Genomic DNA, 123,717 nt, shown 5'->3' with positions numbered 1-123,717 from the left:
TTTCATAGTACTGCCTATCATTCAACTTACCCCCTTATAGTAAACACTACAGCACAGTGATCCTGCCAGCCATCCAACTTACCTCCTTACATTACACACTACTGTAGTGATCCTACCTAGCATTCTACCTACCCCATTACATTGCATAGTCCTCACATTGTACACACCACAGGGAGAGGCTGCCATCCATGTCACTTCCTCATATTGTACACCCCACAGGGAGAGACTTCCACCCATGTCAGCTACTTCCTCCTATTGTGCACCCCACAGGGAGAGGCTGCCACCAATTTCAGTTCCTCACATTGTACACCCCAGAGAGGATGTCATTAATTTCACTTCCTCATATTGTACTTCCCACAGAAAGAGGCTGCCACCCATGTCAGTTGCTTCCTCATATTGTACACCCCGCAGGGAGAGCTGCTATCCATGTCATCTGCTTCCTCATATTGTACACCCCGCAGGGAGAGCTGCTATCCATGTCATCTGCTTCCTCATATTGTACACCCCGCAGGGAGAGCTGCTATCCATGTCATCTGCTTCCTCATTTTGTACACCCCGCAGGGAGAGCTGCTATCCATGTCATCTGCTTCCTCATATTGTACACCCCGCAGGGAGAGCTGCTATCCATGTCATCTGCTTCCTCATATTGTACACCTCGCAGGGAGTGGCTGCTACACGTCAGCTACTTCCTCATATTGTACTCCCCACAGGAAGAGGCTGTCACGCATATCAGCTACTTGCTCATATTGTAAAGCCCACAGAGAGAGCCTGTCACCAATTTTAGCTACTTCCTCATATTGTACACCCCCACAGGGAGAGGCTGCCACCCATGTCAGCTATTTCCACATATTGTACACCCCACAGGAAGAGGATGCCACCCATGTCAGCTACTTCCTCATATTATGCACCCCACAGCGAGAGGCTTTCACCCATGTCAGCTACTTCCTCATATTGTACTCCCCACAGGAAGAGGCTGCCACGCATATCAGCTACTTGCTCATATTGTACACTCCACAGGGATGAGCAACCACCCATTTCAACTACTTTCTCATATTGCAAACCCCACAGAGAGCCTGTCACCACAGGGAGAGGCTGCCACTCATGTCAGTAACTTTCTCATATTGTACACGCCACATGGAGAGGCTGATACCCATGTCAACTACTTCCTCATATTGTACTCCCCACAGGAAGAGACAGCCACGCATGTCAGCTACTTCCTCATATTGTACACTCCACAGGACCAATTTCAGTTCATTTTGTACACCTGACAGGTAGAGGCTGCCATCCATGTCACTTCCTCATATTGTACACCCCACAGGGAGAGTCTGCCACCCATGTCAGCTACTTCCTCATATTGTACACCCCACAATAAGAGGATGCCACCCATGTCAGCTACTTCCTCATATTATGCTCCCCACAGGGAGAGGCTTCCACCCATGTCAGCTACTTCCTCATATTGTACACCCCACAGAAAGAGGATGCCACACGTCAGCTACTTCCTCATATTGTACACCCCACAGGTAGAGGCTGCCATCCATGTCACTTACTCATATTGTACACCCCACAGAGAAAGTCTGCCACCCATGTCAGCTACTTCCTCATATTGTACACCCCACAATAAGAGGATGCTACCCATGTCAGCTACTTCCTCATATTATGCACCCCACAGGGAGAGGCTCCCACCCATGTCAGCTACTTCCTCATTGTACACCCCACAGGGAGAGGCTGCCACCTATGACATTTGCTTCCTCATATTGTACACCCCACGGCGAGAGGCTGCCACCCATGTCAGCTACTTCCTCATATTATACCCCCAGGGGGAGAGGCTGCCACCCATATCAGCTATTTCCTCATATTGTACACCCCACAGGGAGAGCTGCTATCCATGTCATCTGCTTCCTCATATTGTACATCTCGCAGGGTGGCTGCTACACGTCAGCTACTTCTTCATATTGTACACTCCACAGGGAGAGGCTGCCACCTATGACATTTGCTTCCTCATATTGTACACCCCACGGCGAGAGGCTGCTACCCATGTCAGCTACTTCCTCATATTATACCCCCCAGGGGGAGAGGCTGCCACCCATATCAGCTATTTCCTCATATTGTACACCCCACAGGGAGAAGATGCCACCCATTTTACTTCCTCATATTGTACACCCCACAGGGAGAGGCTGCTACCCATGACATCTGCTTCCCTCATATTGTGCACCCCACAGGTAGAGGCTGCCACTCATTTCAGCTACTTCCTCATATTATGCATCCCACAGGGAGAGGCTTCCACCCATGTCAGCTACTTCCTCATATTGTATATACCACAGGGAGAGGCTGCCACCCATTTCATTTCCTCATATTATACGCCCCACATGGAGAGGCTGCTACCCATTTCAGCTACTTTCTCATATTATACGCCCCACATGGAGAGGCTGCTACCCATTTCAGCTACTTCCTCATATTGCAAACGCCACAGAAAAAGGCTGCAATCCATGTCAGTTGCTTCCTAATATTGTACACCCCACAGGGAGAGGCTGCTACCCATGTCAGCTACTTCCTCATATTGTGCACCCCACAGGGAGAGGCTTGCCACCCATTTCCTCATATTGTGCACCCCACAGTAAGAAGATGCCACCCATTTTACTTCCTCATATTGTACACCCCAGAAGGAGAGGCTGCCACCCATGACATCTGCTTCCTCATATTGTGCACCTCACAGGGAGAGGCTGCCACCCATGTCAGCTACTTCCTCATATTGTATAAACCACAGGGAGAGACTGCCACCTATGTGAGCTACTTCCTCATATTGTACACCTCAGAGTAAGAGGCTGCCGCCTATTTCAGCTACTTCCCCATATTGTGCACCCCAAAGGGAGAGGCTGCCACCCATTTTACTTCCTCATATTATATGCCCCAAAGGGAGAGGCTGCTACCCATTTCAGCTGCTTCCTCATATTGTACACCCCACAAGGAGAGGCTGCCACCCATGTCAGCTACTTCCTCATATTGTATACACCACAGGGAGAAACTGCCACCCATGTGAGCTACTTCCTCATATTGTACACCCCACAGGAAGATTACTTCCATTTCAGGTACTTCTCTACATTATCCAGCACACAGGAAATAATAGTCTGTTCTAGTGAAAGCAGGTTTGCCTGCAAGGGTTTTAGAACAGGTGTGGCAGCTACATATGCAGTTGTATAGTCACTAAGAATAGATCATAATGACCTTGTTGAAGTCTTCTGACATTACCAAACTAAGCTGAACGGCAGTAAACCTTTGATATAAAATATAAAGGCACAGTAAGACATATAAGAAATCATTTTATTTGACAATAGGAAGAAAACCCTTTTAAAACACAGCACATATTTGCAGGGTGTATAAGGGGTGACCATACAGTTGAAGAGAGGTGTAGGCAAAGCATTGTAGTGTGGGGCACAGTTACAGGGAATTGTATTGCACATTGTGAGGTTTGCTTTTCCCCATAGAACACCTTTGAGGCCGATTTTAGCGGCAGTTTATAATATGTAGTTAAATGAATGGAGGGCGGCCATTTTCTTAGTCAATAAAAGGGGAGGATTAAAATCTGTGTGCCCTTATTTTCAAATATATCCATACACACAGACTTACATAAATATGGATTTGTACAATAAATTACAAATAAAAATGATTTCTGCAAACCTGCAGCATCTGAAAGTGCACCTGTCATTCATTCCCATGGAGGCGTTTTCTGCCCAACATCCATGACCATGCAATGGGAACTCACAAGCCGATTGCGCGATAATTTTGACTTGGCCCACAAAATGGCTGCCTCCATTGAGTATAAGTAACACATACACTTTAAAATGTCTGCTACTCACGCTCTAGCAGTTCATGAAGAGGAAGAAAAATATTTCAGTGTGAATCTTTTCTCATAATGTATTTAAGGTCTTGCTCTGAAGGACAGTGGCCTTTTCAGAAGACCTGCATGTGTGGATAGCAGAAAAGAGTAGTACAAGGGATAAAAGGGAACTAGAATCTCAGCATCTTTGTTCCCACACAACATAGTATGTCAGAAAGGAACAAAAAAACAAAAATCACACTGACCTAACATACATGTGTAGTGCTTTGGACATCACACGTCAAACATGTACTGCACAAAAAACATTTCGCTAGCTGGAACAAACGTGCAGGTTACGACCTATTGCCAAAAACAACATGGCATTTTCCACTGCACCGGAGAAGTTATCTTGTTGTGTCCTGCACTACAGAGATAAGAGTAATGTGTCCCTCAGCTCCCATCAACGTACTGGTAGCACAAATCTAGTGCAAAATTATCCCATTCCAACACTAGTTTGCTATGACTACCAAGGAGGGGGTCCATACTTAGGTACTTTATTACATCTAGTGCTTATGCAATTGGGAATAAGGTGCAACCAATAAGACTACTGCTTTCATTTTGTAAATTGCACTATAAAAATCACAGACTGACTGGTTGCTATGCATTACAGCTTTTTTTCAATTTCTTTATTTTAATTTCTACAGACGTCTGAGCGCCAGTCTCTATTAATGTTCCCTATTAAATCTCTCTGTTCAATAACAGCGGGTGTGGCAAAATGATAATTGGGTATATTAGGAATCCAAACACTTAAAACGGATCTGTTTGTAGCTACCAAAAACTATAGGTGACATAATTAATGTAGGCCTAAGAATCGCTAGAAAATGCATATTGCAAATTATCATTTAAGACATCTATGAGAGTCAACAGCAAAAGGAAATTTGATATGTAGACTTATATGTATAACCATACACCTACAAATTCAACATGGCCGCCCTCCTTCTCATGCCTTCCTCTATACCAGACTTGGGAAATTCTATGATCTTCAGTTGTTGTTTCACTAGTTCAGCAACTGCTGACCAACACCAGGTGGCCTAGGTCTACTACCATAGCCATAAGACGTTCTGCCTGACAATCACAAAAACCCAGGGCTGTGGGTTACAGGTCATAATTCCTTTATAAGCTCGTCCGGGGTCCTGAAGCTATATGGTGTGGGAAGCGTGTGGGTAAAAATCACAGGGTCACCATAAAATGCCAAGTACCACCAATAGTCCCTGTAGCACTTGTAGCTCTATGAAATTTTCTAACTACTAGATATATCCGGTGAACAGGATTGCTACTTAATACATCTCAAATGATAACGGTAAAGGTGGTAAACAAGAAGTAATACAAACATTCTAGGTGGGGTTGAGGTCATTAGGACTCAGAAAGTATGGTCCTTAGCAGAGGAGAGTGTCAAGAGGAACATGCTCTGGTAAGTAAGTTCACCAACTGACCAGTCTAGAAAATCTAGAAATCTTAAATGCGTTAAACAGCTATTGGATCAGGTAGATACCTACGGAGGCCAATACAATTGCTTGGCGTAGGATGGCCAGTTGTTCGGCATCAGTGCTGTGAAGATGAGAATTTCTCACCTCCATATGCATAAACCCATGTATCACCCTATAATGTCCCGGCCATACAGAATGAATTTTAAGGAGTATAGAGTCAGCTTGTTTCAATCTCACACGGCACAATTTTCAGGTGAGTAGTGTAGTGAATTCTGTATCCACAGGTGTAACACAATCAGCTGGATGTATATCAGGTGAGTCTAAAAGCCTTTTTGTGTTCTACACTGTAGGTTACTGGAGGTTCCACTGAGTGTGAAGAATCATGAGGGTCAGTTTATTTGTCCATAACAGCCCTCGTCGGGGAATATCCCCCCCAAACCAGTAACAGTCCAGTGTAAGTGCGGAATATCAGCGGTGTCCCATTCTTCAGGAAATTGTAACGTTGCATCTTCTCTCTGAAAAACCCCCCCAATCTGGAGAGTCCCAGCATGAAGTTAATGAGCTTTAGGTTTACACTGTGCAAATTCCATTACCTGCAGGAACGGTGTCTGCCCTTATTGCCATCATAGGGGGGAAGCAAACTTAGGATCAGTTGAATGTCCTCTAAAGGGGAACCCGTTTAATGTGATCCTATAGGACCCCATTTCTTAAGGCGAGATCAATGGGGGTGTAAAAAGGATTCAGGGTACGCAGAAGACGGGACCCAAAAAGCCTGGAAGAATCAATCCTGCAAGAAAAAAAAGATACATGGCTTAAGCCATCGATGCAAGAATATTATCTGTGCCCCTGCATCCCAACCCCTTTCGTGCCACATAACACCCATTCTCTACCCCCTTCAATTGCTATTGTTAAACTACAAGATGAAACATAATTACCTTATAGTGTTATAATGTTCATAGTTGTGTCTGGTTCTGTGGAGGCATCTCTTAGTAAGTCCTCCAACTCTGTATCACTATATGTGCCATGAGAATCTGTATAAAGGTTAGAAAAATAAGGTAAATACAACATCTTTCTGAATCAAGGCTCTAGTTTGGGATTTTGAAGAAAATGAGGCCATAAATGATTAGCTTGCGCTAGTGGACTCAGGGTCCAATACAACAGAGCAGATGAAAATCTCTGACACCTAAAGTTAAAAAGGTAGAGAGATGCCTCCCCTCCACCTTGGCTTGCGTGGCCGAGAGGTGGCGCCCTCTAATACAATGTTTGGTAGATAGCCAATAGACACTTATAACAAGCTGTAAATGACACTTAGGATAGAACAGAGTGGAGAAATGGGCCATATACTTAGACGATTATGTAGGCTGATTATTGGTTAAGTTGCGTGTTGGCATTTTACTGAATTACAAAGTAACCAAACTGTGTAGTCATGTACAAGTGGTCTGAAATAATTACTGACACAAACAAATGTCGTCATGGTAAAGGAAAATAAATGGTAACACAGTAACTATCTATGTGAGTGTTTCCCAACTCCAGTCCTCAGGGACCCCTAAACAGTGTATGTTTTTCAGATGTCTTCATTGGTGCACAGGTGTATTCATTACTGACCAACACATTCTAATAGATCCGCAGGTAAGGCTAACATGATACAAAAGAGATCTGTAAAACATGCACTGTCAGGGGTCCCTAGTGCTCCCACTAGTCTGTTCTGCAACTTGCTCACCGCCAGTGAAAGGATGCGCCATCTATTCACAGTGAGGTAAGAGCTTGGGGCCAGCCAAGAATGTCCATAAGTGCTGGGTACGCTCCCAGGAGTGATAAAAAGGCGGGCACGTCTTAAAGACACATCTCCTTTCTTCAAGGCCAAGCCCCTTTTCAGGCACGAGAGAGTGCCCTTTCTATGGTCCGGCGCCCTGCGCCAGATCTAGAATGGACACTTGGGCCCCTGAGTGCTGCGTTTGAAAACACTGATCGATGTATTCTTAGTGACTATACAAGTCTACATGTCGTTTTCATATAGGAAACTGTTTTTGTACAATAACAAAAAAAATTAATTACACCTACCCTTGTCATCACAGAATGTTTGGGCCCTTTCAAACTCTGCCTCAAGTCCATTGACTAAGGCAGGACCTCCTGGCAAAGCCACTCCATCCAATGAGGATGCTTTAATCTCTTGGGCTTCTTTTCCTCCTTCCACTGTATTTGGATTCTCCACGCGAGTGACCAAGAAGACCTTGTGGCCCCTCCCAGGGCTAGATACTGCCACCGGACCTGGAGCGCTCTGAACAGGGTTTTCTACTGGCTTTGCTGTCGCCTGCTTCTCCTCCTGCACTTCATCATCTGTATCAGAGTCTGACTCCTGTCCCTGAGGGTCTGGAGCAGGAGTAATCTCTTCATCATCTTTTGAAAGCGGTTTGGTATCCTCAATGACAGTGACGGGATCTTCACAGGGGTGGATAATCTCTTCGGGGGCAGTATTAGTATCCTCCTCTTCGGCAGTGCTGGCAATCTCTGCCATTGATGCTGACTGCTGAAGACGTTCTTCCTTCTCTTTGGCTAAAACAAAGTTTCGGCGGCAACCATTTTGAATCTCTGCCAACAGCGCCTTCTGCGTTTCAATAAAGCTCTTAACCTGGGGAAAAAATAGCAACAAACTGTATAGAAATGATAGGAAATCAAATTGAAAATGTAGTTACAGTTGGACATCTGATAGGAGAATGTCAATTAAGGATTCTCATTTGGCAAATTAAGGAGCAATTTGCATATCTATGCGCTATATTAAAATCCCTATTGGGTCTTTTTAAAAAGGTCTCTAAATGTAATAAAAAAAAAGGATGAGATCTGATTAGAGAGAGACCAGTGATAAGTAAGGGGCATGACATTAGCCCTCACCGCCTCTTTCTTTGGTTCTCTGTCCAAATCCAACCTGAGTAGGGATTGGTTGACACGAAGAGCCAATGAGAGGGCCATCAACCCCCCAGTCTTGATTTCATTCTCCCTTAAATCGAGGCGAAGTAGCCGAGGGGATTCAGCCACAAATTCCGCTACAGCCACCGCACCTGGAAAGTAGAAAAAACAGGAGTGACAGATTATTAGCAATGCTAAAACTAATATATAAAAGAGAATATGCAGATGTCATAGCTGTAGTTTAGAATAATAAACATATATATATATATATATATATATATATATATTCATTCTAAGGATGCAAACCGTAGGAATAGCGCACTCGTGAGAATAGTATATAAAATTTTACTTATAATAATGCTCACATACATCAGGGTAAGTAAAATTATTTTATATGCTATTCTCACGAGTGCGCTATTCCTACAGTTTGTATCCTTGAAAAACTATCTGGATAGATATATATATATATATATATATATATACACACACACACATATAGAGTCAGGTGCATAAATATTGGGACATTGACAGAATTTTCATATTTTGGCCTCTATTCACCACCACAATGGCTTTGAAATGAAACAAACAAGATGTGCTTTAACTGCAGACTTTCAGATTACATCCAAATCAGGTGAACGGTGTAGGAATTACAACGGTTTCTATAAGTGCCTCCCACTTTTTAAGGGACCAAAAGTAATGGGACAAACTAAACAATCCTGAATCTAACTTTCACTTTTTAATACTTTGTTGCAAATCCTTTGCAGGCAATTACAGCCTGAAGTCTGGAACGCATAAACATCACCAGACGCTGGGTTTCATCCCTGGTGATGCTCTGCCAGGCCTCTACTGCAAATGTCTTCAGTTCCTGCTTGTTCTTGGGGCATTTTCCCATCAGTCTTGTCTTCATCAAGTGAAATGCATGCTCAATCGGATTCAGGTCAGGGGATTGATTTGGCCATTGCATAACATTCCACTTTTTAGCCTTAAAAAACTCTTTGGTTGCTTTTGCAGTATGCTTCGGGTCATTGTCCATCTGCACTATGAAGCGCCGTCCAATGAGTTCTGAAGCATTTGACTGAATATGAGCATATAATATTGCTCGAAACACTTCAGAATTCATTCTGCTGCTTTTGTCAGCAGTCACATCATCAATAAATACAAGGGAATCAGTTCCATTGGCAGCCATACATGCCCACGCCATGACACTACCACCACCATGCTTCACTGATGAGGTGGTATGGTTTGGATCATGAGTAGTTCCTTTCCTTCTCCATACTCTTCTCTTCCCATCACTCTAGTACAAATTGATCTTTGTCTCATCTGTCCATAGGATGTTGTTCCAGAACTGTAATGGCTTTTTTAGATGTTGTTTGGCAAACTCTAAACTGGTCTTCCTGTTTTTGTGGCTCACCAATGGTTTACATCTTGTGGTGAACCCTCTATATTCACTCTTGTGAAGTCTTCTCTTGATTGTTGACTTTGACACATATACACCTACCTCCTGGAGAGTGTTCTTGATTTGGCCAACTGTTGTGAAGGGGTTTTTCTTCACCAGGGAAATAATTCTTCTGTCATCCACCACAGTTGTTTTCCGTGGTCTTCCGGGTCTTTTGGTGTTGCTGAGCTCTCCGGTACTTTCTTTCTTTTTAAGAATGATCCAAACAGTTGATTTGGCCACACCTAATGTTTTTGCTATCTCTCTGACGGGTTTGTTTTGATTTTTCAGCCTAATGATGGCTTGCTTCACTGATAGTGACAGCTCTTTAGATCTTATATTGAGAGTCGGCAGCAACTGATTCCAAACGCAAATGTCACACCTAGAATCAACTCCAGACCTTTTATCTGCTTAATTGATAATGAAATAATGAGGGAATAGCCCACACCTGTCCATGAAATAGCTTTTGAGTTGATAGTCCCATTACTTTTGGCAACTTAAAAAGTGGGAGGCACATATAGAAACCGTTGTAATTCCTATACCGTTCACCTGATTTGGATGTAATTACCCTCAAATTAAATCTGAAAGTCTGCAGTTAAAGCACATCTTGTTTGTTTCATTTCAAAGCCATTGTGGTGGTGAATAGAGGCCAAATTATGAAAATTCTGTCAATGTCCCAATATTTATGCACCTGACTGTATGTATGTATATATACACACACATACACACATATATATATATATATACACATACATACATACACACAGATAGGATAGATAGATATACAGATATGTATCATAGATATATAGATAACTAGCACAGTCTGCCAGCACTCTTAGAAATAAGAAACAACTTGCTCCGGTGCACAATATAATATTACTATCCAGTATCCAGAAGGAATGGCACTCGGAGACAATAGCAAATCAAAGTTCAGTGTATTCACATCAAACGTTTTCAGGGTCTCAGCCCAGTCGTCAGGACAATACACACATACAAAAGTATGTGTGTAATGTCCTCACGACGGACAACGCTTCTGGGCTAATTCGCCCCATAATCAGGAAGACATAGTAATCATAATTACTATGTCTCCTAATAACGGGGCGAATTAGCCCAGAAACATGGCAGTAAAGTTTTACCTATTTACAAATTCCTGCAGTGCCATGTTGTGATGTGAAAAGTTGGATTAACCATCATTGTGTAAATATTATTCCAAGAGCACGCAGGTAAAATATCAAGTACATGTGTTCTTGATAAAAGTAATTTCCGAGTGAAACGTTTGAACAAGACAAAGTTGTCAGACTCATTCTTCATCTACAAGACCCGCGAGTGTTGCCTCAATTTCTGTGTGATATATTGGTTGTTCCTTAGTGAAGATCTAGGAGGGCACCAGGGCTAGTGGTTTACTGCATTCATGTGGAGTGCCGGATGTTTTTACTCTGTTTTTGCTGGGATTAGAGTACCTATTGGGTTTAAATCTTCAAACATGGTTACCCACAGACATGCAGAATACGTTTGGGGTAGTAACAGAACCCTAAGCAATCAGAGCATTAGAGAGCCAGCAGCAGTAAAGAGCATTTGGCAGCACCAACTCCATTGATCGGCACATTTGAAGCATTTAAAATGGTCACAGCAGCACAGAATAAGGGGGTTTTAAGATTGTGGTCAGATAAACCTCTCTATGGAAAAAATTCATACATACAATTAGTTATCTTTTGCAATATCAACATAACCAACATTACTAATAACAATTAGTAATCATTTTCTTTAGTAGTTTATTATAAAGTTGCAAAGACTTGTCTACTGTAAATACCATTTTGAAACCCAAATGAAAGCCAACCATGTAACTAGCTCATTTACTTTATGGAAGGTTGAAAATAAAATTCCCTGCAAAAGTCTCTCTCAGATATCAATGAATATTTCATCAGTCAATCCGAGTATTACCTATAGCACGGAATAGAGAAAATTCCCATGTATTGTGGTTTCCATCACAATACAGCCTGGGTCTACACTAACTGCATAAGGCAAAGCACAGAGGATCACTCTGACTTAGAGGGGTACATTTACTAAAGTGAGTGTTTTTAGAAGTGGAGATGTTGCCCATAGCAACCAGATTCTATCTATTATCTTCTAGAAGGTGCTAGATAAATAAGTAGAATCTGATTGGTTGCTATGGGCAACATCTCCACTTCTAAAAACCTGCACTTTAGTAAATATACCCCTGAAGTCTTTTACTGCATAAAACAGTATGGCATCATCACAGTGTAGGTGTCCTTATAAGTAGATTCTATGGGTACTTTCATGCTTGGCTGGTTGATTAGTCATGTAGACCCAGGCCCTCCTACCTTCCCTCTAAGGGTTTTCGTGAACAAAATAGATATTATAACTACATAGTACTATCTTTGCTGTATAGGTAACCTAACCCTGTCAGTAAGCCGGTGTCAGGATTCTGACTGCCGAGATACCTTGCACCACCTACTATATTGAGAAGCATGTGGTAAAAGCTGGAGATATGCAGGAAATTTTATACTGAGAGCTACACAGCATTACTGTGTCCTCTGCACCACGTTTCTATTGTTGTCAGTCCAAGTAGCAGTGATGGGACACCCTGTTCTGCAGTGCCGACCCTCCCACCCTGCCCTCAACAGGACTCTCTAGATCACAGACTTAGAATAACTTTACTGGTTAACGACTTTAAAGTTTTTTCCTGGATGGAGTTCTTGAACACTCCTGGATGTGTATTTTTAAGTGTACCAATTACTTTGTGTTATTTCTGCATTGTGTTTATAAAAGAACTTATTGTACCAGTGCTGGTAGTGCATATGGATGATGGCATGCTGAACCTTGTAGTTTCACAACAGCTAGACAGCTACACGTGAACATAAAGTACATGCTTTCCAGGGCTCCATAGATTTGTCCCCATGAGCGATCTATTCCTCCACACAAATGGTGGCAACACTGTCACTATTAGAGTTGATTACATTCTGTGGCTAGTTATGAAATCACAGTGCATGGTATCATTACCATTTTTGATGTCTAATATCTTGGCTTGTTCATGGTGTTCTTTGACCTTTATTTTCTTATCTCTCACTTTACATCAAGATCATGATTAGCTGCAGTTTTATACCTCTCCTGTATAAACAGGGCACATGCCATAATGCAGACCCAGCAATGACCCAAGTACAACAGGTAGACAATACCTTCACAGGTGAGTTTGGCAGATGCCAAGCCAAGCCGCAGGACGCTACGATTTCCAATTAGGCCATTTTTGAGATGGCGGACACCCTCATTGCCAATAGCATTGTGACCAAGGTTCAAAGTTTCCAAATTCTGAGTATGAGGCTGAGGACAAACAAAAAAAAAGAGAGAAAAGGAATATTGTGTGAGAAGACGACGGTCGCTGCTGTGGACTGTGAAGCAGATGAGTAAAGATGAGAAATATCTGTCTCTCCTTTACAACACTCTTTGTTGAGAACAGAGAAGCCACCAGCCAAATGTGACCAAGTCTTACCAAGCACATACTCATGTAGACCATGCCGGCGTGAGTCAGCTGGTTGTTCCATAGAACCAATGTGACCAGTCCGTGGCGCTGTTCCTTCAGCCCCTCACAGATATAAGCTAGGCCTGGAAATAGAGAGTGAAGAAAGAATAAGTAAGGTAAAGTGGGTGATATTTTGGTGTGGACCATGAATAACATGATTGTTTAGAGTGGCACAGACAGGAAACCACATGAGCATAAAAAAGGTATAACTACGCTACCATTAGGCACAAATGGTCTTTGCAAACCATTTCCTGTGCAGTGACTCTGTAAATCAACACTCCCAAAGATTTTGTTTTAAATTTATATTTTAACTATCCAAATTTGCTCACAGGTTCCCTTTAAGGCTGGTGTCACACAAGCCGCTTTCACTCAGCAGGGAGAGAGTCGGTGTAAAACTCTTCAGCACTTTAAGCTGGAAAAAAAGACGTTAGCTGATTTTTACATAATATCTGGTCGGCTATTGAGCTGAAGTGTAATTACTTGTGTGGCAGGTGGAGAAGGAATGTCATACTTCTGTAAAGCACTTGTTTCAGCAATCTTCCTGATGCTTAAGACGTTGCATACAGCACAGAGAAATCTGCATGTGCAGGTCTGTTCTCCCATCATGTCAGAATGTAGACTGAGTGAGACTAGGGGATGATTGCACATGTAATCGCAATTCTTTGTAATACTAAACAAATGCAGTTCTTTCCGAATGGGAAAAAAATAACATCAACTAAGGTAAGAAAATTAAATGTATCACATATGAAGTGTGCAGGTTAACCCCCCAGACATACTGTTCTGTCTTATCTTGACATCTCACAGCAGCTTGTTACATAGAAGAGTGTCTGTAATAGCCGCACACCCCCTCCACAAAGATTAAACATACTAAAACTGGATTTCACCACCTTCAAACAGTGGGTAAAGGGCATTGGTTACAGGACAAATGAAGGTACATTACCTCTTGTACCATCACTGGCCCGTTAATGACTCCATCATCTCTATATACGAGGAGACCGCAAGCCTGCTGCCCTGCTTTCACTCCCTCCCTATTCCAAAATGACATTACAGTACTTATAAGTAAGCTTTAGTAGGTATTCACATCTGCTAGAATCTTTACGCTGTTCTTTGCCTCAGCTGAGGGGTAAATAAACAGGTTTATTTTTTTTTTATTTCAACTTGTGGGTTGGCAGGTAAAGTGGATTTGAAGCATGTCATCACTTATTCATGTAATTGGCCATTGAAACACAGAGTGGTCCGAGCTTGATAACTTCTGTGGTCCTGGTAAGAGCACAGACTCTCACTCACCAGAGTCCATAATGTGGTTGTTTCGCAAGTCCAGGATCTGTATACAGCTGTTGAACTTTAATACATTTCCCAACTGGGCCGAGTCCTGCAGGCTGTTGAGACGGTTGTCGGCAAGGTACAGCTCCCGTAACACTATGTTCATCTTCAACGCCGTGGCTGAGATTGAGAAATGTCAGAAGCAGGGAGGCAAAATTATTAATAAGTCAAATGACTGAAATAAATCAAACATGTTAATTTCTTTGTCTGATGTACAAATAACTTGGTCAACACATGTAATTAGCGTATTCAACAGGGACCAACTTGATGTAATAACTTTATTAAACGCTATTGTCCTGACTCTGGTACTTGTGCAGAATCCTGCTCCAAGTGACCACAGTTCATTCAATTAAGACAGTAAGTAAGCTAAGCACCCCCTGCTTTCTGCTGCTGCTGATGGGATCAGTACTCAGCATGCATGGAGTGAGAGGTGGTGTTCTAGAGCTTAGAACTGATGAGAGAGTTACTAATAAGCATACTGCATCTCGGAACTTGTAGTAGGCTGTATTGCAGCAGCTTGCAGTGACATATTGGTTCTATGGGCAATGCCTCCAGAGTGCCAAATTCAACAAGAACACTGAGGCAGAACCCATCAGTTTAGGCATGAAGACAGCTGAAAAAGACAAATGAAGCAGACCAGACTGTTGTCTATGATGAAATGTACTAATTAAGCAGCTGTGAAGTCTGCAACGTAGAACAGGAAATGTTGCCATGTCCTACTGGACACCGATTACCTGACCTCAACAATTTATATAATTGCAATAAATCTTCTGTTAATGCATAAAGACAGCATTACTGTCACGCAGACATAATGTTCAGATCGGTCCAGCCAGTGAAAGTTATATATCCTTGGTTCAGTATAGTTACAATGTTATTCGATATCCCCTTTAAAAGGTGAAAGTATTAATGGTTTAAAATAGGGGAGGGGAACCTTTTTTCTGCAGAGGGCCATTTTGATACATATAACATTATCCGAGGGCCTGGTGCAGACCACGCCCCCTCCGTGTGACGTCACACAGGGGCCGGGTCACAATGCCAGTGATTACAGCAATGCCTGGAACATCCTGAGGATGCTCCGGGGGAGCTGTAAGGGCAGCAGTGTGACCATCTGAAGCGTCCTAAGGACGTTCCAGGCAGCACTGCTGCATAGATTCTGGCTGCAGGGTGCCATTCTAGGCACCCTGCTAGCCAGATGGGGCTAGCAGAAAAAAGCTCAGAGGGCCAGACCAAATGATTCCGGGGGCCTTATACGGCCCCTGGGCCTGTGGTTCCCCATCCCTGGTTTAAAACCACATTGTCTAATGCAAAAGATCCAGACATACGTTTTAAATAAATAACTGCAAGTTGCAGTATTTATAGATCACCTGCAGGTGTCACCGTTGTTGCATAGTTGAATAAAAACCTACGCTTTAAAAGCAGCACAACGATACAATCAATATAGCTGAAACAGCAAAGTCTTCTAACACAGTGTCAACAATATCTTAAAGAATATCAATTATTTGATATCACGTGCTAATTATTTTCCAAAAGAAAGCAATTATGGAAGCCTTGCAAGATACAGATTATAATCCTGCTAAATGGGTATTTATCCATCACTTTTGGAGACAGTCATTTGGGTCGTGGTATCAATATTCATAAGAAAGCAGCAAATCAATTTACTAGGAACCAGTAACACAACTGGGGCACAAATCCTGTTAAAGTCATAGGCTGCACTGTACTGAATACTGGTGCATCCCACAAACTGAATGACTACACTGGTTAATGAATGCATTATAAAAGAAGCTCACACCCCTGGACAATCCATGATGTATAGCGAGGCCTGTGTCCATGCAGTGTTTGGATCTGCACCAGGGTCCCAACACTCACCTGTATTTCACAGTATCTGCCAGCACGGAGGGGACAATGCTGTGACACAGGGGGCTGTGGTCATCCTTACTTAGGCTGCTAAGGTGGAGGTATTATTTATTAGACAGTTGCTTGGATTGGACACTGCTCCTGACCAATCAGGTACCTCGTATAGTACATGCACACAGATCTGTATGATTGACTATCCTGCTGCCCAGGTATCCCAGCAGTGCTCACGTCTGCAAACTATTATCAAGAGGGGCTAAATTCAGGTAACATTATGAGTCCCAGGGGTTGGCATGGGGTCACCATTACTTGTAGGGAGCGGGAAGATGGATAGTTAGCCACTGATAACAATCACGTAAACAAACAAACAAAAAAAATATGTGTTGCAGGAAATGGATATAGATAAAGGACTCACCCAGCAGCATTAGAGGTCTCCCGGAAATGCTGGTGTTTTCAAGGTGGAGGACGGTTAAGCTGCTGCTAATGCGGAGTGCTCGGGCCACAAATGGAGCCGAGTGGTCTAGCAGAGGGGTATTGCGAGCATCCAAATACTGCAGGCAGTTTGTCTGTGGGATGACAGAACTTCATAGTAACACTTAGGAGTCATTATTACTTATTTCCCAAATATGACATAGACATCCTCTAATTGAATAAACAATGGAACTACCATGTCTGACCGATGCTTCTTCCTAAATGATGTTAAAAAAAGCAAATATGATACAAGATTCTAGTATGGCCACTAGGGGCACTTGTTCCAACAGAATGTATGTATGGTGTGTCTGTTACCCTAGGTAAGGCAATTCAGAGTCACAGCTTCCACCTGTGCTAATAAAAAGCAAATATGCCATGAAGAAAAAATGGTTCTCTGTGCAGGAGAACATGCCAGTAAAATATTAAAATGAAATGATTTTTTGTACTCACTACCAAATCCTTTTCACTTGTAGATCATAAGGATGAGAGGGGTCAGGAATGGTGATGTATGGGCCCTGACTCCAGGAGGGTGTACACTAAGGGCCCGATTTACAGTTAGGAGCAAATCTGCACCTGGGCAGCCTGTGCTGTGATGTAGGCACATATATTTGCCATGTTGGGGAAATACTGGCTTCCTTCAGATATATAACATGCAAATCCTGGATGGCTTTATTTTAGCACGATTTGGAATAGAGCTAGCATGCCCCCTCCCAAATATTAATCTGATCGCACAGTTGAAGTTTGCCCCCTTTCTACAGCACAGCACGGTTTTGCTGGGTGCAAAATTATTGTACTCTCTGGATTTACTCTTAACTCTAATGGAGTAGCGAAATAAGTAACAGTTACATACAACCCGTGATGTGTACAGTAGAAAGTAGGAGGAATGTGATACTATCCTTCATGCTTTATGGAACCGGAAGGTCCCTACGAATGCATTGAGACACTAATGACCCAAAATGGGATGGACACAGACATCTTTTCTGGAGCCACAAAGAGGTTCAAACGTAGCTCTTGAACTGCTTAATGACAATACAGGGACTACCATCCCGGGAGAGATAAAGGACTTCAGGGCTTGGGTCAGAGCAAAAACACCATTGTGGGCTTTGAGGTAAACTGAATGCACACATCTGAGCTGTAAAGTAGATGCTGCACGGCATGACCAGTTTCTGAGCAGGATCCGTTCCCCTCACATCATTCCTGAACCCCCATGTTCCTGCACACCTAGACAGTAGTCTGTCTGCTAAGGCCACACTTACCTTGCGCATCATATGAGCGGCAGCCTGCCAACCTCGGGTGCCAATGTGCTTGTTGAAGGAAATGTTAAGATGCGTTGCGGACTCATAATACTCAATCATATCGAACAGAGCTGAGGCTCCCTGTACAGAAACAAAGAGCAATTCAGTGGCTACATAAACAATGGGAAAGACTGTGTTCCAATAAATGCTGGCAAATCACAAAAACTTCAAATACAAAAAAAAAAATTAAATTAAAAATCACCAGCACCCTACTCTTACCCCCAGCCTAACACCTGTGCTGTCCTTGTCCACACAAAGCCAGCACCCCTTTTTGTCTGTACAAGGCAGCGCCCCTACAGTGTCATTCAGGCAGTCTAGGGACCAGAGAGGGGCATGAAGGAGCAGAAGTTAGGGCTACATACTGCCTCTGAATAAAGGGGGCATATATGACAGGAACATTAATGGGATACATTCTTTAAAGTCTGCTCAGCCAAACTCCTCAAAATAAGAGCTGCAGAAGATAAATGTGCAAAACTGCACCGTCCTTGAATGGTTTTCTGAGTGGTACCTGGCGCACGTCAATTTCTGTAATGCCATCTCATAAATACATGCCGTGACAAATGCAATTTCTGTGTACACTCTGCAAACTCCTTTCAGAAATGCCCCCTCACCGTTTCTACAGTAGGGTTTCACAGCAGCGGGCAAGAGGCGAGCACTTCGGTAGGCTGGTGATTCTCTAACTAAGCATGCTAGAAGAAAAATAACTTTTTTTTGGTGCAATATTTTCACGTCTTTTAGCAATGTGCGCTCCCGTTTTTCGCCCTATCCTATGATAAAAGCTGTAAAAAAGTATTACCGCAAAAACTGCGCATGGTGAAACCAGCGAAAAGTACAGCAGATTTTGGGGAAATCAGCCTGTACCCCATAAAAAGCCTAACTGACATAGGAAATCAATATAGAAGTGTATTAGTAGCCCTAATAAAAGTATTTGGGATTTTTAAATTGTGTCAAATCGCTGTTATATGCATATTTGTAGAAGTGTGGAGAAATGATAAAAAGCAGTATTTTTTGGAGAAAATATTTGCTGCAAATAAATTGGGGGTACAGTAAAATGAGTGCGAGTATATTTATTGTGTCTATAAAGTGCAGTTTAAAAAAATTATTAAAAATACACCTGTTGCAGCCACCTGCAATCTTAAAAACACCTGTCCTATCCATACACCCCCCCCCCCCCCCGAAAACACCTGACCCAGTACTTTATACCCACTCTCCCACACTTTTACATGTTGACCCCAAAACTGACATGTCATTATTAGGGGGAATAAGAAATAATTTTTGCCTAATTAGTGTCCAAAGGGTTCTGAACCAAGCCCCCAAATTTTTAGGCAAAAGTGGGGATTTTGCACAAGTTTTCACCTACTCTGAGATGGTGAAAACAGTTTGCCGGTTTTTGACTATGGAGTTGTCGCACAAATGCAAAAACTTCGGCAATAGGATTGCACGATACGCATTTCTGTGCGAGAAGTTCACACCTGCGAACACTTTTCACCAAAACGCTGCTTTTCGCGGCTACTTGAATCCGGCACTTAGTACTTAATGGTTTTTAACCTTCACAGACCCGCATGGATCAGGTCTGAAAAATAAAGTGTTGGAGCCAACAATAAAACATTCATTGAATATTATTACTTACATCCTCATCCAGGTTGGTCTGTTCCAGATCAACCATTTTAAACTGCACCCGTTTGAAGATTTCCTCTAGAGCTTCACATGCCTTGTGGTCCAATCTCTCTCCTGTGGAAAGGAATCCAACACTTACACCCAGAACACCCATATAGGAAACTAGACATCTAATGAACAGGATATATGGAATATAGACACGGAAGAAGAATGGCCCCTCACGCGTTTGCACAGCGTAGAAAGTCATATCGGGGCCTGAATTCAAATTATTACTGACATTACTAAACATTTATTTGTATAACGCCAGCATACTCCCTAGCTCTTACACCTGTCGTTAGTAACAACATAGTAAGACTGGGTATTAATCGGACAGGTAAGAAGGTGCTGCTCCTATACTTACAATCTATGGGAAAATAGCTTGATACATGAGGTTAAAGTGCTGCAGAATGTAATGAGAAAAATGAATGAGGAGCAGCCTATAATTACACTAGGAAAGAGATACACCACTGTGGCATTTTGTGTTGTTCATGGGTCCTAGTGAATGGAGAGGATCTGTCTAATGGGCCCATATGTTGCTGGTTAGGTTGTATGATATTTAAGATCCAGCTGTTTAGTGGTGGGGACCAGTGGCCCAAAATCTTACGGCGTCACTGGGGCCTGTTAGTGTGGTCAGAAGATGCGGACACATCGCATATTTATCTGATAGAATTATTATTGGGTGTTACTTGGTTATTATTGGTAGGAATAATGGTATTAATTTCCCCAGGAGTGTAATTAGACATAGCAGTCACATGCTCCCACACTAGGACAAGTTGCCCAGCATTGGTTGATATAATGAAGCGGGATGCGGTCATAATCCCGGCAAGTTGGATTCCTCCGTTTAGAAAACCGGCGCTGGAATCTCAACAACTGTCAGAATCCTAGCGCCGGCATCCCGAAGGCAAGTAGTGGGGTTAGGGTTAGCGTTAGGCACTAGGTGAAAGCTTAGGGTTAGGTTTAGGGTGCGGCGAGGGGGAAGTTAGGTTTCGGCACCGGGGAGGGAGGGTTAGGGGTAGAGAAGAAGGGTTAGGATACTTACCAACAGGTGTCGGTATCCTAACCCTGTCGGGATGCCGGATTGGGATTTTGACCGCCGGCATCCCGTACCCAACCAAACCCAGCATGTCTGCTTTGCCGTAGGGTAGCACTTTGACTCCTAAGTAAGGTTTGGAAGACCACCTAACTCAGCACTACCACTTATAATTTGCCATTACATAAGTGTGCATCAAATATTACATTAAGCATAGGCTTACAAAAATGGAGAGTATAATTGTGTGGTTTGCGCTGCATTGCAGAAACGTTCCATGGCAGGATGGGAGTACTGTAATACAAGTCAGAGTACGCATCTCCAGATAAAGAAGGGATCCGTGAGCCCAACAACCCACTCTACGGATTGACAGACAATCATGAAAATAAAACAAGTGGTGTGAGTAGAGACTGCGTCTGATCAGGTAGGGGTAGAGGATCTAAAAGGTAATTGACGTGCAGAACATTCTTACCTTTAAGATCCAGGTTATCCACTCTCCCTGAGAGATCAGTCAGCTCCTGCAAGAGACATGGGGGAAATTTAATTAGGTGCAAGTCTGGTCCCGTGAGGCAAAATTACGGCAAATTCGCATTGCGATTACCTTTGCAATTAAATTCCAAACTTGCATTTCTTATTCAGAGTAAACAACAAGAATCAAAGAGGAAAAAATGAGATGCCCAAGGTGGTGCACTAAGATTATATTAAAATATAATTTTTATTGTCATCTGATTAATATCACAATTGTAATAAGAACAGCGAAAATTAGTTAAAAGATAGGTAAATTGTATCAAAAGGTTTGATGTTAAGTAAAAGACCCCCTGCAATGCCACACAATTACATATTAGTTTTGTTAATTGTGTTCCCATATTTCACGTCACCAGATAGTATACCCCCGTTTTTGCTGATTAGGATAATAGGATCATGTCTCAATAGACCTCTTATAAACTCATTTCAGGATATCGCCAAGCGTCCAGTGATGTGCCTGTTGTTTTTAAACTGGTTAATTGACAGCCATTTGCAAAGAATTAGATATGGTGAGCTTATTTGCTTTATTTAATAATCCAGATACTGTCTATAATGATTGCTCTATTTATCCAGATGCTCTCAGGAATCAAACCTCATCTAGGTTTGGTATCTAAGCAAACACTCCTATACTCCCAAAGTTGTGTCAGTTATATCTGTTTTTATACTGCCAGCCAGTGCTGGTTATCAGTAGGTAGTTCTCCTGAAGCGCTTTTGTAATTAATTCATATTGCCAGTGAGTGTGTGCATGAGAGACGGGTATGCAATCAATTGCTGAGTGTAGTGTAAACTGTAATCTCTGCATGTCTCAGAGTCTTAAGGTTCCAATATCATAGTTCCCAGTGCTCCTGTTCACCAAGAGTCTCTCCACATCGCATCACCATGTAAGTACAGTATTTGTTACATATTCAAGCGGTCTTCAATAATTACACTGGGGAACAGTCAGTCAATCTGTTGCCAGGGATTTAAGAGTAGATTTCGATTAATTTTGTGCTCCTGATCATGAATATGCCATGCTTATTTTTCAATTGGCTCTAGTTTTTGAGATATGCATAGGTCTTTAATATTTATGAAAAATAAAAATTAAACAATGTTAAAAATAGTTAAAAAGATATTTTTTTTTATTCTGATTAAATTTGATTTGTAAAATGTTATAAAAAGACATAGGATAATTACATACATAAATGTTGGGAAGCTATGAGAACCATTTTTTGTAGGATTTTCTTTTGTATTCTTGTTGCGGGCAGTTCCTCTGCAGACTCCAACAGTAAATCGGCCATAATGTGACGATCCCACCTTCCTTGATATCTTTCTTCCATTACCTGCATATCCTGGTGGAACCATTCACCCTGTTCTTCGCTTAAATCTCCTAGATTGAACAAGAAATGATCTAAATGGCTGTACAAAAAATGTACTTTAATACTCATGTTGGCACCTACTTTCCAGAAACATTTTAGCATGTTGTGGACTAGTTCATGATAGTTGTCTGCCTTGTGATTGCCTAAAATTTTTTGAATGACAGTCACATACATTAACTCATGCTTCAGATTCTGTTTCAGTCATAGATGTGGTAACATTTGGATCCTTCACCAGTTTCCGTATCTGTGGGCCGTAAAAAATGCCTGCCTTTAATTTTTTAATACTAAGAGATGGAAATGTTTGACAAATATACGTGAAACAATCGCCTGACTTGTCCAATGCTTTTACAAATTGTTTCATTAAACCCAGTTTGATATGGAGAGGCGGCAGTATGATTTTTTTTTTTTTACTGTCAATTAAGGGCTCATGAAAAATGTTGGCTTCGCCTACAGTTATATCTTGGAGGCCATATGGTTTGCTGCCAGTGCTTTTGTTTTGCACGACTATCCCATAAGCATATGTAACAAGGATAGTTAGTATAACCACTTTGCTGCCCAAGAAGAAAGTTTACCATGTTTAAGTTGACACAAACAGACCACTGATGCTGAGAATAAGCAAATTTTTCTAAGACTAACTTGATATTTTCATACTGTTCTTTAAGTTTTGTTGAATGACCAATAGGAATCAACGCAAATGTATTCCCATTGTGCAGTAATACACATTTTAAGTTCCTTTTAGAACTATCCAAAAAGAGCCGCCAGTCTTCTGCTCGATATTCTGGTAAGCCCATCATCTGGAGAAGTTCCGGAATATTGTTGCAATACACAAGATTGTTATCTTGGCCCTAGAACGGCAGTATGGCTTGCTCTCAATTTTGATACGACGTTATAGCAATATCTGGCTCAAGACAGTGCTTTTCTTGAAGTCTGGATGCTAAAAGCTCAGTTCCTTTTTTCGATAAATTCAAGTCACAAATTAAATTGTTTAGTTACTTTTGAGAAAATTTGTTTGGAGTAGAGGAACTTTCTTCAAACTCACTTTCATCTGTGTTGTCACTTGCATTGGATGAAATGAACATTTCCTCATCATCACATTCAACTTCGCACAAAGAACTGAAGGATGGTACAGGTAAATCTTCGCTATGTGGTATCGACTGTTTTGCAGAATTCATACTTGGGTATTCCCATTTGAGTTTCTTAAATCGATTCGAGTGATTCCACGCAGGTTTTACAACCTTTGTGAGGCACCCAAATCTGGTCTTGCTGGCTTATGTGACATCCAAAATAAGTCTGATATGCTTTTTTTCTGAATACAGTTATATTTGTTCTTTCTTTTGCAACACTATATTTGCCACAAATAGAACAAAAAAATATCAGGGTTGTTAGTACACCGTCTCCGAGAGGAACTAATTTTTACAATGAAAACGTTTTGTTTCACACATTCAGTGCTAACTCCCAACAAAAGCTGAGGATATACTGAACACAACAAGCCCAAATGGTGGGAAATTGGTTGTGGTGGGACAGAGAGAGGGCCGAACAAATGAACAGGAGGTGTGATAACTGCATCACTCGGTCCTCTCCGTTGCTCCTCTCTGTATGCTGGGAGGAGGTGTGGCTGTGGCCTGAGGATGTCCCAGCAGGCTCAGCAGTGCATGGCCACGCCTACTCCCAGTGTTAGTGAGGAGATATGAATGTGTTGTGTTGCTCCTCTCTGTGTGCTGGGAGGAGGCGTGGCTGTGGTCTGAGGATGTCCCAGCAGGCTCAGCAGTGCACGGCCACGCCTCCTCCCAGCGTTAGTGAGGAGATATGAATGTGTTGTGTTGCTCCTCTCTGTGTGCTGGGAGGAGGCGTGGCTGTGGTCTGCTGAGCCTGCTGGGACATCCTCAGACCACAGCCACGCCTCCTCCCAGCACACAGAGAGGAGCAACACAACACATTCATATCTCCTCACTAACACTGGGAGTAGGCGTGGCCATGCACTGCTGAGCCTGCTGGGATATCCTCAGGCCACAGCCACACCTCCTCCCAGCAGGCTCAGCAGAGCACTGCCACGCCTCCTCCCAGCGTTAGTGAGGAGATATTAATGTGTTGTGTTGCTCCTCTCTGTATGATGGGAGGAGGCGTGGCTGTGGTCTGAGGATGTCCCAGCAGTGCATGTCCTCCCAGCGTTAGTGAGGAGATATGAATGTGTTATGTGTCTCAAACGTAACTACCAGCTACATTATCACAAATAAAACAAATTCTTGTTATTGTTGAAAGGGGGGTAGTTGTTAAAAAAGCAACACTAAGACGATTCTGTTAAGTAAAGCAGGCCTAGACTAATAAGGTACTTCAAATGGAGCTAATAATTGAACATTATAATTTTTCCATCAGTTTGAAAACTGGAACCAATTCAGCTATACTGAAGATCTAATAGGACCTGCGAGTACTCTCAAACCGATCTTAAATCCTTGGCAAGAAAAAATAAAGGATGATAGGAGACCTGCGCTGGTTCCTATGTGTGGTTTGGTGCTTGCCGCTAATCTCAGTTTGGGCACCCAACTCAATTATTAAAAGTATTGTTTAGTAGCGGAGATCAGCGCTACACCTGCTTGTAAGCGGGTATCAAATAGTTGGATGTTAGTAAACTGGTACACCAAATACAAGACAAGTTGTTTTTGTCTTATATTTGGTGTGCCAGTTTACCAACATCCAACTATTTGATTTATGTCCTGATATCCACAATAGGACAAAAGCGTAGTGCACACTATCAGATTATAATCCTTTTCATATCATTATTGTACACCATATACATACCCGCTTACAAACAGGTGTAGCACTGATCTCCACAACCAAACAATAAGAAAAAATAAATAAAAATGTTGTTCCCCGGTGTTATTTAGAGCCCTCTCGGGTTTCATTGACAGGCACTTAATTATACAGAGTTACATTGGTACATAATAAGTGGTAGCAGGGTGCGCTGCAGAACCTACTCGGCATTTCCCTTAGAAGCTTTATCAAGGTAAGCAGAGTCACCTTCCGGATCAGACTTTTACACCCTCGGACGTGTCATATAACCAATCAGATGCTTGTTCGTGCATATTAGCCAAACATGTCTGGCAACGTTGATGAGTACCGCCCTCCCTCCTTAGATAGGTATTCCCATGCAAAAGGACTGATGACGTGTTGTCAGGAATCCTCAATGGTTCCCAGATTAGCAGAGATCCCAAAAGTCTAAAGTAATTGATCCCTGATTCCAGTTTGGTATTTATATTACAACGAGGATTCCAAAAGATATTGCAGTCATTATGTGTAGCTACTGTATCATTAAGTCCTGATGCCAGGACTCAATATTAATCACCTCTAGGGTGCATGGTGCATGTTAGCGTCAATAACAGGGGTAACAACACCGGCCAACATGGTCACGTGACCACCATATAATGGTAAGTATTAGGGTCTATTCAGGTTCACCTAATGGATAGTTGATCAAGGGATTTCTCCTAAGCGAAGCACTCTTAATCAAATGCCTATACAAAGGATATTAATAAAAAATACATGTGGATTTATTTATCATTGTGAACTTAAATTCTCATGATATTCCCTAATGATATCATTCAAAATATAGGGTTCTGTCTCTATAAAATTCCCAAATAGTTTGTATATGTTATGATCCTTTGAAATCTATACTGAAAATATATAATGTTACTGAAATGTATAATAAAAGATGAAAAATAAATTATATAAACCAAAATTCCATTGTTCTGTGGTCATTGCAATATGTGAATAGCTTTACCATATAGCGAGATATATTCATATGTCTCAGAGTAAACATAGCTTATCATTGGATTGTATTACAATTTCAGCTTTAGTTATAGCAGTAATACCATTAGACTGTATGTTCCCTGATTCAATTCAATTACTCTCTAGATAATCACATATTTGTACAAACTTATACACAAATTGAGTGATGCATAAATAAAATTATTCATTTGTACAATTTAGTTAAAAACTTTATTAATCAATTAGTGGACAAGTGATCCATCAATTTAAACTAGGAAATAAAGTGCAAAAAGAAGGAAAAAGTTACCCTGTATACATTTTCATACTGTATATCTGAATTGTCATTCCCTCATTTAAGTGGAATGTCAGAAATCAAAAGAACTGTGATTGATCTAATATTATAGTAATAAATTATATTCTTTGTCATAAACGTATAGTGTAATTTATTATAAACACAACAATGGATTATGTTAATCTGGTATCATGAAGGTGACAATGTACAAAAAGGTGAAAAATCTAAATAATGTGAGGCGATGAGTGAATCCATCAAGGATCATACCAATAAGTGACTCATAATTGGTCAATGAGTGAAAAATGTTGAAAAACTTGAAAAAAACTATGTGAATCAAAGTGTGAACATGAAAAAAGTGTGACTCAATATAGTCTACAGTCCGTGTTAAAGAGCGGATTTCTTAAAATCATATAACATATTGCGGAGATAATGTTATCATTTCAAAAAGGCCAGGTAGTTGTTTTCCTCATTAAGGTCCTGGGTGTTCGGGTGTCTAAGAAAAATTAATTTGGTTTCTTGTTTCAGGAGTCAACAGTCCACGTCTCCATCCCTGAAGTTTGTATTGATTTTCTTCATTCCAAAGACTGTCAGACCCTTGGGGTTACCCTCATGGTACTTCAAAAAGTGTCTGGCTATTGGTGTCAAATATCTGAACACCTGTTTATCTCGTTCCGCGTTCCTTATGCTCCCTATGTGTTCGAGAACTCTCTTCTGAAGGGGTCTTTTGGTTTTTCCAATATAGCTCTTATTGCAAGGACACTGTAGATTATAAATTACTCCTATTGAGTCACAATTGAGGTGTTCCTTTATACACCAGATTTTGTTGCATATGTCACAGAAAGTATTGGTAGTGACCATACTTGGACATGCCTTACATGTTCCACACTTTCTGGATCCTTTTTTAAAATGCAATGTTTTTTCGGGGATTCAAGGTGACTTTAAACCAAAATGTCTTTAGGATTTTTGGATCGTCTCCAACAACTTTGTCTAAATCTTGATCAGTGCGTAATAAATCGAGATGTCTGAAGAATTTCCTGGATGTTTTTCCATTCATGACAGAATGTCCCCATGAACCTTACACAATCTTGCTCTTTTTCTTCTTTGGAACCAGAAGTTGGTCTCTGGTATTCATCCTGGTGTTCTAGTATGCTTGTTTGATCATCCTACTGCTATACCCCTGATATTTCAATCTGGTGCTTAGTTGTTCAGAACGCATTTGAAATATATGTTCTTCTGAGCAGTTCCATTTCATATGGAGCATTTCGCCCTTTTGTGCAGGATACTATTAGATGTACTCACTCCCTCTCCCACCACCCCAGGTAGAGGTTTGCATTTGTGGGGGCACATGTGGTCCCCATTGCAGAACCTCGCAGCTGGAGATAGAAGTTGTTATTGCAAACAAAGTAGTTTTTTGTAAATACAAATTGTAGGAGTGAGATGAGAAAATTGTTGAAATAATTGTAGCGGTTGTAGAAAATAATCTACTTCTTTAATTCCATATTCATGGCTGATGCTTGTGTAGAGACTTTCCACATCACATGTAATAAGCCAGGTGTCTTTATTGAGAATTATATCCTGGATCTTAATACATCATGAGTATCTCTTGTGTAGGAAGGTAATTCCTGGACATATCTTCTCAAGTGGGAATCTAAAAATTTACTGGAATTTTCAGTGAGGCTTCCCATGCCTGAGACAATCGGTCTTCCGGGTGGGTTGGTCTCATCCTTGTGGATTTTTGGTAACAGATATAGGGTAGGGGTTTTAGGATTGTCTGTTCTTAGAAAATCGTAATCCTTCTTTGATATCACATCTGGTTCTACCGATGATCTCGTTATACAACTCCAAGAAATCCCTAGTCAGATTAAAGGTCAATCTCCTATAGCAGGATTTATTATCCACCGGTCGGTTCAGTTCTTCTACATATTTGTTACGAGACCATAGGACGACATTGCCTCCTTTATCTGATGGTTTAAGTATCGCATCGTCCCACTTTTGCATTTCTTTAGGTGCTTCTCGTTTTCAAATTGCATTAGTATTCCTTCATTATTTTTATGTTCCTATGTAAGTGGTCCAGATCTTGACTCACTAGATCAATAAAGACCTTCACTTGTGGACACACTGAGAAGTTCAGTGTAAATTTTTTTTTTTTTTTAGGCGGTTTTGTGGAGCACCTAGACTCTTGTGAGGTTGGAGTTTGATCAGAGTCCAAAAGTTGTTGTGTTGATGTATCTCATAAGTCTTCCAGAATTGAGTCTGTTGCAATTGAGTCTTCTTGTGAGAGATCATAAGGAATTAATGTCATCCAATTTTCCTTGGACATGAAACATTTCTTTAATAATAATTTTCTGGCAAAGATATTAACATCCTTCTCAAATTGAACCTATCAATGGAAAGTGAGGGTAAAAAAAAGGATAATCCTGTATTGAGGATTTCAAATTGTGATGGTGCGAGAGTTCTGTCCGTCAGGTTTATAATTCTCAGGAGTCTGTTTCGTCTATTTCCTGTATTGGCAATGGTCTCTGGGTTCTTCCCTCCATTCCTTGAATCCTTTTTTATTCTTTCTCCTTCTAATCCTTTTTAACTTTGTCCTATTATATCCCTGGTTTCTCAGGGGGTGTCCCCTAAGAAATCTCTGTTTTCTACGAAGACTCCGTGAGACATGCAGAGATTACAGTTTACACTGCACTCAACAATTGATTTGCATACCTGTCTCCCATGCACAGACTCACTGGCAATATGAATTATATGAATGCATGCCAGTAATATTTCTAAACAATTAAAGACTGAGGTTAATGATCAATCTTAACAGCCTCAGCTACACTCCAGAGAAACATGAGAGTTATTGAGTGACCTCCATGTTGCTATATAGGTGAATTATTTTTGGTTGCTTTAATAACAAAAGCGCTTCAGGAGAACTATCAGGAGAACTACCTATTGATAACCAGCACTGGCTGGCAGTATAAAAACAGATGTAACTGACACAACTTTGGGAGTGTTTGCTTAGATACCAAACCTAGATGAGGTTTGATTCCTGAGAGTATCTGGATAAATAGAGCAATCATTATAGACAGTATCTGGATTATTAAATAAAGCACATGAGCTCATCATAACTAATTCTTTCCAAATGGCTGTCAATTAACCAGTTTAAAAACAACAGGCACATCACTGGATGATTGGCGATATCCCGAAATAAGTGTATAAGAGGTCTATTGAGACATGATACTATTATCCTAATCAGCAAAAATGGGGGTATACTATCTGGTGATATGTGAAATATGGGAATGTCATTAACAAAACTAATATGTAATTGTGTGGCATTGCAGGGGGAGTTGCAATAATCTCTTACTTAACATATATTCAAACCTTTTGATACAATTTACCTATCTTAACTCATTTTCGCTGTTCTTATTACAATTGTGTTATCAGATGACATTAAAAGTAATACTTCAATATAATCTCAGTGCACCACCTTGGGCATCTCATGTTTTGCTCTGTTACTTCTTGTAATAATGTACAAGCCCGTGGTAGCATCCCCAAATTTGAGAATTCACAATAAAATAAAGTGGTAATCCCAATCCCCTAATGTGGGGTACGTGTTTTTCTTGTGCAACACACATGTCCTTAATCAGAGTAAATTCACCTGTTTTTGTTCGCACCCCCATCAGCAGGTGAAAATGTAGGGGAAACTTGCTTCAGAACCCTTTGGTCCCAATGACTGATTAGGCATATGTAAGTTTTCACCTAGCTTAATTAGCCCAATAATTACATGCCATTATTGGGGTGAAAAAAAACGAAAGTCTTTCAAATTACCCTTAAAATAAGCTTTTTAACTAAATAATGCACCCCAAATATAATGAACGTATTTATTTCAACAAAAATTGTAAGAGGGAGACGTAGGCACAAGTGCCATACGGAAAAGAACCGTATGACACTTGAAAGGAACCCCCTCAAAGGGTTACCTTATGTAACCTACAACCCCGATACAAGGAAGGACATTACCCCCTTTATTTAGGGGCATTCCCCTCGCCGCAGGCGCACCATTATATTTACCAACAAGGTTCACGTAGACACCCCCGATGCACTACGGAAAGAGGCACCCTAAAGGAGCTCTCTTATAACCCATGCATACAATATAGGTCATATCCTCCTAGTTCCACTATTGCTATACTGGACATTTGGACATTGCACAAGGGAGCATTGTGACTCCTTGTTTTTTACCCCATACCCAGTTTCATTAAATTACTCCTCTTTTTTTTAACATATTTGCTTTGTTCTTCTTTCTTATCTACAGCCCAACATATTTCTACATCCTGTTTCTTTATATCGCTCTATCACAAGGTTAGCGCTGGACACATCACTCTTATTTATACTACTCATTTCCTGAGTTTTTGGACAACTCTGTGCCCAGCAGCTTCCGACACATTGTTGGGGACACTTTGCGCTGGTGGATACATACTAAGTAACCACTAAGCTTTTTAACTAAATAATGCACCCAAAATATAATGAACGTATTTATTTCAACAAAAAAATAATTGTTTTCTCTTTTTTTTAAAAATATTTTCTAATGTCGCCTCAAATTACCCCAAAAGTAAGATGTTTTTCTCCTTTTTTTTTTTTTTACATTTTCAATTTAATTCCTTTGTAATTAAAGGAAATTATACACAATGCACAAATCAGCTATTTGGCACCTTTTAAAAAAGTGTCTTCTATATGATTCTACTAACAAAGTTGTCACATTTTTTGGGGGTCCAGGAAGGTCTTTCCTCTTTTTAATGCTATTGTCCGTTTGCTTTTTGGACAAAATTTGCACACTCTTGCTGCGATCTATGGGGCCAATAGACCTATAGCGTTCGCTCGCTATGGGCAATTGACACCCATCAGCGCATGCGTCGCAGTGCGCATGCCAGTCACTGCGATAGGGAATCGTGCGCTCGTTGTACACAGACTGATCGCTACTTTGAGTGACAGATAGTGCCGTTTGTGGGTGGTAACAGGGGAAGGTGCTTGTGAACGGGGGGAGTGATGCTGCGAACGCAAGAGTGTCTGGGTGTCAAACGGCATTTAACGGGCATCCATAAGTAGCATGGAAGCGTCATTGTACACATCACTTGGTTGTATTTCAGCCTGCAGTGATCGCAGTTCTTGCAGCAATGTAGAGTCTACCTCAAGCGCTGCGTGCAGCTCCGATGGCTCTCGATGTTAGTGATTAATCATACACTTCCTGGAGATGACATGTGTTAAGAAAGTGGGTGTCTTTACACCGGCGTGCACTCACTCTGCCGTCGCTCCCTAAGACACAGAGGGTGTCCTTACGCCAGACAGTACGATTGCTGAATTTACATACCCGGCCCCTTTGGATGCTATCGATTGCGGCTTAGCGTCCGGGTCTTAATCGGCCCCGAAGTTCTCTTTACAAACCTTATTTGTCATCGTAACATTAATGCTGCTGACTGGTTAGCAGAGCAGCGGGTGTGCAGAAGGTGAACAGATGCTGTGCGATGCGCACGGCATCTGTTCACTAGTGTAGGGAGAGCCTGGGGGCTGCTGGGCACACCCCCTATTGTGACGTAAATGGGGGTTCCCTCGAGGCTCCACCCCATTTCTCGATGACAAGCCCCTTTTGACAAGCCCCACCCCCTTTTCGGGCGCGTGCGCAAATAGTCCCGCGTCCCTGCCTTAGAAAGTTGGGAGGTATGCCAAAGCAACATACATAATAAGCTCCTCATTGCAGCATACATACGAACACCTCCCTAGAGCATCACCCTGCAGCACACATACTGTGTAACATCACGCTACAGCACACATACTAGGCCCCTCCCTGTAGAATAACACTGCAGAACACATACTAAGCTCCCCCATGCAGCACAGCTCCCTTTGTAGCAACACACCGCAGCACACATACTAAACTCCTCCGTGTAACATCACTCTGCAGCACTCTGTGTAACATCATCCTGTAGCACACATATTAAACTCCTACCTGTAGAATCATCCTGTAGCACACATACTAAGCTCCCCCTGACACCCTGCGGCATACATACTAAGCATCTCCCAGTAGCATAACCCTGCAGCACACATACTAACTCCTCCTTGCTGCAGATTACATACTAACTGCTCCCTGCAGCATCACCCTAAAGCACACATACTAAGCTCCTCCCTGTAGCATCATGGTACAGCACACATACTAAGCTCCTCCCTGTAGCATCACCCTGCAGCACATATACTAAGCTCCTCCTCCCTGTAGCATCACCCTGTAGCACACATATTAAGCTCCTTCCTGTAGCATCACCGTGCAGCACACACATACTAAGATCCTCCCAGTAGCATCACCCTGCAGCACACATACTAAGCTCCTACCAGTAGCATCACCCTGTAGCACACATACTAAGCTCCTCCCAGTAGCATCACCCTGCAGCACACATACTAAGCTCCTCCCTGTAGCATCACCCTGCAGCACACATACTAAGCTCCTCCTAGTAGCATCACCCTGCAGCACACATACTAAGCTCCTACCAGTAGCATCACCCTGTAGCACACATACTAAGCTCCTCCCAGTAGCATCACCCTGCAGCACACATACTAAGCTCCTCCCTGTAGCATCACCCTGCAGCACACATACTAAGCTCCTCCTAGTAGCATCACCCTGCAGCACACATACTAAGCTCCTCCCTGTAGCATCCCCATACAGCACACATACTAAGCTCCTCCCTGTAGCATCACCCTGTAGCACACATACTAAGCTCCTCCCAGTAGCATCACCCTGCAGCACACATACTAAGCTCCTCCCAGTAGCATCACCCTGCAGCACACATACTAAGCTCCTCCTAGTAGCATCACCCTGCAGCACACATACTAAGCTCCTCCCTGTAGTATCCCCATACAGCACACATACTAAGCTCCTCCCTGTAGCATCACCCTGTAGCACACATACTAAGCTCCTCCCAGTAGCATCACCCTGCAGCACACATACTAAGCTCCTCCTAGTAGCATCACCATACAGCACACATATTAAGCTCCTCCCTGTAGCATCACACATACTAAGCTCCTCCCAGTAGCATCACCCTGTAGCACACATACTAAGCTCCTCCCAGTAGCATCACCCTGCAGCACACATACTAGGCTCCTCCCAGTAGCATCAGCCTGCAGCACACATACTAAGCTCCTCCTAGTAGCATCACCATACAGCACACATACTAAGCTCCTTCCAGTAACATCACCCTGCAGCACACATACTGTGTGACATCACGCTACAGCACACATATTAGGCCCCTCCCTGTAGAATAACACTGCAGAACACATACTAAGCTCCCCCATACAGCACAGCTCCCTTTGTAGCAACACACCGCAGCACACATACTAAACTCCTCCGTGTAACATCACTCTGCAGCACTCTGTGTAACATCATCCTGTAGCACACATATTAAACTCCTCCCTGTAGAATCATCCTGTAGCACACATACTAAGCTCCCCCTGACACCCTGCGGCATACATACTAAGCATCTCCCAGTAGCATAACCCTGCAGCACACATACTAACTCCTCCTTGCTGCAGATTACATACTAACTGCTCCCTGCAGCATCACCCTAAAGCACACATACTAAGCTCCTCCCAGTAGCATCACCCTGTAGCACAAATACTAAGCTCCTCTCAGTAGCATCACCCTGCAGCACACATACTAAGCTCCTCCCAGTAGCATCACCCTGCAGCACACATACTAAGCTCCTCCTAGTAGCATCACCCTGCAGCACACATACTAAGCTCCTCCCTGTAGCATCCCCATACAGCACACATACTAAGCTCCTCCCTGTAGCACCACCCTGTAGCACACATACTAAGCTCCTCCCAGTAGCATCACCCTGCAGCACACATACTAAGCTCCTCCCAGTAGCATCACCCTGCAGCACACATACTAAGCTCCTCCTAGTAGCATCACCCTGCAGCACACATACTAAGCTCCTCCCTGTAGCATCCCCATACAGCACACATACTAAGCTCCTCCCTGTAGCATCACCCTGTAGCACACATACTAAGCTCCTCCCAGTAGCATCACCCTGCAGCACACATACTAAGCACCTCCTAGTAGCATGACCATACAGCACACATATTAAGCTCCTCCCTGTAGCATCACACATACTAAGCTCCTCCCAGTAGCATCACCCTGTAGCACACATACTAAGCTCCTCCCAGTAGCATCACCCTGCAGCACACATACTAGGCTCCTCCCAGTAGCATCACCCTGCAGCACACATACTAAGCTCCTCCTAGTAGCATCACCATACAGTACACATACTAAGCTCCTTCCAGTAACATCACCCTGCAGCACACATACTGTGTGACATCACGCTACAGCACACATATTAGGCCCCTCCCTGTAGAATAACACTGCAGAACACATACTAAGCTCCCCCATACAGCACAGCTCCCTTTGTAGCAACACACCGCAGCACACATACTAAACTCCTCCGTGTAACATCACTCTGCAGCACACATACTGTGTGACATCACGCTACAGCACACATACTAGGCCCCTCCCTGTAGAATAACACTGCAGAACACATACTAAGCTCCCCCATACAGCACAGCTCCCTTTGTAGCAACACACCGCAGCACACATACTAAACTCCTCCGTGTAACATCACTCTGCAGCACTCTGTGTAACATCATCCTGTAGCACACATATTAAACTCCTCCCTGTAGAATCATCCTGTAGCACACATACTAAGCTCCCCCTGACACCCTGCGGCATACATACTAAGCATCTCCCAGTAGCATAACCCTGCAGCACACATACTAACTCCTCCTTGCTGCAGATTACATACTAACTGCTCCCTGCAGCATCACCCTAAAGCACACATACTAAGCTCCTCCCTGTAGCATCATGGTACAGCACACATACTAAGCTCCTCCCTGTAGCATCACCCTGCAGCACATATACTAAGCTCCTTCCTGTAGCATCACCGTGCAGCACACATACTAAGATCCTCCCAGTAGCATCACCCTGCAGCACACATACTAAGCTCCTCCCAGTAGCATCACCCTGTAGCACACATACTAAGCTCCTCGCAGCAGCATCACCCTGCAGCACACATACTAAGCTCCTCCTAGTAGCATCACCCTGCAGCACACATACTAAGCTCCTCCCTGTAGCATCCCCATACAGCACACATACTAAGCTCCTCCCTGTAGCATCACCCTGTAGCACACATACTAACTCCTCCTTGCTGCAGATTACATACTAACTGCTCCCTGCAGCATCACCCTAAAGCACACATACTAAGCTCCTCCCTGTAGCATCATGGTACAGCACACATACTAAGCTCCTCCCTGTAGCATCACCCTGCAGCACATATACTAAGCTCCTCCTCCCTGTAGCATCACCCTGTAGCACACATATTAAGCTCCTTCCTGTAGCATCACCGTGCAGCACACATACTAAGCTCCTCCCAGTAGCATCACCCTGCAGCACACATACTAAGCTCCTCCTAGTAGCATCACCCTGCAGCACACATACTAAGCTCCTCCCTGTAGCATCCCCATACAGCACACATACTAAGCTCCTCCCTGTAGCATCACCCTGTAGCACACATACTAAGCTCCTCCCAGTAGCATCACCCTGCAGCACACATACTAAGCTCCTCCCAGTAGCATCACACTGCAGCACACATACTAAGCTCCTCCTAGTAGCATCACCCTGCAGCACACATACTAAGCTCCTCCCTGTAGCATCCCCATACAGCACACATACTAAGCTCCTCCCTGTAGCATCACCCTGTAGCGCACATACTAAGCTCCTCGCAGTAGCATCACCCTGCAGCACACATACTAAGCTCTTCCCAGTAGCATCACCCTGCAGCACACATACTAAGCTCCTCCTAGTAGCATCACCCAGCAGCACACATACTAAGCTCCTCCCTGTAGCATCCCCATACAGCACACATACTAAGCTCCTCCCTGTAGCATCACCATACAGCACACATACTAAGCTCCTTCCAGTAACATCACCCTGCAGCACACATACTAAGCTCATTATTGCCGCGTCGATCCGCTAGTCTGAAAGGGGTCTCAGGCGGGTCGCACCCGGAATGGACTCGTGCACAAATCCCGGGTGCGACCTGCAATTTGCGTTCTGAAAGAGGTAATACTAACTCTTCCCTGCAACAGCATCCTGTAGATTATATACAGGTTGAGTCTCCCATATCCGAATATTCCGAAATACGGAATATTTTCAGCATGACTGAGATAGTGAAACATTTGCTTTTTGATGGTTCAATATACACAAACTTTGTGTACATTATTAAAAATAAAGTATAAAATGACCTATAGGCTTTGTGTATAATGTGTATATGAAACATGAAATTAATTTCATGTATGTACACAAACTTTGTTTGAACCACAAAGTTATTGAAAATATTGTATAAAATTACTTTCAGGCTGTGCGTATAAGGTGTATATGAATCATAAATGCATTCTGTGTTTAGATTTGGGCCCTATTCCTAAGACATTTCAATATGGTATACACATATTCCAAACGATATCCAAAATACCCCTGGTCCCAAGCATTTTGGATATGGGAGACTCAACCTGTACTAACTGCTCCATGCAGCATCACCCTGCAACATTCATACTAAGCTCCTCCCTACAGCATCATCACCCTGCAACATTCATACTAAGCTCCTCCCTACAGCATCACCCGGCAACATTCATACTAAGCTCCTCCCTACAGCATCACCCGGCAACATTCATACTAAGCTCCTCCCTACAGCATCACCCTGCAACATTCAAACTAAGCTCCTCCCTACAGCATCACCCTGCAACATTCATACTAAGCTCCTCCCTACAGCATCACCCTGCAACATTCATACTAAGCTCCTCCCTACAGCATCACCCTGCAACATTCATACTAAGCTCCTCCCTACAGCATCACCCTGCAACATTCATACTAAGCTCCTCCCTACAGCATCACTCGGCAACATTCATACTAAGCTCCTCCCTAGAGCATCACCCGGCAACATTCATACTAAGCTCCTCCCTAGAGCATCACCCGGCAACATTCATACTAAGCTCCTCCCTACAGCATCACCCGGCAACATTCATACTAAGCTCCTCCCTACAGCATCACCCTGCAACATTCATACTAAGCTCCTCCCTACAGCATCACCCTGCAACATTCATACTAAGCTCCTCCTTACAGCATCACCCGGCAACATTCATACTAAGCTCCTCCCTACAGCATCACCCGGCAACATTGATACTAAGCTCCTCCCTAGAGCATCACCCGGCAACATTCATACTAAGCTCCTCCCTACAGCATCACCCTGCAACATTCATACTAAGCTCCTCCAAGTAACATCACTTAGCAAGACTTGGTGTAACATCACCCTGCCTACAGCACACATACTAAGCTCCCCCTGTAGCATCACCCTGCAGCACACACACTAAACTCCCCCCTGTAACATCACCCTGCCTACAGCACACATACTAAGCTCCTCCCGTAGCATCACCCTGCAGCACACACACTAAGCTCCCCCCTGTAACATCACCCTTCCTACAGCACACATACTAAGCTCCTCCCGTAGCATCACCCTGCAGAACACATACTATGGGGTCAATCCCATCAGCCACGAGTTGGCTTGCGTTGCGAGTAAGTGCACAATATGCTATAGGGCTGCTAACAAGAATCTGCGAGTCCGGATTGAGATTAGGCAGCAAGGAGGGCGAGTTGCAGAACATTCATACTAAGCTCCTCCCTACAGCATCACCCTGCAACATTCATACTAAGCTCCTCCATGTAACATCACTTAGCAAGACTTGGTGTAACATCACCCTGCCTACAGCACACATACTAAGCTCCCCCTGTAGCATCACCCTGCAGCACACACACTAAACTCCCCCCTGTAACATCACCCTGCCTACAGCACACATACTAAGCTCCTCCCGTAGCATCACCCTGCAGAACACATACTATGGGGTCAATCCCATCAGCCACGAGTTGGCTTGCGTTGCGAGTAAGTGCACAATATGCTATAGGGCTGCTAACAAGAATCTGCGAGTCCGGATTGAGATTAGGCAGCAAGGAGGGCGAGTTGCAGAACATTTGTTGGAATTTCCTCACTGTCGCAAAGGCAACACCTCCCCCTTGCATTTAATAGGAGTGACCCCTAAAAGCTCCTTCCTATAGTATCATTGTGCAGGATACTTGCAAACATAGTGTTACCGTGCAGTCAGCATATGGGTACAGCTGGAGCAGACTTACCTGCAGCTGTCGGATAAGTTTTGAGATCTGTTTGCAGTTGAGTTTCTGGCAGGCCTGTGTGTAGGACAGGATGATGTCCTCCACGGTGACATTTTGTGCTGAAGGGACAGAGAGAAAACAATGTCATGTCATCTATTCCCGTAATGGGAGTTACTGTATTTCATGGGAGCAGTGACACAATTTGATGAGCTCTCAGCTAAGAGAGTGAAAATGACAGGACCCACAGCAGATGGAGAGAGAAAATGGCACATACTGCAAAAGTAACATTTGTGTAGAAGTGTAACTAAATAGGTATAAATAATCTTATCGCTATTCATTGTCCTTCTCCCCAGTGACATGCAAACTTACCCCCTCATTTATTCATATGCACTGTATACCCAACTCCACAAACATTTAATGCACTCTAGGGCTGATGTAAAGCTTTAACAAGAAGAGCACAAATTGATCTAAAACAAAAAAAATAATAAAACACACCAGACACTGAAAATAACAATGTGTTTAGACGTCAATGCATTTTATTATGCTGCTGTGAACTTATCACATGGACATCACATTTTATCTTTGTTTAGATTCTTGTCTAAATAGGTTTAATAGCCTATTAATAGTTGGCACCAATTACATCTATCCTTTGTACAGTACTAAATATGGTATTTTTATGGTACGGTTATTCTGCGTTTCATTTTTTGGGGGATCTTCTAGTTTGTGCAGTGTATATAGTTAACATTTTATTCATTGAGGGCTTATTAAAAATTTAAAGGCTGCACCAGCTGATTTTGTGAGCAATGATTTGTACAGCGGATGAAACATTCTATAGACCCTATCATTTTATAGAATGTACTTGAAAAATGCTACCTGGAAGCTGATAGGTTGCTTTGAACAACTTCGCCACTCTTTACCCAGCTTGATACATACCCCCCTTAGTTTTGAAGGAGGAGTGATGAATATGTACTGAAGTGAGAGCACATATATAAAAAGAGTGACAGATTCTGCGTGGGTCTGTAGATCCTCGAATAGGCACAAACACCACAAGCCCAGAGACGGCAGTAACCAGTGTTTGGCAAATAATTTCCTTTGGAACATTTTTTTCCTCCCATCTAGGTTGGGTCTGGACAGATTTGTCTGAAAGCTAAAAGTCAGGGGCAAAAGTTAGCAGCCGGCATTTATGGGAATAAAGGACTCCCATCTGCAACTATCCAACATTGTAGGTAAAACCTACAATACACAAAAATGACATGTAGCACATATTTACCAGTAGTGTTCTCCACAATAAGCCGGACCAATACATGCACACCATACAGTACAGTAAAGAATAAAATACAGCTCTCAGAGAATAGGGACAGAAGCCACATAAGATAGAGCAGGGCTAAGCTGTGCAAACCTGTTAGTTTGTATGGATAAGGCGGGCAGTTTGTATAGCAGCTAAAGTAGGGGTGGGAAATAAGTGGCCCCACAGATGTTGTAAAACTACTGATGATATTAAAATTGAACCTATACACACCTATACCTTCTAATATCCTGCCTATACCTTCTAAGGATGACGCTAATTTGCGTACGCAGTCATACAGTAAATAAAGACTTAGACCTGGAATCTGTGGTTCCAAAGCACAAGTATTATTCAAGTAAAAGTACAGTCAGTTACACACAATTGATCCAGACACAATTTAGGCGCAAAGGAATTATACAGACCCAAGTACAGTATACACAGAGCCGTAACTAGACTTTTTGGTGCCCTGTGCCAGAAAGAGCATTGGCATCCCCCTCATTTTTCAAAGGGACATAAAACACCCCAAAAAGGGCCATGGCTTCATGGGGAAGGGCCAGGGAAGAGATAGGAGAGGCCAGGAGATGCTGGGGATGAAATAAGAGGAAGCTACAAGCAAGAATGATAATAAACAGAAATATGACAGGCCCAAACAGCGCCCCCTGCCCTGCATTGCCCTGTGCCATGGCACCGGCCGCACTACCCTACATACGCAGCGCTTCCGGTACCAGATGTTAGGCATCAGCAAGAAACCCCTCAGTCAGCATTCAGCAAGAAGACTAAAGACCCAGTGTTTGAGCACACATATTTATACCCCCCCAGAATAGACAGGACAATAGAGAAGTTTGCTGCTGATGTCATTGGTTCCCAGGGGAGAAGCATCTGTTACAAAGCATTTAACAGGCTGGTTTAAATAGACTCTCCCTGCCTCTAACAGCTGGGTGTCTTTCCCTTCCCGCCCCCTGTAACATCCTAACAGTTGTTCATGAAATATACATTTTGTTGCTTGTAGCCTCTGCGATCCATAACTCGAGAATGCATGATGCAACCTCCCCACCGATAACACCAGAATACTGTAAAAAGAGTATGCATCAGTACGAAACCAAACACGACTTGTTTAGCATGTATAAAACCTTAGTTATCAAATATCTTTATTTCTCAGCATTTAAACTAACTGAACCAACTTAAATCATATACTTTAAAGCTTATTAAACCTTATGTGTGAATATGTAATGTGTGAGTATTCGGGGTTTGATATGAAGACGCTAGTTAACTGGGGCAGATGCGTGCGCATTTAGCTACTAAACGGTATTTTCATTCGGGGTCTTAAACATAATGTGTGTATGTGAAATGGTGAAAGATGCAATCACATGATGCTAATAATTGTGCATTCGCTACTGGGCATCATGTTAGGAGCTCAATTGTGCGTAATGTGCTGTGTTTATGCATGAGATTCCATCAATGATGGACTTAACACACACACACACACATTATATATATATATATACACACACACACACACACACATATATCATTCCTCACTCACAGTTGCAGACTGCAATGCAAATGTGACCTCCAACTGTGAAACTAAACCATCCTGTCTGGGTATGAAACTAAGACCTGTTTGGATTCAGACAAATCCAATTGTGTAGATCAATGCCTGGATTATATTACAATTGCCAACAGGGATTCCCAATTTGTATGTAAACACTCACAGTTTCTGGTGCATTGTCTATTCTATTTAGATGATCAAAAACACTGCCATCTGTTCTTAGCTCGTGAGTTGTAACTTAAAGTGACGCTGGTCGCAAAATGGCGTCTTGCAGATTCTTGTTTCTAAAATGGAGTCTAGCTGCCTTTCGCAAGATGGCGTCGTGCACGCTTCAATTTTAAACTGATCTTGTCTCAGCCAATTATCCAGCTTTGACACTACACATCCCAGCATGCCCTGCAGCAGTTTTGCTATTTGGTCATGCTATAAAAGTTGCATTGCATGCTGGGATTTGGAGTTCAAAAACAGCTGGAGGGCAGCTTATTGCCCACCCTTGGTCTAAAGCGTAGTCACAACCACACACAAAAAAAAATATATATAAATCCATTATTATGCTCAATCACAGATGCATGTACAGAGTACTGCATTACTCCTATTCATATTTATAAAAAGTATCAGGAAACAAATATATAACTCTGCTTTATTAGGTATAAATTTACTATAAAGGGTAATAAAGTACAGTAAAATTCCGGATGACTGTTTCAGCGGAGCGCCGTACCCTGCCCTAATTCTGAAGGGCAGAAAGCACCCTGCCCTCCAGTGTGGCGTCCCGCTGAAATAGCCTGCGGGTTCTGTCCTCCACCTGCGGGCTGCAGTGTCCCGCAGGTGGAGAAAATGGCAGAGTAGCAGTCACCGCCAATGAATGGACGCTGGGCGCTTGCGCCCGGCATCCATTCACAGTGACTGCGGCGCTTAGGGGCTGCCTGGCAAGTCCGTAAGTGCCAGGCACGCCCCCAAAAGTGATGCATCATAAGGACACACCTGCTTTTCATTGGCCACGCCACGGGGAGGGGGCGCGCCGCAGATGTGCCCTAACTCCGGCGCCCTGCCTGCCGCCGAACCTAGAGTGAACACTATACAGTATAAAAAGTTAGATGGATGAGCAGTTATGGACAGCATGGTGGTTAGCATGGCTGCCACAAGACTCTAGAGGACAGGTTCCCAAACTCTGTTCTCAAGGCACCATAACAGTCCAGGTTTTAATGTTATCCATGGCTCAGCACAGATAGTTAAATCAAACTGACTGATGTACTAATTGTCACCTGTGCCCAAGCATGGTTCTCCTTAAAACCTAGGTTGTTAGTGTGCCTTGAGGTCCGAGTTTGGGAGCCTCTGCTCTAGAATCACGATCCTCGCGTCTAGCAAGAAGGGTGAATGGATCAGGCCATGGGTAATCAACCTGCGGCACTCCAGGTGCTGTGGAACTACACATCCCAGCATGCCCTGCCACAGTTTTGCTGTTAGGGCATGCTAAAACTGTGGCATGGAATGTTGGGATGCATAGTTTCACATGCATAGTTTCACATAGGGTCACAGGTTGCTTAGGATACAGAAGGCCCGTGGCACCCTGTTGAGTGAGCAACCTCCAACTAAATTCACATCCTCAGTCTGGCATTTAGATGAGACGTGAGAAGTCTAGAAGGGCCATGGTGCACGAGATGGAGTTAGTATTCCTGTTAGGCTCCCAGATATGCAGGATCTATTTACCCCAAAATAGATCAAGCCTTAAAGAACAATCGAAACTGAACAAAGTTATAAAGGTATAATACACCGTTCAAGGTTACGGACATTCTGCTGTCCACAGTCTGTTAGAAGGCGTAGAATTAACTCTGCATTACACTGTATACAGCGGTATACTAACCCTACTCCTCTCCCTACCCTAAGCCTCCCTCCTGAGTGCCTAAACCTAACTTCCCCCTCCCCGCACCCTAAACCTCTCCCCCTTAGTGCCTAACCCTAACCCTCCCACTAGTACCTAACCCTTCCCCTAGAGCCTAACTTTAAACCCTAACCCTTCCCCCCATCCCGCTACTTCCCATCAGCATCCCGGCGGTTGGGATGCCAATGCCAGGATTCTGACCAGTGTCGGTATTCTAGCGCCAGTAAGGTAAGCGTCGGCATCCAGAACGCCAGGATGCCAAATGGCAAAGGTAGTCTGTCAGTCACTGTCTGCTGGGTTCAATAGAGAAGCACCTCCCTTCTTACATGGCTACCTGCTGCAGAGGAGTGAAAGAAAGCATGGTGACCATTATTTATTAAGTATAAATATTCCAGTTACTTCAAGTCTGTTATTTAGCTCAGTAATACACAGAATTTGAGCTTTGCTCCTTAAAAACCATATATACCATGGAGCAGACAGTCTGATCGCTGAAATTTGTGATGCAACTGACACATAAGGTTACCAAATGCCAAGCAAGAGGGTCCAGGCTTCTCTGCTATTGAAAAATATGAGATATGGTAAGAACTTACCCTTGTTATCTCTATTTCTTTAATACTCTTTTTTTAAGATCTTAATTAGCCTGGATTAGAGCTAAATTAGAATTACCTTGCTTTTAAGGTCAGATATTAAAGCTAAACCCCCTTAAATCAGTGGGCATGACAGACCTCACTGAAAAATCTTCTGATTCCCTTAATCTAATAACTACTCACATTCTGGATCAGATTTTATTTAGGAAGTTACTGTAAATATTTTGCAAACATGTTAACAATAGATAAAGAGTCAGCGTCTAATGCTGGGCATACACTGCCAGATAAAATGTCTGTCAGACCGACAGACATTTTATCTGGCCGGCTGCCAGCCGCAGAAGTCGCCGGCATATACTGTGAGAGAAATCTCACAGTGTATAGCCCGACATCCGCGCTCCGCCCCCGGGGGAGGAGACATTTCCCTGTTCCTTCCGTAGGAAGGAACACAGGAAATGTCTGTCTGTCGGCCGCGCTGGGCATACACTGCCCGATGCGGCCGACAGTTTCCCGAGTAAATAACGCATCGGACGGGCATGCTGGACAATCCAGCATGCCCGACCGAGCAATATTTAACCCTCGGTCGCCCGCATACACACTGCAATTATCGTGGCGATCCGCCGATATCGGGCGGATCGTCCCGATAATTGCAGAGTGTATGGCCAGCATAAGCATTTATATAGATAGGGATGTTTCACCAGACCCCAGTGTTCATCCCAGACAAGGCAGGGGATCTTTACCTACTAAAACTAGGCTTTAGCAGGTGGTTCCTCTACAAGATGAAATTAACCAAGGAACAAAGCCAACTAGTGTGACCCTTTTTGGATAACATTTAATGGATGTTACAGATTGTGAAAATAGAATTTTTACATCAACGTTAAATCTTTGTCTCTGAATCCATTAAGGGATACTGGTTCATTGAGTTTTAGAAACTGGCGTTCCAGCTAGGCTGTCTCAGTGGGGCGCCGCCCCTGCCCTGTTTCTAAAGGGCACATCGCCCCGCTGAAACAGCCTGCGAGTTCTGTCCCCTCCCGCGGCCCGCGATATCATGCGGGTGGAGAAAATGGCGGTGTAACGGTCACCGCCAGTGAATGGATGCCAGGTGCATGCGCCTGGCATCCATTCACAGTGACTGCAGCGCTTGGGGGCTGCCCGGCATTTCTAAGTGCCGGGCACACCCCCAAGAGTAACGGACAGGGGACGAGTCATAAATACATTGGCCACAACCCCTTTTCGGGAGCGCAGAAGTGCCCTTTCTCTAGGTCAGGCGCCGGACCTAGAGGGAACACTAAGAAACTTTAGCACTTAACCATTTGCCTGGCATGGTCACATCCTTTGCGACCACACCAGGCTGTGCGTTGTCATATCTTGTCGCCAACAATGCGACCAGTCAGATACACAGTGTGGGCGGGGGCAGGAAGAAAAACTTCCTGCAGCTGCTGCTCTCAGAGGGACCTTTCCGGTCCCCCTGCTTCCCAGCACCCTCTCCCACTGTCTGCCGTGCTGCTGATCACAGCTGATGGGTCAGCAGAGCAGAACTCCCCCACCCAACGGCTTCAGAGATTAGCAGCTGCTGGGGAAAAGTAAATTAATCCCCCCTCAGCCACCTAGAGAGTGTACCTGGTGGCTGAAGCCGCTGAGAAAAGGAAAGTCGAGATGGTCGCAATAATCCCGAACCGAGATTAAAAAAAAAACGAATTTTTTTTTCAAATATAAGAAAAATTATTTGTTTACCGTATATATGTTTGTTTGGTTTTTTTTTTATTAAATCAATTTGGATAAGTTGAAATACATGTTTTTCACCAAATTCACTCATAAAAAAAATGCCAACAATTTCTGATCGGTTTATAGTAAAAAAAAGTCAGTTAAGTGGTTAAAATAAATTATGAACGGTTTATGCTCAGCCTCCATACTATATCCCATATGTCATGTAACACAGTTAATTCTCAAATCAAGCTCCACAGAACAGAACTATAGAGAAATTAGATTTAGGGGGGAATTGAATTAGCCCTATTAAGTTAAACGGGTGCTAGATGAACACCGGCCCTGATTCAACTAGCCCCGCTTATCAGGGATTTCTTCTCGGTTCTCCTGAGACCAGAAAAGAAATCTGCATTAACCCTGCAGTTATCGGGTGAGAACAGCTAGTGAATGCATGAATCTGTGCACTTTAAACGGATTCTGTGTGTTAACGCCCATTAACACATTCATTTAGCAGGCGTTAACACAGCTATCGGTTGAAAAAGGGAGTCTAATTGAATAGCCTCGGGTAAAAAAGCCCAAGGCTACCACCCTTTTTCACCCCCGATAATTTATTGGGGCTAATTTAAATCCCCCCTTAGGGGGACATAACATGTCATCCCTTGTGCACAATACAATGAATATGGAAAATATTTTTAAGTTATGCACCGAGGACAAAGTGTTAAGATTTATTCAGTAAATACACGCTGGATATAGTTATTGTATGTGTTGTCACTGTTAACCAATCTTGAACAAACCAATTACATATATTAAACCAACATACACTGATCCAAATTGTGAAATTAGTGATCAATGGCCCTCATTCAGAGCCGTACGCTCTGAGCAGAGCGCACGCTCTGAATGAGGGCCGCCCTCCATAAAAATGGAGCGTCCTCCTGGACGCTCGTATAGCTGTGGGTCACCACCCACAGCCTATACGAGCGTGCAGTTTGATGGCCGCGATGGTCGTGACCATCGCGACCATCGAAACTGCGAGCCAGAGCCTGCGGTTGAGGTTTTCAACAGCAAGCTCTGGAGTGATTTTGGCTCTATCAGAGCCAAAATCACTCCCACTGACATCACTAGTGATGTCAGTGGGCCGGCTTCTGACGGGAGGCGTTCCCTTAGGAACGCCCCCGTCAGGGAGGCACGCCCCCGGCACGCCCACCAAAGGGGGCGTGCTGTCAATCAACATCGACAGCACGCCCCCTTTGATCAGACACAACGAGCGAAGGAAAGTCCTTCGCTCGTCGCGTCTGGCGCATGCGCACGACGGAGCTCCCTCCGTCGTGCGCATGCTCAGTGCAGAACATCGACCCACTTGCGAGCGGACAGCCGCTCGCGAGTTTGTCTGAATCAGGGCCAATGTCTCTATAATGGCATGTCTTACTCACATGCCCAGATTCCTTGGTATGAAAAGTCAACGTTGTCAGAATTTTTACATTAGGGTTAGGTTTGCAGGCGGAGGTTAGGGATTAGGGATGGGGAGAAATATTCACTCCATCGCCGGAGGATCTGATGTCTGACCAGTAAGTCGCAGTCATATGACCGCTGTGACCAGGAAGACACCACGCTGGGGCCAATGCAGCCATCGAAAGCAGGTAAGTCACTGCTGGGCCACCAGGGACGATATGTCGACATTCTAACATGTCATATAACCTTATGACTGTCAACATATCATACCCAACCCCTTCACACTGTAAGGAACACGTTTAATCACCCTAATGAAAACATGTCAAATCACAGAAATGATTCGCATCTAGCTAGCATCTGTTTTGATGCAGGTAAACTTATTTTGTAACGCATCCTAGAGGACCAGCACCTCATCGGTTTTACAAAACTGTGGAGTCCTATCTAGATATATTTTCAATGTTAAAACAACATCGAATGAGTGAATGGATACCTAGCGTTCCTGCTAGGCTGTTTCGGTCGGGCGCACACCCTGCCCTATTTTTGAAGGGCAGACGGCAGCCTACCCTCCGGCGCGGCACCCTGCTGAAACAGCCTGCAGGTTCTGCAGAGTCTGGACCGTATTCAATTAGTGGCGAAATCAGCCGGTTTTCGACAAAAAAAAAAAAAAAACATGCGAAAAAAAACAGATGAAAAGTTTTCTCCATCCCAGAACAGGAGAGAAAAAATTGCAAAATCCCTATTCTTGCCTAAAAATGTGGGGATTTCTTTTTGAACCCTTTGAACACCCCTCCTAATGATAAATTACCCCAGAAATATTTTGGAAGTTGCGTAATTTGGCGAAAAATGACCAATCAAATATTGGGTCTTTTTTTTTTTTTTTTTTTGGGGAGGGGGGTATGTGTCAAGTGTTTTAAACATCGCACGTGGCCTCAGCAGGCGTTTTGCGGTTTTTAAAATTGTGCTTTTACAACACAAAAATATAATTGCACCCATTTTAACATACCCCAAGTTTACGTGGAACAGTCATTACTTCGAAAAAAAATTGCTTTCTATAATTTTTTTCCGTATATGCAAATTACCGCCAACCGACGTAATGTACGTACCCAAAATATTTTTACAATGTACATCAGCCATTTTCCAGAGTTTTTCGCCTATTTTTGCCTCTTATTGAATACGGGCCTCTATGTTAATTTTTTGCAGAAGCAGGTTTTCTGTCTCTAAACATGGCTCTGATCACTTTGTCGGAGCACCCCTTCTTACAGATTATGGCTTCAACTTCCACCCTGCTAAAGCAGTCTTGTTCTAAGATCTTAGCGTTCCCGCTAGGCTGTTTTAGCAGGGCGCGGCGCCCTGCGCTCCTTCTGGAGGGCAAAAAGCGCCCTGCCCTCACAGCCTGCGGGAGCCTTTCTCACCCGCGGGAAGCAGTGTCCCGCGGGTGGAGAAACATGCGGTGACCCGGTCACCGCCGGAGAATAGACGCCGGGCGCATGCGCCTGGCGTCTATTATCCCTTTCTGCAGGGCATGGGGGCTGCCCGGCATGTCCGTAAGCGCCGGGCACGCCCCCAAGTATGACGAAAATGGGACGCGTCTTATAGACACGCCCCCTTTTCATGACCACGCCCCCTTTACGGGCACGCGCGCCTTAGGCGCGCGAACTAGATTGCCCTCTCTGGCTCCGGCGCCCTGCCTGCCGCCGGAGCTAGAGGGAACACTAAGATCTGATGATAAAAACAGTCCCTGAGCTACCTGATCTATCCTTAGCGGAAGATGGCACAAAGGACCCACCATCATTCTGAGAAAGCGAGGCAGCCTTGTTGCCGGCTGCCTGAAGCAGTGTGAAAACTTCTTGATCAGGAGAAGAAAAGGCTTAATCATTACAGCCTTGTGACTCAGCAGCAGGGCCATGACAGTAATCATCTTCATGAATACCAGAGAAGCGGGCACAGACAAAAAAAAGCAGGGCCTGAGACTTGAAATTTTGGGATGGAACTGTCAATCTTAGTCTTCATTCTAGCACCATGCACCTGTCACTACTAGCAACACCCCAGGCACAATAGAAAAACTGCACGGGTTGTGACAGGTGCACGGCGCTAGAATGAACATTAAGGGCAATATTCAATATGGGGCAATGACCTCATTTTCGCCTATTTCCATTATCCCCGTATTCAATTTCATTGACTTTTCGCCGGTGCGAAAAGTCAATGTATAAAAACGGGGTTAATTTTTCACTTGCCTTTAGCAGGCGAAAAAAAGTGCAGAATTGGGGTTTAGGGGTGCAGGCTTACAAAAAAAAAAAATAGCCTGCACCCCTGGGAATGGTCCCTAAAAATAATGTGTGTTAAAAAAAAGTAAAAATAGAGAACACTTCTAAATTAGCGGAATTGAGTCCAGATGGGTTCCCTTATATGCGGCAGGTGTTTTCTTCATTGCGGGAGTAGCGGCAGGTGCATTTTTGCAGAATTTTAAAAAATCATTTAAGGGACTTAAAAATATGCTTGCACCCATTTTCAAGTACCCCAAATTTGATGGGCATGGTTAATTTTTCCAAAAAAAACCCCTTCTAAATGCTCTTCTGCATCACCTTCTTCCAAGCCGCATTTATGCACCTGTCGCGGCTATTTAAAAACCCGACTTTCCTCTGCAGGCAAAAACAGGCAGGATACATAGTGATCCCCCATGTATGGACATCTTTAGGGGGGTCCTAGGATTGTTTCTGGAAAATTCCCGTTTTTTTTCGCGGATCCAAGTTTCGCCTGTTCCCGATTTCACCTACTTTGAAATTGAATACGGGGAATAGCGGCATGCGCGCAATACTTTTCCACCTGGAAAACAGGCGAAGGAGGCGAAAAGTCTAGACTTTTTGCCTCAAATCGAATATGGGCCTAAATCTGAGGATATTGTTGACCCTTCAAGATTGGAACATGTAACTGAACACCATTGATGTTTATTGGAACTCACACCGCTGCATGCTATTTATTACAGATCCCAACAATTCAATCTTGAACCAGTCCAATAGGTCAAATGGAATGCTTTGCTGTTAGAACACACAAAATAGCTTTGAATGAAACCCTTTCCCTCCTCTGACAATGGGGTGATTAAACGGAATCGGCCAGATCTAATTCCGGCGGTTCAAATCCTGATGCCGGAAGAACAGCCAGAGAAGATCCCGACGGGGTAAGTAATTATACTATTCCTAACCCTCTCCCCCCCTCCCTAACCCTCCCTTAGGGGTGCCTAACCCTAACCTCCCCCCCTAGTGCCTAATCCTAACATTCCCCCTTAAGTGCCTAAACCTCCCCGCACCCTAAACCTAACCCTCCCAGGGGGGTATCTAACCCTAACCTTCCCTTCCCCTAGTCTAACCCTAACCGTCCTGGGGGGTGCCTAACCGCAAGTCCCCTTCAGGAGCCCCTAACCTAACCCTCCCCCTTCCCCGCGGCTGTCCGCTCCCGGCTTACCTTCATTCGGTATGTCGGGGGCGTCGGGTTAATGATAGGTGTTGGGATTTCAACGCCTATCATTCATCCCTTGCCGGGATTCGACATTCGAGAAGCTGGCGGTCGGCATTTCGACCGCCGGCTTCCTGACTACATACTGATTAAACCTGTAGTAAGGCATGGATAGCTTCTTGCTGATCCTGGCAATTTACTTTGCCCACAGGAATGTATAACCTGAGGGGAGCAATAATGTATTCTTGATCTATGAGGCCTTTCACCTAGGAAACAGAAGTTTAACTGAACCACTGATCCCAGTAAAGAGGTACCAGAGTCCCACCACAAACCTTTCCAAGGTGTGTTTATGCCTGCCTGTCACTTTAGCAGACAACAGAGTTTATGTATCAAACAGTGAAAAGCGTGGAGAAGTTGCCAATAGCAACCAATTAGCTCCTATTATTTTACAGACTGTACTTGATAAATGCTACTTCAAAGCTGATTGGTTGCTATGGGCAACTTCTCTATGCTTTTCACTGCTTGATACATAAACCCCATAGTCTGTACTACACAGTGGTACTTAAGAGGGCTCTCCAGTCTCCGATTGGACGTGTCCTTTAAAGACGTGACTCCAGGAACAGGGAGCGTAGTCTTTTTTGACAATCGCGATACAGATGAATCTACCATAGGGGGAGTTTCACAAGCCTTTCTATTATCTGCTGGAAAAGAGTAAAAAGATAATAAACGCCGGGACATCTGAAACTTTTTATCTTAATGTTCCCAGGCTGTCGTTAGAAGGGAATTCAGCTCTTCCGATATAGGAAAAGCCGTAGCTTGTCTTTGTTTCTTAAGAAAGAAAGACTGTTTTGCAGGACCTGAGTCCTCTTCCTGTATGTGCAATACCTGTCATATTGCAGCAATCAAGGCTTCTATTCCCTCTGATACCTGTTCAGGATCAGACTCCAGAGGCTCTTTAGGCGAATCTGGGGCATATTCACCCTCTTCTAATTCGGGCATATCCTCCTCCTCTGGGTCATCCCAATGGAGGACTGAGGGTAACAATCTCTTTTTAGAGACCTGTGGAGCGGACGCCATTGTCATGGCTTTGGAAATCCCCTCCATAGAAACAGCTAGGGATCTCGCCCATGCTGGTTCCTCTGTAGCAGCTGACCTATAAGCCTCTCTTTCTCTGCGAGAAGCCTCTAGTTCAGCCGAGAGGACATAACAGATGTAACCTGCGTCCAAGACGGTGGTTCTGACATCTCTGCAGATTGCTGATCCGTATAACAACCGTCACACAATCTGGAGGTAGATGACTGTCCCTGTGTAAATTTTACTCCACACTATTTGCAGGTAAATAACTTTTGCGAAGCCTTAGACCTGCCAGTCATGCTACAAACAGACCCCACACAAAACACAAAGAGGTTAAGTGACAGGGTAAGAAAAACAGTATACTGGGGTACAGAGAGATTGGAGACAGTCACACTTGCCCACCACAGCGCTCCTAGCAGTGCCAGAGTGCCAGGCAAAGATTAATTATTATTATGCTCTCTGTCTACATCAGCCTAAACCCCTGCTGTGATACATACAGGTCCGTGTAGGCTGTCCAGCGCTGCCGCTCCCTGTAATGGCCGCCAGAAAACTGCATGCAGTGACACGCTGGGGCTGATGGGAGGCAGGAGGAGGAAGTCGGAGCTAAGCTCCGCCCCCCACCTTCTAGCGCCGTTAATATAAACTGGCGCGTGTACCCAGTATAACATATATATATATATATATATATACACACACACACTGCCTTTGTGTAGTATTGCTGAGCCGCCAAATGCCGGGAAAACACCGGCTACCCTGCTTGTCAGGGAGCCGGTGCATACAGGAAGCCGCCTCTGTAACGCTAAGCCGGCTTCTCTGCTAATCAGGGAGCCAGCCGTAATGATAGAGACGCGCTGACGCTGTACCGCCGTCAGCGCGCTCTGTGGGGGGTCTGTGAGGCTGCCTCTGATCCCGCTAAGCTGGCTTCCCTGCTAATCAGGGAGCCAGCTGTACTAACATCGCGCCGGTGGCTGAGCCGCCGGCGCGGATCGCTGTGGGGCCGCCTATTGAAGCACTGAGCTGGCTGCCCTGCTAATCAGGGAGCCAGCTTGCCGGTGTATAGGGGCCATCTACTGTAGCAATAAGCTGGCTGCCCTGCTAATCAGGGAGCCAGCTGTACTCACAGGGAGATGCTGAGGCTTGGAGGCTTCCTGCTGCCAGCGGCTGGCTCTGACTGAGGGGTCCGCAATGTGCGCTGCATGCAGAGGCATGTGGCCCCACCCTGAAGACTGAGGTCTCAGGTGTCGGGGACCCCAGGCGAAGTGCAAGCACTTGCGAGTGGGTCCCCTCCGGCAGCGTCCCGCGTAGCAGACAGGCAGTTACAGTTACTGCCCGTCTGTCCTCAGATTAGGAATTCTTTTTTTTTTTTTTTAAAACCCTATCCTAGCCCTAGCAGGAGAGATCCTTTTTTTGTGACCTGCTCCCACTCGGGCACAAACTAATACTGGCCTATAGTGGGGTATAGAGGGGAGGAGCTAGTCACACTTCATTTAAATTTAAAGTGCCAGCTCCACTCAGCACCGTCTATACCCCACTGTCTTGAAGTCCTCCAGTGTCCCCTAGTGGATGAAGGAGAAATATCTTCTTTGTATTATTCTAATCATTTTTTTTTAAACTCTGGAGTAAAAAGTGTATGGTACGTGAGGCACTGCCTCCCCTGTCTACCTTTTCCGCACATCCCTGATCAAAACACACTAAATTTCCAGTACTACAGCCTGCTGCACCTTTGTATAATACATATGTGAACCCGAGGGTTCATGTTGGCATCTGTAAATCTGGCTCAGATACTAGCCAGTGCCTCCCTAGCCTTTTATCTCTGCTAGCACCCTGCACCTGTCACAAGCCATGCAGTTCCCCTTTCCTGTCTGGAGTGTCGCTCTCTGTTCTGGTGCTTCTAGCACACTCAGCTGATGCAACAAACTTCTGATATACAGACCTGTTTGTGCTAGAAGCACCAGAGCAGAGTGACACCCCAGGTAGGAAAGAGGAACTGCACGAGTTGTGACAGGTACAGAGTGCTAGAATGAAGGCAATTGTTTTGGTCGCCCATGACTTTTCGCGCATGGTGTGCCCAAATAGACTGAGTTTAACCACATAAAGTGGCTAAACCCATCTAAAGTCTTGGTTAGGGTGTCAAACAAGGACTTCCGCACATTTCTGCTTGCATCCACAGGAGTGTGCGAGCAGAAATCATGCTATCACAACCGTCAGCAGGATCAATTGAATAGCACCCTTCTAAGTCCAAGCTTGTGGGTAACAAACCAGTAATAAAGAATGCTTTCCATTCAATCTCTACTTATCCACCTCACCATCTACAACTTACAGTCTGCTGGATTCATGTCTTATTCTAATCAAGAAATATAACAGTCAGCCTGTTCAAACACCCCTTACAGACTTACTGGTGTAAATAAAGCAGGTACATCGCCGATATACCTGGCACTACTGAGGTTATCCACCCAGGAAGGAGATTGTGTTCTGTTACTAATACCTCATTCTGAATGTTACCAGTTCTCATCTGACACCGAAAAATCTCTGCACAGAGCAATGTTTTATTTTGCACACAGATACTGTATTCTGTATGTATAGTATTTTGTAATATGAAGGTTATAAAGTATAAAGATCTGGTAAGATAGCACCTATTCCTGAACACTGTAAATTCAAACACTAACCAACTTAAATGTTAAAATGCATATTTAATAGCAGCACAATAATGACATAACAACACAATAAAATAATAATAATACAACCTTTATACAAAATAAAGTATAAAGGGTCCAAATATGCCATTTGTTGTTCTTTACTGGCAATGAACATGAGATTAATGGCCTGTTGTCATACATTTAAGTTCAAACTGTAATTTTTTATATTTTACAAATACATCTCTTTTCAGGATCTAGACTTCAATGTTTTAAAGAATAGTTAGTAAATATTGATATTGAACGTTAACTATTTTGGCCCATTGTGCACCACCATAGAAAATGCATCCCTTATTCTCTGTTTAAAATGTGCAATAAGTACTAACCAGGACTTTAGATGGGTGTAGCCATTTTACACAGCTAAACCTGGTCTAATTGGGCACAACAAGCATGATAATTAATGAGAGCCCAAACGAAATTGAATTGCAACATTGTGCGCTCATTAATTACTGCCCTTATAGTGCAGTAGGAATTAGTATGATTTACTAATCCCGACAGAGGAAGCCCGGCAAGGCTGAAGATCCTGAACGTCCAAAAGTAAATATAAACTAACCTAATTCTACTCCCTAACCCTCCTTTAGGGGTCCCTAACCTCCCCCCCCCCCCCAAGTGCCTAAACCTAACCCCCCTCTAAGTGCCTAAACCTAACCCCCCATTCCCCACGGCCGAACCCAGAGTCTCACGGGAGGGGGGGGCTGCCTAACCCTAACCACCCCCCCGGGAGCCCCTAACCCTCCCCCCTGGCTTACCTTCGATTGGTAAGCAGGGTGTCGGGCTCCCGGCGTAGGTCTAATGACAGGCGTCGAAATTTCGACACCTGTCATTTGTACCTTGCCGGAATTAGACAGTCGGGAAGCTGGAGGTCGGCATTGCGACTGCCGGCTTCCTTACTGCATCCCGTTCAGTACAGGTCTTGCTAATTTTACTTATTTTATTATGCTAACTATGGATAAATATAAGTTAATTTAAAATCATGACCTTTGAACAGGTCTGGCCAACCCGTGGCACTCCAGCTGTTGTGAAGCTACAGGTCCCAGCATACCCCTGCCACAGTTTTGCTATTAGGGAATGCTAAAACTATTGCAGACCTGCCTTAGAAAACACAGAAACTGCCTTACATGGAAAATAACAATAATGAGCTGTAATTGTCAGAATAATGTCACATGAAATTTCTCTGAACTAATAATAACTGTGGCCTTCTGTTTGTAGCAAATAATAGTCCATTTATAGGGAGGGATACAAATGTTTGCACCTCCCGTAGCTCCAGTCTTAACTGCACGGGAGCTATTTAATTATTTGGCGTGACAAGCCCTGAGGCTGCATTTATCGTGGATTTCGACTTGCACCCTCCTGAGGAGCAAGCAGAAATCTGCGTAAAAGTAGGGCTTTGGGGCTGGCCGCGAGTGCCGTAATTGCAGCACGCCCCCAAGAACTTAGCGCAAGACGAGCTGTTTAACGCAGCATATCAGTTCATCATGGCACAAGAAAGTGTGTCGCTTATTCAATCGAATGCGCGACAGACACTTTTGGGACGTTTTGTTACATACACAACAAGATCATAAAATGAGCCTCATTACCGTGTGTGCGTGCGTGTGTGTTTTGGCTCAAACCCGATTCTTCCTACAGAAAGCCAAGCTAACAGAGTGAGAGGTGGACAATGCAAAGAAATTGTGTATAGGACTATTCTTTGTGTGACGCATGGGACATTTACATACATTCAAGTACGTTAAATCACTATGGGGGCAATTCAATTCAGCGTGATGTTGGATAACCATGGGCAGGCGTTCCCGAAGCTATTCAATTGACTGCACTGTTCAGTCCGACTAGAACCACTTAAGGGGCGGATTTAATTAGCCGCGAATAGTGCCGTTTGGAGAAAAGGTTTCGCCGATTTGCGCTTTTCGCCTGTTTTCTACTTTTCTCTGTAATCAATTCCAGGATGTTTTCACCTACATGAAAACTTTACATGGAAAAATAGGTGAAAAAGTTTCTCTACATATAGGCAGGCGAATTGGAAGTGCAAAATCGCTATTTTTGGGGTGCAAATGTGGGGAATTGATACAGAACCCTTTGGACACCCCCCCCCTAATGACTAGTCAGTCAAAAAAACTTCATTAAAAAAAAAAAACAGTTGTAAAACAAAGTGTTGGAAAATGGGTAAAAAGTGGAGGGCCTGGTATTTTGGGGGGCTATATGGATGAGAAGTGTTTTTGAGATTGCAGGAGGCTGTAGCAGGTGTATTTTTAATCTTCATTTTAGAGACATCAAAATATACTAGTACCCATTTTCATGTACCCCAAATTTAACTACGGTACTTATTTTTCTGAAAAAAAATATTGCTTTCTATCATTTTTCCACACACATGCAAATATGCATATAACAGCCCTTTGCCTCAAAATAAGTTGACTAAATACCTTTATTAGGGCTACTACTACTATTCTATATTGATTCCCAGGGTCACTGAAGTTTTTATGGGGTACAGACTGATTTCCCCCCCAAAAAAGATGTCCTTTTCACTAATTTCGCTTTGTAAAACATTCGCCTATCCACATTTTCACCTGTTTTACAATTAAATAGGGTGAAAAGCGGAGACGCGCATGGAGAAAACATTGCAGCAAAACAGGTGAACGAGGCGAGTTAATTCTGCTTTCGCCAGACGGCACTTTCCGCGGCTCATTGAATTCGGCCCTAGTCGGAGAACGCTGTGTTACGGCTATTTAAGCTGGGTATTTAGTCATGATAAATGGCATTCTCCGTCTAAAATGCCGCCGTGAGGCTGTTTGCGCCATACTAAGTTGGAAAACAGCATTGTGGGCCCGGCACTTGTCAGATTTCTGCTCGTACCTCAGGAGGGTGTGAATAGAAATCCTCTGATTGGTCCCGAAAGGATCAGCTGTAACACATACTATATATATATATATATATATATATATATATATATATATATATATATATATATATATATATATACACACACACACACACATCTCCACAAAAAATGGATGGCACTCTGGGTCTTGTTTATGCTGAAAAGAATCTCCCAGAGACTGGAGTACTGATGGCCAACGTTTCAGGGCGCAAACCCTTTTATCAAGATCATATTGTATGCTTTAGGAAAGGCACCGGGCTAGCTGTATTGATGTACTGTAGGAGTTCCGGACAATGATATATATATATATATATATATATATATATATATATATATATATTTATTTTTTTTATTTTTTTTCAGAATTCCATTTGGAGCCTTATGCTAGGCATACACTATACAATTATCTGTCAGATATCTGTCCAATCTGGCTGGTTGGAATGAAGACCTGGTAATGTATGAGAGCAAATGACAATCGACCATTTGCTCACAAACACTGGAAAACAGGCAAAAATGGTTGTTCAGACAAATTGGTTTAAACACACAAATGTAACTAATTTGAACAATTGTTTTTTTGTCTGTTTTCCAGTGTTTAAAACCATATGATCGACTGTCATTTGCTCCCATACATTACCAGGTTTTCATTCCAACCAGCCAGATAGGACAGATAATTGTATAGTGTATGCTCTGCATCAAGCTGACCATACACGCTACAATTATCGGGGCGATCCGCCTGATATCGGATCGCCCCGATAATTGTAGTGTGTGCGCGACCGACCGAGGATTAAATATTGCTCGGTTGGACATGCTGGATTGTCCAGCATGCCCGTCCGATGCGATATTTAGGTGGTAACCTGTCGGCCGCATCGTGCAGTGTATGCCAAACCGCGGCCGACAGACAGACATTTCCTGTGTTCCTTCCCAAGGAAGGAACATGGAAATGTCTCCTCCCCCCGAGGGCGGAGCGCAGATGTCGGCCAAATACACTGTGCGATATCTCACCGTGTATGCCGCGGACATCTGCGGCTGGCAGGCTGCCAGATAAAATGTCTGTCGGTCTGACAGACATTTTATGTGGCAGTGTATGCCCAGCTTTAGTAATGCTCCTGTCTAATGTCTGACACATCTTTGCCAAGGCTTGACTAATCAATCAGGCCATTTAATCAGATGGAAATTAACATTCCAATATTAGTCCACATTCACAACCGCAGTTATTCATGCTAAAAATTCTAGCCCTGTGGGTCTGTGAAGAGAATACATCAGGATAAATACACCTAAGTCAGTAAAATAGCCCGTTCTTAGTGCAAGAATGACAAGACTGGCTAATAAATAACTAATAAGTGCTCAGTTTGATTTATAATTAATCAACCCAGAAAGAGGTCAGATCTTGTTTCAGATCAAGGTAATACTATAGGACCAGAATCATCCAGCTGTACAGCTGTGTTTACATTGCCCCACATATAGGTGGCACATGCCCATAGGACTGTCGATGATTGCACCTGTTGCTACATACATTTACAAACACTCATAAGTCCTCATTCTACAACTGCAGAGATGAAATGATATAAACAACACATCTATGCTCAGCATGACAATCCTTGATGGAATTCAGTTAACGGTGATCACTACCACCTGCAAGATTCTTATTGTCAGGCTACCAATGCTCTTCATTTATTCATTTATTGTCATCAAGTTCTTATGCATTATGCTTTGCTTTCTAGCTTTGCACTGTACACTCAGGTATGGGGGTTTATTTCATTGCCTTGGAGTAGGATACACAGAGACTATCTGCATGCAACTGTGCCCAGTGCAGCGTCTTATGACAGTGGGCAACATATGTACAACAAGGCTGTTATAATACAAATACAGGTATGGAATTATTTATACTGTAACCAGTTATCCAAAAAAGGAAGAAAATAAAAAAATGTGAAAAAAAAAGTGCTGCTACTGATGGAACATGGGATACACACAGATGGGCAGGCGATCGCACGGCAAGGCATAAGCACGCCCACTATGTCTTGAGGTACGATCACTGTGTATACAGATGCCCACGTCATCTCCAGAAAGTGTATGTAAATCGGATGCGATCGCCGCGCTTGTGGTTGACTATACCCTACTGCAAGCACTGCGATCACGGTGGGCTGAAATACAACCAAGTGATGTGTACAATGACGCGTCTTTGCTAATTCTGCACACCCATTAAACTCCATTTTTGCGCCCAGCGTTTGCATCAGCACTCCCCCGTTCACAAGCATCTTCCCGTTACTGCCCACAAACGGCACTGTCACTCAAAATAGCGTCCAGTGCACAACGAGCGCACGATTACCAATCGCAGTGAGTGGCGCATGCATGCACCTTTGACGCATACAGGCAACTTTCACTCAAAGCGTGCGTCCGCGTCTTAGCGAACGGTTCTGAATCAGGCCCTTAGACTGTAGGCTCCACTGGGGCAGGGACTGATGTGAATGACCAAATATTCTCTGTAAAGCGCTGCGGAATATGTGTGCGCTATATAAATGACTGGTAATAAATAAAATACACAGACGTCTCATCTTACAGTGAGAAGCGCCGCTAAACACAGTAGGTTTTAAATGTATATTTTAGGTATTGCTCTGCAAGCCTTTATCCAGGGAGCACAAAATACCAATCATTCCAGATAATGCATATCATGCCTGAACGTGGCAGAAGATCACAGGAGGAAAATAAAACCGGTTACTAAAACAATGGATTTACTAACAGGTGAAAGGATAGGAACAGGGAATTAAATTAGTCATCTGAGGCTGCAATAAAACACTTAGGGGGCGATTCAATTGTTTGAGAGAATTAACTCCCATCTAAAGTGACCGGGAGCTAATTCAATTGTTTGCGCGTCCTACCCCAGGCTGATCGCGACAGCCGTGTTCTCACGCCCTAATGCATGGGATTGACCGCATTACGCAGCTTCTGTCATGCCACATCAAGAGCGCTGCAATTAAGGCGAGACCAGCGCCAAACAGATTTCTGCTTACACCTCAGGAGGCGGCGAGCAGAAAACAGCAACAAATACAGCCCAAAACAACCGAATTGGCTTCTGGCCACTTTAGATGGTATCTAATTTTTGCAAACAACTGAACTGTCACTCTTAAAGTGGGCCTAAAAACTACACATTGTGGTACAGGTAGCCATTGAGTGGGCTGAACTAATATTCAAGAAAATGTTGCCTATGAATTCACTGTGCAGATATTCGCCTATTATGGTAGGCTCAAAATGGCTACTCTTCCTGGGCACCATTATGGTGTGCGTGGACAAAAATAGCGATTTTCAGTTTGGGAATGGCATATCTCGGCCAAGCTGCCATTTGCCCCCATAGGCTGCATACTGTTCCTGCCCACAAGATGTATTCTTACATGGTGCTCTGGTGACAGTTCCAGCCAGCACCGTCTTCAATCCCTGTTAACTGCGCATGTTTGGAGGCGAATATGCTAAAATTGCTGACTGAACCTAAACATCAAATGTTGGGGATAGTTAAACCCAGTGGCACAGTATTAGCATTGTTCTAATCCTACAAGGGCAATATCTGTATGGAGTTTATATGTTCTTGACGCGTACGGCTAGTGTTAATATGAGTCTGTTTGTGTGGTAGAGAACTTAGACTAAGCTCCACTGTTGTAAGGACTGATTTGAATTACTTAAAAGAAAATCTCTGCTAATCGCTGCATGTTTGCACTGTGTACATAGCAATATGTATGTGAACTAGCACATTAAGGGTACAAGCCCAAACTTCTGACAAGTTTTGAACGTTAAGCAGAACACATTGTGTAAGGTTTTCATCTGTCAAACTGACCAACCCATGTAGAGTCATTGACACCAACCAAAACAATTAAAATAGGATATCATGCTCAAGACGGAAAATCAGGTTGGCTGATGACCGCAATCTGCAGGTATGTGTGCAAATTGGCTAAATAGTAAGGTGCAGAGGCACGTGCACAAAATTATAATTACCATCAGATCAAATGAAGACACTGCAATACACTAATGGTGGGTACACACGGTCAGATAAGCTATTAGGATAGTTATCGTACAAATCTATCATTAAAATCTGACAGTTTCTGGCCCCTGCAAATGACCAAACGATGCGCAGCCACGTATGGTCGGGTATGCAGTCGAAAAGCCGGCGGACCTAAACCCGACAGTCGGCTTCCCGACTGCTTAATCCCGGCGAGGGTTAAATGACAGGCGTCTAAATCTACTAAATCTATACACCTGTCATTTTACCGACGCTGGGAGACCGGCAACCCGATCGAAGGGACGCCGGGTGCGGATAGCCACGTGATTTTAGGGTACCCGGGGGGGGATTTAGGGTTAGGCACCCCACCGGGAGGTGGTTAGGATTAGGCTAGGGGAAGGAGGGGTTAGGGTTAGGCACCCCCGGGGGGGACTTAGGGTTATGCACCCCCTGGGGACTTAGGTTTAGGTGGCGGGGAAGGGGGGGGGGGGGTAAGTTTAGGCACTGGGGGGGAAGGTTAGGGTTAGGCAGCTCTAAGGGAGGGATAAAGATTAGTCAATACTTACCTTAGGGACAATCGGGATTTTCACCCATGTCGGGCAGCCGCTATCGGGATTCCAACCGCTGGACATGCGTCCGGCGGTAAATCATACCGATTCCGTATAGTCGTTATCGACCATCGTCCATAGTCCGTGCAAGCAGGCATACCTGGTCGATATCGACCAAGTTAGCCTGTTTACTATAGGGACCCACGATCGTTAATCGCAGGTCATTATAGTTGTAAGCGGCTTGCAGCATTTGTTGGATGATCGATATCTGATCGTCCTGCATGTGTTGATCGTTAACGATCGTTATCTGATCGTCCCCTCGTCGTACAGTGTGTATGCACCATTAGATTTGTGTACTTTGTCCTTCCACTAATATGACCATATTGCAATCAGAGCCAACTGCAATAAGTTAATTTAAACCCATTGCAGAAAATATGGCCAGCATGAAGAAATAGCACTACCCAATGAGGAATATGTATTGAACACAAATAGAAGGTTGAATAGTTTGACAAAAGTTTCAAACAGCCACAGATTGATGAATAACAGTTTCAACCACAGTGCACTAAGCTATAAAGGCATAGTAACTGCCCAAATCACAAAGTAACAGAGTATGAGAGTTATAAGAAGCAAGAGATAAGACACCTCACCATGCCTCCATGGGTCTTTGGGTTCTAGGGCACCTGAAACAATGTCATCATCACATGGGAATGTGACCCTTTTAGGTCCCTGTTTACTGCGCCCATTATCCTCCTCTGGAGCCCCTCCCTCTTTGGTTTCCTTCCCAGCATTTCCTTGGTCCATTCCTTCAGTGGGCAATATCACCCCCACCCCATCACACTTTGCTTCATCTATAATGTCTGGATTGGAAGAAGCTTGTTGGGTCCTATGAGGCAAGGCCTGCAAATCCTGATTTAGTGGTAATGAGACAACGGAAGACATTTCCTTGGTCAGTTCCTGGCCATTGCCTAAGGTGCAAGGGGCTTCAGACTTAACGTTCACATTCAGTTCCACCCCGATGCTCTCTCGAAGAACAGTATCTGTAGATCCCACGCTATTCGTCACTACGGTGTGAGTGGGTACCTCAAAAGGGTCATCTGTGCCATTTTCCGCTTTAGAGTTTTCATTTGAACACTGTCCATTAGCTGACTCTTCCCCTGAGCAGGAGTTACCAATGTCCTCATTTTCTGTACGCCCATCCTCTTTAGGTGACCCCTCAGAGGGCAGATTAGCGCTTTCCAAGACTGCCGGCATCTCCATAGTAGCAAGCACTCTATCCAGCCATGGTAGCCATCTTTAATTGCCGAACCATAAGAAGTCTGTAAAACATCAGATGCCCAAACGCTTCATCTGTAACAAATGCCAAAACCAGGTAAGAAAGCTGAAGAGGTCTTACACAGAATAGTGCCGTAACAAGACTTCTCGATGGCCGATGCAGTCAGGGGGGTACATGCATTCTTAATAGCATGCAAACTCAGCCCCCAATTCTTTTATGGCAAGTACCGGCACTTCTCTTTAAAGTATAGTTATTGGGAGATTCTGAAGATCACAATATTAGTTACTTGCGTCCTCTTCTTTGCTGGACACCTCAGCCAGTTTGTTGATTGAAATAATGCCCGATTTGTCCCTTTCCTGAATAAAACACAATGCAGGCTAGCAGTATCCCTGCAGTTGGGGCAGTCTCTCCTCTGACATGTTGCAGCCGTCTCAGTGCGCTGTGTGTGTCAGTATGACCTGGGATGCTATCAGGAGGCAGTCATTTGTAGCATGTTGGTGTGGAATGGTAAAGTGTCACTGCAGTTTCTCACACTCAGTCTCCACATCTTTCTGGCTGTGTCAGCCTATGTCTCCCCCATAGTCAGTCAGTCTCGCAGTGGATATCACTTTCTATCAGACAGTCAGGCTGACACTTTACCTGTGAGCTCCTGTATGAGAAGAGAGACACCTGGATTAGATTCCTCCCTGCTGAATGTGTGTTCCAGGTCGTCTGTAAGAGTGAATATCCCTGGTAAGCTGTCAGTCCCCAGCAGTCATTCTCTGTGCCAGACTGTCTCTTTACAGGCAGCAGCACCTTCCCAGATATAAAAGTCAGTCTATTTGCAGGAGGAATTCCCTGTGCGTCTCTCTCTTTCCCTACAACACTGTCTCTTGCTGTCTAACTCAGTTTCCGGGTCACATGTTTCTGTCTCAGGTCTCTCTGCCAGGCTGTGCTGCGGCCAGACGGCTAAACCAATCAGCGCCTGCCGCGTCAGCGCTCACCATAGAGTTGCAGGAGGACGGGAGAATAAAGAAAGGACGCGGTATTAAAATGGTTATCATTTTGCAAAAGACGAACAATTATGATGATATTATACCATAGACGTTGGAGGATTTAGGGATAGACAAGACGGAAAGAGTCTGCGTTTAAAACTACACTTCCCAGCATGCCAATTCTCTCAGTAAAGGGACAATGGTTATGGGAGTTGTAGTTTTGACATATATCTGCCTTTTCTAGTTACATCAATGTATAAAACAAATCCTATTTACCCAGTAAATCTGTAAGATGTATGTGCTCGTTTCCATTGAATGGTTGTATAACTGAATAAGACTATACAGTAAGTGCTTACCTGACTCATTAGCTGCCAACCTGACTCCTTTTCGTCCCGTGATAATATTATTTTTCTGTTCTTATTAACTTATTTTTCAATTGCAACCACTAGGGCTGAAATAGTGACTGTAAGAATAAATGCACTTGGGTCTAGTGCATTAATTTAGCACAGCACACATGAATGGAAACTGGGAAATAAAAACAAAGAGACTAAAATATAAGCAAGTTGTAATAAGATATGTGATAATACTCTTGCCCTCATTTCATACTGAGGACCTCATTCAGAGCCGCTCGCAAAATGCGAGCGCTCGCTCTGAATGAGGGCAGCCCCTTCAATGTTCCGAGTCGGCCTCCTGGCCGCTCGCTAGGCTTTAGCGAGCGGCCAGGTTGATGGTTGCGATGGTCAAGACCATCATAACCATCGGGGCTTGCGACGAGACCCTTGTGGTAGGGTCTCGTCTACCGCAAGCCCCAGTGAGATTTCGGCTCACCACTGATATCACGAGTGATGTCAGTGGGCCGCCCCCAAACGGCAGGCGTTTGGCCAGCCACCCCGCCTACAAAACGGTGCGACAGCTGCCCCTTTTGTAGTGAGCTCTGGAGCGAGAGAATTTCTCTGTAGACATGGAGGGGCACATACAGACATAGAGGCGAACATACAGACATGGAGGAGTACATACAGACATGGAGCACAGTAGCGCATGCAGGGGGTTTTCTGACTACCCAGAAACCCCCCCTGACGGACCAAATTTGTTTTTTGAGACGGACACAGCACTGTCTCCGTCTTTGCACTGCCTGCGGGCGTGACAGAGCTGCCGCGGTTCCACAGACAGAGAGCTCTGATTGGCAGAGCTCTCTACAAAGAATACATGTGCAGCTGCAGCAGGCCAGTGGCGCTGCTGTGTGTCACAGTTGCTGCTGCGCTATGACTGGCTGGCCTTGAGGGGGCATCTCGGTTTGGTGGCAGTAAGGGGTGGAGCAGCCGCGTGTCTCCCGACCACTGTTGCCGGCTCCCGCTGTTTCCCGTCATGCTGTGCGGATGTTCCCGGGCCGTGAAGGGCCATCGCTGTGGCTGTCGTCCTGGTGCAGGTGCTCCGGCAGGCCTGGCTCAGCTCCAAGTCCTATGTCTTCAGCCGGGAGGGAGCTGCTACGCATGCCGAGCAGCAGCAGCTCCGCTCACATGGGCTCTGGCAGTGACCCTCCTCCTTCTCCCTTCTCAGCCCTTGGTAAGTATACTGATGTTTATGTATGTATGAATGAATGTATGTTGTGTGTAAGTATGTATATATCTTGTGTGTAAGTATGCTTGTGTGTGTATGTAAGTATGCTTATGTTTGTGTCTGTGTGTCTGCTGTGCATGAGTATGCTTAGAAGGGGTGTGTGTATACTGTGCATGATTTTGTGTGTATGCTGTGTGTGTGTGTGTATATATAGATATATATATGTGGAACCCCCCTTAAAAATCCTGCGTTTGCCACTGGAGCAGTACATACAGACACATGGAAGGGAATCAGCATGTAATGCAAATCCCGACAGCGGAAGCCCGGCAGGGGTGAAGATCCCGACAGCTAAAAAGGTAAGTACCCCTAACCCTATTCTCCCCCCCAACACTTCTTTAGGGGTGCCTAACCCTAACCTCCCCCCTAGTGCCTAACCCTAACCCCCCCGCAGCCTAACCCTGAGTCTCCCGGGCGGGGGTGCCTAATCCTAACCTCCCCCCGGGGGTGCCTAACCCTCCTTCCCCTAGCCTAAACCTAACCCTCCTAACTCTAAGTCCCCCTGGGAGCCCTAAAACCTAATGCGGCTGTCCGCACCCGGCTTACCTTTGTTCGGTATGCTGAGCGTCGGGCTCCTGGCGCAGGTCTAATGACGGGTGTTGGGATTTCGATGCCTGTCATTAGTACCTTGCCAGGATTTGACAGTCGGGAAGCCGGCGGTCGGCATTTCGACCGTCGGCTTCCTGACTGCATCCCCATGGAAGGACAAGACAAGGAAACAAAATTGTAAAATGGAAAGAATAATCTAAACAGAACATATATTATGATTGCAATAGTAATGTTTGCATAAAGATTATATAAATATATAAACCTCATAATATCGTTTAGAAAATATAAATGGCATTTGTAGTCAAAATAGATTATTATTATATGTCAGTTATCTAACTACAGGCCCCATTTACCTTCTCTATGTTTTGAGGTTTATATATTTTGTTAGATAGCCTTTTTACTAACATTACTGTAGCAATCATAATATATATTCTATTTATGTGTGTATATATATATTTGCGCGATAGCTGGGGCGGTCTGGTGAACAGTTATACAAAGAGGAAAAAGGCTCTAACTACCAGCGATTTCCAGCGAGCGACGAGACATACGTCGCTCGGGGTCTCGCACCAAAGGGGGCGTGCTGTCGATGGTGACTGACAGGACGCCCCCTTTGGTGGGCGTGCCAGGGGCGTGGCGGCCAGACGGAAGCGTTCCCATGGGAACGCCTACCGTCTGAGTCCGGCCCCACTGACATCAGTAATGATGTCAGTGGGAGTGACTTTGGCTCTGATAGAGCCAAAATCACTCCTGGGCTTGCGGCAGCGAGACCCTACCGCAGGGTCTCGTCGCAAGCCCGATGGTTGCGATGGTCTTTGACCATCGCGACCATCATCATGGACGCTCGCTATAGCTGTGGGTGGTCACCCACAGCTATACGAGCGTCCAGGAGGACGCTCCATTTTCATGGAGGAGGGCCCTGATTCAGAGCGAGCGTTCTGCTCAGAGCGTTCAGCTCTGAATCAGGGCCTGATATAGCAATTATTACAAAAATTATTATTATTATTTTTTTTTTTATCTGGCATTCGATCCTGTGAGAAACACAGTGGATTAAATTAAAGGTAGAGAGAAATTAATGTGTATTTGATCAACCTGATGCAGCTTGGACTAGTGAGTAGTACAGAGGAATTTTTATTCATCTACCTGCTAAACACAAAGCAGTATTAACTCTGAATAAAGAAAATAAGCAATAGTGGAGAACAGTGGCGTAACTTCATCCCAGGTGCCCGGAGGCAAGATAAATGTTGGTGCCACCCCCCAAATTAAAATGTACCCCCCACCCAGCACCTATGCCAGCCCCAGCTGCCGCCGCCCCCCTATGCACTTCATTCTATGCAGTGCCCTCAGTAGAGGCCCCCCTGTGCAGTGCCCGCCTATGTAGTGCTCTCCCAGTAATGGTCCCCCTATGCAGTGCCTCCAGTAGTGGTCCCCCTATGCAGTACCTCCAGTATTGGTTCCCCTATGCAGTGCCCCCAGTAGTAAGGGCCCCTGTAGTGCCCCCAGTAGTAATGCTCCCTGCAGTGCCCCAGTAGTAATGCCCCTTGAAGTGCCCCCAGTAGTACGGGCACCTGTAGTGCCCCCAGTTGTAGTGTTCCCAATGGTGTCCCCAGTAGTAAGGCCCCTGTAGTGCCCCCATATGATGCCCCCAGTAGTAATGCCCCCCTGTAGTGCCCCCAGTAGTAAGCCCCTGTAGTGCCCCCAGTAGTAAGCCCCCTGTAGTGCCCCCAGTAGTGTGCCCCCTGTAGTGCTCCCAGTAGTAAGCCCCCTGTAGTGCCCCTAGTAGTAAGCCCCCTGTAGTGCCCCCAGTAGTAAGCCCCTGTAATGCCCCCTGTAGTAAGCCCCCTGTAATGCCCCAGTAGTAAGCCCCTTGTAATGTCTCCTGTAGTGCCCCCAGTAGTAAGCCCCCTGTAGTAAGCCCCCCGCGCGCACATATACAAAAAAAATCAATACTTACCTTTAACCCCGCTCCAGTGCCTGCTGCCTTCCGTCCGCTCCTCAGAACTATGGGAGTGACGTCATGACGTCACTCCCATAGTGCACTGCGGGACCCGGAAGACGGAGCTCAGGAGTGAGCTCCGTCCTCAGGCTGCCGCTGGCGCCGGGGGGGGAACAGAAGATGCTGGACGCCCACTGGTAACACACTCAGCGGGTGCCCGCTTGTAGCACACTCAGCGGGCGCCCGGCAAATGGAGGGTGCAGGGGGTGCGACCGCACCCCCTGCACCATCCGTAGTTACGCCACTGGAGGTGGAGCGCCGATCAGCGGACGCTACTTTGAGTGACAGATAGTACCGTTTCTGGGTGGTAACGGGAAGGTGCTTGTGAACGGGAGAGTGGTGCTGCGAACACAGGCATGCCTGGGCGTCAAAACGGCGTTTTATGGGTGTGCATAATTAGCATGGAAGCGTCATTGTACACATCACCTGGTTGTATTTCAGCCTACAGTGATCGCAGTGCTTGCGGTGGGGTAGAGTCTACCTCAAGGGCTGCGAGCAGCTCCGATGGCTCTCGATGGCACTGATTAATCATACACTTCCTGGAGATGACGTGTGCTAAGAAAGAAAAGTGGGCGTCTTTAGAGCGGCGTGCGGTCGCTCTGCCGTCGCTCTCTAAGACATAGAGAGCGTCCTTAAGCCTTACCATACGATTGTGGAATTTGCATACCCTGCCCCTGATGGCTGCGAAAGTGCGCTGCTTTTGATCCGGGTCTGAATCGCCCCCATAGTCTTTTTATAATCAATAAATGTATTGACATTATTCATCAAAGTGTGATTAATTTATCCAATCAGCAGCGCTTCCTATATATTTTATATACAGTCTGGGTAATAAAGTGGGTAAGGCTTGGGGTCAAGTAGTGACGATGGGTGAGGTATGGAGTCAGTGAGCTGTGGTGGGTGAGGGGTTTTATAGTGGGTAAGGCTTGGTATACGGTAGTGTCGATGGGTGAGGTATGGTGCCAGTGAGTGATGAAATTGATCCCATTGATTAGAATTATCTTTCCAATACCGCTGCAGACATCCCTGGGAAAAATGGCGCCGGCACCATTGGTGTCTGCATTATTTTACTGGTGAGATGTGAATGTGCAGTAGACTCTGCCAGAGCCTTCCCATGTACCGGTGCAAGTGGGGGGGGGCATGCAGGAAGACGGCACACAGGCCCCCTCCTCTAAGAAAGCTCCTATGGATATATAGATAGAATATTATACCTCCCAACCGTACCATACTGTACCATATTTCCCAGCAGCCAAGGCTCCCTCTCCTCTATACCCCACTATGTTGTTGTTTTTTATTTATTGTCATAGATCATCACCGGGACATTGGTCATGAGGCTGAGGGACAGCTGGATCTATAAAGACAGCTTCAGATAATCATATACATTATTTATTTTCAGTACGCATACTGTATATCCATATTGTGTGAACACTTCGTTTTTTTTTCTCTACAATACTATACTAGAGGGTGCCTTTTCCTCACTTATTATTCATAGATTATGACTGATTGGACAACAGTTTCTCTAACAGAATTAAACAGTTAAACATTAATGCCTTCTGTCATTTTAAGAGTGATTCATTTTGGAAAGAAAACATGTTGAGCAGTGAATTGTACTGGCAGGAAGTGCCAATGCTTCTTTAGGGTCAAGGCTGGCATGTCTGCTCACTGTTTGCTGTGCTGGATTTTGATGTGGCTGCTAAGGTAAATCCTGTTCCAGTTCTTTGAATAGATCATCATTTGTATCAGTCAATGGTTGGTGAGGATTGGTGTCAGGTCCTTTGAGTTATGAAGTCATTTTGGCATTTGTTTAATTTTTCTGTCACAAGTGTGTATTTCAGTGAGGCAGCAATGCGCTGCTTTTCTGTGAGTAGTGTCTCTGTAAGAGATGTTATTGTTTACACTTGTGGAGTGATACAGTTGAGGCTTTGTGCTAAGGTTTTAATAACAGTGGGATGTAGATCAGGTGTTAGGTGTGTGGTCGTTGGGAAATAATGCACGGTCATGTGATCTAGTGTGTCCTATCATTTTGATGCGGGGTGTGGTATAATAGATAGACTGTTAAATGGTTGACAGTGTCTAGATAGACACCAGATGTTAGACAGACAATAGGTCGACAGGGACAAAAGGTTCACACACTAAATGTCGACATGGAAGAAGATTGACAGGTACAAATGTTCAACAGGATAAAAAGGTCAACGTGAAAATTTTCGACACACAAATGGTCAACACATGATTTTTTTTTTCTAACCATAATCTTCACCATAACCCTTCCCTTGGTGCCTAACTCTTCCTCCTGGTGTCTGACCCTAACCGTCAGGGTAGGTGCTTGACCCTAACCGTCCTGTTTAATGCCTAACCCTCCCTCCTGGTGCTTAACACTAGCCATCGGGGTAAGTTCCTAACCATCTGGGTAAGTGCCTAACCCTAAAAAAAAAAAGAAGTGTCAACCATTTTCATGTCGACCTTTTGACCGTGCTGACCATTTGCACCTGTCGACCATCTTCCATGTTGACCTTTGGTGTGTCAAAATTTTATCCATGTCGACCTTTTGGTGCGCCGCCAGCCAGGTCAGTGCTCTGCCTCCAATCTCTGATCTCCGGCAGTCTCCAGGTTTCTCAGTGCTGCAGCAGGTGTGCCTCTGTCCTGAGGTGCTGGCTCCTGCAATTAGTCACCCCCGGCTGTCCTCACACCGGACTCCCCAATGCTTTTCACACTCAGCTGCCACTGACAGAGGTAGCTAAGCTCCCTCCATTGTACCGCTGCCTTAGCAGACTTCCCCAATGATGAGGGTGGGCTCCTTTTTATAACCATCCAGGATGCCCCCTGTTCTCAGCGTGTGGGAAGACTCCCCTCAGTCCTGTTACTAATGGGGAGGGGGGTGTTTAGTTATGTCTTTTACCACCTATGAGGGCATCAAGGTGTGGGCTATGTGGGGCACAGAATTCCAAAACAGCAAATAACAGAGTGTATAATGAGATTATGCACAAAACCATATATACTATTATTGGGGTGCCACAGTCAGCAGTCTAATATCTACGGCAAATTGATGCCACAATTTGGGGTTTATATATATACTGCGCAAAAGTTTTAGGCAGGTGTGGAAAAAATTCTGTAAAGTAGGAATGCTTTCAAAATGTTTGGGGCTGCATTTCAGTAAATGGAGTTGGGGATTTGTTGATTAATGGTGCCCTCAATGCTATTAAATACAGGCAGGTACTTATGCATCATGTAATAACATTAGGGAGGTGTCTGATTGGCTCCAAGTTTATTCTGTAGGAGGACAACGACCCCAAACATACAGACAATGCCGGCTGTCAGGATGCCTCTTGTCAGAATTCCGATGGTTGGTTTCCCGACTGGGGTCGGGTAAGTATACTTATCCTCCCCCCTTCCCCCCTAACCCTAACCCTCCCTTTTTGTAGTCTAACCCTCCCCACCCTGCACCCTAACCCTCCCCCTTCGTGCCTAAATTTAACCCTCCCCCCTTAGTGCCTAATCCTAACCCTCCCAGTGGTGCCTAACCCTCCCCCGTAGTGGTGCCTAACCCTAACCTCCCCGCCCAAAACCTAACCTGGCTATGCTGCCTAAACCTAACCCTCCCCCTCGCGGCTAACACTAAGGGCACCCCGGACTTACCTCGTTCAGGCTGGCGTTCTCTGGCATTCCGTCGTCGGGAATAAGCGTTGGTATTTCAATGCCTATCTTAAATTCCTTGTTGGGATTCCCCTGTCGGTTTTGAGTCCGGTGGTATCGCAGCCGCCGGTCTCATAACTACATCCCCAACCAATGTCATTAAGAACTATCTTTAGTGAAAAGAAGAACAAGGAGTCCTGGTGTCACGACCAGGGTTTCACGGCGTGGAGCTTATGGTCCTTGCTGGTGTGGGCGCTGTGGCGCGGTCCTTCCAGTGAGGGAGCTGGCGCGTGGAGACTGGCATTGGGTGTGTGCGGGGGTCTGCCAGCATTGGGCCATCCTGGCAAGGGTAGTCTAGCACCATCTCAGCATCACAGGTACAATGGAGCGGCCATCTTGCCTCAGGTCATGTGACATAGTGGGCCTATCCTGATGCGTCAGGTGATCTCTCCAGCCACTCACGCTCTGCTGCTGGGTACTTAAAAGGGTTTGGAGCACCCTGTAGTTGCCAGTGCAACGTGTTTCACAGTGTCTGCTATGTGAGATTTCCTGTGCTCCAGTAAACCTGTCTGTTTACCTTTTCTCTTGCTGGATCCCAGCTTCCAAGCACCCTGCACCACTCTGCCTTGCCTTGCTCTCTGCTAGAGATCAGCCCTGCACCTTCCACCAGACCCACTCCTGCCTGAACCTGTCTCCTCAGTTAACCCATTCCTGCGCAGTCATCTCTCAGCATTTCTGGATTTCTCTTCAGTCATTATTACAGCATCTCTGGATTTCCCTTCAGCCATTATCACAGCATCTCTAGATTTCCCTTCAGCCAATACCACAGCATCTCTAGATTTCCCTTCAGCCAATACCACAGCATTTCTGGATTTCCCTTCAGCCATTCTCACAGCACTACCAGATTTCCCCTCAGCCATTATTACAGCATTACTGGATTTCCCTCTCAGTTACTGTTCAGCATACTTGGATATTTACTTAACTTCCACAGCCTAATTAGACTCACCTGATTCATCTGTCACTGATCTGGACATTTGTTTACTCCCCACCTCAGTCTCCTTCAGTCACATATTACTCTGTCATTACTGGACTTAAGTATATAATTGTTCATGTCTACCAACAGTCACATTAAACAACCCACCTTTCCGTTTAAATCAGTTCTGGCGTCTGCTCCTGTTTCCACCCTGGGTCCACAACAAACACAGGTCCTAACAGTTTGCACTGGCCAAATGGATTTGGCCACTGGACAGGAGTCCAGAGCAGATTTATTCCAGCTTGCATCGGATCATGACAGTTTGAGTAGTCCTAGTATGGAAGCCGCTGGGTTCCAGAGTGAAGAGAGCTTTCAAAATCTACTCCTTCGTGTGACTGCACAAGAGACAGCTCTGCAACTTGTGAGACAGCAGCTGCAAGAACTTTCTAGTCAATTGATGGTTATTCATTCTGCTCTCGCTGCTTTGTCTCCAGACATATCACAAGTTCCGCCAGTGAATTCTCCTGTATCCTCTTCCCCAGAGTTTCGTTCTGAAGTTCCAATTACTCCTACTGATAAAAAATTTTCTGTGTATTCTAGTGAACCATTCAAGAGTTTCTACTGGCTTCTAGAACAACTACAAAATCTCCGTCCCAAAATTTTTCAAGTGATTCCCAAGCTTCCTAGTACTACTCCTGACTTAACTAACCTCCCTTCCAAGCAAACGAAAGTAAAGCATCAAAGTTTCCTGGGCCCTAAACATACTGAGGTTGAACGTCAGCGGCGCCGGGAATTACATCTGTGTTTATATTGCAGTTATGACTTTCACTTTCCTAAAGACGTACTCTGCGCCCACTGAGAAGTGGTGGCAAGTGTGTGACTCCCAACGTCTGCGCTTTTAGTTCTTCCCATCAGCCATCAGTGATTTCAGTTTCTTCAGTTACAGATAAGGAGGTGATGTCCACTAAGCAAAAGAAAGTTTAAGTTTTCGATTGGGGCCCTGCTACAAGATACTTCAACCCTCGTCTAAGAAATGTTGGGAGGATATTTCAATCTCCTAAAGTCAGGGATACTACTCATTCCGTTTCTACTGGTCACAGCCCGGATTCCATTTCTACCGGTCCCAGCCCGAATATTGCCTGTTCCGGTCCCAGCCCGGATTCTGCCTGTTCCGGTCCCAACCCGGATTCTGCCTGTTCCGGTCCCAGCCCGGATTCTGCCTGTTCCGGTCCCAGCCCGGATTCTGCCTGTTCCGGTCCCAGCCCGGATTCTGTTTTTCCCAATACGGGACTCCAGCCAGTAGCCCCAGGAGGGGTCTCAACTTCCTTACCCCAAGTGGAGGTCTCCAAGTTTCGTTCCTCAGGAGGGGATTTCAAGTTTTGCACCCCAGGAGGGGGTCTCAAGTCTCACACCCCAGGAAGGGGTTTCAAGTCTCGCACCCCATCAGGGGTTTTCAAGTCTCGCACCCCAGGAGGGGGTCTCGAGTCTCGCACCCCAGGAGGGGGTCTCGAGTCTCGCACCCCAGGAGGGGTCTCGAGTCTCGCACCCCAGCAGGGGGTCTCGAGTCTCACACCCCAGCAGGGGGTCTCAAGTCTCGCACCCCAGGAGGGGGTCCCAGGAGGGGGTCTCAAGTCTCGCACCCCAGGAGGGGATTTCAAGTCTCATACCCCAAGAGGGGATTTCAAGTTTTGTACCCCAGAAGGGAATTTCTAGTTCGTTACCCCAGGAGGGGGAGTTAAGTTTAATTCTTCAAGAGGAGAACACTGTCCTACCAACTCTGGATAACGTTACCAGAGGTCCAGCCTCTAGAGAGACTCCAGTTCCACCTATTAGTTCTAGTGAAGGATGTCAACCAGAGTCAATCATTACAACGCCTCTTCAGTTAAGAATTTCACAAGCTAAAGCTATTTCTGCTCCTGTAGATATCACACAGTCTCATATCACCCAGGATTTATCTGATGTTCCTATACCCCTTTGCTTTGACGGAGACATAACACAATATTACGCATTGGTGGAACAATTCCTCGCTATCATGAAATCTTCTTTGTCATGTGGAATCAAGCCTACCAATATTGTAGAGTTTATTATACCATCTTTTCAAGGTAAAGCTTGGGACTGGGTTGCCCCTATTTATGACTCAAAAGATCCGATGCTTCTAGATTTAGTAGCTTTCAGTAACGCTGTTGTCAAGAGGTTTGCCCCAGTGAGTCCACTTGTAGACACTCCTCCTAATGAAGTCTCTAGTTCTGGTTTACCATCCTCTACCATTAAGCTCTAAGGCACTTCCTTGAGTATTTCTCAAGATCATACAGTACATGATCAATCAGTCTGGAAGAGGAAGACTCAAAGAACTATAAGAGACCAAGAGGGTTGGTTGTGTTTCCCTCTGCCGATCTCCGGAGTCCTCTAGGTTTTCAAATTTTATTAACTCTTCTGATCTTCCTTTGGACATGGATTCTGATTCTGAATTCGATCCTGTGCATGACAATACTCCTTTTACAGGCATTTCCAAGGACTTCATGGATAATAAAAGTTTCATTTGTAGTGAAGAAGAATGGTTTACAGACCCTGAGGATAAAGATAACTTTTTAGGATACGAGAGCTGGGAAGACATCTGAAAGGGTCGATCAAGGTTTAAGAAGGTTTTTTTTGTGTCCAGCCCCAGGATGGGGTTTTCAGTTCCATACCTCGAGAGGAGGCTTCAAGTCTCGTACCCCAGGAGAAGGTTTCAAGTTCTAGTTCCTGTTGGTCCAGAGCTGCGAACTTACTCGCTCTCAGACTTGTCAGCAAATTCCACTTGGCTCACCTTAAGAAGCCTAGAAGGTGTCCTGAGGCCACCCGTAAGGAGGGGGGTACTGTCACGACCAGGGTTTTGCGGCGTGGAGTTTGTGGTCCTTGCCGGTGGGGGCGCTGTGGCATGGTCCTTCCAGTGAGGGAGCTGGCGCGTGGAGATTGGCATTGGGTGTGTGCGGGGGTCTGCCAGCATTGGGCCATCCTGGCAAGGGTAGTCTAGCACCGTCTCAGCATCACATGTACATGGGAGCGGCCATCTTGCCTCAGGTCATGTGACATAGGGGGCCTATCCTGATGCGTCAGGTGATCTCTCCAGCCACTCACGCTCTGCTGCTGGGTACTTAAAAGGGTTTGGAGCACCCTGTAGTTGCCAGTGCAACGTGTTTCATAGTGTCTGCTATGTGAGATTTCCTGTGCTCCAGTAAACCTGTTTACCTGTGCTCTTGCTGGATCCCAGCTTCCAAGCACCCTGCACCACTCTGCCTTGCCTTGCTCTCTGCTAGAGATCAGCCCTGCACCTGCCACCAGACCCACTCCTGCCTGAACCTGTCTCCTCAGTTAACCCATTCCTGCGCAGTCATCTCTCAGCATTTCCGGACTTCTCTTCAGTCATTATCACAGCATCTCTGGATTTCCCTTCAGCCAATACCACAGTATTTCTGGATTTCCCTTCAGCCAATTTATTTATTTTATTTATTTATTAACAGTTTCTTATATAGCGCAGCATATTCCGTTGCGCTTTACAATTGAAAACATTGATAGAACAAAACAGGGTAATAACAGACAGACATAGAGGTAAGAGGGCCCTGCTTGCAAGCTTACAATCTATAGCCAATACCACAGCATCTCTAGATTTCCCTTCAGCCAATACCACAGCATTTCTGGATTTCCCTTCAGCCATTCTCACAGCACTACCAGATTTCCCCTCAGCCATTATTACAGCATTACTGGATTTCCCTCTCAGTTACTGTTCAGCATACTTGGATATTTACTTCACTTCCACAGCCTAATTAGACTCACCTGATTCATCTGTCACTGATCTGGACATTTGTTTACTCCCATCCACCTCAGTCTCCTTCAGTCACATATTACTAAGTATATAATTGTTCATGTCTACCAACAGTCACATTAAACAACTCACCTTTCCGTTTAAATCAGTTCTGGTGTCTGCTCCTGTTTCCACCCCGGGTCCACAACTAACACCTGGAAGTGGTGATATGGCCCCCACAGAGCCCTGATCACATCATCGAGACTGGGATTACATGAAGAGACAGAAGGATTTGAGCAAGCCTAAATCCACAGAAGATCTGTGGTTATTTTCCAAGATGTTTGGAACAACCTCCCTGCCTTGTTCCTTCAAAACCTGTGTGCAAGTTTACCTAGAAAAATTGATGCTGTTTTGAAGGCAAAGGGTGGTCACTCCAAATATTGATTTGATTTAGATTTCTCTTCTGTTCATTCACTTTGTAGCATTTTTTTCCAGACCTGCCTGACAGAAAGGGGGCCCACCCGGCAGTGGAGTGGATACTGGATAAGCGCTGGGGGAGTTTTGAAAGTGGCGCTGGCCGCGAGCCAATCAGGAGAGGCCACAGCGGCAGCTCCTGATTTGCTGCCGGTCCGTGATCTCCGATTAACTCGTGTCCGGCACCAAATTCAAAATGCCGCTGCCTCCGGGCCCCTCTCTCTGGGTGACAGTGTGAGCGGCAGCCAGTCTGGCAACCGCCAGCCAGCGGGGAGAGGCTGGTCAAAGAAGAAAGCAGCCGAGGGAGAGGGAGAAACAACAGCAGTGGGGAAAGGAGCAGCAGCGGCCACAGTGAAGAGGAAATGCTCAGTTGGCCAGGAGCAGGAGAGGCTGCGGGGGGTCCCACTTCCCATACAGGTACAGAGATTCCTGCTTCCCCTCCCTCACCCTGCATTCCCACCCTCACCCTGCTTTCCAACTTTTACCCTGCTTCCCCTCCCTCACCCTGCATTCCCACCCTCACCCTGCTTTAAACTTTTAAACTGCTTTCCAACATTTACCCTGCTCTCACAGCCACACTTTGCTCTCATCCCTTCACCCCACTCTCTCACCTCTATATTATACTGTACATTATCATGTTATTACCCACCTCTGACAAACTGCCCCCCCCAACCCAAGGGGAGAGGCCATGCCTATTTTGACAGTTCCGGGCCCCACAATCTCTGATGGCAGCCGTGTGTGTGTGTGTGTGTGTGTGTGTGTGTGTGTGTGTGTATATATATATTCCTGCTAAATGAATGTTATTAAATTACACAAACAAGTTATTATTTTTTGCAGTACAGTTTGCAAGGTATATGCAAATAAACATTTCCCTCTCCTTAGATAAGCTAACACTCATATATGTAGTCAATTTCACTTCCCCAATTTCCTGTCAACATCATCTATGCATGGACGAACATCATCATTCCTGGACAAAAGTCCAGGAATGATGATGTTCATCCGTGCAAGATGACGTTTTGCCTCTTTCTGAGTTCCGTTTTTTTGGAGGGAAAAATCCGAACTCCACGTGCAAACTCGAACCTATCCGAGCCTGCACATCCCTAATATATATATATATATATATATATATATATATATATATATATATATACACACACACAAGGCCTTTCTTTATTTCTGTTATGACCAATGATGTAATAAAAGGAGGGGGAGGTTAAGTTTAGGCACTAGGGGGGAGGTTAGGTTTAGGCACCGGGAGGGGGTGTTAGCTGTAGGGTGTGGGGAGGGGAAGGTTAGGCTTAGGCAGTAGAGGGGAGGTTAGGGATAGGAATAGGGGAGGGAGGTTTAGGGTAGGGGTTCGAAAAATACTTACATGTCTCCCTGATGGGTTTCGGGATTCTGGCTGTCGGTATTGTGACCAGCGGCATCCCGACAGCCGGGATTTCATACCCAACCCGTGCTGAACGTATGTTATTACATATTGCATAACGTATGTTATAATAACGTATCCTTGGATGAACATACATCTCTGAATCTGGGCAAACCATAATTTAAATGTAAGGTCCTCATTTATCACCAAGTATAAAACATTCACAAGAAGAAGTACAGAAAGTTGTTGTGTATGATAATGGTGCTCCAGCTGATCATCTACCAACTGTCATCTGTTTTCTTCTGCACCACTTATCAATTGCAACAAGTTTCATGCATGCAGGTCCACCAGGCAATGTTGCTGACACTGCGTGGGAGCACCCATCGTCAGCGACATAGCCGGTACACATTGGCCACTGCAGACGATATGTCCTCATATCCGCCTGTTCAGACAACACTTCGTCAGGTGTGCACCCGGAATTAGACTTATTTAATTTGTATTTTTGTAAATGAACCTTTACTTTGCTTACTTTTGAGCATACGTTTGTATTTTATGCTATTGTTTGCATTTGTACATAAAGTGACAGAAATATGAAGATTTGCTTTATTTATTTCTCATTTTCAGATGCAGAACGTCAGAGGCCTGAGTGGAAACAGGCGTTTTTTTACATTTTTGAAGAATTGCGGCTCATGAGCCATTATTTGGGCCGCATGCAGGAGACGGTGAAGAGGATGTCCAATTTATTTCATTCATTTTTAATTTTTTTGGTTTATTAAAACAAAAACTGATTTCAAAATTGTTAAAAATAAATCTTTATAGTTTGAAAAGATCATGTGTTGTGTAATTATTATAGGTTAGCTTAGTATAGCTTAGAACAGTCATTGGGGCTGATTCAGCAATGAACACAAATGTACCTGACACCCCTTGCTGCATTTGCAAGCCCAGCGCTGCAAGCGAGATCTCAGAATGGGATCAACGTAGAGACCATCGGTCATGATGGTGGACAGCGCCGGGCCACCAGCCAGCTAAGTAAGCATCACCTTACTCTGGCTGGCCAGCTTGGGAGACCAGGAAACTGTGTCCATCGATGCAGTCCAGGCCCTTACCACTCCCGGATAACGGGACGGACATGCACCCATTTGCCGGCACAACGGCCAGCCCTGTCCCTGCACCACTCCTTAAACGCCTCTGCCTGTCAATCAGGCAGACGCATCGAAGGGACTGCATGAGTTTATGCTGGATCCATTCTGTACAGTCGCAGAATGAGTCATGTGCATTCGCAGATTCACGATTATCGGTAATCTGCATTCAGCGTGCAATGTTGAATCACCCCAATACACACAGGGGAAAAAACTTGTATTTAATTAATTGAAAGTAGATTTTAAGTTTTTTAAAATTGTACTTTTGTCTATCTGTCTATCATCTTAGACACATGTTGTACACATTTGCACACAACAGAATGATTGGGTGGCATGTGTCATTGTGGCCACTCCCCCATATCTACAATGCAATGCAATCAGATTATATTTATTATCTTCTAGAAGGTACTAGATAAATGATAAGTACAATCTGATTGGTTGCTATGGGCAACATCTCCACTTCTAACTGTCACCAGTAGGTGCTGTTGGCAGTTAGTCCACACATGTGGATCAGCTTAACCAGTTCTTAAATCTAGATGATGTGTGCACCCAGCGACAGCAGATGCGACGGCACAATATATATTAGGTGGTCTGTAGACGAAGATCATAGCTAGAATCTGATTGGTTGCTATGGGCAACACCTCCACTTCTAAAAACTCTCAATTTAGTATATTTACCCTTTGGAGAGAGATAAAGTGGAGAACTTGCCCATAGTAACCAATCAATATCAATTCTAACTGTCATTGCATACCTCCCAACATGACCCTCTCCAGGAGGGACACAATGCTCTGGTCCTGGACTTCCCTGGTAAGAGGTGGGGCTGCAGCGCAGTTCAAAATTCAAATAGGGGAGTCACACCAACTGTCATTTCACACACTGCCAAACATCACTGGCTGGGACTCACTGGCAGTTGGTGTGACTCCCCTATTTGACTTTTGGACTGTACTGCAGCCCCATCCCTGGAGCCGCCACCAATAATAAATTACCAGGGAAGTCCAGGACCAGAGCATTGTGTCCCTCCTGGAGAGGGTCATGTTGGGAGGCATGTCATTTTCCTAGCAACTTCTGTAATATGACAGAAGCGGATTGGTTGGTACTTTATCCCTCTCCAAGATTTGTTAAATTTCCCCCTTACGTGAATGTATAGAGGGGGCGATGATGCGATTTGCGCTAAATCGTGTCAGCGTGGTCTCGTTCCCTGCTTCACAGTACTGGTATTGTTGGCATTGTGTAGCGGGGATGGGTCAAGATGACGCTATTGCACGGTCACGCCCCCGCTCTACTCCCAGTTCAGCGTCATGTCCCCTGCCACACCCCCCTATGCTGCATCATGCCCCCGTTATACCGACCTACACTCCCCCTCTATCCCAACCCAGAGGGGAAGCCAGAATGTCAGCAAGTATGGCCAGGTCTGAGGCTCATCACACTTTGATAAATAACCCCCATAATATTTGTTTTAACATAGTTTACTTTATATACTACATTGTTTTAAGGGGCCCCCTCAAAAACTAAGGTTCGCCTCTGGATGAAGGTCCTGGGCTTTTCCCTGCTGCATGACTAGAGTTTATAGTGGAGTGGTGCAGTTGGTGTAGTGTCCCTCCCTTTATTGTACATTATTATTGTGCAGCAATTTGTATCGTATTGTGCGGGGTGGGGAAGGGGGAAGCACTGATTTATAGTATGGTGATTGGGACCAGAATATTATCTCGCTAGAGAACAAAGTGTCCCTTAGTCACCAGCAGATACAACATGTATAGGGAGGTGATGAATCTGTCATTGAATCAGCCACACAATGAGGGATCAGGAAGCAGGGCTGGCTCAAGGAATGTTCAACTAGTGTGGTCGAACAGAGGCGCCATCCCATAGGGGGCGCACCCCTCTCAGCATCCCGATTTCAGCACTGTCCCACTGTTCCACCCGTGGGCGGAAGTGTCCCGCAGGTGGCCTGGTCAGGAGGTTGGGCAGCACCACCGCCGCAGATGTGTGGCAGTGCAGGACCCTGGAGTAGCTGAATGGAAGCTGCACTCATGCGCATGGCATCCATTCTGTGCAGGGGAAGTGCTGGGCTCTCCCCCAGCCTGACGTTACACCGGAGGCGTGCCATGCGGGTATGTCCACAAATATTGTCATTTAGGGGCATGGTCTATGGTAATTAGAACCACACCCCATTTGTGGTTGCGCTTGGCGAAGACGCGCGCGACTAGATGCGACGACAACCAATGCTGCACAGGGTGCGGCTACCCCTGTCGGGAAGGGAGAGAGTGGATAATTTTAAGCTACTCCCTGGTACCAATATGCAGATATGCAGCTCTGTTACTGGGTCAGTCACATTCGGGAACACCATTCACATGGCAGTCCATTGGGTCAATGCTTTATACACATTACATTGCCACCCCCCCCCCCCGGCTCTGCTCCCCTGGGTGTGTTTGAGGTCGTGATTTCATCAATGAACCTAAAGCCTAGCCTGGAATCACTACACATGTACTAGTCCCAGGCATACCCAGTAGCCCGTAGTGAGTACTAGGTAGAGGGTGGGCAGTAATTTGGCAATCCTGTCTAATACCAGCTGAGAATAATAACAGATAATCAGAGGGATTAAGGCAGAAAAATGGCCTATGGTAGACTAGCGGGAACTAGGAGTAATATATAATATATATATATATATATATATATATATATATATATTATAAATAACAGCAGCCAGTATTGACAATCAGATATCACCTTATTTTTGGGCAATTTGGTGGAGGGTTATACTTTGAGATTGTATGGGATGCACAACCCCCACTATTGGGATACCAATGAGAATAAGCCAAATGAGCCTGTTTAATCACTCTAGACTGACACTGTTTCAAAAGGACACTTTTATGCTAGTACACTTATGATATCACATATGACAGATGTTCCCAAACTCTGCCATTACAGTACAGGTTTTAAGGATATCCATGCTTTAGCACAGGTGACCTAATCAGCACCTCAGTCAATTTGATTTGGGGAACCTCTGACATATAGCGTTTTTTTCATTTGTTGTATGTGTGTGTGTGTATATAATATATATACATATATTAGACACAGCCCCAAGGATTCTCAACCCTTAGAACCAAGAGTGTTAGGGACAGTGATGTCACAAACTGCTTTGTGATGTCACCTGGCTGCTGGCTCAGTGACTTATCAACATAATTTCCCTCTTTGTACCTTCACCATTTCCAGTGGTAAGGTGCTTTTCTTGTGCTTAGCGAGCTTGTGTTTATTATATAATATATAACATGAGAACGAAAAAGAGAAAGCGACCAAAGAAGAACAGGTGCGCTGCAGAGGAGCTAGAGGCTCCTAGCGGGAGGAATAAGGAGGATGTACGCGAGGTGAGAGGAGACCTTCCCAATATCCTAGAGGAAGGAGGCACTCAGGTGAGCGAGGAGAACCAGACAGCTGAGACGGCCTCAAAGACTCTCCAAAAGAAGAACAAAAAGAGTCAGACTAGATCTAAGAAGCCATCAGATGAGGCCCCAAATAAGAGGAGGAAGGTGGATAAGACCAGCAGTAACAGAGCGGCCTTTAAGAGGCCCCTAGACAAGATGGAGGACAGCAGGAGGAATAAAAAAAAGAAAAAGGAGGAGCCAGAAGATCCAGATGAGGGACCCAGCGCGCCCATCAGTACAGCCATAGCTGTGTCACACCAGAGGGGCAATAAGCGGTCTCACACAACTGAGGGCAATGGCGGTAAAAAGAAATTTAAGACAACAGCAGGTAAATTATTTTTATTAAAAAATATGAAATGTACAGTATTGTAAATTTTAATACAGAAGTAAGTGAGGTGTCAGGTACAGTAGTACTGATGTCAGGGCTGTTGAGGGTGGAGACTGGGCCAGGTACTGGTGGAGGTGTTGCTACGACCCCTTCCTAACAATTTGTTTACAAAGTACTCTGCGGGTTGGAAAGGGGGGCTGGATTTGTCCCCATCAGCCAGGGCTAGATCATCTCCCCCCCGTAACACTTGCAGAGAGAGAGGAGACAGCAGCTCATCAGCAGCAGCCTGCTCATTCTCCCTGCCCAATGTGCAATTAACATGAGTAAAGAGAACCCCTCCTCTCAACACCACTAATTTCTGTGTGTAAGCACCAAGAACAAGCGCACAAGTCAGTCGTAACTCCAATCCTATATATATGCGCTGCTCGGGGAGGCACAAGTTATCTTACACTCATGAAGACTCAGTACCGCCTCACCAAGCACAAAGGGCGCTAAGTGTTTGTTACGTGCAGCTCACAATACTGGCGCACATGCTCCGTGTGATACATTGTATGTGACATGATTGTGTTTCTCTCCTGTGCAACAGTAACTTAGGCCCCATGTACACAGCAAAAAGATTTTTTTTTTTTACAGGTAAATCATTATGATCTAGCAGCAAACTGGTGCATTTCTCTGCTAAATCTTCTCTTTCCCTAACTGGGCCTGATTCAGAGTTGTACTCAAACCCAATGGTGGTGGGACTACGCATGTGCAGAACGGGTCCTGCCTCATTGCACGCAGTGCCCCCTAAGCCACAGCCTGGTTGACAGGTTGTGGCCATTTGGGAGTGGGGAGGGGGTGGCGCAGCAGCGGATTCTCGGACGCAGCAGCGGATCACACAGGCATGATACTTCCTGCAGCTTTAGTATATTTACACACTGCAGCTGCATCCAAAGACACTGATGCTGCTGTGTGTACTGCGTCCATCTCTGGCTCAGGCGTGATGAGCTCTATTAGATAGCCCCGCTTTTCCTTCTCTCTATAAGCAGTATTACCACTATATACTTGTCATAGGTATAATGTCTTTACCCCTCTCTCACCTCTCGTCGCTCTTCATGTCGTTTCCCTATCACCCAGCTCTATACAACCTCTTTATTATATAATAATTACTATTCTACAGCACCTGTCACTTTGTTGTTCTATTGTCCTATCCAATGTTGTAGTCAGGATGATTTACCCTTTATTAATCTGTTTAATCTCTGTCGCACCCCAAGAACATATGATAAAGCCACGTAATAATATACTGACTGGGTACTACAGAAAACCAGCATTAATACTGTACCTAATGGTTCATAACACATGACCCCAGTTGTATACTTCTCTCTTTCTGGGCAGGAAATAGCATGCATTGCATTTTGGATGTCATACATTACACCACTAGTCGCATACAGTAGTGCGGTATGTATGTACAACTGCGATTATAAATGTAAAGGACAGCTCTTCCAATAAGAGCTGGTGTGCGGACTTCTAGGTTTATGACCCAGGAGTCCTTCTGCGCATGCACATCTGCCGGCCAGCACAAGTTGTGAGGGACACTGGGAAGGATCCTATTGGATCCCTGTCGGGGAATTATGCGGTAAGAAGACAATAAGCTTCTATTAGGCTATGGGGTACAAGCTCCACAAAGTTTCCCTTTTCTGAGCTTGGGGCATATGGGGAATGTGATCAAACCTCAGAAAACAGCAGTTTTCTGGGGTTTGACCGGAATTTTGGGCTTGATGCATCCGGCACCCTATGCTATAATTATCTGTAACATTTAAAAAGTTACATTAGCAGAAAAAAACTCAGAGCTGTAACTAGACTTTTTGGTGCCCTGTGCCAGAAAAATAATAGGCGTTCCCCCCCCTTCATTTTTCAAATTGGGACATAAGAAAGTGTACCCAAAAAAGGGCCATGGCCTCATGGGGATGGGCCAGGAAAGAGATAGGGGAAGCCAGGAGATGCTGGGGATAAAAGAAGAGGAAGCTACAAGTGAGAGTTATAATAAACAGGGAAATTGACAGGCACAAGCAGCGCCCCCTGTCCTGCGGTGCCCTGTGCCATGGCACTGGTCACACTACCCTAGTTACAGCCCTGAAAAAAAACACAAAGTTAATTTCAATAAAAAATGCTGATTTCTATTTATATCACAAGGTGGAAGTAAGAACCCCCCAGCCAGCTCCCCTGAGACATCGGCTGCCTCTCACCTGATGGAAAGTTTAACCTTCCATGGAAAGATCGGAGAGGGCAGTTTCGGGAAGGTAAGTGAGCAGTAGGGATTTTCCTGACTTCCCTGTAAACACTGCAGCAAATAGAACAGACCGTCTGATGACATAAGAACCTTACTTGCTGCATCATATTATTTATCAGCCATTATATACACAATGGGCGATCTCCATTAAAAATACAATGGGGACCATTTGAAAAGGCAACTCTGAAGGAAACAGCAGCGTATTCCTTGTTCTTCCTCCATATTTGCTTTTGGACTGCTCCTGCATGGCTGGATTAAGGTTTGTAGGGGCCCCAGGGCAGCTAACTTGTGGGGGCCCCTACCCAATAAAATGATGAATAAAATATGTTGGTGATGTTATTAAAAAGTATAATGTGAAAATACTCACAGCACCACAAATGTGTTAAGTCCACTGTAGTGCCCCAGTTCCCATTATGCCACACAGAAACCTCAGTTCACATGCCATAGTGCTCCCCCATGCTGATGCTATCGCTATGTGTAGGGGGTCCCCAGTGTGGGGAGTGGTCTCTTGCAGAGACAGGCAGCACTTCCTGATGTTCTGAAGAACACTGTGGTCACTTTGTCTTGTCACCTTCTGTTTGTACAATGATCTCTGGGAGTGTTGGCTCTGCAGGCTCCGCAGCTGAGGACACTGAGCCTGATTCAGGTTGGATTGCAATGCTGCCTTCGCACGCAGCCGGCTGATGTTTGCATTCTGCGCAGGCATATAAGATGCAGTGCACGTGCGCAAACCGGGCGCTGCGATCAGGAAGCGTTCACAGTTGGCACGCAGTCCCATCGCACATTGATTGACAGGAAGTGACCGTATGGGGGTGGTCGGCGGAAAGCAGGCATTCCTGTGCGTTTGAATGCTGTTACCGGGGCGTGCATAATGAAGCCCCTCTAATAGCATATGCTGGCAGAGGTCTAGATGGCAACAGGAAGTTTAGCAGTCTGTGAGGTAGGGTCAGGTCAATCACAACTGTGCGTATGGGTTCAATGTTACTCAATGTTACCGATGTTTGCGCTGAATTGTGGATTTATGTAATGGGAAGTGGGCGGCTTAATACTGCGGTTGGCATCTTGGTATAGTGTTGCAGTTGCCGTGTGATCGCATTCATTAGTATATTTTTGCAGCGAACGGGTACGTGCGAACGCAGCCTTGCATTCCGTGCTAAATCAGGCCCACTGTCCATTGCTTCTGTCCCTTAGTACCAGTGATGTAACGTCGCCCCCGGCCTGCATTACATACTGCACTGCTCCCTGGGGTCCCAGTCCTCACTCTCTGTCTCATCCAGGTGTTGCTGGCTTCCCATACCATCACCAGACAGCGGCTGGCTGTGAAAATGGTACAAAAGAGGACATTAGTGAGCAGCTTTAGGAACTCCATGTTCATAGAGAGAGACATCCTGGAAATAACTGGGGAGAGCGCGTTCTTCACGCATGGATATGCCGCGCTCCAGACACCGGTAAGAGTCTCTGTCACAATGATGATTAACGTCTTATTACACAGAGTAACAGCTTTGCTTCATAAAAATAAAATATTTATTGTATCTCATCGGTTCATTATAATAGTTCTTGTTCTCAAGACACTTGTATGTATCACCTTCCTCCTATAGGTCACAGCCAGACTATCCAATGCCATAGCTTGCTGGCTATGTTATTGCAAATATACATTATGTAAATGAACTGAATAATGTGTATGAGGAACAAGGTAATAACACATAACACAACCGTTCTTGCTGTGGTAACGGTAACACTTTTCCTATCAGGTTACCGCATACATGCCTACCCTCCCGGTTTTTGCGGGAGGCTCCCGATTTTTCGGGTAACCCCCCGCACCCCCAGAAGGGTAGGCATTTCTCCCGCATTCTGCCCACTTCCTAGTGAAGTGGGCAGAATTAGGAGAATACCCGCAGCAATCGCGGGTCTCCGTGAAGGGGGCGGGACTTAAGCTGTGATTCTGCATGAATCACAGCATTTGGCCCCGCCCCCTATGTAATTTGTGCCCAATCGCGGCAATTTTACCGCGAGGGGGCGGGGCTTAATGACGCGATTCGTCAAGCCCCGCCCCCGTCAGCCCCCTGCTGCATCTCTTACCCGGGCTTCTCCCGGGAAGAGAATGTTAAAGGTAGGCAACCCTGGGTTACCGTTCCACCTCCCTTAACTGTCAGTAGCAGCAGTCTGTGTCTCCCCAGCCCAGCAGACTCTGATGTAGGCTGGGCTGCGGTGGGACCAGGGAGGCTGACCAGCAGCAGCAGTCTTCTCTGGATCAGTGGAGGGAAGAGGAGCGATTACACTGATTGTACGCTCCCCCTGGATTTGCCTGGCTGAGGGGCACACGGCTTTGCCCTGCGCCGCAAATATTATTTTTTTCTTTACATTTTTTTTGTTAGGGTGTGTGGCCATGGTCGGCATAGCGGGGGGCGTGGTGCGGCATAGGAAAAGGAGTGGCTGGCACAGGATGCGGCATTGGAGTGAAGAAGTGATCACATCATCATGACCCGGCCCTTCGCTACACCATGCTGGAGATTATACGGATTGGCAGCCCCCCTCCCCCTCAGACCAACCTCAAGTAGACGGCTGCAGATAGAGTGCAGTGGGGTGCAGGGGTGGCATCTGGCCCGGGAATCTCACCCACTTTTCCAGGTGGACGGGAGCTCCACCCGATTTCTGGAGTCTGCCTGCCATTTCGGGATAGTAGGCAAGCATGGTGACATACCTCCCAACTGTCCCGCATTCAGCAGGATCGTCTCATTTTTCTGGGACTGTCCCACTGTCCCACCCGCGGGCCGCAGTGTCCCGCGGTGGGGGGAGGGAGTTGGGGGGCAGCATACACTCAGAGCAGAGCAGCGGGTATGCAGAGCGAGAATAGATGATGTGCGCATGCGCACAGCATCTATTCACAGTACGGGGGGAAGCCCGGGGGCAGCCCAGCATCTTGGAGATGCTGGGCACGCCCCTTACTTATGCAAACGGGGGCGTGCCTTCCGGCCACTCCCACTTCGGCGCACGGAAGTCCCGATTCACCTGGGATAAATGCTGGGAGGTATGTGGGGAGTCTGCTGTGTGTCAGAGTAATACCCATAATGTAACTGATGCCATGCTCTCTGTCTCTTACACAGGACCATGTCGTTTTCATCATGGAGTACCTGAGTGGGGGAGACCTGACCCAATTCATAGATTCCAGAGCCCCTTTTGACATCAGTACTACAAGGTAAGAGTGACAATGGGTACATTCGGTGCTGAGGCCTGTGTCTGTGTCTGACTGTGGTGTAAGATTAGCCCAAATTTCCATTGTTTCTCCCACTAGGCTCCTTTCATTGTTGCCGCTCCCCTATCTCCACATCTTGGTGCCCATCCCCCATAGCATCCTATCAGTATAACAGCAATACATGGAAATAATTCAGCCTATCTGGCCCAACGTTTATAATATGTAAATATAATTATTAATATGAGAGATAGTAACAGCACCTCTGTACATCTAGTGCAGTAGGGCTCGGCCTATGCAGCCTAAAGTTGGGTACACACTTGCCAATGCCAATGTGTACCTGGATGATATGTCGGCCGACCAGATGATATCTCATGCAACCGTGGGAGCACCCAGAAAGTCCATACACACTATGCGATCCACACTAACTGTTATTCCGTTTTGTGTCGTTAGAGCGCTACAGTGTTCAATGGATCTCATAGTGTGCACCCAGCATAGCAAATCCAGGCCGGACCATTAAAGGTTTCCATGGTGACAGGTCTGTGTATAATAAAGAGTCTCCTGGAGATAGGGCACCAGTGTGTTACTTATGCTGGCCATACACGCTACAATTATCGGGGCGATCCGCATGAAATTGTAGCATGTGGGGAGGCGACCGAGGGTTAAATATTGCTCGGTCGGGCATGCTGGATTGTCCAGCATGCCCATCCGATGCGATATTTACCCGGTAAACTGTCGGCCGCATCGGGCAGTGTATGCCCAGACGCGGCCGACAGACAGACATTTCCTGTGTTCCTTCCTACGGAAGGAACAGGGAAATGTCTCCTCCCCCGGGGGCGGAGTGCGGATGTCGGGCTGATACACTGTGAGAGAAATCTCACAGTATATGCGGGTGACATCTGCGGCTGGCATGCTGCCAGATAAAATGTCTGTCGGTCTGACAGACATTTTATCTGGATGTGTATGCCCAGCATTAGCCATACAGGAAGCCTGTGTGACATTGTTTCCCGTGATGATATCAGGGGGAATGTGCCATCTCATTATTATCAGTCATCTCACTTTCACAATATTTTCTACTGATAATTATTTTCTTTCTTCCCCATCAGATTTATAGCAGCAGAACTTGTATGTGGGCTGCGCTTCCTGCACACGAGGGGAATCATTCACAGGTAACGTATTATTTGTAATGATCACATATAGTAACCACCTCATAGAGTTACAGTGCAGCTGTTATGTCCTTGTCATTAATTTCTGGGTATCATCATGATATTTGGGGTAAGACTCTTGTGACCGCTCCACGCACCATCTTATCTTCCCCTGCATCCCATCCCATGGGTAGTGACTGTATGCAGCTGACCTCCGCAGCGACTGTCATCCTAGTGACCACATCTCATGTTACAGGTCCCTTCGTCGCACTGTGGGCGGGGTGCAGGACGCTGTGCATTTTGCATGCAATGCATCCCGCCACTCACCGCAAGCATAAGATTATTTATTAATGCCGTATGCTTGAAAAAATCAAAAAGGACAGCTCTCCTGGAAAGGACTGTCTTTTGTGATAGAAAAACCCCGGGTATATTATCCAGAAGTCCTTCTGCGTATGCGTTGAGTGACGCACGCACCGCGGGGAGTGTAGGGAGGCATCCCTCTCAGGGGGAGTTCCGAACACAAGCCCATAGGCTTCTATCGGACAAAGCCATCTAAAGATGGCATTACCCACTACATCCAAGCCCCGGAATGTATGGAATTCCTGAGATTGGTGCATACGTGGTGAGCTGCATTGCTGCATCCAGCACTGAGACACTCTAATGGGTTTTATTATGTCACTCTGGGGACATTTCTCCACAACAATCCAAGTTCTACAGCTGGTAGTTCTCTGACAAACAGAACTTACACTCACTCTCCTCACAGGGACATGAAACCAGACAACATTCTCCTGGATGCAGCTGGCCATGTGAAGATTGCCGATTTTGGCCTGGCAGCGAAGAATATCCATGGCCATAAAATGATCAGCGAGTGTGTGGGGACCCCAGGTTACATGGCCCCAGAGGTAAGTAACACAGTCTTCCCCTACAGGCTTCTCATGTCGCCATTTCCATATTTATCCCAACATATCCATGTCCCAGTGACATCACAAGGGGGGTGCAGGGGGTGTGGGCCACACCCTGGTGTCACCCGCCAAGGGGTGACACCAGGGGTGTCTTTAGAGAGGAGGGGGCCCATGTGCATCCCCCATCACAGGCCCCCTCCTCTCACTCCGGTGGCCGGCAACTAACTGACGTGGCTGGCCGGCCACCGCAGAATCAATAGACTCTGGCCACAAGTGTGTGCCCGGAGTCTATTGTGCATGCGCAGATCGCCGAGGAAATGGCGCAGCCGCCATTATTCCAATGATTTCCTCACAGCGTATGCGCAAAACACCGGAAAATGGCTGCGGCTTTCGCAACAGCGTGCACGTCCGGACCAGTATGTACAAATAACAGCCTAACTCGGTGCCTCCTGCCAGGATGGACAATGTACTAACTGTTTGTTTCTCCGTGTTGTCACAGATACTTTGTGATCTCCCATATAACAGCATGGTGGACATCTTCTCATTTGGGGTCATTTTCTATCAGATGGCAACTGGGTCCTACCCATTTTATGCCGGTGAGGAGACCATTAAGATTGAGTATTCTGTTATGTATGACGCCCCGACGTATCCAAAGAACCTCAATCCAGAGATCCGGAACATCCTTCATAGAGTGAGTATAAACACGTTTATAGCTGGGTCCAGAGAACATGGAGTCACAGAGGAAATAAGACCTAGATTATAACTAAGCACACACTAAATCAGGGGTGGGGAACCTTTTTGCTGCCGAGGGCCATTTTGATATATATAACATTATTCGCGGGCTGGTGCAGGCCACGCCCCCTCCGTGTGAAGTCACATGGGGGCGCGGGTCACAATTGCCGGTGATTACAGCAATGGGGAGCTGTAAGGGCAGCGGTGTGACTGTCTGAAGCATCCTAAGGACGCTCCAGGCGGCACTGCTGCATAGATTATGGCTGCAGGGTACCATTCTAGGCACCCTGCTAGCCAGATGAGGCTAGCAGAAAAAAGCTACGATGGCCAGACCAAATGATTCCGCGGGCCTTATATGGCCCCCGGGCCTGAGGTTCCCCATTCTGCACTAAATGCATAGGCTATAAGGGGTATAATTACTAAAGTGCAGGGTTTTAGGAGTGGAGATATTGTCCATAGCCACCAATCAGAATTTAGCTATTATTTTCTATAGGGTGCTAGATAAATGTTAAGTAGGATCTGATTGGTTGCTGTGGGCAACATTTCCACTTCTAAAAACCCGCACCTTAGTAAATATACCCCTAAGTGTCTACAGTCACAGCATTCCCATCTAGTTATAGGCATACCCCTCAAATGTAACTACAGCAGCAAGACAGCAATGTGTAATACCACTTTTCCACCAAAATCCCATCTCCAACCTGAGACACTGAGCACGGCTCGCAGCCAGGTTTTACCCCTTTTACACTGGCAGCTGGTCCTGGGTTATTTTCTGGGTCTAGCTGTCACAACGGACTCGGCTCTTCCGTGACATAGGTCCTCCAATGTTACAGTGGATGCTTGTAGATGATGTCAACTCCAAGCGCTACTGAAGCCAACCAATTCGCTGGTTTGAGGCATGCCCCCGGTCACCGTGACCCGGGTCACGCTGTTTATTTAAACTGCACCAAAACCTGGGTCCTTCAGTGACCAGGGTTGGATTCCCGGGTCACAAGACCTGGGTTATTTTTCAAGGACCCTTTTACACCGAGTCGTGACCCGGATACATCCTGCAATAACCCATGTTATTGTGCCAGAGGAGAAACGGTATTCAATGGCCGGGTGAGAAGTTTGCTCTGAGAAGATTGCCCCATTTACAGGGCAGCTATCATGAAGCTGCAGTTGGAATAGGCTTTGGATATTATTATTACATACCTTCTATTTGTCATTATTAGCTAGGCATAAAGTAAGGCATGCAGGAGACCTGGCTGCATTGGCGTCGGATTAGCAGTAGCAGGAAAAGGGTTTAATGTCACTGATCAGATCTCTAGTTATACATATTACTTGCCATATTGTGTCCTCTTTTGGAGGACTCACTTTCTGATAAATACTAGTAAAATACAATATAGAATAATGATACAGTCACGGCCATAACAGGGCAAGAATTCGCACTTTGCCAGCCCTGACCCCCAAACATGTGCTGTCATGACATCATGAAGAGGGGGCAGGACAACTGGTACCAGGATAAAGCTAAATGCTGGGAATGTCCTAACTAAGGAAGATCCAGGCGGCTCGGTAGCAGCTCTACGGCTGCTGGGTGCTATTCCACAGACAATTAACGTCACAAATATTATTTTACTAGAAGAATAGCATTTATGTTGAAAAAGCCTCCAGCAAATGTAGTTGAAAAACAAAGGTAAAGGATTTTATACATGTCGTCCTGAGAATAAAGTGCCATAAAGAATAAGGATGAAATTGGTCTAATGGTGCTTGCCTGCCATTAACATCCTATACGTTTCTGTTTATCTCTACGGTAGCTCCTAAGCAAGTCCCCAAAGAAGAGACAGGTGATGTGCAGCAATCTGAGAGGTCATCCATTTTTCTGCCCAATCAACTGGGAGGAATTGGAGGCTGGAAGAACAACTCCCCCATTTACATTGCAGCCTGTAAGTATATGAATAAGATGTGAGTTTATGCCATGTGTGCGCTATCATGCAGTCACATTATCCCATAGACTACTGGGTGCAGCGATGGATGATGATGAGGAGAGATATATAACTTTGTAGGAAATTGTCACACAAAAGCGAATCTTCTGGCAGAATATTCTGTGTCACAGATTTGCGAAGTCCTGCTGATACAATGGCGTTCCTCACTTTATTGGTAAATTCAGATTAGATGAATACCTAGGAACATATTTATCAATTATCGGTTATCGGCAAAAAGAGATTAACATTGCCTGCGATGTGTTATGAGTGAAGTGCATACATGGGGGGGGGTGATTCAATGCATTGCGATGCAGAATAGCGCTGGAAGGGAGCTCTAGGAGCTATTTAATTCACAGCAATATTTAACTTTGTTGGGTTGCAGTTAAGTTGGAGAATGCCAGTTTCCATGACTTCACCTGGGTGTTTAGTCGCAAGAACCGTCATTCTCCGACTAAAGTGCCGGCCACGAGGCTGTTAGCGCCGTGCTAAGCCGGATAACAGCCTTGCGGCTGGCACTTTAGTTGGGAACTGCGAGAAGGCTAAACAGTCCAGTGAGTTGAATAGCTCAGGAAGCTCCCTCCTGGGGCTGTTCAGCATTGTGCTGAATTGAATCCCTGAGATGGGGTACAGCACCCGATACTATGCACAAGCTGCCGATTACATGAAAGATTGTGCAGCAAAGGGGTCTATTCAGATCCCTTCAGCTTGTTACTTACGTCCGGCGGCTCCGGACAGTCACAGGCTTCCTCCTGAGGTCCTCTTGTGCTCGCCTGCAGGGGGAAGCTTGTGCAGCTACAGAACAGCAGCGGCCATGGGGGAGCCGGATCGCACACGGGGTGGGGATGGAGGGGGGGCCAGCAGGATAAGAATCGAATGGCCGAGGGGGTGGGAGGGGTGAGCGCCGGTTTGAACACGGGCTGGGAAGGGGGGCAAGCCAGATCGGACACAGGCGCCCGCTGTGAGCGGAGAGCCGGATCAGATACCAGCAGGGGGTGGGGGCGTCTTAGCCAGATCTGACACCACCGGCCCCCGTGGGGAGGGGGGTTTGGAGGAGAGAGAGCCAGATTGCACACCGGCGCTTGATGTAGGGGGTGAGGCGGATCTGACACCGGCGGGGGGTGGGAGCATGCTGGACCACTGTCACAGCTTCTAGTTTTGGTTGCTGCTAGCGGCGGGGTGGGGCTGGAGGGTCGGCTGGACAGATAAGATACTGACTGCTGCGGGGCTGGAAGGGGTGAGCCGCTGTGAGGGGAGAGCCGGATCAGACACCGGCAGGGGGTGGAAGCGTGCAAGACCACTGTCTCAGCTCACCGCACCGGCTGGGATGGGCGAGGGGGGGGGACTTCACAGAAAACGCAGCTTTTCGGAAGTGATACTTTTGTTAGGGAGGCATGATGATTGCCTCCAAAATGTTTTTTAAACTTGCGTCGAGTTTAAAACATAATTATCACTAGTGATAATTATGTAATGGTGAATAGGCCCCTTAGTCTTTTGTGGCCAAATGCAAATTGAGGAGAATATTTTATGGAATGTTTTTGAAAATTCCATTAAACTATAATTATTGGGCATTCGCTCTTCCTACTCGCCCCTGCTGGCCAACATGAGGAATTGCAGAGCCGTGACAGGCTGCAAGCACACTGTGTTTTTCAATGATTCTTAGAGGACTTATATAACCTCTCATAGCTAGTAATTCAGTTGCAAAAAAACAGACACATTTTTACTTTATTTGTTTATGTTACTTTCTACAAATTTACTGTAATTTTTTCCATTCAAATTTATTTATAATGTATAAAGGAAAACCAGCTCTACAATGTAATAACCCGAAAATCAGCCAGGTATCTCGTCAATTCGGTTACATATCTCTGTCACGTCATTTTCTCATTTCTGGTAGTAGCTCTGTATTAATATATTGATGTTTTATGTTATCATGCAGCATATAGGATAGCATAACATAGAATAGCGGGAAGAGCTTGCACACTATCTAGTTATTATTCTCCATTATGACACATACAGTGACAAATTGCCCAATTAGCTCGGCATTTACCTGTCTATTATGTGACCAATCTGATTGATCTTCTTCGTAGACCCCAGTTACAATCAGGGAAAATGTACCCCTGGATGAGTTGCTGTCACCACCAGAAGCACAGGAGCCACCGATGTCTATAAAGGAGAACCGCCTGTTCCGTGGGTTCTCATTTACAAGTGACAGGTGGAAGACAATGCAGACTCCATAATGCACTGCAGGTAACATCTCACCCAGTACATCACATCAGAGGACCCCGGCTCCATCCTCATTCTGCTACCAACTATCTCAGCTGTAACATCTGCTGTGTCCTCCACATGTCATCAGTGTGTTCTCCACGTATCATCAGTATGTCATCTGCTGTGCCCTCCACATGTCATCTGCTTTGTCATCTGCTGTGCCCTCCAGTGTGTCTTCTGCTGTGTCCTCCACATCATCAGTGTGTCATCTGCTGTGCCCTCCACATCATCAGTGTGTCATCTGCTGTGCCCTCCACATCATCAGTGGGTCATCTGCTGTGCCCTCCACATCATCAGTGTGTCATCTGCTGTGCCCTCCAGTGTGTCATCTGCTGTCCTCCACATCATCAGTGTGTCATCTGCTGTGCCCTCCACATCATCAGTGTGTCATCTTCTGTGCCCTCCACATGGCATCAGTGTGCCATCTGCTGTGCTCACCAGAGTGTCATCAGTGTGTCATCTGCTGTGCCCTCCACATCATCAGTGTGTCATCTGCTATGCCCTCCAGTGTGTCATCTGCTGTGTCCTCCACATCATCAGTGGGTCATCTGCTGTGCCCTCCACATCATCAGTGTGTCATCTTCTGTGCCCTCCACATGGCATCAGTGCCCTCCACATCATCAGTGTATCATCTGCTGTGCTCTCCACATCATTAGTGGGTCATCTGCTGTGCCCTCCACATCATCAGTGTGTCATCTTCTGTGCCCTCCACATGGCATCAGTGCCCTCCACATCATCAGTGTATCATCTGCTGTGCCCTCCACATCATCAGTGTGTCATCTTCTGTGCCCTCCACATGGCATCAGTGCCCTCCACATCATCAGTGTGTCATCTGCTGTGCCCTCCACATGGCATCAGTGTGTCATCTGCTGTTCCCTCCACATCATCAGTGTATCATCTGCTGTGTCCTCCACATCATCAGTGTCATTTCCTGTGCCCTACACATGTCATCTGTTGTTCCCTCCACATGTCATCTGCTGTGTCCTCCACATGTCATCTGTTGTGTCCTCCACATGTCATCTGTTGTGTCCTCCACATGTCATCTGCTCTGTCCTCCAAGTGTCAGTAATAACATCTTCTGGATCCTCAAGTCAGCAATATCATCATGTAAAGTGCTGCAGAATGTGTATGAGGTATAACTATTAATAAAATTATATATTTTCCTACCTCGGTGTATGAGAAACCTGATTGACTCACTTATTCCTTTATTGCATATAAGAAAACCCATCCACTCATTGCGCTCTATACCATACAGCGTGATTTATACTACACGGAATGCTGTATGTCAGCGAGCATTACCTCCTGCACGCCCCACGGATAGGGCCTGATTCACAGATGTCCGCTGATGCTGAACTGAGACGCCGGAGACATTTTTATTACCTATGGGATTGCAGTTGCAGGCAGAGACACGCCCCCGGAAATGGTCACGACACGCCTGCGTTTGAGTTTGAGTCGCCACCTCCCTTATTGCCGCCCACAAGCTGTCCCTGCCTGTCAGTCACTTTGCGAGTAGATTCACACTGCGAGTGACAATGAAAATTACGCACGTTCAGCGTGACTCAGACACATGCACAGATTACTGATAATCATTAAAATTATGGAAGCAGCGGCATTGCGTCCATCTCTAAATCAGGCCCATGGTCTCATCACCATTCCGCCCTGCTGGCATTTTATATGGGGTAGCCGACTCCTCTACAAACTCATGGGTCACCAAAGTTACTATTTGTTCCCATGATCTGTAGCCTCTTACAGTATATGCTGAATAATAACTGTAATTTACATTAACATTGTAGAATCATTTGCTGGGCGCACAATTGTTATTTGCTGGGGTCAGGGCCGGTGCAAGGTTTCTTGGCACCCTAGGCATAGCTTCAGCCTAGCGCCACCCCCCTTCCCTCAGATAGCTACACAAGCCCTTATACAGAGCCCCCAATAGTGTCCCCCCTATGCAGTGCTCCCAGTAGTGGTCTCCCCTATGCAGTGCCCCCAGTATTGGTACTTATAAAGTGCCCCCAGTAGTGGTCCCCCTATGCTGTGCACCTTATACAGTGCCCACAGTAGTGCCCCTTATACAGTGCCCTCAGTAGTGCCTCTTATACAGTGCCCCCAGTAGTGGTCCCCCTATGCTGTGCCCCCAGTTGTGGTTTTCCTATGCAGTACCCCTTATACAGTGCCCTTAGTAGTGACCCTTATAATGTGCCCTCAGTAGTCCCCCTATGCTGTGCCACCCTATGCAGTGCCCCTTATACAGTGCCCTCAGTAATGCCCCTTATACAGTGCTTCTTATACAGTGCCCCCAGTAGTTCCCCTTATACAGTGCCCCCAGTAGTAGCCCCCCTATGCATTGCCCCCAGTAGTGGTCCCCCCTATGGAGAGCCCTCCAGTAGTGGTACCCCTAAGCAGTGTCCCTTATACAGTGCCCCCAGTAGATGGCACCACCTATGCAGGGTCCCTTATACAGTGCCCCCCAGTAGTGCCCCCCCTATGCAGTGCCCCGTATACATAAAACAGACACACAGACAGACATTAAACATTATACTTACCTGAATCCCCGCTCCTGTGCCCGCCGCCATCAGCTCTTCTGTTCTCCTGCTCTGCACAATGGGAGAGACGTCATGACATCTCTCCCTTCACCCAGTGTGGGAGCTGGTTGGCGGAGCTCATGAGTGAGCTCCAGACGGCTCCGGCAGTGGGCGCAGCAGCCAATAAGAGTCTGTCTGACTCTCACCGGCTGCTAAAACAAACACACAACTGGTGGCGGTGTGTTTGTTACTGTGTAGTGCGGACCGCACTACACTTAATGAAACCAGCGGTGCTCTCCAGTGGCCAGCGCTCCAGGCAGCTACCTAATGGTAGCGCTGGCCCTGGTTGGGGTCCCCCACTTCCCACCCTCTCCAGTGCCCCATACCGCCTACTCGTCTGTTATCACACCCTCTGGTTCTGCCACCATTACCATGTAATTTATGTGTGTAATGTGTAGGGATGTGCTCTGGACCATTTTTGCTGGATTTGGATTTGGCTCTGATTCGTCATCCGGTTTTGGATTTGGATTTGCCAAACCTGCCGTGACTGGCTTTGGATTTGGATTTTTCACAAAAATTTACAAAAAAAGCTGATTCGTTAATTTCCAGTCATTTACAGTCAATTTAGACCACCTCACAGCTTATAAGGCGTCCATAACTTTATTGCAATTAAAGACACTGTAACAACTTACAGCTAAATTCTACTAAAATAAAGACACCTTAACGCCAACGCCAGGTTCAAGGAACCATAGCCTGCCACCCAAACCAAAACACTAGCCCGCATCCAAAAAGAAAAACAACACCCAAAAACACACCTACCATAACCAACCATAACGCTGACAAATGCACCCCATCAGAGAGGAAAAATGTAACTTGTTCCAACCGCAAACTTGGATACCACACCAACAAACCACCAGACCCAGAGGCAAAACAAGAAACAGCCCTATTAATCTTCCGGCGAGCCGTATCCAAGGCCAAAAGGTCTCTAGAAACTGTTCATACATTGTGAGGGACAACATCCGACCACACCAAGCACACCTCAGGCCACCATGACCATAGGGCGGCCAAGTCAGCCTTCATCCACAAGATCAGCTTAATACTCCCAACTGTCCAATAACATTGCCTCCAAGGTGAATCACCAACCATGACATGCCCCCACAGCGCTTCTCATGATAAAACAGAAGGTACAAAGAGCCGACCAATGCATAACGTGGACCCCAAGATTACCGATCCTGACGGCCACCGAACAGGGACGTCCTTCTTGCAATCCCATGCTACTCAGCCCAATAAATAAATGAATGGCCCACAAGCCACACTTGCTCAGAAGACACGGGCAAAGTTGTAAAAGAACAAACAGAACTAAAATGCTGCAGTGATAGAACTTATATAAGAAAAAGGATAGAGTGGTAACCTAGAAGGTGAATGTTAGTAGCAATATCCAAGTGAAGGAGAAAATCTAAAAAAAACCTCCCGTGAGCCCTGAATAATAAGCCAATTGAATTGCGGCCCTATTGGAGGAAAAATTTAAAAATCCCTTCACACCCTCAATTTTTGAATGCTAGCCATTCAAAAACTGGCGGGTAAATGACGTTTCTGGGTAGGAAAAAACACAACTTTTAAGCTTATCACATCTAACATATGACTTAAAGGCGGATGACCTCAAACTACCAATATGGCAGATTGAGGCAACCCGCTGGCCGCTGCGCAAGAAGCTGCGCCAATACGGAAAAAGTACCATATTGTGCAACATTCAAACCCAACTGTCCCAAACAGCGCTTATACACAGCAGCAAACTAGTCAAAGGGGAGGAGTCAGCATGAAATAACCATTGCGAACCGGCTGACGGGCGCAGACCCGCATATAAACCAGCCCAGCGCAAAGGGCAAATCTTAGTAATAGGATGAGGCCTGATGGTAACCAGTTTCAGACCGGGGGCTTTTGCACAGGACAGCCCTGATCTGAAATACCACATGCTTAAACAATAGACCAGAGTCAGCAAACCTCTTACTAGATGCAAAAAGCTCCCTAATCCGCAAAGCACCAAAGTATGCCAGCGCAAATGCTAATTGGAACAAAACAGAATCAAAGTCAGAAAAAGCAATTAACGAAATTACCCCAACCAGACGCTGCAGCAGTGCCGTATCAATTGGGCGCCGAGAATCACCCACCATGGGGCTTTCTTTAGCCCAACCTTTAAGGGCCTTAGACAGCACAAATGACTGTGGGGTCGTGACCTCCATGAAAGAGAGAGAAAAAGCAATACCCATTACGGTGGAAGCCATGGCCATCTCATATCGGCCCCTCTAATAATGACCCCACACAAACCCAACCAAGTGCTGATCTAAAGACTTACCAGCAGAAGGATACCTACCAGAGCCAGGGACCTCCGAACCAGGCCGACTAACCCAGTTAGGCAATCAGCCAGGCAGAAAACGGACAAGCCTTCCCAATCGGATTAGCCTCAGTGGCCAAATCCGAAACCTATGAAAGTGAAAATGGGGCAGGGAATCCCTATCCCATTCTCAATGACCGGCACGTGTAGTGCCCTAAAAACAATAATTTCCTGTAAATACATCAAAACTAAGAACCTCAACAGACGCAGTGCCATAGGAGAAGAAGAAAGCTAATTATTAACAGCGTGCACCACTCTCAGCTTGCCCCACCAAAAATTATATTCCGGTTAGACAATTTATCATCCCACAAATCCACAGCCACTATAACTGGAAAAATTCCAATAACAGCAGTTGGACCAAAACCATATGATATCCATGATGCAGGCCATGGAGCAGCACACCAGTCCCCTTGAAAGAATGCTCCGAAGTCAGTTATACCAGCAGCATCGGTGAAGAAATGTAACTCAGCATTGTCAACTGGCTGCTAGGGCCAAATCAACTCCAAAATTGAAATCTCCTAAAATGAAACCCACACCATGAGGTCATTCAGGATTTCCCTGTAAAGGCAAACACAGAAATGCGGGTTGGAGACGCCCCACAATAGCACGCTCCAGCCTGCTGCAAACACCCCTCCCATCGGTATAATCCGGCAAGCAAAACTAAATTAACCTAGGACCGACTGCACCTGACTAGAAAACAAAACGTCCCCACAAACTGCACTATCCAATGGGCCGATGAACAAAAAGTCGTCTAAATAATATGCTATGCCCACATGGCCCTTACCAGCCTGGACACACAAATGCAAGAAAGTGCCAAACTTTTCAAAATAAGGACACAAGATAGCGCAGCCCATGGTGGGGCACCTGTCCACAAAAAATTGGCCATCCAACTTAAAACCCATCCAACGTAGGGACTCTGGGCTTCATTCAGAGGCGGCCGTACGGCCTACGACCGCACGGCTGCCTCGATGTTTGTCCAGTGCGCATGCGCACGAGGGAGCCAGCTTCTTCGTGCGCATGCGTGAGACCCACTACAACCGACAGTGCCGGTCGTAGCGGGTCTCTTTCCAAAGGGGGCGAGCTGTTGATGTTGATTGACAGCTCGCCCTGTTTGGAAGGCAGGCCGGGGTGGTGGCAGCCCAAATGGAGGCATTCCCATGGGAATGCCTGGCATTTTTATGGAGGCCCCACTGAGATCACTAGTGATGTCAGTGGAGAGCTTCCGGCTCTGACAGAGCCAGAAGCTCTCCGGGGCTTACGACAAGTGAGAACCCTACCCTAGGGTCTCGTCGTAAGCCCCGATGGTCGCGATGGTCATAGACCATCGCGACCATCACCCTAGCGGTCATTAGAGCTGTGGGTGTAAACCCACAGCCTAACGACCGAAACAGAGGCGGGCGGTCAGGATGCAAGCGGCCGCCCAGTTTCGGAGCGACCGCTTGCATCCTCCGACCGCCTCTGAATGAGGGCCTCTGGTTGCAAAGGCAGTAGGCAAAAAGCAGATTCCACGTCCAATTTAGCCATCAAAGCCCCAGGACCAAAACCCTTAATCATCGCGAGCGCCTCATCAAACAACTGGTACTGAACCTGGCAAAGCGAGTGAGGAATTGCATCGTTCACAGAGCCCCCATGAAGGTACGACAAATGCTGAATCAAACGGTATTTACCCTGGACCTACTTGGGCACAACACCGATAGGGGAAATGCACAGGTCCGGCAAAGGAGGGGAGGTAAACGGCCCGGCATACGGCCGAAAGCCACTTCAGCGAAGACTTTCTGTCGCACCACATGGGGATGCTCTCTGGCCGAATGCAAATTCCAGGAGGAGACCACATGCAAAGCGCCAGCTACAGGTAACCGGAAACCTTAACTAAAACTGTCCAGCAAAAATTGGGAATCATCCCGCAAGGATACCAGCCAAACCATTTAGCTAACTCATCTAGTGCCACCGAGAATAGGCCTTACTCCGGCAACGTCAGACCTGCCCCCTGAACTGCCCTTCGAATCTTGACTTACAGTCCTTGGCGGGGTGACTGCCATTACAGTTGCGGCAGGAGTGACGAAAACGACACCCATACTGAGAATCATTATAGGCAAAACACTTCCCCTTACCGAACACATTACCACCGGCATGCGAAGAGAGGGTAGCCTTCCTACTCTGCACCCCTTCCGCAGGCACCTTAGCTTCCTGGGTAGCTGCTAACCAGACCTCAATATACTTACGGCCCAGAGGCATAACCAGCTGACCGTCTTGCTTCCTACGAAAATGTTCGTCACAATCTCTCCGAACAAAGCCCTTGGATTTAACGAAAATATTGTGCACCAAATGAATATACTTAATGACATTATAGTGCACCAAGAGGCGCGTTTCGAGGCAGCAGGCCTAAAAAACCAGTATGCCGCTAAGCCAATGGTGAAAGCCACAGCAAGAATCCTCCCCACTCTCCCCAGATTTCTTGGCTTTATCCAAAGCTTTCTTCATGTCATCGGTTAGAGAGAAAACATCCACAAACTTGCAACACACAATCGTGGCGCTTTTTTACACAATGCCACAGTAGTGCCCCTTATTCACATTATGCCACAGTAGTGCCCCTTATACAAATTATGCCACATTAGTGCCCCTTACACGTATTATGTCACAGTAGTGCAACTGATTGACATGTGGCATCAGAGCAGTAAGGCATGACCTCATCAGGTTCACCCCTCAGGCTTCTCCAAGTCACAGGTGTTGTGACCTGGACTCTCAACAGAATCATCGGGCTAGACCTCCACTCAGCAGCAGGGACAAAGTCGCCATGTTCTCTCCTTCTGTGGGACCCAGCTCAGAGGAGACAGAGAAAAGGAGACCACTGACAGTTTTGCCCCAGTCAGGGTGTACAGCATGCGCACAGAATACAGGTATGAAGCAATATGGTAGAAGGGGGCGCTTAGTGCCGAAAGGAGAGCACAGAGTGTCACTGCTATATCTACTCAGTGGTGATTCAGACTCAGCTGAGCAGGAGCCTGTGGAGCACCCAACCTAGGCCATGGCACGAGCTCCGGTTGTTCCATCCTTGCTTCACCCTGCATGTTGATATTTGAATAATAATATTCAAGTGTAATAATATAAATAATAATAATATTCAGTCATGGCCAAAAATTTGGAGAATGACACAAGTACTGGTTTTCACAAAGTTTGCTGCTTCAGTGGTTTTAGACCTTTTTGCCAAATGTTACTATGGTATACTGAAGTACAATTACAAGCATTTCATAAGTGTCAAAGGCCTTTATTGACAATTACATTAAGTTTATGCAAAGAGTCAATATTTGCAGTGTTGACCCTTCCTATCAAGACCTCTGCAATTCGCCCTGGCATGCTGTCAATCAACTTCTGGGCCACATACTGACTGATAGCCGCCCATTCTTGCCTAATCAATGCTTGGAGTTTGTCAGAATTTGTGGGTTTTTGTTTGTCCACCCACCTCTTGAGGACTGACCACAAGTTCTCAATGGGATTAAGGTCTGGGTAGTTTCCTGGCCATGGACCCAAAATTTAATGTTTTTTTCCCCAAGCCACTTAGTTATCACTTTTGCCTTATGGCAAGGTGCTCCATCATGCTAGAAAAGGCATTGTTCATCTCCAAACTGTTCTTGGATGGTTGGGAGAAGTTACTCTTGGAGGGTGTTTTGGTATGATTCTTTATTCATGGATGTGTTCTTAGGCAAAATTGTGAGTGAGCCCACTCCCTTGGCAGAGAAGCAACCCCACACAAGAATGATCTCAGGATGCTTTACTGTTTGCATGACACAGGACTGATAGTTGCGCTCACCTTTCCTTCTCTGGACAAGCGTTTTTCCAGATGCCCCAAACAATCTGAAAGAGGATTCACCAGATAAAATAACTTTACCCCAGTCCTCAGCAGTCCAATCCCTGTACCTTTTGCAGAATATCAGTCTGTCCCTGATGTTTTTCCTGGAGAGAAGTGGCTTCTTTGCTGCCCTTCTTGACACCTGGCCATCCTCCAAAAGTCTTTGCCTCACTGTGCATGAAGATACACTCACACCTTGCTGCTGCCATTCCTGAGCAAGCTCTCCACTGGTGGTGCCCCGATCCCACAGCTGAATCAACTTTAGGACATGGGGCTGGCGCTTGCTGGATGTTCTTGGGGGCCCTGAAGCCTTCTTCACAACTATTGAACCTCTCTACTTGAAGTTCTTGATTATCCGATAAATGGTTGATTTAGGTGCAATCTTACTAGCAGCAATGTTCTTGCCTGTGAAGCCCTTTTTTGTGCAAAGCAATGATGACTGCACATGTTTCCTTGCAGGTAATCATGGTTAACAGAGGAAGAACAATGATTTCAAGCTCCACCCTCCTATTAAAGCTTCCAGTCTCTTATTCTAACTCAATCAGCATGACAGAGTGATCTCCAGTCTTGTCCTTGTAAACACTCTCACCTGTGTTAACTAGAGAATCACTGACATGATATCAGCTGGTCTTTTTGTGGCAGGGCTGAAATGCAGTGGAAATTTTGTTTTTGGGATCAAGGACCTCAATCAAACCCACACGCTAGATGCATATGCTCGCTAGATGTGTATGCAAATTCAGTTAAGTGACATCAAGGCAGACGAATGCACAGCAAGACATAAGCACGCCCACTATGTCTTGGCGTGCGATTGTTCTGTGTATGGAGACACCCACCAGCCTGTCTTAAGATGCCCAAATCATCTCCTTTGTATGTGTATACAACCATCGGTACATCGTGTGCCATCGGGAGCGAATGTAGTGCTTGTGACTGACCATACCCTAGCACAAGTACTGCAAGTGCTTCAGTGTGAAATACAACCATGTGATGTGTACTATGATGCTGCCTCTTAATTATGCACACCTCTGAAATGGCGTTAAGATGATCAGGCACACCTGCGTTTGCACCTCCACTCCCCCGTTTCTAGTGGCCAGCCTCTGTCATCACCCACAAATGGCTTCTCCTATCACTCACTCAGCTGGGCAGTCTATATATATACTGGACACTCACTGGCTGCCTTCCAGATAGCAAAGAGTATCTACCTATTACTGGCAGAAACATAACTAAATGTGTATCATTAATAATTATTAATGCATAAATACCAAGGGAAAGTCTACATCACCACTTCCATATGCTGTTATGTGACTGGTTCCCTGGACTTGTATGCCTTTGCCAGTAGTGTCCCTGCTGTGTGGATTGTGTACCCATTAAAGATTCACTTCTGATCTTCCTTAACAACTTTCTCTTACCATAACTAAATAAAAAAACACACCTGGCCAAATCATATTGTATATTACAGTTATGGGTTGGGTACGGGATGCCGGCGCTCGGGATCCCGGCGGTCAGAATCCCAATGCCGGCATTCCGACAGGGTTATAATTAGAGATGTGCGCTGCACCATTTTTGCTGGTTTTGGATCTGTAACATCTTCGTGTTTTGGATCTGGATTTGGTTTTGCTAAACCGCCCTTGTGTGTTTTGGTTTTGAATCTGTATTTTTTATTTTATTTTAAATGATAAAAACAGCTAAAATCACATAATTTTGGCCTGTTTTTGTTCCTACAGTAATATTAACCTTAATAACAATAATTTTCAGACATTTTGACCACTTCACAATAATGTTTTCACTATTTTTCACCAATATAGGCCAAAGGCTGCAGCGAGCTGGCTGGCTAAAGTAAGCAACAGAGCAGTGGCACAAACGCATGGCAGTTGGACATCTATGAAACATTGCCACACAGCAGTAGCAAACAGGATCGCAGTTTAATAAACTATAATAATGTCAGTCGGCAATGCCCCAAATTGTGCAAAATGTAAAGAAAAGAGGTGCACGATGGAATTGTCCTTGGGCCCTCCTACACACTCTTTTGTGGGATATTAAAATGGACATGCACAGGTTAACAAACCAATCACTTTAGCGACTGACACTATTGTGGCTGAAGTACTTGGTTTCGTTGGGGCCCCACAAAACTATTTTTTGGAAGGACTACCACCAATCATTAAGGAGAAGGTTGATGATGAGGGTGTTGTTGCTGGAGATTGCACGTGCTGGTCCACCTGCTGGTAGCTGATACTGGACTGCTTGTTATTAATTTACAAATTATTATAATTTTGTTAAATAAATTGCATGAACTTGCTGCAAAGGTAACAGGGAGGAGGTGTCTCGGTGGTTAACGTCCCTACCTCTACTAACTTTGGCTTCACAAATGGTACAGATGCCTTCACAACTGTATCAGGATTTGGGTTAAAATAATTCAACACCAAAGACGTGGCTTTTATGGTCTTATGCCTGACAATGTTTTTCTTTTTATCACGAGCAAGAACTGCTGCCACTAGTAGCTGATTTACACAAAAACCATCCTCATCATCAACACCCTCATTAGCGTCAGATAGGACATAAATATCCCCCTCATCCTCCTTTTGCACTTCCACCACACTATCATCCTCAATTTCTATTATTTCACCATCTAATATTAGCACAGCCATCATGGCATTAGTGATCCTCTGTGCAACTGGATGACAGCTGTTATACTTGCTCTCTCTATCAAAGGATTGTTTAACAGTCAATTGTTCTTTTTAACTTCTACAAGTAGTAGTAGTCTTCTTGTTCCCTTTCTTGGATGAAGATCCACCCCCAGCAGCAGCAGGCCTAGTGTTCAAGGATTCTTCTGAAGAATCCTGGATAAGGGAGAAGTCACTTAGCCTTATCTTGGATGCAGAACTACCTCCTATCATTATTGAGGATATTGATGATGAAGGTGTTGGTGGTGGAAATTGCTGTTGCTGGGATCTAGCTGAGGGAAGGGAGCTAACTGATGCTGGACTGTCTGTTGGTATTTTTTAGCACCAGTTTCTGATTTCCCCAAAAACGCTCCATGAACTTGCTGCAAATGACATAACAGGGAGGAGGTTCCCTACCTCTTCTTACTGGGGCTTTGCAAACGCTACAGATAGCTTGACAATTGTTGTCCAGATTTGGGTAGAAATAATTCACACATAAGTGGATTATTTTCCCTTATGCCCAGGCATAACAATAGCCTTATTCTTATCATGGGCAAGAACTGCTTCCACTGGTGCCTCACTTACACAAAGAACATCCTCATCATCAATATCCTCACTAGAGCCTGCATCAGCTGCACAAATATCCCCCTCATCCTGTTGCACTTCTACCATAGTGTCCTCTATATCTAGGTCAGCAACTTCTAGACTTGTGCTGCTCATCCCCACATTGGCAGAGGGTACACAAATTGAGAAAGGAGGCTTCTCTACTAGTTAAGAAATGTCAGGCTTACACATAGCAGACTTTCCTCAGGGATTTGTGACATTTCTGTTTCTGAACACACAGTTTGTTCTACTGCCTTAGTGGTTTTCATTTTTATGACACCTCTTCTAGAATCGGAATGAAATGGTCTTGCATCCTCATGAGCGGCAGAAGAAGATGCTTCACTGACAGTTGCAGAATCATAAATGAGCCTTTTTTTTCCACTGCATGTGGTGAATGCCATGTTGGCAATGTTTTTCTGCAATAGACTTTCCCTTTGTTAGAGGTGTTTTTTTTTGCTTTAGCACTGTAAAATATTGTTTTTTGGATTTTAATGTCCTAGATGACGAAGCAGTATCGTCATGATGACTGATGGTGACAGCAGCTGCAGCGCTAGTGCTTGGTTGCTGCTCCTGCTGTTCTTTTGATTGATTGTCATGTTCCATATGGACGCTTTCATTTATTTTTCAGAAAAAAAACCCTGTGCCCACCGACTGCAACACACTATATGGTAGCCCTTGATCTACTGACCATTACTGACTGTTATGTCTCACACAGACAGTATTACGGCCTGAATTTTAACAACCAAATAATTTATTTTAATGAAACAAAGAAAGTGGCCACTGACTGCGACACGCTGCGTTGTAGCCCTTGATCTACTGACCGTTACTGACTGTTACATCTCACACGGACAGTATCACGGCCTGAATTTTATCATACACAAAACATTTTTTTTTTATAAAACTAAGAAAGTGCCCACCGACTGTGACACACTGCATAGTGGCCTTTGATCTATTGACGGCTACTGACTGTTATATCTCACACAGATAGTATCATGGCCTGAATTTTATCACAAGCAAAATAGTTTTTATTTGTCGAAGAAGAAAGTGCCCATTGACTGCAACACACTGCGCAGTGGCCCTTGACCTACTGACCGCTACTGACTGACATACGTTATTACGGCACCAAATAAAAAATAACTTTTTTAAGCCACACATACAACAATATTATTATTATATTAAATGATATTCCTGCACTATAAAAAAAAAAACAATAATTTCTGAACTGCCTATCCACAAAACTAGCCCGGCCAGTATTATCTAAGGGACTTTAGGTGGCACCAGAACCGGATTTAGAGCTCATGGGGCCCAAGGCAAGATACCAATTTGGGGCCCCCCTCCCTCAAACAATCTTGTGCATATATTACAGTAGGTGTCACTGGAGCAAGATACACATCATAATTATATAATATATGGAATGTAGTTATTATACCGACATGCGGCATCCAGGCTGAAGAAATCCCGGCGCTGGAATGCCACTACCCGGCTACAAGACCGGCGCCAGAATTACTTACCAAAAGTGCACAAGAATCCAGCTAAACCACCTAGTAGCAGAGACCAGCGTTCCCAGTCATGCAGTGCGCGGGTGACGTCATGACGTCACCCGCGTGCTGATGATCCTGTGCGGCCGTGCCTGCTGGATCATATTAGATCCAGTCAGCGTGCAAGTGAAAGGGACATCCTGGATGGCGGTGACTCAGGTAAGTACCGTACTTGCACTGCAATAAGGGGCCTGCATAAAGGACACTGCTACAGGGGGGGCCTGCATAAGGGGCACTGCTACACAAGGGAGGCTGCAAAAGGGGCACTGCTACAGGGGGGGCCTGCATAAGGGGCACTGCTACACAAGGAAGGCTGCATAAGGGGCAGTGCTACAGGGGGGGCCTGCATAAGGGGCACTGCTACACAAGGAAGGCTGCATAAGGGGCACTGCTACAGGGGGGGCTGCATAAGGGGCACTGCTACAGGGGGGCCTGCATAAGGGGCTGTCAATGTTAATTAAAATAAGACCTACCCCGAAAATAAGCCCTATGGTGTTTCTTGGAACCAAAAAAAAAATAAGACAGTGTCTTATTATCGGGAAAACACGGTAGATAAATATTTACAAACTTATGTACAATCCCAAAAAGCATATATCAGAGACACTATGGATATTATTAGAATCCTGGAACAGATAGAATGGGCAGAAGGACTTTGGTTGCGTACCAGCGATATTACATCATTATATTCAGTAATTAATCAGACACAAGGAGTTGAAGCAATACGGTTTTTTCTTGAAAATGACCCAGATCTTCCCCAAACACAGATAGAATTCATTATTAATTGTATACGGTTTATATTACAACACAATTATTTCTGGTTTGGGGACAAATATTACAAACAAACTACAGGAACTGCTATGGGGACCAGGTTTGCCCCAAGAATGCCAACCTGTTTATGAGTTGGTGGGAGGAGTAATTTATATGGTGTGGGCATGACTTCGGGGCGAACCTGGTCCTTTGGCTCAGATATATAGATGATGTGATTTTCATCTGGAGAGGTGATGAGGAGACATTAAAAGAATTCTTGGATTATATCAACAGAAATACGAACAACTTGATATTTACCACAGAATATAGCAGAAATGCAGTTAACTTTTTAGATCTAACAATCTACATTGAGAACAACAATATACAAACTAAGACTTATCAAAAGAAAGTAGATGTTAATAGCTATATTTTGACATCAAGTGGAAATTATCAAAACTGGTTGCGTAACATCCCTTTAGGGCAATTTAGAAGATTAAGACGTAATTGTAGCAACATAGATGATTTTGGAATTCAGGCTACCAACATGAAAAAACAATTCCTAGATAAAGGATACAAAGAGGAGGCTCTCAACATTGATTTGCAAAAAATAAAGGAGATGGATAGGAAATCAATTCTAACATATAAAGACAAGACAAAGAACAGTGACAATAAATTTAAAACAACATTTATTACCCAATACAACAAGGACAACAAAGAGCTAGAATTTTTTTTTTACGTAGACATTGGTATATCCTCTTGGGGGATGAAATCTTGGCAGACATTTTACCTGAGAAACCAAGGATAGTGTACCGCAAAGCAGAAAATCTTAAAATGCAATTGATGCACAGCCATCTAGCTAGGACCAAGCAAAAACAAACTACACTTTTGGGAACAACAATACAGAATGGGTTCTATTACTGTGGCACATGTATTCACTGTAAGAAATATAGGAAGACGACTAAAAAAATATGCAGCTTTACCTCTAATGTCACAAAAAAACAATACAAAGAGAGCATATTACATGTCAAAGTAAGGGGGTGATATACTTGATTAATTGTCCCTGTGGTTACCAATACGTGGGAAGGACAATAAGACCGCTAAAAACAAGAATAGGAGAGCATATAGGTAATATAAGGAAAGGTTTAGAAACTCATAGCTTATCGAGACATTTTAAAGAGAAACACCAGAAAGACCCCACAGGTCTAGACTATATGGGAATAAAATTAGTACAACCCAACTGGAGAGGGGGAGATTATGAAAAGAAAATAAATAAAGAATAACTAAAGTGGATATTTTTATTAAAAACACTTAAACCATTAGGATTGAACCTGGACAATGAGATCAAATCACTAATCACAGGTTAAATGTTTCTAGATTATATGTAGAGCTTGATACTTATCCCCCACCTGGAGTTCTCATTCCCCCCTCCTTCCTACTCCTCCCCCCCTTTCCCCTTCCCTTTAAGCTTATTGAAATCAATATAAAATAATATTGAGTAGATTATCAACCTGTGTAAACACTAATCATTTATATGTAGAAGTTTGTAAATGTTTGTGCATACAGTTTATTATGGAATGCTATTAGATTATCTTAATAAATCAACATTTTCAATTGGACAAGCCTGATTGAGGATTCTCTTTTGCCGCTATTGTATCCAATTATGACATCATAGAGACAAGGTATTTAAGAGACAACACATTAAGAGATCTATATACTCCCTGACGAAGACCCAGGAAGGTCGATATGCGTAGGAGCAAGCAGCACAGTTTAACCACATCACTTTCGCAGTGTAATTATCTTTGCCGGCTGTTACGAGACTGACATGGGACCAGGAAGTCGGAGGACTTACATGGTCCGGAGCGCGCGTGGAGGACAAGCCGAATAGTAACGAGGACCATCGGGTTGCTAAACCCCCGGACAGGACGGAGAAGGACGGACGGAGGGGTTAAAGAGAACCAGCAACCTAGAGACGCCTGCACGGCGAGGAGACGACATGGCCAGATGTGAGCACGGGACACGTGAATTCAGAGGAGTAAGGTAAAACTCCGTGAGAGAAGGGGGCACCCGGCAGAGTTATTCCTCTAGGAGCTCTTAGGCGAGGTTGGCGCCTCCCCAGACTATAGCTGCAACATTGGCAGGACCACGGACAGATCCTTGGAAGAGGTGAACCGCCGTATGTCCAGCTAGTTTGGGCAGCACAGCCGGAGTCTGATTTCTTTCCCCATTATTCTGCAATCCCAGATCTCTATCATACCCGCACAGGTACCATATTGTCACCGCCAGTGTGAAGACTTATGCATGCCAACGGCGATGCAATTGATCACTGATTAGAATAAATATCTTGACTAAGATCATTTATTCAAATATAGGAATTTCTTCCATCATCAGGTTAGAAGTGTGGGACGCCACACCTCTAGAGACTTTTACATCTTTTTCTTATATCAATTATTAAGGTTAATACAAATATTTTTTAAAGGCACACATTATATGTAATTTGTCTTGTATGCACTATATTTGTTATTTGTTGTACTGTTATCCTATTCAGTTTTGCATCTTATACCAGTAAAAATATATTACTATTACTATCTCCTCATTTTTTATACGTCACAATACTGCATTTAAGTTAGAGTGGATAAACACAGATGTGAGTTAACATATATAACTCAATTGCACTAACTAATGTCAGGCGCGACTCGTCAACTCACTGTATTTAAGTATACTTACCCGACAGCAGGCATCCAGACTGCTATATATATGTATATATATATATATATATATATATATATAATGTGCTTCACTTGCTCCAGTGACACTACTGTAATATATGCAGTTGTTACTGTAATCAAATGCACACTAGAAAACATGAGAGCAAGGCAAAACATATACAAATATAACACAGAATAATACTACTTGCGCGTGCACACACAGAGACTCACACACTTGTAGAATGGAAATATTAAATGAAGGCCAAGGCCTGCCTTTTGCAAACCTGCAATGTAGAACTGGAGGAATGGGGAACAAACGGTGGAAGACAGGAAGAGAGGGGGACAAACAGAAGTAGACGGGAGGAGTGGGGGACAAACAGAAGGAAACCGGAGTAAAGGGGGAACAAACAGGGAGACGGGAGTAAGGGGGGTTCAAACAGAGGGAGATTGGAGTAAAGGGGGGAACAAACAGGGAGACGGGAGTAAAGGGGGACAAACAGAGGGAGACGGGAGTAAAGGAGGGACAAACAGAAGGAAACAGAGGGAAACCGGAGTAAAGGGGTAACAAACAGGGAGACGGGAGTAAGGGGGGTTCAAACAGAGGGAGACGGGAGTAAGGGGGGAACAAACAGGGAGAAAGGAGGAAAGGGGGACAAACAGGGAAACGGGAGTAAAGGGGGACAAACAGAGGGAGACGGGAGTAAAGGGGGACAAACAGAGGGAGATGGGAGTAAAGGGGGATAAACAGAGGTAGATGGGAGTAAAGGAGGGTCAAACGGAGGGAAACAGAGGGAAACTGGAGTAAAGGGAGAACAAACAGGGAGACGGGAGTAAGGGGGGTTCAAACAGAGGGAGACGGGATGGGGACAAACAGGTAGATGGGAGTACATGGGGACAAAAAGAGGTAGATGGGAATAAAGGGGGACAAACGGAGGGAGAAGGAAAAAGGGAAAAACATGGTGAGACAGAAGGAAAAGGGGGAAGAACAGAGGTAGACTCAGCGAATAAATTATATATATATATACACATACACATACTCAATATATATATATATATATATATATATATATAAATATAAAAATATACACACATACTATATATATGTAAAACACAGGTAGAAAGAGCTGGGCTATTTAACACTATAGATTTTTTTTTTTCCAGAAAAACTTACCCAACTCTCTTGTGTCTTAGCTGGGTCATTGAGTCGGTGGAGTGGATGTCTCCCGCGGTTCCCACATCCAGGGGGGGAGAGGTGGTGGAGGTTGCCTGCTACACCATGGTGGAGCAGGTTGTCGGAGCAGCTTTCTACATTGCGGGGGGGTCAATGCGGAGGAGGCTTCTACACTACGGGGGGTGGGGAGAGGAGGCGGCTTACTACACTGCGGGGGAGCGAGGAGAGGAAGTGGCTTGCTACATGTTGGGGGGGCGGGGTTAGAGGCGGCATGCTATACTGCGGGGCGGGGGGGTCAAGGAGAGGAGGTGGCTTGCTACTCTGCGGGGGAGGACGAGGAGAGGAGGTGGCTTGCTACACTGCAGGGGAGCGAGGAGAGGAGGTGGCTTACTATACTGCGGGGGGGGGGCAAGGAGGGGAGGTGGCTTACTACACTGCGGGGGGGCAAGGAGAGGATGTGGCTTGCTACACTGCAGGGGGTAGCAAGCGATGCGATGGTGAACAAGCCTATAGCGGGCGAAACGCGCGTCCAGGGACCAAGATGAACCTGGTCGGTCTAGTGCACTAGCCGACCATTCCCCCTCCATCCTGTCTCATCTCCAGGGTAACTGTATCACAATACGCAGACTGCTGTGTCTGCATTTCAGAATGTTATAACTCTGCCTGTTTACTCTTTGCTATATCTGGACAACTGCAGTTTCCACATATGTTGTGGATAAGACGATTGGTCAATTTCTCTTAAGGAGTTACAGATTAAGAACTGATTTAATATCATATGCTTGCCTATTTATACAATTATACCTATAAACAATATATTACAAAGTTGTTCCCAAATGAGTATATCATTCTAAACTCAGCATATCGTATCATTCTTTCTCTCTGGGGTCCCTGTACGCATTATGTTAGGTAGACTGTGGATGTGAGAGTCATATGTATCAATATGTATTAATGTGTGTAGATATAAACACTGATTATTCTGCATAAACTACTTTATGGTACATAATATTGCTGAGGTTTTACATATCCCTTGTAAATACTTATACTGGAGGTTTATGAACATGATGAACAATTGTTCTAAGACATAAACTAATATTTTCGCCCCTCGCTATTTTATTTATGATGTTACATATGTGTCCCAATGGTGAATTATCAAACCAATAGAAGAAATTTCTGTGGGTGCAGTGTCTTCACTGCATATTAAACATTATATCCTCACTTACTAGATTAGGAATTTGGATTCACCCATACCCCAGGACATGGTATCCATAGATTGCAACATATAAGTATATGTATTATATGTATCTCTTGTCTTGTAGTGTTTTGTATTGTCCTTAGATACCTTGAAGCTCAAATTTTAATGGATTTAATAAATGTTAAATTTTATCGTTAAAAATTGTACATAAAGAGTGCCCCAAAAAGAGAGCCTTCTTTCTTCTCTTTGTTCTATTTACACATACACTGCAGGGAGGCAAGGAGAGGAGGTGGCTTGCTACACTGTCGGGGGGGCGGGGTTAGAGGTGGCATGGTATATTGCGGGGGGGGTTGAGGAGAGGAGGTGGCTTGCTACACTGCGAGGGGTCGGGGTTAGAGGTGGCATGCTATACTGTGGGGGGGTTGAGGAGAGGAGGTGGCATGCTACACTGCGGGGGGGGGCGAGGAGAGGAGGTGGCTTACTACACTGTGGGGGGTGAGGAGAGGAGGTGGCTTGCTACACTGCATGGGGGCGAGGAGAGGAGGTGGCTTACTACACTGTGGGGGGGGTGAGGAGAGGAGGTGGCTTGCTACACTGCAGGGGGGCGAGGAGAGGAGGTGGCTTACTACACTGCGGGGGTCGAGGAGAGGAGGTGGCTTACTACACTGCAGGGGGGCGAGGAGAGGAGGCTGCTTGCCATACAGTGCGGAGGGGGGGGAGTAATTGAGAAGGAAGATAGCTGCACTCAGCGTGTGACAGACTGTGACTGTGGGGGTGGGGGGGGGCGCGGCAGAGACTGCAGAGGAGAGAGGTGTGAATGCACTGCACCAGTTCACACTGACTGACTTTAGGAGCAGGGCTGGCTCTTCCTCCCCCCGCACAGTAGGGGCAGGGCCCCGTTCCATGCTGCTGCTGTGTGTGTCCCCTCTCCGGCCCGGTGCCAGCAGCAGCAGTTCACTTCAGGGCCGATTTCGAGAGGTGGGGGCCCTGCCACAGGCCCCTTGGAACCTGATGGGCCCTAGACGGGCGCCTAGGTTCCCTTATGGTAAATCCGGCCCTGCTTTCAGGGAGATTGCAGATGGTAGTAGAATACGCCGCGCGCTGCGGAGGGGGCTTGAACAGCTCCGCCCAAAGGGTGTGTCTAGCTCCACCTATGGGCGTATCTTTTGCCACTCAGGAGTGTGTCCTGCAGTGAAAATGTAAAACTATAGTACTAGGAGCAGCATGCTGCCAGAGGATGTTTGTGTATGGTCAGTAACTAAGGACATAACAAAACATGGAATTTTTACCTCAGGAATATTAAAGTTGTAAGCATAAAAGAATATGTGTGTGTGTGTATGCAATAGATTACAACCACAACTCTGCGATATATATCAATTGATATCAAATCATACCCCAGATTTGACAGACTCCCTCAATTATGATCATACCCCACACCTCAATTATGATCAATCTCCCCCTCCTTCCTCAGTGTACTCTATTATCAGTCTCAAACCTGACAACTCTACCAATTAAAAGCGCATCCCAGAACTGCCCCCCAGACCTAACAACCCCTTCTCCCTCAGTTTATATCATGTCCCAGAAGTGTCCCCCTTCATACCTGACAACCCCCCCTTCTCCCTCAACTAATAGCATGTCTTATAAGTGTCCATCCCTTACCTGCCACCCCTCCCCATTCACCCTCAAGTAAAATCATGTTCCAAGTGCTTAAAATCTGATTAAAATCAATTTTAAATGAGACTTCAGATCTATGGGGCAAACCAATACTCACATCCTCCTGCTGCTGCTGTGGTCTGACTCAGTGGCGTATCTATAATGGGTGCAGTGTGTGCGGGGCAAACGGGCCCCTGGGTCCAGGGGGGCCCTGCACCGCACACACTGCACCCATATTTTTTTAAACTTAACTGTCCGTGGTCCCACGTCGGGTGTCAGCGCTGCTCAGAACATCGGAAAAATGCCCGCCGCGGCCATTCATCCGGTGTTCTGCGCATGCGCAGTAGACTCCGGGCACACTTTAGTTCCCGGAGTCTACTAATCCTCTGGTGGCTGGCCAGCCGCGTCAGTCGGCTGCCAGCCACCGGGGAGAGAGGAGGGGGTCCCACACGGGCCCCCTCCTCTCTCAAGACGCCCCTGGTCTGACTCCTCCCTCCGATCTCTGATTCCGGCTCTCTCCCAGAGTCTATATGGCCGCTTGCACTGCAGTTTCTGCTAATTGGTGGATAGCTCCATCCACCAATCTCTTTGCTAGCAGCCTGCACTGCAGTGTACTGAGGCTGAGCAGTGCATAACGCAGCATGTCTGGACTGTGGAAATTACCTCAGGGAGGGAGGCAGAGAATGCTGTTTGTCTGCTGTGATTGCGGCCGGGGAGCATCCTCTGCCTGACTCCGGGGGAAAGAAGCCTCCTGCACAGCCTGCTCTCTACTTACTGTTATCTTTTACTAAGATGGTGAGCAGATGGGGCTTGTTCTGGCTGCCGGGGAGAAGAGGACGCTGCTGCCGCTGCCAGTCCCTGCCATCACACAGATTCTGAGGGCAGTAACAGTAAGACAGGGGCAGTGGTAGGCGGCCACCGCTACTTACAACCCCGCGGTGGCTGGCTTATCGTACTAAGAGAAGTAACGTCACACATGACATCCTCGCGCACGTCACCCGCCACCCATCACAGCCGACTTTGCACATGCACAGTGCATGGTTCGACGGGGCAGTGGGGAAGACCGGGGGATTCTTCAAACTTTCCAGGGTAGCAGGAGTGTCACGGCTTGGCGTGGGTTTGGATCCGGAATGGAGATGGATGCGGAATGGAGGCTTGCTTGCTGGAATTGAAAGGCAGCCGGTCTTAACGGAGTATGACTCATGAGGTGACGGGGTGCACAGAGAGCAAATTCAGCTATCGGAGTGCAGACTGAACACAGCGACCGGGGTCAGCCAGGCCTCAGCGGATAGTAGGTACTGACAAGCTGAGGCAAGCTGAGACACAGGGCTGAGAGGTACTGAGGTATGAGGTGGTAAACACAGAGACACACTGGAACTGCAGTACTAGGGAGCAAGGGAGCACAGGAACTAGCTCACAGCTATGCTGTGATAGTCATTGCACTGGCAACCAAAGGACCTCTTGACAGTCCTTTAGTACCCTCAGGTAGTGCATGATTGGCTGCCAGCATTCCCTGGACAGCGGTGAGCTGATTGGCTCCAACCTGACCAGGATCCAAAATGGCGGCACCCAGCAGTCGCCAGCGCGGAAGCGCTGTCAGTTTTCACCAGCACGCAAGAATCTCCAGATGGGCCCCCTCAAGCTGTGGAGACCCCCTGTGCCCAGCGTCGCTCTCCAAGGCACAGCACCACCGCCAGAGGGACCGCGCCAGAGCACCCGACAAGGTAAGTGCCGCGATCCAGACAGCGTGACAGCCCGGAGTGTGACAGGGAGCTCCCAGCTTGTAACGGGAGGCTCCTGCGGAATGCGGGAGGGTAGACAAGTATGTACTAGGTGTCGAAGCTGAATAATTGGCTGAGACAGGATCGGATTAAAATTAGATTGGGGCGACGCCATTTTGCGAATGCCAATGAGACGCCATTTTGCGACTTGCCGCCCAGCGCCATTTTAGTGAAACTCGCCATTATAAGTACATACGGCGATGCTATTATTTAGCGTTGTGTGATTCCCACGCAATAGAAAGAAGTTAAAAGGTCCTCACCAGACAAATACAGACAGTCATTAAAACATATAAAATGATTATCCCTGCAAAACGTGGTGTACTCCACAAAACACATAGTCGCACAATGCTAACTAGCGTCTTTTCCCAATTCCCCAATACTTACACACTGCACACTTACATAAAAGGTTCCCTAGCATTAAAGTGTAATATCCAAGGTTTATGCAGTAATTATTAATGTCGTGTAATAAAGGTTATTTGATATCTGAGGTTTAGTACATGGTAAGCAGACTGTGTTTGGTGTTGTACTGATCCACTGTGTCTCCACAGATTTCCGGTATCATCGGTGAGAAGATCGCAACATGCGTCTGCAAACTATGGACTATAGAGAGTTAAAACACTAAAATGTATTCTGTAATGTTAGCAGCTTAGATTAGCATGCAGCGGGAAAAAGGACACAAAGGGTTGTTAGAGGGTGTTTGTGTCCATTCGAATTGACCTATGAACTATCCTGTAACAGAAGCACCTTTAAGAAGAACCAATGGAATCATGTCAAACTTGTCTATTGTATTGCCTATCCCTGTAAGAGTATATATGTGCGCTCTCTGACCCCAGTCTTGAGTCTTCTTGCTGTGCTGTTGATGGAGGTTTCCAATGCTGATGCCGGTATCTGGGCCCAGAGCGCGTGCGTATATAACAACTGTACCTTGGGTCTGTATGATTTATTTGCGCTAATTGTCTTTAGATCACATCGTGTAACCATCTGTTTTTATATTGAATAATAACTTTTTTGTGCTTTGGAACCACATTCAAAGTCTGAAAGCATTTATTTACTGTGCGACTCATTACGCTAAATAGCGACAATTTTAGAAGGTATAGGCAGGATTTTAAAAGGTATAGACAGGATTGCATAGAGGTTTTAATTAGGTATCGATAGTTGGGGGCTCGCAGTGTGAAATCACGGTACCGGTCACTAGGTAACACTCGGTAGCGATCTCTCAGCAAAAGGGTGGAGGCGCCTGGCAGGAGAACGCATTGTGACTTCGAAATCTGCTACCACTTTGTTGCTGAGAGTCCGCTAACTGTTATTGTGGCTTTAGGAGCGCTGATTGAGAATCCAGGGACGAGGGTGGAAAAAGTTTGTTTCCCTTCATCGATAGTTTTTTTGTGTTAAAAAGGGAAGTTACATTATTGTGTATGCGACCAGTCGCACTATAGCGTAAAAATCATAATACGTGTTGTGTAGTAGTCGCATTATTGTGTATGCGACTAGTCGCACAATAGCGTATACGTATTTCCTGTATTGCTGCCACGTGTTTTAAACAAAGCCGTTGAGAGTGCACGGTGATATTGATAGATAGCATTGTTGTAAATACATTGATCAGTGTTGCCATAGTCTGGGAAAACGTGTATTTTTCCGCGCAGGAAAAAGGTGTATAAAAGTGAGTATTTGTTGGTAGGGACAACAGTTCCCCAGTTAAGGGTATCGTAGGACCCTTAAGGGTCGACCTAGTAGCTCGGTAGTAGATACTGTTCTAACACATAAGCAGGTGTAGTTGTTGTCTTTGTTGTAGGTTCGGCTCCCAGTGTGATTACAGTATTCAGTGATCAGTTAGGGTTATTTGAGCATTGTAATTGAACCGCACAGTTTTGGCTAAATTGTGATTGTGAACTGGGTAGAGGGTGGACGAAATCACTGAAAAGGGTAGGTGTTATTGGAATGCCTCCATGCTAGCAGTTGAAAGGTAGTCAAAAAGGGATTAGGTGCGTGGAAGCAGCCTGGTTATTCTTCCATAGGTTTGTGGGCGCGTCCTGTTAAGACGTCCACAGGTAAGTGAAAGTATCTTGATTGTCTTTCACCAGTTTAAATCTCCATTGAAAAGCTTAGGGTTCTCCCAGATGGGGGCCAAGCAAACGGTAGAGATGTTAGATGATGTGTTGCTGCTGGAAGCGCCGCTTGGGTCGGCACGCCATATTATGCATACTAAGTACGGTGCTTATGCAATTAGGTACTGTGATGTATGGTTTAAAATGATGATGAAGAGTGTTAGACCGTTTCCCAGAATTGGCAGCTTTGATAAGGAGGTATTGAACAATGTCCGAGATAGCATCTGTATGGTGCGCTCTCGAATGAAAAAGATAAAATATAATGAGTGTTTAAATTTATGGCAGCGTGAGGGTGTTGCGTGGCTTAAAGGTGTGCACGTGACGCAAACTAGCATCGTGAGCACGTTACCGGAGAGTACACAGGCAGCGCTAAACTGCTGTGTGTGCGCGCCGTGAGATAGCGTGCACATGCAGCAAGGTAGCGTTGCGTAAGGTATTGCCAGTGGTTCACGCGCACCACTGCCGCCCTATGCAGATAGGGGTGCAGGTACAGTTGTTGAAAAAACCCATAAAAATGTAATCATAAAGAAAATGTTTATGATGCCTATGATGAGCCTATTGTTATGTCTGCCATTTCCCATGCTGTACACCTGTTAGATGCTCCACCACAAGAAGCACAAGTGGTGCCACCATCTTCATCAGTGATAGTACAGGAAGTGTTAACATCCACTGCACCCGTAGAGGAAGTAGTTAACCACATACGTAGCAGTAGTAGACTAAATCCCCAGCCAGGTAACAAGGTCAAAAGTAGCAGTGCGGCCGGTCTGCATCCCATCCGGACAATAACGGTTCCGAGTGGGAATGCGGATGCGATCGGTGTAGTGCCCACAGGGGAGGTAGCAATGCATTGTCCTTGGACAAGAGCGGAGCTAAATTCCATAATGAATGATTTCCCCGATCCTAAAAAGGAATTAGCCAAATGCCAAAGATTTTTTTAAAGTTTGGGTAGTGCTCACGAGCCAACCAATAAAGATTGGCGAGTGGTGTTAAGGGCTTGTCTTCCATGCAATACCAACGTGACAAAGTTTATCACGGATTGTGTATTGGATGAAGATGTTCCCTTAACAGATGAAATTAACCAAGGTAACATTTCCCGCATTATAACTCATTTGGGTGTATATTTTCCAGTAGTAGTTAACTGGAGCAAAATTTTCATCATAAAACAAAAAGAGAGTGAATCTGCAGAGGATTATTGTAACCGAGCTCTGCAGGCTATCACCCAGTACACTGGGTTAGAGGAAATTAAAGATAGCACTCATCACAGGGGAATGATCGTCACTGTACTTATGGATGGTCTAAAAGAGAACCTAAAGACCCGAGATCAGATCTCACAACCTGGCTGGAGGGGAGTCACTGTAGACAGCTGGAATCAGCTATTGAACACGATAAGAACATCCTTAAAAAGAGAGAGACCCAGAGCGAGAAGCTAATGGCTGTTATTATTCAAGCTCTAGAAGGAATGACTATAACATCACAGCCAACAGACACACATGCACCTGCACAGCTACACGTCCTCACCAATCCTGCACCACCTCAAACACAACCTTCCCCACTTATCAAACACAGCCACACAACCCATACTATCCACAACCACCATATTTCCCTCAATATCCTTACCCACACCCTCCATCTCTCCCTTCCACTCAACCCACACAGCAATCCTTTCACCCACCCCACTCATGAAACTGCTTTAACTGCAACCAAGTGGGACATGTAAGTAGGAACTGTAGGGTGAAGAATGTAGGACCCCCTAACCAGGGAGTACTTGGAAACACACGACAGTCACCAGCTCCAATTGTGGCCGTAAATGCTATATTGGAGAGTGAGAGTCAAAGCTAGGGGTCAGATCATACCTGTAGTCTACAGATAGTCAGGTTAACGGGAAGTACTAGGGAAGAACCGGTAATGATGGTTGATGTATCTGGTACTAAATATCCTTTTCTTGTAGACACAGGGGTGACCAGGTCAGTGATAAAATCTCCCGCTAACTTACAGGTAACCAGCGAGACAGTACCAGCAATGGGTGTAACAGGTAAAGTGCAACATTATCCTTTAACAAAATCCACAGAGGTCACTATCGGGCCATTGCATACCAGGCATAATTTCCTCCTGGCAGCAGCGGTTCCTACTAATCTACTGGGAAGGGATTTGTTATGTAAGATGGGATGTGTCATATATTGTACCCCTGATGGTATATTTTTAGATATCCCAGAGAGAGTTGCGCACAAAGTGAGGGATATGTTGGACACTCCCCAAAGGATAATATATTACTCTACTGGTTTAAGTGAAAATCCATCTCAGGTAGATCAAATGTTATCCCAAATTCCAGATTCACTTTGGACCAAGGATGGACAGGATACTGGATTAATGGCAAACTTAAGTCCTGTAATGATAAATCTAAAAAGTGGTAGGCAAGCTCTTAAAATTCCCCAGTACCCATTAAAACAGGAGGTAGAATTAGGAGTTTATCCCATAATTGAGCGATTGTTACAGCAGGGAATTTTAGTTCATACAGCAAGTGTAGCCAACAGTCCCATCTTTCCTGTAAACAAGAGTGGTGGGAGGGGTTATAGGCTGGTACAAGACCTTAGAGGGGTTAACAAGGTGGTAGAGAGCCAATTTTCCATAGTGCCAAATCCAGCTGTCATTCTTATGCAGATCCCACGCAATGCAACCCATTTCACTGTCATTGACCTCTGTTCTGCTTTCTTCTCTGTACCTCTTCATCCTGACTGTCAGTACCTATTCGCCTTTACATACAGGGGTGTACAATACACATGGACACGATTTCCCCAGGGTT

At 45.4% G+C, this 123,717-nt stretch overlaps 2 protein-coding genes across 2 annotated transcripts; one reads left to right on the top strand and one right to left on the bottom strand.

Annotated features, from left to right (window-relative positions):
• Positions 1–3,300: 3,300 nt before the first annotated feature.
• Positions 3,301–64,262, bottom strand: PPP1R37 (protein phosphatase 1 regulatory subunit 37). The gene is made up of 13 exons (XM_088454325.1): positions 62,678–64,262; positions 38,983–39,080; positions 21,274–21,319; positions 19,749–19,849; positions 18,080–18,199; positions 16,768–16,918; positions 14,466–14,621; positions 13,149–13,261; positions 12,838–12,979; positions 8,191–8,357; positions 7,363–7,930; positions 6,237–6,332; positions 3,301–6,088 (listed from the first exon to the last, which is right to left on the bottom strand). The coding sequence occupies exons 1-12, from the start codon at positions 63,285–63,287 to the stop codon at positions 6,238–6,240; spliced, it is 2,367 nt and encodes a 788-aa protein (XP_088310451.1). The 5' UTR covers positions 63,288–64,262; the 3' UTR covers positions 3,301–6,088; position 6,237.
• Positions 64,263–83,062: 18,800 nt separating this feature from the next.
• On the top strand, positions 83,063–95,976 carry LOC148480480 (protein kinase C delta type-like). The gene is made up of 9 exons (XM_088454307.1): positions 83,063–83,543; positions 85,716–85,822; positions 87,090–87,260; positions 88,917–89,008; positions 90,109–90,171; positions 90,911–91,049; positions 91,549–91,740; positions 93,575–93,703; positions 95,827–95,976. The coding sequence occupies exons 1-9, from the start codon at positions 83,063–83,065 to the stop codon at positions 95,974–95,976; spliced, it is 1,524 nt and encodes a 507-aa protein (XP_088310433.1).
• Positions 95,977–123,717: the final 27,741 nt, after the last annotated feature.

This window comes from Taudactylus pleione, unplaced genomic scaffold (assembly GCF_031769625.1).
Source record: "Taudactylus pleione unplaced genomic scaffold, aTauple2 ptg000612l, whole genome shotgun sequence".
Classification (NCBI taxonomy): domain Eukaryota; kingdom Metazoa; phylum Chordata; class Amphibia; order Anura; family Myobatrachidae; genus Taudactylus; species Taudactylus pleione.
This window is presented reverse-complemented; position numbering and strand designations above follow the sequence as displayed.

What these genes read in the sequence shown, in the direction of transcription:
- PPP1R37 (XM_088454325.1), bottom strand. Translation starts at nt 63,287, where the DNA reads ATGGAGATGCCGGCAGTCTTGGAAAGCGCTAATCTGCCCTCTGAGGGG. An exon ending in AACTTATCCGACAGCTGCAG is followed by an intron (nt 21,320 to 38,982) that starts GTAAGTCTGCTC and finishes TGTCTCTTGCAG; the next exon opens with GAGCTGACTGATCTCTCAGG. An exon ending in TGCCAAACTCACCTGTGAAG is followed by an intron (nt 8,358 to 12,837) that starts GTATTGTCTACC and finishes TCTACTTTCCAG; the next exon opens with GTGCGGTGGCTGTAGCGGAA.
- LOC148480480 (XM_088454307.1), top strand. Translation starts at nt 83,063, where the DNA reads ATGAGAACGAAAAAGAGAAAGCGACCAAAGAAGAACAGGTGCGCTGCA. An exon ending in ATGCCGCGCTCCAGACACCG is followed by an intron (nt 87,261 to 88,916) that starts GTAAGAGTCTCT and finishes TCTCTTACACAG; the next exon opens with GACCATGTCGTTTTCATCAT. An exon ending in TCCGGAACATCCTTCATAGA is followed by an intron (nt 91,741 to 93,574) that starts GTGAGTATAAAC and finishes TCTCTACGGTAG; the next exon opens with CTCCTAAGCAAGTCCCCAAA.